Below are 134,926 nucleotides of genomic sequence, written 5' to 3'. Positions count from 1 at the left end.
AAGTGGGGAATGTCTACGTGCTTATGCACGTGGCACTCTCTGCCCGAGGTCCGGGGACTTTCCCCTAGGCAGGAATGGAGGAACAGAGATCCCCAGTTTGTAGCCTAGGATACAGGCCTTCAGCACGACCTAAGCTATTACCGCCAGAGCGTATTACTTTATAGGCCTAAAAGAAATTTTATTTTTAGATTAGGGTGAGAAAGTTGGTGGCGTGAGAGAAAAACAAACCGTTTTGGGGCGTAACTTTCTAAGACTATAGGTTTCCAGAGGCATTGTGGCTAACAGAATAGCTTAATAGATAAGGAATGAGCAAATGCAGGAAAGCTGGAATGACATTATCTTATGCAAATATGGCCTGGCCCCGCCCAATGAGGAGTGGGCGTGGCCTCCCCGGGAGTCCCGTAGTGGGCCTGCTCGCGTGCGCGTGCGCACTAGGGCGGCCGGTCAACGCCGGACCGCTTCGGCACCGCCGGCCTCATCCCTCTACCCGTGGGCCGGCAATGGCGGTCCCAGTTTCGCTTTTCGGTTTGGTGGGGCTGCTGCTTGTGTCTGCGCTGCCCGGGGTCCTAGGAGACCGCGCCAATCCCGACCTCCGGGCACACCCAGGTATCAGCGAGGGCTGCTGGAGAAGGGCCGGGCCTGCGCACGGGTCCCAGGCCCCACCCAGCTCGGCTGACTTCCCTATGTCCTCCCTCCGCAGGGAACGCAGCCCACCCCGGCTCTGGGGCCACGGAACCCCGACGGCGACCACCGCTCAAGGACCAGCGCGAGCGGGCCCGGGGCGGGTCGCTGCCTCTGGGGGCGCTTTACACCGCGGCCGTCGTGGCTTTTGTGCTGTACAAGTGTTTGCAGGTGCGGGACTGCCGGGGGTGGGGATGCCCTGAGCCCGAATCTCCCATGGGGGCGCCAGGGTACCAAGAGCAAGACACAGCTTCCCTCTCTGTAAAATAAAAACAGTCTGTTGGCCTTCCAATATTATGAGGTTATGTTGAGGATCCAGGGAGGTAACGGATGTGAAGAGCGTGTGGTGAATTGTAAATAAATAATAACCATCACATTTAGTTCTCCCACAATCTAGTGAAGAGTAGTCACTTGCTCGAGGTCACCCAGCGCTGGCAACTACTGGAGCTGGGATTTGAACCCAGCTAGTAGTGTCCATGCTACAAGAGTGGGGCCACCTTGGCACAGGAGGTTGATTGCTGCAGCGTGTTTCTAGAGTTCCAGATACGAAGTGGTCTTATGTTCTCCTTGAGAAGGAGGCCCTGAAATGTAAGTTGACAGTACATTTTGAAAAGTAGTACCTTCCACTGCTGTGTCTTTAGCCCTGACCCTATTACGCAGTTGCATTATAAAATAGAACCGGCCGGGCGCGGTGGCTCAAGCCTGTAATCCCAGCACTTTGGGAGGCCGAGACGGGCCGATCACGAGGTCAGGAGATCGAGACCATCCTGGCTAACACGGTGAAACCCCGTCTCTACTAAAAATACAAAAACTAGCCGGGCGACGTGACGGGCGCCTGTAGTCCCAGCTACTCGGGAGGCTGAGGCAGGAGAATGGCGTAAACCCGGGAGGCGGAGCTTGCAGTGAGCTGAGAACCGGCCACTGCACTCCAGGCTGGGCGACAGAGCGAGACTCCGCCTCAAAAACAAAAACAAAAACAAAAACAACAACAACAACAAAAAAATAGAACCGATGGAACCAGTTTAGATGCATGAAACTAGAAGAAATAGCTAATAATGACCCCAGGTAGATGTGACAGGCTAGGATGAATGACTGAATTTAATGATGAACTTTGAGGACAGACTAGTAAATTCTATTCTTGGACCTGAGTACAGTTTGGAAGAAACATAACATAGCAGCAACTCTTACGAGAGAGACTTAGGCATTCCAGTTGACTGAGTTCACTGTGGGATGTGACAAGCCACTTCCCAAATCAGTGCTGGGAACATGGCACTGTGCTTCACCTGTTGATCAGAATGCCCCTGGAGAATTATATTCGCCTCAGGGCACTGCTTTAAGAGCACTACATGTTCAGTAAACCACCAGAGAAAACCACTGTCAGTGAGCACTGACTGTAAAGACTGAAGTTACTAAACCAGAAAAGACTCAGGAAAGGGGGTGAGGGTGTGACCATTGTCTTCAAATTCGTGAGGGGCTGTCACATTGAGGAGACATTATTTTGGAAGGCTCCAGTAAGCACTATGGAAAGAAGATACATAAAGGACAAATTTTGGCTTTATGCATGAACTGTCTTAACAACCAGGGTTTTTGTTTTTGTTTTTTGAGACGGAGTCTCCCTGTGTCACCCAGGCTGGAGTGCAGCAGTGCGATCTCAGCTCACTGCAACCTCCGGCTCCCAGGTTCACGCAATTCTCCTGCCTCAGCCTTTCAAGTAGCTGGGATTACAGGCACCTGCCACCACGCCGGCTAATTTTTGTATTTTTAGTAGAGACGCGTAGAGACGGGGTTTCACCATGTTGGCCAGGCTGGTCTCAAACTCCTGACCTCAGGTGATCCACCCACCTCGGCCTCCCAAAGTGCTGGGATTACAGGTGTGAGCCACCGCACCCAGCCACCAGAGCTATATTCAAACCGGAGAGAGTTGCTCATTCCTGGAGGTGTTTTTCAGCAAACTGAATGACCGTGTGTGGGACATAGGACATGTTGCTTCATGTGCTGGGTGAGGAGCTAGATAGACTAGAATTGCTATTCTCTGAGCTAAAAACCCAATGACCGTCTCCACCTCAAATGGCACTGTCTCCTGGCTGGCTCTGGAGACTGAGGTGGAGCAGGACCTTGTTGCTTCAGTACTGCCCTTTCCTTCTTCCACAACAGGGGAAAGATGAAACTGCGGTTCTCCACAAGGAGGCAAGCAAGCAGCAGCCACTGCAGTCAGGTGGGTTTAGCAGAAGTCTGTGCTGGGTAGGGGGAGATTAGGGGACAGCAGAAGATACGTCACCACTTCTGCCCCCCTTTTTTGCCTTATCCCCAGAGCAACAGCTGGCCCAGTTGACACAACAGCTGGCCCAGACAGAGCAGCACCTGAACAACCTGATGGCCCAGCTGGACCCCCTTTTTGAGCGGTGAGGAGAGCAATGATTCTGTTAATTTTGGGGGAATTTGTGGCAGGAGGGAGGAATGTGGACATAGGTTGGGAGCCACTGAGTGGACATTTCTTCAGTGTGACTACTCTGGCTGGAGCCCAGCAGGAGCTTCTGAACATGAAGCTACGGACCATCCATGAGCTGCTGCAAGACAGCAAGCCGGACAAGGGTATGGAGGCTTCAGAACCAGGTGAAGGTTTGGGAGGCGAGTCTGCTGGAGGTGGAGACAAAGTCTCTGAAACTGGAACATTCCTGATCTCTCCCCACACAGAGACCAGCACATCTCTTCCTGAGGACTTTTGTTTAAAGGAGGACGAGGAGGAGGTTGGTGACAGTCAGGACTGGGAGGAGCCCACAAACTGGACCACAGAGACATGGAACCTATCTACTTCCCGGGAGGTGGAACGGGGCCTACGGAGAAGGTGCAGCCAGACTGTGGCAGAGGGTCCCAGTCACAGCCCTGGCTGGGAAGGAGGGACGATAGCTGAAGGTTGAGTAAAACAAAGTCTGTTTTTGTGATGGGGCGCTCCTGTGTGTTTTTCCATCCTAGCTGGTTGTACACACCCATACTAGGTGCCTAAGGACAACTGAGCCTTCTTGAAGAGCTGTCCTTATTAGGACAAAAAGAGGCTGCCTTCCAGTGTGACAGCAGAGAAGATAGAGGGAGCTCCAGCTCTTTTCCTTGTATTCCTGAGGCCACCAGCATGCCGGTATTCAGGGCCCAAAAATCCCTTTTCTCATAGCAAAACTGAGACAGAAGGGTCTTTCCCCCAAAAAAGAAAAAAACTTTACTCAAATCCAGTGGAAAAATAAATGATAGAAACTATACACAACATAAAAATAGCCACATTTACAAAGCTGCAGCCTTGATAAATGATGGGCCATGGACACAGCATGGAGCTTATCAGTCCCAAATCCCCTCAACTGTGTTAGGGGCTTGTTCAGTTGGGTCAGACTTGGTTTCCTGATTCTTCTTTTTTAATAAAATTTCTTAAATAGAGACAGGGTCTCACTCACTGTGTTGCCCAGGCTGGTCTTGAACTCCCGGTCTCAGATGATCCTCCCACCTCTGCTTCCCAAAGTGCTGGGATTACAGGCATGAGCCACTGTGCCTGGTCGTGATTTTTAAGAGTTGGTCAGGTGATCTTGAGTAGCTTGGTCCAGGCAAACACAAAGTGACCTTTGTCAAATCATGAAGGGTTCTATTTTGTTCAGTGCTGAAGAAGATTCCTTTGTAGTCCTGGCTGTGACCTATCCCTGAGGTATCCTGAGTTCTGGAATCTGTAAGACTCCTCTAGTTTTTCTGGCTGCTGTGGAGAGAAGACAGTCAGTTCAGGCACTGGCATGAGTGCTCTTTTCAGACAAAATCATCTGTGGGGTTGGTGGCTGGGGTGTGCCAGACCAATGTAGGGCATGAGACAGGAACTGCCTATTTCCTGCTTGTGGGCCTCATCACAGCACCCTTCCTGGGGGAAGACAACTTACCTGATAGCCCAAGTCAGACTGTGGTACCAGCGTGACAGCTCCTCCTGGTCTGTGGACATAAGCAGTAGCTTCTCATGAGGGAAGGACAGCTAGAGAGAGACCACCTCTTAGCACATGGCTCAGAAAGGTCCAGGCTAAAGCTGAAGCCCTTGCTGTTTTCATGGAGCTAATTCAGGGATGAGACAATTACTAGGTATAAAGCCTGAGCCCCAGCTATCCTCTCTCAATGTAGATGGCACTGTTCCTATGAAAAGGGACCCAGACCAGGGAGATAAACCAGCCCATAAGCATCTGAGATATATTTTGGGTCTAGGGTTCCCACCTATTACTTACACTGAGCAGCCCACCACAAGGGCCTCCTGAGTGGCCAAAGACCCTGCTGAGTTGACACTGGGCCATGGGGTAGAGGGCCTTGCAGGCAAAGGTGCCGCTCTGCAGCAGGTGCAGTGGAGGTCGAGGCTTAGCCATGAGGAGCACATCAGTGAAGAGGAAGAACATGCGGGGCCGAGGCTCCCCATGGGGAGGCACCACCAACAGCCAGCCCTGGCGTAGGAACCAGCGCCCTGGGGGATGGAAGCGCTGTTATTCTAGTGCAGCTTCAGGATCCATGGGAATAAGAGGAAAGGGAAGCTGAGAAAACAGGGGTTATGTGCTGGGTCAATACAGGAAGAAGGGTGAGTAAGAAAAGAGCAGCTGGTTGGCGTTTGGAGAGTTAGATAAAAATAAAAGACGGGGCAGTTGAGGTTTGAGGGGAAGTAGGCAGGCTACCTGAGGTCAGCCCCTTTGCCTGGCGTCCACTGAGCAGAGCCTGGACACGCCGAAGGTGCTGGTCATTCTTCTGTTTCTGACCAATAGTGTGGACTCTCTGGGCAGTCTCACTTATCAGTCGGGCAGCCCCTGGAATAACATCTCCCACACCTTACTCCCCATATAACTTTGACTTTGGGTGGCATGGTTGTGAAAGAGGCTATTCTGGAGAGGACCAGGGTCAGGGTCTGACTTCTTGAAGAAAAGGCAGAGCAGTAGGGACACTGTATACATGTCACTGGAAGATAGGGTCATACCAGACATTGTTGGAGGTCAGAGTCAGAAAGGGATACAGGAAAGGAAGCCTCCAGCCTGCGTTGCAGAGGAGCAAGAACCTACGTGTGAGCTGTTGATGGTCAGGGCTGTTGGGACCTGTGTTTTCAGCCAAAGCAACGACGAGATTCTCATACCTGGAATTCAACAGTGGGAAGTCTGAGGGGAAGCACAGCCAGGCAAAACTCCCCCTGCCTGATGTGCAGATCACCCTCTACCCCATACTTCAATTGCAAGGCCAGGAAAGATCTGCTTTCGGCTACTGTATCCCCTTCTTTCATGTAGGACTCAGAACCAGGGCTCACACCACACAGCCCTCTTCCATCCCGCACTGAAGAGTTAGTGGCAGACTAGCCATAGTTCAGGAGGCCAGACTGGAAGATGAAAGTTTATCAACCCAAGGAGGATGCTACAGACAGCCTGACTATAGCCCTTAACTCAGGCTTAACCCAGAGACAGAAATTCTAAGCCAGGCCAGCCCCTCATCTGAAACTTTTCCAGACACCATGCCTCAGGCCCTAGTAGAGGCTCCCAATGTAAAGTTCCACAGTTCCAGCTGAGAGCCTCAGGCTGCAGACTCTCAGTACTCCAATGGGTTCACATTTACTCTTGCAAAAGGTTTTTAGAAGCAATTTGGCTCAGGGTCGAGGCAGGGCTTTGGGATCAACCCCAAGACATCCCACAAAGCTGAGGGCCGCAGTCATACAATCTCAAAGAGAGAGGCGGCTGGAATCAAGGGAAGTTCACTCACTGCTGGAGCCGCTGCAGAGGCAGAGGGAGTAGGTCCTGGAGCTGAAGGCCCCCAAACTCAGGGCGGCTTTCCTGAAGCCGCACAAACCTCCGGAAACCTTTATTTTTCTTTAGCTGCTCCTGGAGTGAGGGAGAAAGGATTGGAAGCAAGGAGACAAGCCACTCCTTATATTGCATTCATCTGTATCCACATTCCCAGCCTTCAGTAAGCTGTGCGCTCCTAAGAGAAACCCTGTCTCCCTACAGGGAACTTACCACAGAGCTGAGCACCCAGAGGGCTCTATAAATGCAGGAAATGTATAAAGTTTGGGTCTCCAGATGAAGGGGAAAAGTAAGGGGCAAGATTTGAGGTCATCTCCGGGTTACCTGCAGGGTGGTCTGGGATCTCTCTGAGTTGGCAGCAAATTGGTTATAGAGCTCCAAGTGGCGGCAGAAGCCCTCCAGCCCTTGGCCCCAGCATCCTCCTTCCAGGTAGGGAAGCAGCTCCCTGTGTGGGCGAGGACAGCAAAAGGGCAGCTATAGAGCCACTCAAGCACCACCTCATTTAGTTTTCATGAAAATTAATAGCACTAATAGTAGTGCTATTACCCCATTGTACAGATGGAGAATAAGGGCATGCTAAAGGCACTGGGCCAAGGTCACAGGTGAGGTAACTGGTGGATTCCAAATAGAACCTGATAAACATGAGTCTCTGACTCCAAGCTCTGTGCACGGCCACAGGCCAGGACTCTCCCTCCTTTCCTCTCCCTGTGCCCCTTCCACTTACTGGCTGGCGCCGTAGATGAGTTCCCAGGAGCCAAACAGGGCCTGGCGCTCAGGTGGTCGCAGGGTCCCCTTGGCTTTCAGGATCCCCAAAAAGTACTGCGGAAGGAGAGAATATTGGTTCCCAGCCTGGAGGAAGAGGAGGCTAACTAACGCCAAGCTCCCCCAGAAACCGCAGAAGTCTGCCCAGGCTCCCTACATGCAGAGGGATAGTCCAAGACCACCCTATTCCGGGTTACCGACCTCGCAGAGACCCTCCCACCCCCTAGGGTCCCTGTTCCATAATGGGAGTGTTGCCAGGTACCGCACCGTGGCCACCAGCCCCAGCTGTTCTTGGTAGCGCCGCTCAGTCTCTAGCAGCTCCTGGGCGGTGCAAGCGCGTTTCCGCTCCCAGCGGGCACGCTGCTCTTGCACCGGGGACCGCACACCGGGGTAGTGGATCTCCATGCCTGGCTAGGGGTTCGACACTTCCGGCTGCAACCCGCGGCAGATTCAAATCCCAACCGCTCTAGGGCGGGAGCCGCGGAGGCGGGGCCGGGGAGAGGAGCGCGCAGGAAGGAGCATGCGCGGCGGCCGGCCGGACCGCGCAGGGTCTCTTTCGTCCTGTCCCACCGCCAGGGCGGCGCCTTAGGTGCGCGGCGCCGGCAGGGGCAGGGCGGGGTGGGGCAGGTGTGCGGCCCTCCTCTGAGTGGCACTATGTTGGAGCAGCAGCCTGAACTTTCAGTCAGGAGACGGGCTGCAGATGCTGGCAGGAACTTAGTGTTGTATCTGGAGAATTGGGATGGGGGGTGGGGCGCGATCATTACAGTACACATTCTGTCCTGGGCCCATGCCGAATGCCAGGGGGTCAGTTGTTCCCAGAATTGGCTAGGAAAAGGTATAGCCATTTGAAGGAATGATATGAAAGTATTAAAAATGGTGTTGTGAAGAAGCTATTAATATGGGAAAACACATAGTAAGTATATTGCTGAGAGGAAAAAAGCAGGCTACAAAGGTGTATAATATAATCCCCTTTGTATAAAATACATATAAAATGTTTGAAGGCGAAACAAGCAAAAGCTAACTGTGTGGCCGGCACGAGAGCTCACACCTGTAATTCCAGCACTTTGGGAGGCAGAGGCGGGAGCATCGCCTGAGCCCAGGAGTTCGAGACTTCATCTCTACAAAAAAAAAAAGAAAGAAAGAAAAAAAAAGTTAGCTGTGGTTTTTATCTCTGAGTAATGGAATTGAAGATAATTTGTTTAACAAATATGTATTAAGTACCTAATCTGTATCTGTGCCAGGCACTGGATCACTGAAGCTAAAGGGATGAATGGGACAGACAGGGCGATTTTTAAAATTCCCTTATACTTCTGCCTTTCCCAAGTTTTCTACATTAAGCATGCATTACTTTGCAGTTAGAAAAAAAAAGTTATAAAAAAAAAAATGTCAGAAACTTTAGGCCCCCTCCCTACTGTTTGGGTCTCCTAGGAATCTGGACCCCAAGCCAAGAACCAGGGGATTGTCAAGGTTCTGAGGTCCCCACCACCTCCCCACCAGCTCTGACATTCTAAGAATTCTAAGAAAGAAATAAATGCTGGGCTTAGACCAGGGAGGAATAACTTGAAGCGCTTGGTTGAAGGAAGGGGAGAGTTTGGATCAGACTGTACCTTGGGCTCATGTCCCAAGGAAACTGGTAGTGATACCAAATAGGTAGAGGACTGCTTACACTGTCTCAAGTGAATGTGGGACAGTCCACACACTAAGAGCTCGGAACATAGAAGAGGAGAGATAATCCCGTGGTCATTGGTGTCACTGTGAGCCCAGGTAATGAGAGTAGACCACAACACCTGGGGTGCAGTTGGTGATGGGTATGTTTGTGAATGCTGCCAGTGTGTGTTAGTGCTTTGGGTGGGTGGGAGGGGGTGGAGAATAGAGCCTCCTGTAAGCATCGGTTGGGGAAGAGGGCAAAGCCGAGAGGACACACTGAAAACAGTTGGCGACAACTAATTCCCTGGGGACCAAGTCTCCCACAGAGCAAGTCAGGCATACCACACTCTACCTGGAACAGCTGCTAAACTCTTCTCCCACAGCCAAAGATAGGAGGGGCCAACAGGAGGAGGTTCAGAGGGTAGTCAGTAACCCCTTTATTCTTTATCCTCAAATTTTGCTTTCAATCTGATGGATGCTGGAGAAGCCCTGGGGATGCTTTGAACAACAATCATCAGTCATTCAACAAAATTAGGCTGAGTATGGTGGTTCACGCCTGTAATCCCAGCACTTTGGGGGGCCGAGGTAGGCAGATCACCTGAGGTCGGTAGTTACAGTTACAATGGCTGTGTGCTTCTTTATGTGTTGTCGGAGACCAGCCTGACCAACATGGTGAAACTCCGTCTCTACTAAAAATACAAAATTAACCGGGCATGGTGGCACATGCCTGTAATCCCAGCTACTTGGGAGGCTGAGGCAGGAGAATCTCTTGAACCCGGGAGGCAGAGGTTGCAGTGAGCTGAGATTGTGCCATTGCACTCCAGCCTGAGTAACAAGAGCGAAACTCCATCTCAGAAAAAAAAAAAAAAATGAAATGCCAATCATGTGCCAGGTCCTGTGCTAGGCATGAAGATGAAATGGTGGACAAGAGAAATATGACTCCTGCCCATAAGGAGCTTACACTCCAGCATGACAGATACAGTAAGGAGTCACCATAAAAAGAGGAAACATTACAAGGGACATGTAGGCTTCTACACAATCATGTAGTGAAGGGACTGATCCTAGTGTAGGAGTCAGGGAAGGCTTCTCAAAGGAAGTGATATGTGAACTGATGATCTGAAGAACGAATAAAACCTGGCTAGGCAGAGCTGGGCGCTGGCAGCAGGGGAAGTGGAAAAAAGAGTCAAACAGCACGGACAAAGGCCTGGACACACACATATACAAGCAAATGATGAATTTAAGGAACTGCTAGACGTTGTGTAAGATGAGAGCATAGACTGCAAGGGAGAGAGTGATGACAAAGGAGACTGGAGAGGTAGACAGAGGCCAAACTTAGAAGGAATTTATATCAGTAAAATTGTGATATAAGTAATAATAAATTCAAAGTGGCTAAACATTAAGATAATTTATTAACTCATGCAACTGAAAAGTCCAGAAGCAGGTGGGCCCTAGTGTTGGCCTAATCCAGCAGCTCAATCATGTTACCAAGGACCTCTTTCCACCACTCCACCGTGCCTTCCATGGTTTTACCTTCATCTTAAGGCTGGCTTCCATTGTGGATACAAGATGGCTGCCCACAGTTACAATGACTGTGTGCTTCTTTATGTGTTGTCCACAGAATTGGTTCCCTTAGCCATCAAATACTTCAGACAGAGAGCTTCACTGATTGGACCCCCCTAGGTCACAAGCCCGCCATGGAAACCAGGGCAATGGTGGCCCGCTGAAGGCCACGTCAGTTACTGTGAACCTTATCCTAAGAGCAATGGGAAACCATTGAAAGGCCTTGGCCGGGCGCGGTGGCTCAAGCCTGTAATCCCAGCACTTTGGGAGGCCGAGACGGGCGGATCACGAGGTCAGGAGATCGAGACCATCCTGGCGAACACGGTGAAACCCCGTCTCTACTAAAAATACAAAAAAAAAAAAACTAGCCAGGCGAGGTGGCGGGCGCCTGTAGTCCCAGCTACTCGGGAGGCTGAGGCAAGAGAATGGCGTAAACCCGGGAGGCGGAGCTTGCAGTGAGCTGAGATCCGGCCACTGCACTCCAGCCTGGGTGACAGAGCGAGACTCCGCCTCAAAAAAAAAAAAAAAGAAAGGCCTTAAACAGGGAGTGAGATCATGAGATGTGCCATTTTAGAAACATCACTCTGGTTAGCTGGACTCAGCAAGACCTATCAGGAGGCAGTTGCAGTCATCCAGGTAAAAGCTGACGTAAGTGTGAGCAAAGATGAAAAATGTGGATGAAAAATTTAGAAGGTAGAATCTATAGGGCATGGTTATTGAATGCTAGGGTGAAGGAAAAGATGAAAATAGAGATGGTGCCGGGCGCGGTGGCTCAAGCCTGTAATCCCAGCACTTTGGGAGGCTGAGACGGGTGGATCACGAGGTCAGGAGATCGAGACCATCCTGGCTAACGCGGTGAAACCGTCTCTACTAAAAAATACAAAAAACTAGCTGGGCGAGGTGGCGGGCCCCTGTAGTCCCAGCTACTCGGGAGGCTGAGGCAGGAGAATGGCGTAAACCTGGGAGGCGGAGCTTGTAATGAGCTGAGATCCGGCCACTGCACTCCAGCCTGGGTGACTGAGCCAGACTCTGTCTCAAAAAAAAAAAAAAAAAAAGAAAGTAGAGATGGTACCAGGTTTCTGGCTTCTAGGCGGAGGGTGGTGCTATTCACTGAAGGAGAACGAAGAGAAGGTTGTGGGGAAGACAAATTCAACCTGGGGCCTGTTAAACTTGAAATACTCGTGGGACATCCAAGTGGAGATGTCTTGGGTCTTGTCTATTAGGCAGATGGTTATGGGTCTGACATGGGGAGAGAGTCCAGACTGGGAATACTTGGGTGTCATCAATTTATAGAAGCCATGGGAGTGGATGGCACTGCCTTGCAAAGATAAGGAGCAGGATAAGGGCAAAAGCATGAGAGTCTTCAATATGAACTCACCCCTTCCCATCCTGTGCATCCACTTCAGTTCCACTGTACTGATGGTGGACTAAATGGTGGCCCCATAAAGGCACATCCATGTCCTAATCCCCAAGACCTGCATATGTGACCTTGTTTGGAAAAAGTATCTTTGCAGATATAATTAGTAAAGGATCTTTTTTTCTTTTTTGAGACGGAGTCACTCTGTCGCCCAGGCTGGAGTGCAGTGGCGCAATCTCGGCTCACTGCAAGCTCCACATTCCGGGTTCACGCCATTCTCCTCCCTCAGACTCCCAAGTAGCTGGGACTACAGGTGCCCACCACCACGCCCAGCTAATTTTTTGTATTTTTAGTAGAGACGGGGTTTCACCGTGTTAGCCAGGATGGTCTCGATCTCCTGACCTCGTGATCTGTCCACCTCGGCCTCCCAATAGTTAAGGATCTTGAGATGAGATCATTCTGGATTATGTTGGTGGGCCCTAAATCCAATGACAAGTGTCTCAATGAGAAACACCCAGTGGAGACACAGGGGCAAGAGAAGGCCATGCGAAGTTGGAGGCAGACATAGAGTAATGCAGCTACAAGTCAAGGAATGCCTGGAGCCGCCAGAAGTTAGAAAAGGCAAGGAAGGATTCTTTCCCAGAGCCTTCAGAGAGAGTCCAGCCCTGCCAAAACCTTGATTTCAGACTTCTGGCCTCCACAACTGTGAGAAAATCCATTTCTGTTGTTTTAAGCCACACAGTTGGTGGTAATTTGTTACAGCAGCCCTTGGAAATGAATAAAGATGGGGAGGTGGCCAGAACTACAAGTCAGCCTCAAGGTTCTATAAGGAATTGGATCAGTCTTTGCCCCCAAGCCATGACTTGGGAGAGGGAGCATTTTCCCTTCTACCCAACCAGTGAATAGTTTCCTCCTCTGCCATGCTGAGATAGGCGGAGACACGTTTTGGTAACATGACCCTTCGGTGTTTGAAAACACAAACCCTCACAAACAAACACTTGGCCTATAATAACCTGGATCAGAGAGGTCCTGATCCAGGTGTGGGGTGCCCTCGTCAGTCAGTCCTGAGTACACTCTGTCCCAACCTGGGGAGACTCAGGAAACAATAACTCAAACCTGTTTGAGGGTTTGGCAGGCTCCCAGCATGATCCAGGATCAGAGTCCACATTCTCCACTCAGATCAGAGACGAGAGAGACAAGGAGAGAAACGGAGCCATAGGGAATCGCATTTGGAAAATGAGTGAGCTGTAACAGAGAGCTGGATTAGTCATTACCACATTCTGTCTTGTATAGGCCTGTCCAATTCAGATATTACCATGTACTTACATGTGTCAGGGGCCAAGCAAGGTCCAAGCTAAAGACAGAGCTGACCAAGACAATCAGCTGGCCATTCAGAGTGTACCCTGGACCACACTGCCATGGAGAACTCTGAATTTGGCTCCAGATATGGCACCCTAGAATCTTAGGCTGATTACATCTGAGGATGACCATTTGGAGGACAACTGTTATTCAGCCATATATATTTTGGTGTACAATATGACAGTCATCTGACAACACAGATGATTTGGAGTGCCACAAAAATGTGGTGTGAGGCCAGGCATGGCGGCTTACGCCTATAATCCCAACCTTTTGGAGGCTGAGGTGGGAGGATCACTTGAGGTCAGAGGATCACTTGAGGTCAAGAGTTCAAGACCAACCTGGGCAATATAGCAAAACCCCGTCTCTACAAAACAAATTAAAAAATTAGCCAGGGGTGGTGGCTTGTGCCTGTGGTCCTAGCTACTCAGGAGGCTGAGGTGGGTGGATCACTTGAGCCTGGGAGATTGAGCCTGCAGTGACCTATGATGACTCCACTGTACTCCAGTCTAGGTGACAGAGTAAGACCTTGTCTCGAAAACAATAATAATGTAAAAAGTTATGTCCTGTTTATGGGATAGCTGTGGTTTGACATGCATAGGTCATTGACAATGAGCTCCTTGAGGGCAGAGACTATATCTTAGTCAATTTGGTATTTCTCAAGCACCTGGCAAGGTAATCTACAAACAGAAAATGCTCAATAATGGCTGTTGAATAAAAGACTGACTCAATCAAGTACTGAGCCCTGCCCTTATGGAGCTGAAGGCTGTTAGAGCAGATAAAATGTCATAAATCACCCTTATATGAGTTAGATGGTGGACAAGGTTATTATTGAAGGCAGGTAAAGAACTGGGTTGGCTCAAAGATGACAGGGATCTTTTCTAGTCTAATGGTAGAGGGTTGGTTAAGGAGTTTCCTGAAGGAGGTGGCCTTTCATCTGAGTCTCAAAGAATAGAAGGGATTAGACAGGGAGAACAGTAAAACTTTTTTTTTTTTTTTTGAGATAGAGTCTCCCTTTGTCGTCCAGGTTGCAGTGCAGTGGTGCGATCTCGGCTCACTGCAAGCTCCGCCTCCCGGGTTCACACCATTCTCCTGCCTCAGCCACCCAAGTAGCTGGGACTACAGGTGCTCGCCACCACACCCAGCTATTTTTTTTTTTTTTTTTTGTATTTTCAGTAGACACGGGGTTTCACTGTGTTAGCCAGGATTTTTTAAAAAATTATTTTCATTTTTATTTTTATTTTGAGACAGAGTCTCACTCTGTCCACCAGGCTGGATTGCAGTGGTGCGATCTCGGCTCCCTGCAAACTCTGCCTCCCAGGTTCAAGTGATTCTCCTGCCTCAGCCTCCTGAGTAGCTGACATCACAGGTGCCTGCCACCATGCCCAGATAATTTTTGTATTTTTAGTAGAGATGGGGTTTCGCCATGTTGGCCAGGCTGGTCTCGAACTCCTGACCTCAGGTGATCTGCCTGCCTTGGCCTCCCAAAGTGCTGGTATTAGAGGCATAAGTCACCGCACCCAGCCAGTAAAACTATTTGCAACACAGCAGCAAGTGCACAAGCACTGACCCATCAGAGTTGAAGGTGGCTGAGGCACTCAAGTGGGCTCCTGGGGACTCTGTTATGCCAGGCAATACCTCTTTAGATAAGGGATCAGGAGGTCTAGAGGCTCCCTAAGGAAGAGCTAGGGTAGCAGGGGCACCCTGGAGCTAGGGGCCATGGCTATATGCCAACAGGATTAGAAATATCTTAATATAGGCCGGGCACGGTGGCTCAAGCCTGTAATCCCAGCACTTTGGGAGGCCGAAGCGGGCGGATCACGAGGTCAGGAGATCAAGATCATCCTGGCTAACACGGTGAAACCCCGTCTCTACTAAAAAATACAAAAACTAGCCGGGCGAGGTGGCGGGCCCCTGTAGTCCCAGCTACTCGGGAGGCTGAGGCAGGAGAATGGCATAAACCTGGGAGGCGGAGCTTGCAGTGAGCTGAGATTCGGCCACTGCACTCCAGTCCGGGCGACAGAGCAAGACTCTGCCTCAAAAAAAAAAAAAAAAAAAAAAATTAATATATTTAATTAACCTACTCAACCATATTGGTGTGTACCTACTGAATATTAGCCCTAGATGGACCTGAAATGGCCTTATTCTCTTGTGGTTTATTGAAGCCAATGGAGCCTTACTAGAATGTGAGCTACAAAACAGTAGAGCTGTTCTCTATTCAATGCTGCATCTGTAGGGCCTAGAACAGCACCTGGAGGACTAGAGGAGGCTTAATAAATTGTTAAAAGGGCAGACTAGCCAGGGGTGATGGCACGTGCCTGTAGTTCTAGCTACTTGGGAGGCTAAGGCAGGAGGATCACTTGATCCCAGGAGTTCTGGGCTGTAGTGTAGTATACCAGTCAGGTGTCTGCACTAAGTTGTGCATCAACCTGGTTGCCTAAGGATAGTTGAACTGACCCAGGTGGAAATTGGAGCAGGTCAAAACTCCAGTGCTGATCAGTAGCAGGGTCACACCTATAAATAGGCACTGCCCTCCAGCCTGGGCAACATAGTGAGATCCCATCTCTAAAATAAATTTTAAAAATAATTAGAAAAAAAAAACAGCCTGTAATCCCGGCACTTTGGGAGACCAAGGTGGGCAGTTCAAGACTAGCCTGGCTAACATGGCGAAACCCAATCTCTACCAAAAATACAAAACTTAGCTGGGCGTGGTGGCAGGCACCTGTAGTCCCAGCTATTAGGGAGGCTGAGGCAGGAGAATCGCTTGAACCTGGGAGGTGGAGATTGCAGTGAGCCGAGATCACACCACTGCACTCTAGCCTGGGCAGCAGAGTAAGCAGCAGAGTGAGATTCTGTCAAAAAAGAAAAAAAGAAAAGAAAAGAAAAAAGGAAAGAAAAGAAAAAAAACTGGGAGGCTTAAGCCCATCCTTGGGGTCCTCACACTCTTCTACCCCATCTCCTTGCACCCAGTCTTCCCCTGCAATCTCTGCTCCATACCAGCCTCCAAGCCCTCAACATGACCTAGTATGAGAATTGGATTCTGTCACTCTCCTGCTCATAATATTTTATGCCTCCCCTTCGCCCAGAATATCATTCTCCCTATTGTTTTTACCAATTGAACTGGTATTTCTTCAAGGATATGAACAAATTTGCCTACTTCTATATTATCTTCTAAAGCAGAATTCATCTCTCTTCCCTCAATATTATGATATTGACAGGGTTTGCCCTCACTCACTAGACTGCGAGCTCCTCAGGGCAGGTAGTTAGTTTTGTGGGGGTTTTTTTTGTTGTTTTTTTTTTGTTTGTTTTTGAGACAGAGTCTTGCTCTGACACCCAGGCCAGAGTGCAATGGTACAGTCTCAGCTCACTGCAGCCTCAACCGCCTCGGCTCAAGCGATCATCCCATTTCAGCCTCCTGAGTAGCTGGGACTACAGGCACATGCCATTACACCTGGCTAATTTTTTGTATTTCTAGTAGAGACAGGGTTTGGCTATGTTGCCCAGGCTGGTCCGAACTCCTGGACTCAAGCAATCCACCTACCTCAGCCTCCCAAAATGAGGGACTGTGTCTTATTCATTTCCGAGTCCCTAGTCCATAGCCCAGTGCTGGACCTGTGGTGGTACTAAATACATATTTGTTGGATGCAATAGTAAATAGCATTTCAGGGAGCAAGAACTAGATTAATAAAGGTGGTAAAAGGTTTGGAGAAAAAAATAATAGTTTAATTTGGCTAGAGTATGAGGGAGAGTAGTAGGAGACAAGATGGAAAGGTCTCTTGGGCAAGGCTTTGAAGGGACTTGGAAGTCAGAAGTACACAATGTGCATATTGTGGTAGGTACTGGGGAGCCAATGAAGACTTTTGAGCAATTGAGTAACATGATGAAAAATAAATATAGGTTAAACCTATCAGGCCAGGCGCGGTGGCTCAAGCCTGTAATCCCAGCACTTTGGGAGGCCGAGATGGGCGGATCACGAGGTCAGGAGATCGAGACCATCCTGGCTAATACGGTGAAACCCCGTCTCTACTAAAAAATACAAAAAACTAGCCGGGCGACGAGGCGGGCGCCTGTAGTCCCAGCTACTCGGGAGGCTGAGACAGGAGAATGGCGTGAACCCGGGAGGCGGAGCTTGCAGTGAGCTGAGATCCGGCCACTGCACACTCCAGCCTGGGCGGCAGAACCAGACTCAGTCTCAAAAAAAAAAAAAAAAAAAACCTATCAGAGCCCCTCTGACACATATACTTGCTTTTGATTCAAGCTCAAATTTGTCTCCCACATACCCATTACTTAACTCACCCTCGGGCTCCCCTAGCAGCCTGCCCTACCCCTTTACCTGCTTCCTAGTGGAGTCAGGGATGTATACATAAGCTGCTTTCCCTCTCAGCCAGAGGACATGGGGGCCCCAGCTCCCCTGCCTTTCCCCTTCTGTGCCTGGAGCTGGGAAGCAGGCCAGGGTTAGCTGAGGCTGGCTGGCAAGCAGCTGGGTGGTACCAGGGAGAGCCTGCATAGTGCCAAGTAGTGCCTTGGGTTCCAAGCTGAGTCCATGGCCCCGATAACCTTCTGCCTGTGCACACACCTGCCCCTCACTCCACCCCCATCCTGGCTTTGGTATGGGGGAGGGGGCACAGGGCCAGACAAACCTGTGAGACTTTGGCTCCATCTCTGCAAAAGGGCGCTCTGTGAGTCAGCCTGCTCCCCTCCAGGCTTGCTCCTCCCCCACCCAGCTCTTGTTTCCAATGCACGTACAGCCCGTACACACCGTGTGCTGGGACACCCCACAGTCAGCCGCATGGCTCCCCTGTGCCCCAGCCCCTGGCTCCCTCTGTTGATCCCAGCCCCTGCTCCAGGCCTCACTGTGCAACTGCTGCTGTCACTGCTGCTTCTGGTGCCTGCCCATCCCCAGAGGCTGCCCCGGATGCAGGAGGATTCCCCGTTGGGAGGAGGCTCTTCTGGGGAAGATGACCCACTATATGAGGAGGATCTGCCCAGCGAAGAGGATCCACCCAGAGAGGAGGATCCACCCGGAGAGGAGGATCTACCTGGAGAGGAGGATCTACCCAGAGAGGAGGATCTACCTGGAGAGGAAGATCTACCCGGAGAGGAGGATCTACCTGAAGTTAAGCCTAAATCAGAAGAGGGCTCCCTGAAGTTAGAGGATCTACCTACTGTTGAGGCTCCTGGAGATCCTCAAGAACCCCAGAATAATGCCCACAGGGACAAAGAAGGTAAGTGGTCAACAGTCTCCAAATCCAGGTTTCAGGAGGTTCATGCCTCTCCACCCACACCCCAGCCTAGGCTCTGGTCACTTAGCGAAGGAGGGCTACTCCCTTGTGTACTCCCTTGTGTACTCCCACAGAGGCCCTTCCAGAGGTCCCATACCAATATCCCCATCCCCACTCTTGGAGGTAGAAAGGGACAGATGTGGAGAGAAAATAAAAAGGGCGCAAAAGGAGAGAAGTGAGTTGGATAAGATGGGAGAGAAGGGGGAGGCTGGAGAAGAGAAAGGGATGAGATGTGCAGATGAGAGAAAAAATGTGCAGACAGAGAAAAAATAGGTGAAGAAGGAGAGCCAGAGAGTTTGAGGGGAAGAGAAAAGGAGGTGAAATGGGTACCAGAGGACAAGCAAGAAGAGCTTGTAGAAGTCATCTCATCTTCAGTCTACAATGAGGAAATTGAGGCCTAGGAAAAGGACACAGCAGGTAGAGAAATGTGGTGTCTTGACTCCCAAGCCAGGAATTTGGAGAAAGGGGTTGGAGAGCAGACAAGGCAGAGGGATGAGTTGGGAGAAGAAAGAAGGGAGAAAGGAAGATGGTGTACTCACTCATTTGGGACTCAGGACTTAAGTGCCCACTCACTTTTTTTTTTTTTTTTTTTTGAGACGTACTTTCTTTTTTTTTTGAGACGGAGTCTCGCTCTGTTGCCCGGGCTGGAGTGCTGTGGCCAGATCTCAGCTCACTGCAAGCTCTGCCTCCCGGGTTTACGCCATTCTCCTGCCTCAGCCTCCCGAGTAGCTGGGACTACAGGCGCCCGCCACCTCGCCCGGCTAGTTTTTTTGTATTTTTTTAGTAGAGACGGGGTTTCACCATGTTAGCCAGGATGGTCTCGATCTCCTGACCTCGTGATCTGCCCGTCTCGGCCTCCCAAAGTGCTGGGATTACAGGCTTGAGCCACCGCGCCCGGCGAGACGAACTTTCACTTTTGTTGCCCAGGCTGGAGTGCAATGGCGCGATCTCGGCTCACTGCAACCTCCACCTCATGGGTTCAAGCGATTCTCCTGCTTCAGCCTCTTGCCAAGTAGCTGGGATTACTGGCATGCGCCACCACGCCCGGCTATTAGTAGAGACGGGGTTTCGCCATGTTGTCAGGCTGGTCTCCAACTCCTGATCTCAGATGATCTACCCGCCCTGGCCTCCCAAAGTGCTGGGATTACAGGCGTGAGCCACAGCGCCTGGCCTGAAGCAGCCACTCAGTTTTACAGACCCTAAGACAATGACTGCAAACTGGTAGGATAGCTGTTTGGCCCACCCAGCTGCGGTGTTGAGTTTGAGTGCGGTCTCGAGCTTTGCACCTGGCCCGCTTAAGGCATTTGTTACCCGTAATGCCCCTGTAAGGCATCTGAGTTTGTGACATCGTTTTGGCCGCCAGGAAGGGATTGGGCTCTAAGCTTGGGCGGTTCACCCTTTTCATTTATACAGGGGATGACCAGAGACACTGGCGCTATGGAGGTGAGACACCCACCCGCTGCACAGACCCAATCTGGGAACCCAGCTCTATGGATTTCCCGTCCCACTCCCTCACCTTTTCTACACGGGCTCCCTGAGTTCCTGACCTAGGCGTCAGACTTCCTCACTAAACTCTCCCACCCCAGGCGACCCGCCCTGGCCCCAGGTGTCCCCAGCCTGCGCGGGCCGCTTCCAGTCCCCGGTAGATATCCGCCCCCAGCTCGCCGCCTTCTGCCCAGCCCTGCGCCCCCTGGAACTCCTGGGCTTCGAGCTCCCGCTGCTTCCAGAACTGCGCCTGCGCAACAATGGCCACAGTGGTGAGGGGGTCTCCCCGCCAAGACTTGGGGATGGGGCGGGGCGCAGGGAAGGGAACCTTCGCTGCAATGTCTGCCCGGGGATTGGGCTGGCCCTCCCGGGCGGGGCCGGCTCACTTGCCTCTCCCTACGCAGTGCAACTGACCCTGCCTTCCGGGCTAGAGATGGCTCTGGGTCCCGGGCGGGAGTACCAGGCTCTGCAGCTGCATCTGCACTGGGGGGCTGCAGGTCGTCCGGGCTCGGAGCACACTGTGGAAGGCCACCGTTTCCCTGCCGAGGTGAGCGCGGAGCTGGCCGAGAAGGGGCAAAGGAGTGGGGCGGGGTGGGGCGGGGCCAGGCCAGAGACGTAGCCCTCTGCTGCCCTCGTGTCCTCTCCAGATCCACGTGGTTCACCTCAGCACCGCCTATGCCAGAGTTGACGAGGCCTTGGGGCGCCCCGGAGGCCTGGCCGTGTTGGCCGCTTTTCTGGAGGTACCAGATCCTGGACACCCCCTACTCCCCGCTTTCCCATCCCATGCTCCCTCCTGGACTCTGTATCGTGGCGCCAGAGACCCCATCACAGCATGCTCACCCTGGCCCCTGGCTGACAAACTCATTCACGCACTGTTCCTTCATTTAACACCCACTGTGAACCAGGCACCAGTCCACAACAAGGATTCTGAAGCTGTAGGTCCTTGCCTCTAAGGAGCCCACAGCCAGTGGGGGAGGCTGACATGACAGACACATAGGAAGGACATAGTAAAAATGGTGGTCACAGAGGAGGTGACACTTAAAGCCTTCACTAGTAGGAAAGAAAAGGAAGTGTTCATTGCAGAGGGAACAGAATATGCAAAGTCTCAGAATATGGCCTATTTAGAGAATGGCTCCTGCAGTGCATTAGATATCAGGAAGAGTAATTTCTCTAATACTCCAATGACCCATCATTTCTCCTTTGTGAAATGCAGTGTTTAGTGACCTCTTTGGACCCATAATAATCAAGGCTACATCCACTATGATTAGAGGAGGCCAGTAAAGGGAAGGGATGGTGAGATGCCTGCTAGGTTCACTCATTCACTGATTTTTGTTTTTTGGACAGAGTCTCTCTCTGTCGCCCAGGCTGGAGTGCAGTGGTGTGATCTTGGGGCACTGCAGCCTCCGTCTCCCGGGTTTCCTCCTGCCTCAGCCTCCTGAGTAGCTGGGATTACAGGTTTGTGCCACCATGCCCAGCTAATTTTTTTTTTTTTTTTTTTTGTATTTTTAGTAGACAGGGTTTCACCATGTTGGTCAGGCTGGTCTCAAACTCCTGGCCTCAAGTGATCCGCCTGCCTCAGCCTCCCAAAGTGCTAGGATTACAAGCGTGAGCCACCGTGCCCAGCCACACTCACTGATTCTTTAACGCCAGCCACACAACACAAAGTTCAGAGAAATGCCTCTGACATAGCATGTCAATATGTTCATACTCTTAGGTTTATAATGTTCTTAACATGAGGTTCATAAGCAAAATAAAAAAGAATAATAAATAAAAGAAGTGGCACGTCAGGACCTCACCTGAAAAGCCAAACACAGAATCATGAAGGTGAATGCAGAGGTGACACCAAGACAAAGGTGTATATATGGTTTCCTGTGAGGGGTATGTATGGAGGCCGCAGTGAGTGAAACTGCAAACATTAGACGGGCCCAGGTCACTGAGAGCCTAGTATCCTCGTAAAGTGGCCTCTCTCCCTCCCTCTCCAGCTTGTCATTGAAAACCAGTCCACCAAGCTTGTTGGTTCGCACAGCAAGAGTACATAGAGTTTGAGTACTAATACATAAGATTTTAAGAGGGAGACCCTGTCTCTAAAAAAACAACAACAGGCCGGGCGCGGTGGCTCAAGCCTGTAATCCCAGCACTTTGGGAGGCCGAGACGGGCGGATCACGAGGTCAGGAGATCGAGACCATCCTGGCTAACACCGTGAAAGCCCGTCTCTACTAAAAATACAAAAAACTAGCCGGGCGAGGTGGCGGGCGCCTGTAGTCCCAGCTACTCGGGAGGCTGAGGCAGGAGAATGGCGTAAACCCGGGAGGCGGAGCTTGCAGTGAGCTGAGATCCGGCCACTGCACTCCAGCCCGGGTGACAGAGCAAGACTCCGTCTCAAAAAAAAAAAAAAAAAAAAACAACAACAACAACAACAAAAATCAACCACCATTACAGTTTTACATTTCTTCAGCATTTTCAGAGCTGAGGAATGGGAGAAGATCATGGGAACCCCCATGATGTTCCGGCCTTCAGCTATGGCCCTTGATACATGCACTCATCTGTCTTACAATGTCATCCCCCAGGAGGGCCCGGAAGAAAACAGTGCCTATGAGCAGTTGCTGTCTCACTTGGAAGAAATCGCTGAGGAAGGTCAGTTTGTTGGTCTGGCCACTAATCTCTGTGGCCTAGTTCATAAAGAATCACCTTTGGGAGCTTCATGTCTGAGGCTGGAGATGGGCTCTCTCCAGTGCAGGAGGGATTGAAGCATGAGCCAGTGCTCATCTTGATAATAACCATGAAGCTGACAGACGCAGTTACCTGCAAACGGCTGCCTATAGATTGAAAACCAAGCAAAAACCGCCAGGTGCGGTGGCTCACGCCTGTAACCCCAGCACGTTGGGAGGCCAAGGCGGGTGGATCACGAGGTCAAGAGATCGAGACCATACTGGCCAACATGGTGAAACCCCATCTCTACTAAAAATAAAAAAAAATAGTTGGGCATGGTGGCGGGTGCCTGTAGTCCCAGCTACTCAGGAGGCTGAGGCAGAAGAATGGCGTGAACCCGGGAGGCAGAAGTTGCAGTGAGCCAAGATCGCGCCACTGCACTCCAGCCTGGGTGACAGAGCGAGACTCTGTCTAAAAAAATGAGACCAAAAAAACATGAAAAAAAAAACAAGACCAAAAAATGGTGTTTGGAATTGTCAAGGTCAAGTCTGGAGAGCTAAACTTAGTTTCTGAGAATTGTTTATCTTTAATAAGCATCAAATGTTTTAACTTTGTAAATACTTTTGTTGGAAATCTTTCCCTTCTTAGGCCATCTTTCACTCTTGGGCCATTTTATTTTATTTTATTTTATTTATTTTATTTTTTTTGAGACGGAGTCTTGCTCTGCCACCCAGGCTGGAGTGCAGTGGCCGGATCTCAGCTCACTGCAAGCTCTGCCTCCCTGGTTTACGCCATTCTCTTGCCTCAGCCTCCCGAGTAGCTGGGACTACAGGCGCCCGCCTCGTCGCCCGGCTAGTTTTTTGTATTTTTAAGTAGAGACAGGGTTTCACCGTATTAGCCAGGACGGTCTCGATCTCCTGACCTCGTGATCCACCCGTCTCGGCCTCCCAAAGTGCTGGGATTACAGGCTTGAGCCACCGTGCCTGTCTTGGGCCATTTTAAAGCTCACTTACTCTACTAGACTTTTAGGTTTCTGCTAGACTAGGTAGAACTCTGCCTTTGCATTTCTTGTGTCTGTTTTGTATCAATATTCATATTTATTTACAAGTTATTCAGATCATTTTTTATTTTATTTTTTATTTTTTTGTATTTTTAGTAGGGACAGAGTTTCACCATATTGGCCAGGCTGGTCTCAAACTCCTGACCTTGTGATCCACATGCCTCAGCCTCTCAAAGTGCTAGGATTCATTTTTTTTCTTTTTAATTCGCTCTGGGCTTAAACTTGTGACCCAGCACTTTATGATGGTACACAGAGTTAAGAGTATAGACTCAGATGGTCTTTCTTCTTTCCTTCTCTTCCTTCCTCCCTTCCCTCCCGTCTTCCCTTCTCTCCTTCCTTTCTTTCTCCCTCTCTCGCTCCCTCAGGCCTCTTCCAGTTGCCCCAAAGCCCAGTACTTTTTTTGAGTTATGTCTTATGGGAAGGGCCTGCACTTAGTGAAGAAGTGGTCTCAGAGAGTTGAGTTACCTTGGCTTCTGGGAGGTGAAACTGTATCTCTATACCCTGAAGCTTTAAGGGAGTGCAGTGTAGGTGAGACCCCAACATAGATCCTCTTCACAGGCTCAGAAACTCAGGTCCCAGGACTGGACGTATCTGCACTCCTGCCCTCTGACCTCAGCCGCTACTTCCGATATGAGGGGTCTCTGACTACACCGCCCTGTGCCCAGGGTGTCATCTGGACTGTGTTTAACCAGACAGTGATGCTGAGTGCTAAGCAGGTGGGCCTGGGGTGTGTGTGTGGACACAGTGGGTGTGGCGGAAAGAGGATGTAAGATAAGAAAGAGGAGAAGAAAGAAATCAAGGCTGGGCTTTGTGGCCCACGCCTATAATCCCAGCATGTTGGGAGGCTGAGGTGGGAGAATGGTTTGAGCCCAGGAGTTCAAGACAAGGCGGGGAAACATAGTGTGACCCCATCTCTACCAAAAAAACCCCAACAAAACCAAAAATAGCCGGGCATGGTGGTGTGCGCCTAGTCCCAGCTACTCAGGAGGCTGAGATGGGAAGATCGCTTGAGTCCAGGAGTTTGAGGCTGCAGTGAGCTATGATCCCACCGCTGCCTACCATCTTTAGGATACATTAATTTACTTATAAAAGAAACCAAGGGGCCGGGTGGAGAATACAGGAGATGGAGGGTGGAGCCCTGAGGTGCTGGTTGTGAGCTGGCCTGGGACCCTTGTTTCCTGTCATGCCATGAACCCACCCACACTGTCTACTGACCTCCCTAGCTCCACACCCTCTCTGATGCCCTGTGGGGACCTGGTGACTCTCGGCTACAGCTGAACTTCCGAGCAACGCAGCCTTTGAATGGGCGAGTGATTGAGGCCTCCTTCCCTGCTGGAGTGGACAGCAGTCCTCCGGCTGCTGAGCCAGGTACAGCTTTGTCTGGTGTGCCCCCAGCCCTTATCCTCCCATGTGTGTGCCAGTGTCTGTCACTGGTTGTCACAGCCCGCCTCTCACATCTCCCTTTTTCTCTCCAGTCCAGCTGAATTCCTGCCTGGCTGCTGGTGAGTCTGTGCCCCTCCTCTTTGTCCTGGTGCCAGGAGACTCCTCATCACCATTCAGCCTCAGGGCTGCTCAGGACCGCCTCTGCTCCCTCTCCTTTTCTGCAGAAGACACCCCAATCCCAATATTAGAGGCAGATCATGGTGGGGATTTCCCCATTGTCCCCAGGGCCTAATTGATTAGAATGAAGCTTGAGAAATTTCCTAGCATCCCTCTCCCCAACCTCCCCCCGCTTTTTTTAAAGATAGGGTCTCACTCTTGTCCAGGCTGGGGTGTTATGGCACGATCATAGCTCACTGCAGCCTCGAACTCCTAGGCTCAGGCAATCCTTTCACCTAAGCCTCTCAAAACACTGGGACTGTAGGCATGAGCCACTGTGCCTGGCCCCAAACAGCCCTTTTACTTGGCTTTTAGGAAGGAAAAACGGTGCTTATCTTACCCCTTCTTGTGTATCCACCCTCATCCCTTGGCTGGCCTCTTCTGGAGACTGAGGCACTGGGGGCTGCCTGAGAACTCGGGGCAGGGGTGGTGGAGTGCACTGAGGCAGGTGTTGAGGAACTCTGCAGACCCCTCTTCCTTCCCAAAGCAGCCCTCTCCGCTCTCCATTCCAGGTGACATCCTAGCCCTGGTTTTTGGCCTCCTTTTTGCTGTCACCAGCGTCGCCTTCCTTGTGCAGATGAGAAGGCAACACAGGTATTACACTGACCCTTTCCTCAGGCACAACCTTCCCCAACCCCGTGTGGAGTCGCTTCATGTAAAGTGCATGCAAATGAGCTGCTCCTGGGCCAGTTTTCTGATTAGTCTTCCCTGTTGTGTACACACAGAAGGGGAACCAAAGGGGGTGTGAGCTACCACCCAGCAGAGGTAGCCGAGACTGGAGCCTAGAGGCTGGATCTTGGAGAATGTGAGAAGCCAGCCAGAGACATCTGAGGGGGAGCCGGTAACTGTCCTGTCCTGCTCATTATGCCACTACTTCCTTTTAACTGCCAAGTAATTTTTTAAAGTAAATATTTATAATAAAATATGTGTTCGTCACCTTTTTTCCCCAAATCAGAAGGATGGTATTTGAATTTCCTATTATTATTGGCACGAACTTAGTGGTAATGCATTTATTATCTTACAGTTTGGAGGTCAGCAGTCAGATGTCAGTAGGCCTTGCTCGTCCTGGATGCTCTAAAAATAGAATGTTTCCTTGCCCTTTTCAGATTCTAGGAACCACCTGCATTCCTTGGCTCCCGGCCACTTCCACACATCACTCCAATCTCTTGCTCCCATTGTCACAACTCCTACCTCTACATTTGACCTCGTCTCCTTAAGAACGCTTGGGATTGGCCGGGCACGGTGGCTCAAGCCTGTAATCCCAGCACTTTGGGAGGCCGAGACGGGCGAATCACGAGGTCAGGAGATCGAGACCATCCTGGCTAACACGGTGAAACCCCGTCTCTACTAAAAATACAAAAACTAGCCGGGCGAGGTGGCGGGCGCCTGTAGTCCCAGCTACTTGGGAGGCTGAGGCAGGAGAATGGCGTAAACCCGGGAGGCGGAGCTTGCAGTGAGCTGAGATCTGGCCACTGCACTCCAGTCCGGGCGACACAGCGAGACTCCGCCTCCAAAAAAAAAAAAAAAGAACCCTTGGGATTATACTGGGCCTATCTAGATAACCAAGGATAATCACCCCATCTCAAACTCTTAATCACCAAGTTTCTTCCCATGTAAGGTTAAGAACAATGCACAGGATTAGAACATGGACATTTTGGAGAAGGAGAATTATTCTGCCTACCACAGATGCTATCAGGAAGAGGACAGAAATGACTGATACTGTTGGGATGGCCGTGTGTATGTGTGTGTGCAGTGTATGTGTTGAGGGGTAGGGCAGACAGCAGCCCTAGGCTTAACATCACACTCAGGCTGTTGGGTTTTCACCCTGCTCAAGGAAAATGTGTCACCTCTTGCAGTTTTTGCTTCAGGATGTGCTGTCTGGCCCAGCTGGCTGCTGGAACAGGGCGGTGCTATGGATGGCAGCTTCTCTGCCTGTAGGGTACAAGGCCTACGATGTTCCCCAGTTCTGTCAGACTTTCTGCTTCACACAGCCTGTTCACAGCCCCTCCTCAATGAGCCCAGGCCCCCCATCCCAGTTTCCCCTGAAAAGGAAGTCCCAATGCAGAGCAAGGACCCAGGCCCTGCTCATTCAGGGGTCCTTCAAACTCCATTGCCAACACCAAAGAAAGGCTTAAAGGGCCTTGAGAAGCTGGTAACATCAGTTTTATTGGGTTGGGGCGGCAACCACAGCCTGGCTGGGGGCGGGGCCGGCCCTCACAGGTTGTTGAGTTCCAGCAGGGTCTGGTCCAAGGTCTGGTGAATCTCGACGTTCTCCTCCTTGGCACTGGCCAAGGTCTCTGTGAGGGGAAGCAGCAGGTGAGGAAGGAGGGAGACACAAGGGGGATACGTGGGGGGGCAGGGCCAGGGGAAGGTGACATATAGACATTGAGTGGGTCAGGAGACACAGGAAGACACATGCATTCAGGGACTTCAGGGCCCCATGGCAGGGACAAACGGATGGACTGACCAGGATGAGGGCAACAGGACGGACGTGGATGCCTCACTCAAGGCCTTAGGGTCATGGAGGTGGGGTGAGGAGGCCTGAGTCATAAACTACTTTATCCTTCTCTTTAGAAGGTTTAAGAAAATTGGAGACAGAAGGTAAGACAAAGACTGCGCCAGGAAAGGAAGGGCCAGACAGAGAGACTTGAGGTAGAAAACAGACCTGCCGCTGCAGTGAAAGCCCCATGTTGCTGATATCCAACATTTTTTCCGAGCTCCATTCCAGACCTTTTGCAACCTTCTTGCCCCTGTCCTGCACCTCACCACCCTACTTCCTTTCCAGTCACTCTGTTTGATCCTGGAACCCCAGCTAAGTGCTCTGAGGTCAGTGATTGGCACCAGAGGGGGTCATGGTTTGATGGGGCTACACGTGCCCACATGCAGCGGTGAGTCAGAGAGCGACAGCCAGGGAGTGTCTGTGCAGAGGGGTTTCAGCGTGGGCCATGGTGTTTTGTGGGTGGGCTCAGTGCAGGGGCTGGGGGTGTCAGTAAGAGTCAGGGTGTCAGGAGTGAACCAGTGCTCTGTGGTGGCGATAGAGGTGCTCTCTGGAGGGCAGGAAAACAGCATGGAGACCAAGTTCAGAGTTTATTAAGCAGCAAAGGGGGGTGGAGGGGACAGGTAAGGGATGAAGCCAGTGCCAGAGTGGGTGGTGGGCATGATAGGGGCTCTCCCTAGGCTGCTCCCAGCCTGGCTGTGCAATGTTGGCAATTTCTGCTCCTCCTGCCTGCTCCCCTCCCCATAGAGAGAACAGAAAGGAGAGGAGAGAAGAGGGCTGAGGTGGCCACGCTGGCGTGGGGCTCAGAGGGAGGTGATATCATTGAGTGCGTTGTCCAGTTCCTCGCTAATGGCCTTGTACTTCATCTTCTGGGCATAGACTTCATCTGGGGGGGTCCAGGGAGGGGAACAGGTGGGAGTGTGGGAAAGGGAGTGGAGGGAAAGAGGAAAGGAAGGAGAGAGGGCAATGGAAAGAAAAACAGAATCAGAGGTGCACAAAGACAGAGTGAGAGAGGGAGGCCAGGGAACAGGTTGGACAGCTGTCGGGAACTCCTTCTCCCCATCTCTACCCCCTACCCCATCTCTTTTCTGTCCTTCTCTGTACCCCAAATTGGCTCGACCCACAGAAGCTCCTGTCCCCCCAGGGAGCTGTGGGCACAGTGCTCTCGACAAGCAGAAGTGCTTGCTTTGCAGGGAGAGGGAGGGTGCTGGAGCCAGAAAGGGCAAACCTCCTAAAGCTGGAGGTAAAACTGCAGCTTGCCTGAGAAGGAGGCTGGAAGCGAAAGAAGTGGGAAAGTGAAAGGGTTATCACAGAATAAAAAGGAAAGGCAACTTTAGCCACAACACCATTCACAATAGAAATAGCCACAGACTCACAAGTATCTGGATGTTTGCTTTTGCCAAATCTAGCTTAAAATAGTGTTTTCTATGAGTGTTGTCATGCAGACGTAGATGTTCAGTCCAATAGCTCTCTAGTTAATAAGCCAGTCTCTGAGCTAGAACTCTACTGCGTTACACTTGGGGACGCAATTGTCTATATGGGTGCCACTCAGAGTGTGGCATGAGGACCAGCAGCATCGGCAGTACCAGAGAACTAGCTAGAAATGTAAATCCTCCGGCCCAAAGTCAGCAATCTCTTTGGGGCAGAGCCAAGGAATCTGTTTTTAAAAATCTCCCAGTGGACCGGGCGCGGTGGCTCAAGCCTGTAATCCCAGCACTTTGGGAGGCCGAGACGGGCGGATCACGAGGTCAGGAGATCGAGACCATCCTGGCTAACACGGTGAAACCCCGTCTCTATTAAAAAATACAAAAAACTAGCCGGGCAAGGTGGCGGGCGCCTGTAGTCTCAGCTACTCGGGAGGCTGAGGCAAGAGAATGGCGTAAACCCGGGAGGCGGAGCTTGCAGTGAGCTGAGATCCGGCCACCGCACTCCAGCCCGGGCGACAGAGCGAGACACCGTCTCAAAAAAAAAAAAAAAAAAAAAAAAAAATCTCCCAGTGATTCTCATGCATGCTGAAGTTTGAGAAGCACTGGAGTTGTTGTGCCATGGGCAGCTACAATTACTTGAATTGTAGACATGGCCCACAGAGTTGGGGAGTTGGTAGGGTCCTAGGTGGTCCAATCCTAGTTTATTGGTAGCAAATAAAATGGGATGAGAAGGTACGGGACAGACTGATAATCACGGCAGGTGTGGACCTACTTATAAAGGCTTCTTTTACCTTCTAGGTCATCGATGGTTTTCTCCAACTTTGCCACAGACCTCTCAGCAAACTCTGCTCGGGTCTCAGCCTGGGGGTAAAGGCAGGGTGGGAGAAATGGCAAAGAATTAGGCCTTGCCACAGACCACTGCCTAAGTCAAGCTTCTTGCCCATCCCAACCCTCAAGTGTCCTGCCACAGGCTGTCTCTGGCAAGGACTAGGGTGGCTTGAGGGGAGACTGGGAACTGGAAGAGGACTCTCACCTCCTTCAGCTTCTCCTCCAACAGTTTGATCTCCTCTTCATATTTATCTTCTTTGGTGGAATACTTTTGGGGACACACACGCCATCAGTACAGCACCACCACAGATCCTTCATTTCTCCATTGTACCCCGTAGGCTCCTGGCCATCTTGCCTCTGTTGAACACCCAGCCCCTCCCTGCCTTGGGCCCCTCACCTCCCTCCCCTGTGGGACCCCATCCTCACTGCCCCTCTGCTCCCCTCTACCTTGTCCGCCTGGGCCTCCAGGGATTTCAAGTTGTTGGTAACAATTTTCAGCTCCTCCTCTAGGTCCCCACATTTACTGCAGGGGGTGTGTGGCGGGGGGGGGCGGGGTGTGAGGGCACAGCGAAGCCAGACAGTGGAGATAGCACAGCGGGGGATGGGTGGAGGAGAGAAGAGAAGAGCAAAGTTGTGAGAGTGACAGCAGGCAGGGCTCAGAAGCCCCAGGCCCTTCCTATCCCCAGCAGCTGAGAAAGAGCAGTCTGCGGTGCTGAGACGGAGGGAAGGTGAGCTGAGAGAAGGCGCCATTGCCCAGAAAGGTTCAGAGGGGTTGCTACCTCCTCCTCTGAGGCCATCAGGGACTTGAGGGCCTGGTCCATGGTTCGAAGTTCCTCCTCCAGCTGTCTGGCTCGGCTAGGGGCAGCGGGCAGGGGTCAGAGAACAGGGCCTGTCCCTAGAGCCCCAAGCCTAGGACGCTACCTCCCCACCATGTGGAAGGCCCCAGGGCCAATGGGCCCACTTGCCACCCCCGGGTATCTTTACCTCTCAGCCACCTCAGCTCTCTCCTCTGAGCGCTCCAGCTCTCCTTCCAGGATCACCAGCTTCCTGGCCACCTGAGGGAAGTGAGAAAGAGAGGGTAGATCAGTGGAGAAGGACTGGGCATGTTGCAGGCTGGGCAGTGAGCAGGCAGAGGGGCAAGGCTGTCACCTCTTCGTATTTGCGGTCTGAATCCTCAGCGATGTGCTTGGCCTCCTTCAGCTGCATCTCCTGCAGCTCCATCTTCTCCTCGTCCTTCATGGCCCGGTTTTCGATGACCTCATTCCTCTGAAAGACAGGGAGACGGTGAGCGTGGGGTCAGGACCAGCAGAGACAGGCTCCCTCCTCCTTCCCGGACCGTCCTCTCCGAGGCCCCGACCACCTCTCGCTCTCATCAGCCGCCTTCTCGGCCTCCTCCAGCTTCTGCAGGGCTGTAGCCAGGCGCTCCTGGGCCCGGTCCAGCTCCTCCTCAACCAGCTGAATGCGGCGGTTCAGAGAGGCCACATCTGCTTCAGCCTGTGGGTCAGAGGTCAGGTGTCAAAAAAGCCTTGTTAGCCTTGGATAAGGTTCAGAGAGGCTCCAGAGGATGGCAAGATTCTTCTCAGAAAGAACTGAGGCTTCCTGGTTTCTAGACATTCTATGTAATTTTTTCCCAACCAATCATCTTCTGCCCGGACTGTGCTCCAGTAAAAATGTGCATTCAGGCCGGGCATGGTGGCTCACGCCTGTAATCCCCACACTCTGGGAGGCCGAGGCAGGTGGATCACCTGAGGTCAGGAGTTTGAGAGCCGCCTGGCCAACATGGTGAAACCCTGTCTTTTAAAAATAAAAAATTAGCCAGGCATGGTGGTGGGCACCTGTAATCCCAGCTACTTGGGAGGCTGAGGCACAAGAATCACTTGAATCCAGGAGGCGGAAGAGATGCAGTGAGCTGAGGTCATGCCACTGCACTCCAGCCTGGGTAAAAAGAACGAAACTCCGTCTCAAAAAAACAAAACAAAAAAACCCTGCATTCCTTGCTTGACGAGCTCCGCTCCCCTGCTGCAGGGCCTCTCCTGCACCGTGCAGTTTCCCGAAGGCTACCTGCACATGAGTCCTCCTATTCCCTGTGAGAGCACTTCAAGCGCTGGGGCCAGGTCTGATGCAGCTCTGATTCCTACACAGCAAAGCCTGGCCCAGGTAAGGGGATGGGGAAAGAATCAGGCCAATCAGACGTCACTGCTGCTAAGGAACAGCCCGTCAAAAAAGCCTTGTTAGCCTTGGATAAGGTTCAGAGAGGCTCCAGAGGATGGCAAGATTCTTCTCAGAAAGAACTGAGGCTTCCTGGTTTCTAGACATTCTATGTAATTTTTTCCCAACCAATCATCTTCTGCCCGGACTGTGCTCAGTGATGCTGGGCATGGTGGTGCACGCCTGTCATCCCAGCTACTCTGGAGGCTAAGGCGGGAGTTCAGCTTGACCCTAGGAGCCCAGCCTGGGCAACATAGCAAGATCCCATCTCAAAAAATAAAAAATAAAAAGAATCAAGCTCAGTGATGTCATCTGTTATCAGCTGCAAGGCAGACTCCCAGCAAGAAGCCCAAGAGCAGGCCTATAAGGGATACCTGTGGCTGTAGCAAGGGGCTCCCTGCCAAGGCCAGCAGAGAGCTGGGGGCAATGCAGGGGCAGTGTGAGAGATGTCTACTCAGCCCCTGGGCTTGCAGTAGGAGGCAAAACCATAGAGGTTTTGGAAAAAATTCATAAAAACTGGTCAAACACTGAGAAAAAGGGCAGAGCAAGGCGAGTGCCAATAAAGGAAAATGAGAGGAGCAGTGCAGCCTGGTGTTAAGAGCATTGGCTCTGAGTCAGACTTGTCTTTGAGCCACAGCTCAGTCACTCAACACTTGTGTAACTGTGGGCAACTTATTTAGCCTCTCTAAGCCTCAGTTTCCTCCTTCACAAGTTGGAGTTAACAATAACAGTTCCTTCTTCTTAAGGCTGTTCTGAGATAATCCAGTGTTTTTGATACTCAATTAATCAACAGGACCCCCAGTGAGGCCCATCAAACTAAACAGGTTCTCTTACTCCATGCTACATTCACTGAATTGGGATGTGTAGGGTGGGGGCTTGGGAATCTTCTCTTTTTTTTAAAGCCCCCTAGTGATTCTGATGATAAACCAAGTTTGGGAAATCGTAAAATAACATGCAGAAAGCACTGAATACATTGCCTGCACAGGGTCCACATTCCATACATATTAGATTATCCCCTTTCTCTGTCAAAAACAAGGACACAGAGACCCTGAGATTTCAGAGTGGAGAGGAGAGAGGACCTGTGTAGGGGAAGGAGGTGGAGGGAGGGGCTGGGGGCAGCACTTGGACAGAGCATAGGAAGCAGGTCCTTGGTAGGACTGTAGGGCAGGAGAAACACCACCATATATAGAGAGTAGATGGTAGCTTGTCTTCCAGGTGCTGAAGGCACCTGGAGCTTGGCCACCTAGAGTGACAAGGGCCCATCATGGGCACAGGGCCGGATGACTCAGTGTGGAAGGATTCTGGGGACAGCACTGGGGGTTGGGAAGAATCACTGTGGGGAATATTGGAGGACTACCCTAGAGAGAGGTGAGACTGTAAAAGAAAAACTCTTCATGATGGTGGAGCGACAAAAGACTGGAAAGTTTGGGAAGTCCTGAGGTCCTCATCATGGGACTGATATGTGCCATTTCCTGCCCCTCAAGCTCTTCCCAGTTACGGGGACTGCTCTCTAGCCACAGGACAGGTACTACTGTCCCCATTAGAAAAATGGGAAGCAAGAAAGAGGGAGAAACTGAGGCACCATGTAAGTTGAGTGCTGTGTTCAAGGTCACCAATAAGCTTGGGCAGTCTTTCCTATCTGCTCCTGGTGCCGTGGCTCTGCCTCCCCAGCTCTGTCCCTGTCCCCCCCGCCCCTCCAGCCCCAACCAGCTCCTTGGGTTTCCAATCCTGCCTCCAGCTGCACTGGGCCTTGGTTATTTATAGAGTGTCAGATGCCCAGGGTCGTCTGTGCTAGCAGCTGCAGGTCAGCTCCCTCCCAAGTGCCAGGACTGGTGGAGAACCAAAACTGGAGGCTGGAGGTTACAGAAGCCCAACCCTGGGGGGCTGGGAACATGAGCAGTTGACACAAACAGCAATGTCATCTCTGATGTTCAGACCATGCTTTATGTTAATCCAACCATAGGTTCATCTTAAAACAATCCTGGGTGGAAGGAAGATGGGGAAACTGAGGCAGAGAATGGGGAAACTACCATGTCCAAAGCCATATGGCCATTCTCCTACCTTAAGGAGGGGGTTGGGAATGGCAGGAAGTGAAGTCTGGTTGGGGTTGTGGGTGGGCAGAGAAATCTCAGGGTAAATAACCTGTCCAGGTAGCTGCTTTGGCATCTGTGGCCCTGTCCCTCTGCCTTGTGGCCTGGCGTGGTCTCTAGGCTGACAGCTTAATGAGGGTAAATGAGGAGCCGTTAGAACCTGAGCTGCCGGGGCCCCAGGGCACAGCAGGGCTGCTGAAGCCAGAGGTCAAGGCCAGGGAATTTCTAATGGCCCCTTAGGGTTGTAACTCAAGTGAGGCCTCATCTCTGGATCCCTCTCCCTCCTCCTGCCTGCTAGTACCTCACACCCACATCCCCCCACCCCCAAATGGCTGCAGTCTCCTCTCCAATTTCAGCTGGAGGATTAATTGAGGTAGATGGTAAATTCTTATACCTTCCACCCCCACAATGACTCACTGCCTGATCATTGTACATTCTAAAAGCTGGAACCAAACAGAATTACAGGGCTAAGTCCTCTGCGGGGAGTGGTAGGTGGTTTTGATTTATCCACTGTTTTGAATTACTTGTGTAAGGTTACCCTAACCCTGGTTACCGAGATGAAACCACTTCTTTCCTGGTGCTGGGGACATAAGGGGATAAGGTGCCCCTAATCCCCTTATTCCCATACCTGGGGGGGCCCTCCCTTGTGCCCTAACTCCTCCCATTGTCCCCCAAGTCCATACTCACATCAGTGGCCTTCTTCTCGGCCTGCTCCAGTTTCTCCTGGGCCTCCTTCACGGATTCAGAATACTTTTCCACCTCATCCTCTGTCCCCTTCAGCTTCTTCTGGAGGGCCTGCTGCTCCTCCTCCAACTGGGACAGAGGGGACTTGGTCAGCCAGGCTGGGAGGGGGCCCAGGCCCAGAATGGAGACGCGGTGTGTGTAGGGGCGCTACTAAGATTTGGAGGCTACTGAGATGGAAGCAGAATAACAGAAGAGGGGCAGTCCAGTCAAGGGTGCTGGTGGGACTTGTTGGGGGTACAGAGAAAAACTTCAAGCTCCAAGGGGCAGGACCAACCACGCTCTGCAAGGGCCGGAGTGGCAATCAGGGTCCTGGGGCTTCCCTAGGCTATGGGTAGGTGAGATAAGCGGCTCTGACGAAGGCCCTGAGGGTAATGTGAAGGCCCAGCCCACACACTGGTGGGAGAGAGCCCTGGCGGGCAGGCCCGGGGCTGGGGGACCCATGGCAGCGGCCCACCCCTGCCCTCGGCGGCGGGGAGAGCAGGCTGCATTGGGCCCGGCCCTAACCTGCTTGCAACGGTCCTCAGCTTGCTTCTTGTCAGCTTCGCCTGCTCGGCGCGGTCGATGGCGTTCTCCTTGTCCAGCTTCAGCATCTGCATCTTCTTCTTGATGGCGTCCATGGCTGCGGTGGGGGGTGGGCAGGCCGGCAGGCGGTGAGGACCGGACGGACTGGGCTGGCTGAGCGGACTGGGTGCACGGGTGGAAGGCGAGGAGGACCAAGCGAGGCTGGGACGTCCCGGCCGCGCGGGCGCCTAAAAGCCGGGGAGGGACCGGGCGGGGCCGGCAACCAGGACCCTCCCCCACCTCGGCCCAAACCTTGTAGGGGCAGAAGCACGGCCCGGCCGGGGGGCGCGCCCGCCCACTTCGCCCACCCACTGGGGACCGCCTCCCTTGGGGTCCCGCCCCCATTCCCCTCTTCCCCGCCAGCCGTCGGAGGAAAAAGTAGCAGACGGTCGGTTGGAAAAACTCCGGCGCTGCGGAGGGGAGGGGACCCTTGGGCTGGGGGCTCCGTGCTTCCTCTGAGTGACAGCCGGACCCAGTGGCAGCTGCGGCTGGGGCCCCTGGGGCTATTTCGGGGCGTGAGCTCAAGGCAGCTGCCCGGGCGCAGCGACCAGCGTGCCCCCCCTCAGCTGCAGCAGCCGCTACCCTTAATTTAGAAGTTTCCTGCAAATCCCCCCGGATTAAATGTCTCTTGGGAGGCGGAGCTCCTCGGCAATTTGAGTGCCTCAGTTTACCCAGAGTCCCCCTAAGTTTGCGTTATCGACGTGGTGGTAATAGCGGAGTCTCATCGGGGGCTTGGGGAAACTGAGGCAGGAGGCGAGCCCAGAGCCCCGGTCGCGGTGCGGAGTGTGGCCGGGCTTGCTGCCCCCAGAACCGGCCTGACCTCTCATCCTTTCGCCTCCCCTCCCAGCCCCCGTCCCTGGAGCCAGGCCCGCCCTGCGAGCGCCAGGCGACTCAGGACCCAGCTCCCCGCCCAGCCCCCAACGTGCCCCGCATATTTTCCACGCGGTTGCGGCCGGGCTGGTCACCGCGCGTTCCCCGCCCCCGCTACCACCCGGACGCGTCCCGAACCCCTCCGCTCCCCGCCCCCGGCTCGCCTGGCCCCACTCCCCTCCGCGCGCCCTCCCTCTCTTCCCCCACTCCCCGCGGACGCTCCCCTCTTCCCAGTGGGCCAACTTTATGCTGAAATTTCTTTTCTGCCCTTTTTTGGGATGTTTCCCCATTGGGAGGCGGAGTCGGGCTGGGACGGGGAATGCGGAGGGCGAGGCGAAGAGTCACTGAGCTGCGGGGCGTAGGGGGTCCAGGGCGAGGTGCCTTCTCCGACCCAGGCCGCCAAAGCAGTTCCGGAGCCGGGTCGTGGGGTCCGGGAGTCGGAGGTGCGGGGCGCAAGGGTGTTTGTTTTCGTTTTTCCCTGGGGTGGGGTGGGGGGAGAGGAAGTGGAGAGCCGCCCAGAGGAGGGGGAAGGGGAGGAGAGAACAAGCGGAGGAAGCCGGGAGGGAGCTGCTAGCCTCGCCCCTACCCTCCAGTCGTAGAGGGGCGGGAAGCCTGGATTTTGCAGTGGACTGGGGACCGTGGGAACCCGAGGCCGCGGGCCGGGGCGGTAGGGAGGAGACGTGGAAATGCATTCAGATCTGTTTAGCTGCCTGCTAGCCGCACGGAGAGCAACCCTGGCCTGACCTTGCAGTGTTCCTCTAACTCCGTGGAAGACCCCTCATCCACCAGTAGCCCATGCTGGACCACTGGGTTTCCCCTGCCCTTCGCGTCTCACATCCACCTAATCCTGGAGAGGCTGCTTCTACCAATGAGGTTCCTCCTCGGGTCGGTCTGGGCTGGCCTCTGGCCGCTCCTTATGCATTCTTCAGTCTAAGTGTTTTGTAGTTTTACTTCTGGTTCCTCCATTCATTCATTGATTCGACTGTCCCGTGACATTGTCAAATATCTTTTAAAAAGTTAATGCGAATATTATCTAAAATCCTCCAAACCCCTCCCTAATCCCTGTCCCCCCACCTTTTTTGAGACGGGAGCTTGCTAGATTGCCCAGGCTGGTCTTGAATTTATGGGCTCAAGTGATCCTCCCGACTCGGCCTCCTGAGTAGCTGGGATTACAGGCGTGCGGGCACCCTGCCTGTTTTGAGGAGAAAAAAAAAATCCACATTTCTTAATATGGTATAGAAGCCCCGTTGTTTTGGCTCTTGCCTGCCTCTCTGGCCTCATCTCCTTCCATGCCCAACCTCACCCCCAGTATTCAGACTTGTACCTCATGCTGCATTCGTAATGAGCTACGTGCAGGAGCTGGAAATAGCCATACTTTTCTTAAAGCTTCCACAGTTTATGCATTCTGTTCCCTCTCCCTAAAATGCCCTTCCCCTTGGCTGATTCCTAGTGGCCTTTAAGACTCAGATCAAATGTCAGCTTTTCTGGGAAGCCTTCCCTGGCCACTTCTCTTCCCACTGCCTCACCTAATAGGTGCGTGTTCTTGGTGCGGGCTCTCACCCTCATCCTAGTCCCATGGTATAACTGTTCTTATACCGGTTTGGCGCCTCCGCCGGTCTGTGAGTCCTCAACAGAAACGAGTGTTCTCAATTCTGAATCCCCAAGGCCTAGCACAGCACCAGGCATAGAGTTGGCACTTCATAAACATTTGCCAGATGAGTTTTTTATGTACCAGGTTCTGGGTACTTTTCAAATACACTAATATGGTGTGGGTCTTTTGGTCTTAGAACCCTTCACACTCTTAAAAATCATTGAAGACCCCCAAACAGCTTTTTTGTTGAAGTGGGTTATATCTACCAATAGTTGCCATATTAAAATGAAACTTGAGAAAACTTTTAAATATGTATCAATTCGTTAAAAATAACAAACATAAACTCATTACACATTAACCATTTTAACATAATGTTCTAAATGAAAGGTAACTGTACTCCCATTCCCCGAATTAATGAGAGTATGGAAATTATTTTACATTTTTACAAATCTCTTTACTCTCTGGCTTCCAAGGGGACAGCTGGATTCTCAATATCTCCTTCATATTTGATCTGTTGCTATATGTTGGTTACTGAGACATATGAAGAAAATCCGGTCTCACAACTGGTAAGCAGTTGGAAAGATTTATTTATTTATTTTATTTATTTTGAGACAGAGTCTCGCTTGGTCACCCACACTGGAGTGCAGTGGTGCGATCTTGGCTCACTGCAACCTCCGCCTCCCAGGTTCAAGCAGTTCTCCTATCTCAGCCTCCTGAGTAGCTGGGACTACAGGCATGAACCACCATGCCTAACTAATTTTTGTATTTTTAGTAGAGACAGGCTTTCACCGTGTTGGCCAGGCTGGTCTTGAACTCCTAACCTCAAGTGATCCGTCTGACTTGGCCTCCCAAAGTGCTGGGAATAATAAATAGACCACCAAGCCTGGTCTATTTATTATTATTATTATTATTTGTTTTTTATTTCTTTGAGACAGAGTCTTGTGCTGTCAACCAGGCTGGAGTGCAGTGGGGCGATCTCAGCTCACTGCAACCTCCGCCTCCGAGGTTCAAGTGATTCTCCTGGTTCAGCCTCCCGAGTAGCTGGGACTACAGGCATAAGCCACCACACCCAGCTAACTGTTGTAATTTTGTTTGTTTGTTTTGTTTTTTTGAGACGGAGTCTCGCTCTGTCACCCAGGCTGGAGTGCAGTGACACAATCTCGGCTCACTGCAACCTCCGCCTCCCAGGTTCACACCATTCTTCTGCCTCAGCCTCCCGAGTAACTGGGACTACAGCCGCTAGCCACCATGCCCTGATAATTTTTTATATTTTTAGTAGAGTTGGGGTTTCACTGTGTTAGCTAGGCTGGTCTCGAACTCCTGAACTTAAGTAATCTGCCTGCCTTGGCCTCCCAAAGTGCTGGGATTACAGGTGCGAGCCACCATGCCAGGCCTGGCCTATTTATGATTTTTTTGAGACAAGGTCTGGCTCTATCACCCAGGCTGTAGTGCAGTGACACAATCACAGCTTGGCTCACTGCAGCCTTGACCTTCTGGGCTCAAGTGTTCTCTCCGCCTCAGTCTCCTCCAGTAGCTGGGACTACACATGTGCACCATCATACCTGGCCTTTTATTTTATTTTTTTAGAGATGGTGTCCCACTATGTTGCCTAGGTTGGTCTCAAACTCCTAGGCTCAAGCTACCCTCCTGCCTCAGTCTCCCAAAGTGCTGGAATTATAGGCCTGAGCCACTGTGCCTGGCTGATAATTGGCATTTTCTTAAGGGGCAGTTGTAATGTAGAACCTGAAACGATATCAATGACCTTTTTGTACTGTTAAACTAAAATCCATTGTTTTGGCCGAGTGCGGCGGCTCATGCCTGTAATCCCAGTACTTTGGGAGGCCAAGGTGGGTGGATCACCTGAAGTCAGGAGTTTGAGACCACCCTGGCCAACATGGTGAAACCCTGTCTCTACTAAACCTACAAAAATTAGTCGGGTGTGGTGGTGGCACACGCCTGTAATCCCAGCTACTCGGGAGGCTGAGGCAGGGGAATCACTTGAACCTGCGAGGCGAAGGTTGCAGTGAGCCGAGATTGCACCACTGCACTCCGGCCTGGGTGACAGAGCAAGACTCTGTCTCAAAAAAAAAAAAAAAAAAAAAAATCAGTTTTTCTGAACTGAACCTTCATCGGATCTTTTACCCATGCATGATTTTGTAACATCGTGCATTGGTCATATGGAAAATAATTGATTCACTGAGCTATGCAAATCTTCCAAATATTAATGTTTCATTATACATTATTTTAAAAATCACAATAGGTTTCAGGCCAGGCGCGGTGGCTCATGCCTTTAATCCCAGCACTTTAGGAGGCCGAGGTGGGTGGATTTCCTGAGCTCAGGAGTTCGAGACCAGCCTGGGCAACATGGCAAAACCCTGTCTCTACTAAAAATACAAAAACTTAGCTGAGTGTGGTGGTGGGCACCTGTAGTCCCAGCTACTCAGGAGGCTGAGGCAGAAGAATTGCTTGAACCCAGGAGGTGGAGGTTGCAGTGAGCTGAGATTGTACCACTGCATTCCAGCCTGGGCAACAGAGTAAGACTCTGTCTCAAATAAATAAATAAATTAATTAATTAAATTAAATAAAAAATCACAATAGGTTTCAACAGTAAAGTCTTTGTTTTTCTTCATAGTATTATATTGGAGAACAGTAAAGTCTTTAAGTTTTAAATTTTGAAAGCTGTGAAGCTCATGTAGCAAATACAAGTGTTCCAAAATTCGATTTTTCACTTGAAAGCCTGAACTGTATCATTGGCAACAAACACTGTCAGATTTTTCCCTGAAGTGACAGATTCACTTTGTTCCTTTTTATAAAAGTTCTGCCAGCTACTTAAGTCTGATAACCAGTTTGTCGGTCATTCTTTTGAGTAAACGTGGCATTCCACAAACAAGCAGCTAGTTCAGCTCAGAACTCAAAGAATGGTCTAAGTTATTTCCTCCTGAAAACCATCATACCTTGGTATGCAAAATGCCTTACGCATACTTACTTCCCACTTTATCAGACAGAATGTTGAAAAGACTTTTCCTGCAGGATTAAGGTTTAATTAAATTAATACATTTAGGCTGGGCGTGGTGGCTCACGCCTGTAATCCCAGCACTTTGGGAGGCTGAGGCAGGCAGATCACGAGGTCAGGAGTTTAGGACCAGTCTGGCCAACATGGTGAAACCCCGTCTCTACTAAAAATACAAAAATTAGCTGGGCATGGTGGCATGTGCCTGTAATCCCAGCTTCTCAGGAGGCTAAGGCAGAATTTCTTGAACAGGGACCCAGGAGGTGGAGGTTGCAGTGAGCCGAGATCATGCCACTACACTCCAGCCTGGGCTACAGACTGAGACTCCGTCTCAAAAAAAAAAAAAAAAAATTTTTTTTTACTTCATCAAGTACATTTTTTTTGAGTCTTGCTCTGTTGCCCAGGCTGGAGTGCAGTGGCGTGATCTCGGCTCACTGCAACTCTGTGTCCCAGGTTCAAGCAATTCTGGTGCCTCAGCCTCCCGAGTAGCTGGGATTACACGTGTGCGCTACCATCCCCAGTTAAGAAAAATAATGTCTTGGTATTGTTATGAAAATAATTTTTTTGGCCAGGCGCGGTGGCTCAAGCCTGTAATCCCAGCACTTTGGGAGGCCGAGACGGGCGGATCACGAGGTCAGGAGATCGAGACCATCCTGGCTAACACGGTGAAACCCCGTCTCTACTAAAAATACAAAAAATAGCCGGGCGACATGGCGGGCGCCTGTAGTCCCAGCTGCTTGGGAGGCTGAGGCAGGAGAATGGCGTAAACCCAGGAGGCGGAGCTTGCAGTGAGCTGAGACCCGGCCACTGCACTCCAGCCTGGGCGGCAGAGCCAGACTCCGTCTCAAAAAAAAAAAAAAAAAGAAAATAATTTTGACCTATGGACCCCTGAAAAGGTCTTAGGGAACCCTAGGGGTCTGAGGACCACATTTGAAGAGTTGCTGGTCTAATGGGTTTTAAAGCCTCTCCCCAGATGGCTCCCAAGGTATCACTAGTGAGAAGTACGTGATTGGTCCCAGTTCCTGAGGACATGACAAGGAAATGGTAACAGAAGTAAGCAGCTGTCCTGGGCTCATAGCTGGAGTTCAGAGTCTGGACTATCACTTGTCAGGGAGGTTGTAGAAGGGATTTGATCTCCAAGGCCCTCAACTCATACTATGACATTGAATCTAGGATTAGGGAGCCCCTGCAGTATGTACTGGAGTTGCCAGTCCTCTGTGTCAGAGAAGTGATAATACATCTAAATTTTCCAGTGCTTAGCACAAGCATGGCTTAGTAAATATTAAATGAATGAATCACAGGTGATAGGAGTGACGGTAGGAATTTGGCACCATCTCTAATGGGCTGTCCTAGAGTTTCATCTACTTTATTTCTTAGAGAAGGGCTCTCACTCCGTCACCCAGGCCGGCACACAGTGGCACGATCATAGCTCACTGCAGCCTTGAACTCCTGGTCTCAAGCAGTCCTCCTGCCTCAGCCTTTTAAGTAGCTGGGATTAGAGGCTCGAGCCACCGTACCAGCTACATTCCATCTACTTCAAACTTTCCCTAATGTGGTGGGAGTAGAAGGTGTTAGTAGCAGATGGGTGGTGTTTGTGTTCTACTTGAGGAAATAATGTCCTGGGCAGTAGTGTTGACTAAAGAATCATTCATGAAAATAGAGGCCAACCTAAGACGACTGTCAGAGAGTCCATGCATTGTGGGCAGAGTGGGTGGATGAGGACGTGGAAGCACACAGCATCCATCTTCCGGACTGCCTCCTTCCACTGACCCACCAGATAAGCAGGGCGGCTGGAACAGGGCTGCTAGCACCTGCCTGGCCACTAGGGGAGCTCTGCTCCTCTAACAATAAATTCTCACACCTGGGTCAAGCTTTTCCCTTTTAGTGATTCTCTAGGCAGGAGTGCCCCAGCCCAATCAAGAGCGGCGCCTACCCGAGGCAGCCTCAAGTTGGGATTTTTTTGTTTGCTAATGGCTTCAATCAATTTTGTGGCCATAGTTCTCTTAGGCTCACTTATAGGCTTATTATTTTTAGCAAAGCTTGTTTTGAAAATTTGAATTTGGTCAAGGACTGGATTTGTTGACATACCCTGAGTAGTCATGAAGAACAGAATGTCCTGGTAGCCACAAGGAGCCGTAGTAGCTGCTGTCTCAGCAGCAGCAGAATAACACTTTATGAGGCTTAGGTGCTGGCCAGTGAGGTGAGGATAACAGGAGTATGACTTCTCAGGCACATCTTCCCCAATGGATAACTTTAGGGGTCCTGGTGCAAGGAGGAAGGGACCTCAGGGGCAGACTGCCAGTCTTCTCTCCCATTTCAAGCCAGATCAAGGAGGGTGACAGAACTCAACCCCACTCTCTCCCCTACTGCCCTGGGAGAAATCTTCTGTCTTCCTTGAAGCCAGGCAGAGGTTGTAGGTAGAATCATTTTTATTGGAACATGACCTGTTTGGGGCTTACAACTCTGCAGCCCCCATGGGTAGCTGGGGGTGGGGGAAGGTAGTATCAAAAAACGATGAAGAGAGCTGATGAGGCTGTGGGGACTGGCTGGAAGCTGCTGGCAGGGTGGAGTGGGCTGGGGCCCTGGCAGGTTCAGATCGAGGTACAGCAGCGTTAATAATACTTTTGGAGCGTTAATACTCTGGGGAGGGGCAGGCACTTGGGGGGCCCTAGGGCATCAAGGCACTTGGGGTTAGGGAGGGGACAGGGGATGTGCTGCGGGATTGGGCGGGGCCAGGCCCTGGGGTTTGGCAGGCACTTTGGGGAGTGCTGGGGTTGGGCAGATTGGGCCCTGACAGCCCAGAAGGCTTTGGTAGTGGCAGGCACAGTCTCTGGGCTGGGTCTGCGTTAAATAGAAGCGGCTTCTCTAGTGCTCATCTCGAAGCTCTGAAGGCAGGAACTTGTACTGCTGCTGCCGGATCTGGGCCAGTTTCTTCCGCGCCTCTTCTAGCTCTCGTTCCTTCCGAAGCATCTCTTCCTGTGCTGCGATGATCTGAGGGTGGAGATCAGGGACTGAGTTCAGTGAGGATGTACAGCAGGGGCAGAGGGAAGTTGGGACCAGTGCAGACAACGTGACTGCCCTCCTGACAGCATCCCTCAGTGTCTGGGGTGAAGCTCACCTGGGCAATGCCGCCGACCATCTTCTCTTTCACCACCACTGTCTCATTCTCCTGCTCTTCGAAGGCTGCAGCCTTTTGTGCTGCTTTCACCAGGTTATCTGAGGCTCGCTTCACTGCGTTGCCAGCAGCCTGGGCAGAGAGAAAGTGGCCTAAGTTGAGAACTCAGGTAGGGTCCCAGTTGAGACAGTCCCTCAATTCTCTCATAGAAACATACATCTCGGGAGTGACAGTTTGAAGCAGTATAGCCCAAGGGACAATGGGATGGGTCAGGGTTCTCACCTGAAGTCGTTTCATTGCCTCCGAGTCCTGGTCAGCCTTGACCTTGCAGGCCACAAGGAGCTGGGCTGTGGAGGCAGCTACCTGCTTGGCTGATGAGATGAGCTTCTCCTGGCTAGCGTGGCCTTGCACAGCTGCATTGGCTGCCTCACACAGATTGTTGGTGGCCGCAGCCACCATCCGGGCCTAAAGCAGGGAGAGTTTGCTTAAAAATATGTCCCTTGCCCTGGTCCATCCCCACTCTAGCCTTTTCAAGTCTCTCAAACTGAAAGAGACCTAGCGGGTACTGCACACTTACAGCAGAAATGAGGCCCTGGGACCACTGTCCATCATCCAGTGCATTGGCTGGAATGGCACCCACCTGCAGGAAGGAGAAGAGCCTGCTTAGACCTGCATTTTCCTCACTTCAAAGACTCGTTGGCTATGGATGTGGCTGTGGACATCAAAGTGCCGACCCGTCCCCATTCTTGTGGGAATTTAAGCACTCACCTTCCCTTGGGCCACTAGTTCTCTCTGGGCAGCCGACGCAGCCTTTACCAGTGCACTGGTGGCTGCTGCAATGGACTTGGCAGCTTCTAGTATCTGCTCCTCAAAGTTCAAGGACTCATCTGCCTCCTGCAATAGGCAAAGGTTGCAGAGAGAGATGTGAAGTCAGAGATGGGGCTGAAGGTGGGGACACTCTGCCATGGTGAGGGTGGAAGAGGAAGGGAGCAGGACTGACCTTGGGTTTGGCCCGGGGCTTCAGCTGCTCTAGCTTTTTAGCTGCAGCTTCAATGGCGGCTGCAGCTCCCAGGAGCTCATTCTCAGCAATGACTGTGGGGTCCTCTGGGTCCACCCATTCTGTTCCTAGTGGGATGAGGGAAGAGGAAAGAGGCTAAGGCAGAGTGGAGAGGTCAAAAGCACCAGAGAGCATGGTTAGTCATCAGGCCCTGGCACCTGTGGGGACTATGGGCAGAGGCTAGCACAGAGCTATCCAGCCAGGAAGCAGAGATCACACCATGATAAGGGTTTTCCATCCATCCCTGTCCCTGGTCACCCCTCACCCTTCATGGCTTCAGCAGCCTGGATGAGCTCAGTGACGGAACCAGCCACGCGCTTTGAATGTCCTGTCAACTGCTGCTTCAGTTCTGGGCTTGGCTTCTGCAGGGTCTGGGCAAGAAGCGGGCAGGGGACAAAGAGCATCACATCTTAGGGTCTACCCTGATCTATGAAATAGGGCAGACCACGGCCTCCTCACCCCTATCCCTAGAGCACTCCATACCACAGCCCTCAAACACCACGCTGCCTATCCAAGCACACATCATGCATCACACCTCACACATGATGGAGACAGTGGGGCTGTGTCACTCACCGGCTGCAAGGAGCAAGGAGAATGATGAGATGAAAGAAGAGATGACGAAGGTAGAGAAGGGGGTGAACAGGTGGGAAGGGAGGAGAAAAAAGAGGAAGAGGAAGAGGTGACTGGGAGAACCAAAGATGATAAGAAGGATGGGGCCTGGGAGAAAGGGAGACTTGGAAAGGAGAACAGATTTGAGAAACAGAAGGTGGGGCAGGGAGGAGATCTGAGCAAAACAGAGAGCAGGGTGTGAGGCCTGCCGGAAGAGGCCTGTGTATTCAGAGGCTGGTATGAGGAGCAAGCTACGCCCTCCCTTACCAGCAGCACATGGTCCAGCAGTTCCAGGTAGCCATTGGCACACTCCCGGCCATAGTGCAGGGCTCGAAGCCGCACATCAGGGGCTACTTCCGGGTGGTAAGCTGCTTCCTGTCCCCAGAGTAATATGTTAGTTTTAGGATCCCAGATCCCTACAGTTTCTTTCCCACTATGTTCTGCCCCAAAGCTGCCTCACGGAAATGCCTCAAGGATTTCTACCTTGCAAGCCCGAAGCATATCTGCAATAGCACGGCGGCTCAGATTGGCTGTGGCAATGACATCTTCTTGGCGACAGGAATTGCCAGCGGCAACGGCCTTGGCTGTTGCCATGGTGATACCCTTGGTCATTCGGATGAAGTCTTCTGGGGTAGAGGTCTTGGCAGGTGGCTCTGGGGAACAGAAAACCTGTGGGGGCAGAACAAGAAGAAAGATTTTACAGTGGCTGAGACTATGAGACAGTGTAGAACTCTGTGTGCATGTGATTTGGTACAGACATTCACACATCACAGTGAATGTGTAACAGAAGGCAGCTGGTTATCATTTCTGACTGAAGCAACTGGGGAGTTTGTTTGTTTGAAATCACAAAAGTAATTACAAAAGTGGCTTTTGGCTGGGTTTTCATTCCCAAAATAGAGAGAACCCTTGAAGGGGTGAGAGGCAGAGCTGGGCCATAAAAGATATGCATAAAAGATGATAGGAGGGCATTTTAGGTAAATGGTAGGACATGAACAACCAAGATGTCAAGTGGGAAAGTATCAAGGAATGTTCTGGAATATAGGAATGGTGAAGAAAAGGTTATTGGGGCCTTGAATATCACAATGAGGAACTTGGAATTTTACATAATATGTGAAAGTCATAAAATATTTTGATGTATGGGTTCAATCTGTAAACATTTATTAAAGATCAGCTAGGTGGCAGATTCTATGCAAGGGGCTAGGGATGCTCCTTGTTCTCACGAAGCTTACATTCTGGTTTTGGACACAGGTAATAAGTAAACAAGCAGTAAAACTGAGGACTGTGATTTGGATTATGAGAGAATTTAAAAAGAGTGCTTGATGAGAACTATTTCAGATAGGTGGTCAGGGAAGGGCCCTCTGAGGAGGTGACACTGAAGCTGAAGCCTGAGGAACTGGAAGGAGCACAATGTTCAAAAAGCTGGAGAAAAGTGAGTGGAAGAGCCTGCAACAGGTGAGAGCCTGGCATGTTCTCAGAACTGACAGGGCAGGGGGATGGGGCGCAAAAAGGAGGAGAGTAGGATGAGATTGGAGAAGCAAGCAGGGTCATCACTGATGGGTTTTAAGTAGTGAAGTGACATAATCTAATATATATTTAAGACAGGGTCTTGCTCTGTCACCCAGGCTGGAGTGCCCTGGAGTGATCATAGTTCACTGTAGCCTTGAACCCCTGGGTGTGAGGGATCCTCCTGCCTCCAGACTTATGAGTAGCTGGGACAGTCATGGGCCACCTTGCCTAGCTAATCTTTAAATTTTTTTGTAGAGACAGTATCTTGCTATGTTGTCCAGACTAGTCTTTTTTTTTTTTTTTTTTTTTTTTGAGACGGAGTCTCGCTCTGTCGCCCAGGCTGGAGTGCAGTGGCCGGATCTCAGGTCACTGCAAGCTCCGCCTCCGGGTTTACGCCATTCTCTCGCCTCAGCCTCCCGAGTAGCTGGGACTACAGGCGCTCGCCACCTCGCCCGGCTAATTTTTTGTATATTTTAGTAGAGACGGGGTTTCACCGTGTTAGCCAGGATGGTCTCGATCTCCTGACCTCGTGATCCGCCCGTCTCGGCCTCCCAAAGTGCTGGGATTACAGGCTTGAGCCACCGCGCCCGGCCCCAGACTAGTCTTGAACTCACTGAAGTGATCCTTCCATCTCAGTCTCCCAAAGCGCTGGGATTTTACAGGCATCACCCACCATGTCCAGCTCTAATTTATATTTTAAAAACATAATTCTGGCTAATGTGTACAAAGGAGGGGGCAAGTGTTGAAGCATGGTGATTGGATAGAGACTACTGTATAAATCCAATTAAGGACTGATGACGGTTTGGACAGTGTGGTAGTGGTGGGAGATAAAAAGAGAAAATGAGCTGTATTTGGAAGGGGCACTAACAAAACTTAGATGTAGGGAATGAGAGAAAGAGAGAAGTCTGATATATTGAAGCTGGGTTTCTGGCTTTAGGAACCGAGTTACTATAAGGTGCCATTTACTGCGATGGCGGAAGACCAGGAAAGGACCAGGTATGGGAGGCAGAAAGTCAAGAGTTCCAACTTGGACATCTTCAAGTAAAGGTGAAAACAGAACCTTAGAAAGATGAATTTAGAAATCAGAAAGATGACTAGGGAGAGAGGAGAGTGGCAGGGACCGGAATCAGGAAGACCAGGGAGAAAGCTGGTGCCACAGCCAAAGTGCAGTAGAGTATGGAAGTGTGAACCAGAGTGCGGACAGGGCACCAGGGAGGAAGAATGAAAGAACATGGCAATAGCCTGGATATAGTGGCTAAGATGGTGAAGTCAAAGATGACTGAGATGGAATCTTCATGACTGCAAGGGTGTTCCCACCATTAGGAGGACCATGTCATGGTTCAGAGGCACTGTGTCCAGGTGGTGATGTCAAACAGGCAGTTGAAAATAACTCAACTCAGAACTGGATGTCTGCTTCTTACAGAATAATAATGAAAGTGGTTAAACTTGCCAAAGAAGAGAAGAGAGAAAGAAGGCTATTTGTACAACCCTGGGAAGGCCTCTACATTTACTAGGTTAAAGGTGATTCAATGATGTTCGAGAAACAAGAGAAGCCAGTATCTAGGCCAAGGGAAAAAATGATTTTTTTTTTCTTTTTTTGAGATGGAGTCTTGCTTTGTCGCCTGGGCTGGAGTGCAGTGGCGCCATCTTGGCTCACTGCCACCTCCGCCTCCTGGGTTCTAGCGATTCTCCTGCCTTAGCCTCCCAAGCAGCTGGGACTACAGGTGCGCACCACTATGCCCAGCTAATTTTTGTATTTTTAGTAGAGATGGGGTTTCGCCATGTTGGCCAGGCTGGTCTCGAACTCCTGACCTTATAATGCACCTGCCTCAACCTCGCAAAGTGCTGGGATTACAGGCATAAGCCACTGTGCCTGGCGGAAGAAAGAATTTCAAAGAGAGGGTTGTTAACAGAGTCAGATGCTTTGGAAATGTTTGAAGAGGACGAAGGCCAAGAAGTGGCCACGGAATGTGGCAATTAAGAGGCCACTAGTGACTGGAGAAAGAGGGAGGGTGGTCAAATGCTAAAGAATAAACAAGTGGGTAGGGGACAGACATGAGTGTAGCTCACTGGTACAGTGGCTCGAGTGTAATCCCAGCACTTTGGGAGGCCAAGGCAGGAGGATCACTTGAGGCCAGGAGTTCGAGACCAGCCTGGTCAACATGGTGAAACCCCATCTCTACTAAAAATACAAAAACTAGCCAGCATGGTATGCACCTGTAGTCCCAGTGACTCAGAAAGTTGAGGCATGAGAATTGCTTGAACCTGGGAGGTGGAGGTTGCAGTGAGCCGAGATGACGCCACTGCACTCTAGAAGGAGGGTGTGGGAGACCTGGGGTAGGGAAAGTTACATGGTGATTGAGGAAGATGCCATGTGAAATGGAAAGGTTACCCACACCTGGGAGAAGTGACAAGAGGAGAGGGCTGAGAAGGCTGGAGGAGGATGGCTACAGAGCGAGACTCTTCTCAAAAAAAAAAAAAAAAAAAGTCTGGCGATAGATGAAAGACTGTGTGTGACTCCGTCTGTGAGTATATGTGTGGCACAGGTTCATAGGCTTTCAGGATCCCTCTCTCTGACCCTAGTCCCTGATGCCCCAGACTCTCTCTCACCGCCAGTTCCTGCCGTATGTGTTCGGTGGTTGCTTCCAGGGCCCGAGTGCCTTTGGTGGCCTCATCTTCCACGGCTTTTACTGTCTTAAGCAATGATGTCACATTGGTCACCATCACCTGGAGGTATCAGAGGAGTGTAGAGGAATGATTTTAAGGAACAGGAGGAAGTACATTAATCCAGTGCCCCTCCTGATGTTGCTCTCATTCTCTCCAACCTTGGCAGAGTTCTTTAGCTGCCACACAGCAGGGTCATCTCCAACTTTGCCAGCTGCAGCCTTCGTTGCACTGATGAGGTCTCCCAGGGCCTTGGCTACATCTTTCACTGCGTTGATTAGTACCACCTGTATGGGAGAGGGTTGGCTCTGGTCTATGGGAGGAAGAAGTGGGACAGGAAGTGGTTCCAGCTGGAATTAGGGGCATCAGGTTGCTACCTGGGTCTCAGGGTCCTCAGCTCCCAGGCTGGCTGCACCCAGCTTGACCACATCAGCGAGGCGGGTGATGGTCGCCACGGAGGACTGGGCAGCCTGCGCCAACTTCTCCTGGCTCCCAGCTGCGTTTTGCACCAGGACCTTGGTGTCCTCCACCAGCACCTTCGCAGTCTTCAGGATGCCCTCCCTGAAGGAGGGCCCAGCTTAGTCAGATCTCCCCTGCCCACTCTAGCCTGTCCAAAGTGCCTGGTCCAGGTCTTCCCTATTCCAGCGAATGCTATCCTGCCTCTTCCAGCCCCATGCCCTGACCTGTCTGCCTCCCTTAAGCCCAGGTCCTGTCTTACCGGTGGTCAGCGAAAGTTTCAGTACCCTCGCGATTGAGTGTGCCAGCAGTGGCGAACATGATGGTGGTGTCAAGGTCAGCAATGATACCAGACACAGCACTGGCTGCTGTGATGCAGGCCTGGGTGCCACGATTCCCAGCCTGAAGCGCAGCTAGGACGTGGGAGACCTGGGGTAGGGAAAGTCACATGGTGACTGTGGAAGGTGCCATGTGAAATGGAAAGGTTGCCCATGCCTGGGAGAAGTGACAAGAGGAGAGGGCTGAGAGGGCTGGAGGAGGATGGCCAAGGCTACAGAGTTTGGAGGCAGTCCCACCATCTGCAGGGATGAGCATTGTCACCTTCTCAGAGACTCTCCGGGCACACTCTATGAGCTCCTTCTTGGTGTAGGCATCACTGGGGCTGCACTGCAGGGCGCCTGCCTTGGTGACCAGAGCGGCACAGCCATGGCCCAGCTCCTGTACCCGGTGTTTGATATGGGAACCTATCTGTGAGCCGAGGGAAAGAGAGATGGATTTTACAAGGGGCACTCAGGGTACCACTGTGCTTGGAAAAGTCACTAAGGACATAGAAAAAACATGCATTGTAGATTAAAGCAGCAGAGAGAGAAAGTTCCCAGCACAAGGACGTTTCTGGTTTCATGTCCTTTAGGCAGGAGGTAACCTTCTACACATGGAAAATAGTAGCACGCAGGCACTAAGTGGTGAGGATTGTGTTAAGCACAGTGGGGAGGAGGGGAAGAGCACTTTATGCTTGAGTGTTAGAATCAGAGGGCTGTGGATTACCATGTGGCCTGTATGGGGTTATGGAGGGTTTTGAGGATGGGGATTACATGTGTCCTACTAAGATCCAATTACTTGCTTTCTTGGAAAGCTAGAGGCTTAGGTAAGGAAGAGCTTCATGGCCTTGCAGCAAGAAAGAACAAGAACATGGACTGGCAGCACAGCAGAGCGGCAGCCGTAGGCCCAGATGAGGGTCAGCAGAAGCCAGAGAGGCAGGTCCGGGAAGGCTCCAGATTCTGAGCTGTCTCCTTTGTACCCGTGACTGAAGAAGGCTTTGATCCACTGTCCCTACCCAGAGCCTCACTAGTCTTCAGCAGAGTGGCCCTGAGGCTGTTCCCCTTTCTATGAAAGACCAGAGAGCGTGGGGGTGGGACAGCCCTAGATGCTGACACATCAGGAACAAGGGGCAGGGGGCAGGGCAGAGCTGCCTCCATGTTTACCTCTTCGTTTTCAGCAGCCACCGCTGCAGGCTTGGCCTCCGAGGCCAGACGGCCATAGTCACTGGTCAGCTGGTTAGCAAGAGGGCCCAGCTCCTCTGGGCTGGTGTTTGACTTGGTAACCTGGTGATAATGGAAGGAGTGAAGTTATATCCGAAGTCAGCTCTCCGAGGGCAGTCCTCTGGCACTCGCCCAAACTCACCATCTCCTGAACGGTCACTGCAATGGCCTTGGCTGTCCGCACCATAGTTGTTTGGTAATCCACGAAGGAACCTTCTGGTTCACCCATTGGTCCTTCATCTAGCTGAGGGGGGAGGACAGGGAAAGGGAAAGACTGTTAGGGTCTCTGCCACTGTGCTTGCAGGCTCTGGCCCAGGGTAGCCTCAGTGTCCACAGGCACCCCAAGACTCTAACCTGGTTGATGGCCTGGGTGATGGAGTCCACCATGCCACCCACGACCCCGGCAGCACTGGCTGCCTCGTTGAGAGTTGTTGTCAGGTCCTCTACGGCCTCTGTCATCATCTGCACAGCCTCCTCCAGGGCTTCCTGGGTGTGAGCTGCTTGCTGTGGGAAGAGGAGAAGAGCTCTGTTGTTCCTGTTTCTCCAGCCTCTTGCTAGTAACAGTTCCTCCCTCCCAACCCTCAATACCTTTGGGTTACCACCAGCCTCCTTGGCAGTGTACAGCAACTGCAGGGCAGATTCTGCCAATGTTTTAGTCTGGTCCAGGAGCGCCATCTGCTGCGGGTGGCTCAGGGTCTTGGAGGCAGCACCCACTGCAGCCAGGGTGAGCGGCTCAAAGTACTGGGCCATCTGGGACACCTGAGGCAAGGGGTTGGACTAGGGGTCAGGTCCCCTTTCTCACCCTACTCCCTGGGATTTCCCATGAGTCTCCATAGGTACCTTGTGTCCCAGCTGGGAGGCTTCAGCCCGGGCAGCATTGGCCAGTGGCTCAATGAGATGGGAGATCTCTTGTACTGCAGTGAGCATCTGAGTGTGCAAGGCCTGGGGAGGAAGTGGACTTTAGCCCTGATCGTGACCTGCAATAGGACCCTCTGGCTATACAGAACTGCTTTTCCTTTCATACCGAATACCTTAGCTCTCCTTGGCACATCCTAGCCCTTTGATGTCCCTAAGAAGCCACTCCATGATCCCCCAGCTTCGAGTCTGACATTTCTCTTCCTAGACACATCTTTCCATATAACCCTCTCCCCCTCACCTCTTGAGAGATTCCCTCACGGGGAGCAAGCTGCTGGCTGACTGCAGCGAGGGAAGCCTGGTCTAGGTCCCGTAGACAACTGTTCAGACCTGCAATGGCCGCTTCACACTCCAGCTGCCCTGGAGCCTTGTCCCTGCAGACACATCAGGGGCTCCAACACCAAGAACATCCCCTAGTGCAAGGCCAGCCTATCCTTCCCCTGTATCCTCCCAACACCATCCCATCTAATTGCACTTAAGTGCCCATCCTCCATTCTGCCACAATGTGTGCCCCCCAGCCACAATGGTTCTCCACCCCTCAGTACCTCATGCTTGTAATTAGCTTCTTGATGGAGTCTGAGACAGTACGGGAGTGGCCAGCCAGCACTGACCAGCTCGGGGGGTCCCGGGGATTGACTGCGAGGGCCCGGGCTGTCTGGATGAGTCCCCCAGCACTCTCTAACATTGTCTTGGCAGATACCACAATGGGCTCCATGGCAGCCCGACCCTGGGGAGAGGGGAGGCAGGAAGGTAAGTCTCAGGATTCCCTGGAAGATGAGGTGATAAGCTGGCCCGTCAGATCCCCCTTCACATCGCCTCACCTCAGGGCTGATCTGGGCAGGAATGCTGGAGAACTCAGGGTTGGACGCAAAGGCACTCAGATTATCCACAGCCTCCAGCAGAGGGGCTGTTGCTGCTCGGCACTGGGCACGGTTCTCCTCTGTGAAGGCCCCATCTAGCGCCTAGAAGTGACAGAGGGGCTCTTAGGACTTGGGATGCAGGCACAGGGGGTATAGGAAGCGAAGTCCAGGTCTCCTTCCCGGGACTTAAAGGGTTTGGGGAGAGGCTAGGTGGTCAGTCTGGACAGAAAGAGTTTGGGCTCAGGCAGAGGGGATTTGGTAGAAGGCCTCAGAGAATAACTGGGGGACTCGGGAGAGAAGATGGGACAGGTCAGGGAGAGGCTGGGAATTCCAGCACTGGGAACCTTGATGGTCTTGACAAGATTAGCTGTGCTGTTGGCCACCTCCTTGGCTGACTGTACAAACTGGCGCTTGGCAGTAGGATTGGCGGTACGGGCAGAAGCCAGGCGACAGCTGTTACACAGTGCAGAGGTGTGTTTGGCCACAATGGTGGCTGCGGAGAGCACCTGAGGAGACAAGTGGAAGAGCCACGATGAGGGCAGGAAGGAGGTGTACATACCCAAGGAGGAGCCATTTTAGGGTCAGAGGATGGAGAGCAATACCCTGGGGAGTCAAAACAGGAAAAACAGAGTCACCTGAAAAATCAAGATCTAGGAGACAGAGACACCCAAAGATGAACTGGGCATGGGAGAGGAAAGACATACTAACGGAGGAGCCATAAGAGGGCCGGTGGGAGAGTAAGCTCGAACATCTACAGAGAAGTTGTGAATTTAGCAGTAACTGAAAAATGATGAGACCCATGGCAGAAAAAGACAGTTACTCAAAGAGAAGCCGTGTGTGCAAGGTCAGAGATGGGTCCCTGCCTTCTTTCCCACATGCCTCACCTCCCTCTACTCCATGGGGTTGGTCTGCCCTTTCCCAGACTTGCCTGTGGTCCCTATTCCCTTGAGTTACCTGGGCCTGGGTACAGCCAGGCTCTCCCAAACTGTGGCAGGCCATCTGAATTGCCTGGTTTGCACGGGCAAACTGTGTGGGCTCCACCAGCCCTTGCTGTCCAGCTTGACTATTGGGGTCAGAGACACCAACCAGATATGCAGCCTAGGAAGAGAAAAGGGGGTTGGGGTGAGGAATAAAGATTGCAGGTGGGAAATGAACAGTGATAGCAGGGCCAAAGACAGCAGAGGTAAGTTTAAAGAACAGGGCTTATTTTCCAGAGTTCTCCATGAATGGAGATACATTAGCAAACTATGGTTATACTGTAAAGAAGAAAAAAATACTCTCCTGTTTCATTAAGTATATTCCAGCATTTCAGAAAATTAAAAAAGTTAATCAAAAGGAAAACTATATAACAAGGGTTTTTATCAAATCTCTATTTAGATATGTTTGTGTATGCTGGGTCTTAGAGTAGAAAGTATGGCTTACTTTAAGTAGTAGTAAAAAGTTTAAGAGTGAAATACAAATATACACCTTTGTGCACACAAGCAAAGCCTCATTTAAAGACAGTTCAAAACTGATGAAGGTTATTAGGCTAATTCACATTTTTTTTTTTTTTTTTTGAGATGGAGTCTCACTCTGTCGCCCAGGCTGGAGTGCAGTGGTCGGATCTCAGCTCACTGCAAGCTCCGCCTCCCGGGTTTACGCCATTCTCCTGCCTCAGCTTCCCAAGTAGCTGGGACTACAGGCGCCCGCCAACTTGCCCGGCTAGTTTTTTGTATTTTTTAGTAGAGACGGGGTTTCGCCGTGTTAGCCAGGATGGTCTCGATCTCCTGACCTCGTGATCCGCCCGTCTCGGCCTCCCAAAGTGCTGGGATTACAGGCTTAAGCCACCGCGCCCGGCCTAATTCACATTTACAGCACCTCCATGCATCAGGTATTTTTGGAAAGGGAAGGGAGGGATTAAAAAGCCATTTTTATGACGGAAACAACATCCTAATGTTTGATTCATACTTCAATCAATACACATTAGCTTTGCTTTTTCCTCTATGCATTTTCAGAAGTTGGGGGGAAAAAACAAACAACAAAGAGGTTTAGTGAAACCCCCCTCTTACTAAAAATACAAAAACTAGGCGGGTGTGGTGGCGCACACCTGTAGTCCCAACTACTTGGGAGGCTGAGGTAGGAGAATCTCTTGAACCCGGGAGGCGGAGGTTGCAGTGAGCTGAGATTGTGCCTCTGCACTCCAGCCTGGCGACAGAGTGAGACTCCATCTCAAAAAGCAAACAAACAAAAACAAACAAACAAAAAACCAAAAAAAAAAAACCAACTCAAGCCACTTAGAGCAAGGCGCCCATTCTGACCGGGCACAGGGAGGTGGTGGAGATGGAGGGCTAGGATGGTAGGCTTTCAGGGAAAACAGTCTGAGGCGAACTCTCACACCAGTTTAAGGATTCATATACTAAAGCAAAATACTTTAGAGTTAGTAGGTAGTTTTATACTTGATAACGTGGAAAAAGGCAAAAAATTAGCCAGGCGTGGTGGCGGGCGCCTGTAGTCCCAGCTACTTGGGAGGCTGAGGCAGGAGAATGGCATGAACCTGGGAGGCGGAGCTTGCAGTGAGCCGAGATCTGGCCACTGCACTCCAGCCTGGGTGACAGAGCCAGACTCTGTCTCAAAAAAAAAAGAAAGAAAGTAGTAATTACAGAATTACAGGCCAGGTGTGGTGGCTCAAGCCTGTAATCCCAGCACTTTGGGAGGCCGAGGCGGGCAGATCATGAGGTCAGGAGATCAAAACCATCCTGGTTGACATGGTGAAACCCTGTCTCTACTAAAAAATAAAAATACAAAAAATGAGCCAGGCATGGTGGCAAGTGCCTGTAGTCCCAGCTACTCAGGAGGCTGGGGCAGGAGAATGGCGTGAACCCGGGAGGCGGAGCTTGCAGTGGGCTGAGATCATGCCACTGCACTCCAGCCTGGCAACAGAGTGAGACTCCGTCTCAAAAAAAAAAAAAAAAAGTAGTAATTACATGAAAAAATGGTTTGTATAAGCTAATTAGTATATTTTGAGAAAGCCAGCTGGAAAAGGCCTCATGGTTGGGCAGTGTAATCCTAACCAAAGTACCAGGGTTCAGGAATTACAGCAATCAGAACTGTCGAGGTTCAGTAATTGCTGACAAGTGTCTCCACCTCAGGAGGACAACCCAGATACCACAGAGCTGGCTTTGCAAACATTAACTTCTTGATTTATCTACAGGTATGTCAGGCTGAGAGGAGAAGGGGTAAGAAAGTAGGGGCCATTCAAGGAACCCATCTCAGGAAAATAACCTGTGCAGCTGCCTCGGTGAAGCCACAAAGTGCCTTTGAGGCTGTGGAAATGGCCTCTCCAAACTCTGGCAGATTTCCATTCTTGGCATTTTGGGAGATGCCAGTCATAGCCTCGCCCAGCACCTGAGGAACAGAGGACATCAGGGGAGTCAGAGCGTGTTCTCAGAACCCCAGGGCAGCATCTGGTTAGCTCCATCCTACTGCCCTCTCTCCTCCGAGTTCCTGGCTGTGCTGACCTTTGAGTTCTCCATTACACTGTCCAGGCAACCAAAGTAGGACATGTCATTGATGGGCTGGACGGGGTTCTCCAGGAGTTCCCGGACTGTCTGTGTAGGGGGAGGGCAAAGTGAGATCCAAGACACCTCCCTCAGACCCAAAACCAGAACACTTCCCTCAACCTCAATGCCATCAGCCTGCCATGGGCCTACCTCCAACTCCCGCAGGGCATTATCACACTCCTTCTGGCCGGGTGCCTGCTGGGTGCACATAGTGATGAGCTGATTGATACTGTCAGTTACTGCCCTGGGAGGGACAGAAAGTTGAGTGAATAGGTGAACAGGTCATCATTTCTGGGTCCTATATATTTATCTTTTGCCTATAGCCACTCTTTTTTTTTTTTTTGAGATGGAGTCTCACTCTGTCGCCCAGGCTGGAGTGCAGTGGCCAGATCTCAGCTCACTGCAAGCTCCGCCTCCTGGGTTCACGCCATTCTCCTGCCTCAGCCTCCTGAGTAGCTGGGACTACAGGCGCCCACCACCTCGCCTGGCTAGTTTTTTGTAATTTTTTTTAGTAGAGACGGAGTTTCACCGTGTTAGCCAGGATGGTCTCGATCTCCTGACCTCGTGATCCGCCTGTCTCAGCCTCCCAAAGTGCTGGGATAATAGGCTTGAGCCACCGCGCCCGGCCTGCCTATAGCCACTCTTAAGCCAGGAAGCTCTCATGAACTGCCTGCTCCCCAGTCTCACACAGTCCAGGGCTGGGCATGTCAGCAACTATTTACCTGGCAGCTGCAGCCAGCTGACTCTTGAGGTTAGGGGCAGCAGGGTCCGTGGACAGGGCCTTGGCAGCCAGAAGAAGTTTGCTTGAAGACATGGAGATGCCCTTCAAGTTGGACACAACTTGGGCTCGGTCCTCCTGGCTCTGTTGAAGTTGACAAGGTCAATGCATTGTCCTGTCCTTTCTTATCTGTCTCTAAAAGGGATCTTCTTTCCCAGACACTCAAGTAGTGCTAGAGACTGGGGAGGGAAGGGAGCCAGGAGCAAGTCAGGACTGGTCACCCAACTGCCTCCTATCTAACCCTTAGTGGGAACCATTCAACCACTAAGACAGACCCTCTGCCTCTTCATACCGGAGCCTGGCCTGCCATCTCTACACCAGCTTCCAGGAAGGTGCTGAAGTCCTGTCCAAATCGGCCTGAGGCTCGAGCCAGGTCCTGAGGGGTTCCCCGAGAGGCCTGCACCAGTTCTGTGGCTGCCTGATTCAGCCCAGCAGCAGCTTCATTCAATCGGCTCTGAGCTTCTTGAAATGTCCCAGTGCTAGGAGGAAGCTGCAGGGTGAGAGGGGAAGTCAGACAGAAGAATGGGGAATGATGCAGGGAGAAGTTTCGTAAAGGAGGGCTGAAAAGGTGGGCACATAGCCTGGGAGTAATGAAAGGGGACAGATCTGGGAAGTCAGGGTCAAAGGACAACCGAGAGGGAGGAAGGAGAGGCCTGGCATTCTTTTGACTCCTACGTTCCCCCACCCCCTACCGTCCTCCTACCGAGTCACTCAGGAGTCGCTTGCTGGCATCTCCAACTGCCCTCAGGGCATTATCCACATCGCGCTGGCCAGGTAGGCAGCTGACACAGCGGTTCAGAGCCTGGGTCACTGCTTTAGCCACCTGGGGTGAGAACGGAGACAGGGTTGCCCAAGTGAAAAGAATTTGAGTGATCGCCTCCATTCATGCGACCTGGGAGATGACTAGCTCTACTGCCTCTGAAAGTGAAAAAAGCATTGTAGGTGAACAGGCTGAGGTTAGGGTTTCAAGTGACAGTAATTAAACTTCCCCAAACTTGGTGTTTAGCTCGGCCCATGACTGAATCCAACTGAGACGCTTCTACAAGACCAAGAGGGCTGGGCACGGTGGCTGACGCCTGTAATTTCGGCACTATGTGAGGTCGAGGCAGGTGGGTCACGCGGTCAAGAGATTGAGACCATCCTGACCAACACGGTGAAGCCCTTTCTCTACTAAAAAAAATACAAAAATTAGCTGGGTGTGGTGGTATGTGCCTGCAGTCCCAGCTACTAGGGAGGCTGAGGCAAGAGAATCACTTGAACCCAGGAGGTGGAGATTGAAGTGAGCCAAGATTGCGCCATTGCACTCCAGCCTGGGCAAGAGCGAAACTCCATCTCAAAAAAATAACATAACATAACATAACATAACATAACATAACATAACATAAAATAAATAAAAGACCAAGAGAACATAAGGATGGAATCCACAGAGGGGCTCTCAAGAGCAGACACGAGAAGACATCATTCTGTCAGTGCGGACGAGGCTTAGAAGCTTTGGTGTCAATCAGGGTGGGCCTTATGAAGGAATCTGGGGGAGAGGGAGTGGCCCCTTCCCAATACCTGACCTGGGCAAGCCGCTGCTGGCTCTCAGGGTCCCCTGGATGGCCAGCTGCCTTTTTCGCCTCCTCAATAAGGCTGCTAGCTTTGTCCAGCACATCACTGGCCGTGTCAAGTACAATGGCCTGCACTGCAGGATCTGACGTCAGTGCAGCAACTCCCCTAGCGGCCTGGGCCAGTGACCGCAGCCCACCTGCCACATCCCGAGCTGCAATACCTGGGGAGATGAGGAGAAAGAGGGAAGGGAAGGTGCCTTCATTGCCAGGCCCTGATTCCAGTGGTTTCCTCTGTCAGTCCCATCCCTCATCCAGCTCCCATTTTCCTACCTCCCTCACAATATGCCCCATGCCTGGCCCTCTGCCCACATACCTGCATAATTCTCATTGCCCTGGGCAACCTCTCCCAGTAGCTGGGCGATGGCGGAGCTCACAGCTTTGGTGCTGTTGCCCAGGTCCTGGGCACACTTCTCCATCTAAGGATGAAGGGGGAAGAACTGGACTTGAGAAAGGAGAAGGTGAGAAGAAGGAACCTGAGAAGGTACTTGGGGACAGGTGGCAATTTAAATAAAGGTTTTGGGCTGGGTGCGATGGCTCACACCTATAATCCTAGCACTTTGGGAGGCCGAGGCAGGTGGATCAGCTGAGGTCAGGAGTTCAAGACCAGCCTGGGCAACATGGCGAAACCCCATCTCTACTAAAAATACAAAAATTAGCCAGGCATGGTGGCGCATGCCTGTAATCCCAGCTACTCAAGAGGCTAAGGCAGGAGAATGGCTTGCACCCAGGAGGTGGAGGTTGCAGTGAGCTGAGATTACACAACTGTAGTACAGTTTAGGCGACAGAGCGAGACTCCATCAAGAAAAAAAAAAGAAATAAAAGAAAGAAAAAGAAAAGAGAAAAGGAAAGAGGAAAGGAAAGGAAAGAAGGGAAAGGAAAGGAAATGAAGAAAAGAGGAAGGAAGAAAGAAAGGAAGGAAGAAACAAGGAAGGAAGGAGAAACAAGAGAAAGAGAAAGAATGAGAGAAAGAAAGAAAGAGAAGGAAGGAAGGAGAGAGAAAGAAAAGAAAAAGAAACGAGAGAAAGAGGATATAAAAAAGGAAAGAAGGAAGAAAGGAAGGGAGGGAGGGAGGGAGGAAATGTTTTGAGTAGCTCTGGGGCACGGAAGGGAAGGAAGACTTTAGGATTTGAGTAAGAATGAGGTCTTCAACACACTTACTGTCTCCCCAGGTAAGGGTTTAAGCTTGCCATCTCGAGCCGCTGCCTTCACTTCCTGTAGATCTTTCTCTAGATTCTGTACCAAACTCAGGGCAGAATCCATCTCCAAAGGTCCACATGCTTCCTGAGCCTATAAGAAAGGGGTTTTGGGTGTAGGAGGTCCTGCTGTGTCTCACCAATGCCTCTGATCACACAATTATCCACGTATCGGGTTATTCTGCACAGATTTCCTCTCATTACAGGACTCCAACCTCATCTTCCAAAGCCACAACCAGCTTCCATACCTTCTGGGCAGCTGTCCGGAGTTCAGCCAGCGCGGTGCCCAGGTTCTTGGCACACTGACTCAGCTGCATGGCTGAAGCCTGGTCCTGAATCGTTGGCACTGAGGCCTTTGCAGCTGCCACCATCTTCCCACCTGGCTGTTGGGGAATAAGCAGGTGGATGAAGTGTGCCATCCTCCCTCTGGGCTTGGGTACAAGGACTGATGATGATCAAGACGTAGGGAACACTGGGGCTTGGTATTGCAAAAGAGGCTGTTCGCAGAGATTCAAACTATGGGAGATGGAGGCTTAGAAAGGTGGGAAGGTCAGGTCAGAGAAGTGTAGAGAGGGTGCCTTGCCTGCAGGAAGCTCTGGCTGGCAGCAATGAGGGCAAGCTGAGTGCTGGGGCTGTCAGGCTGGGCTTGGCTTCCTCGGACACCTTGCACCAGCAGCGGAATCTGCTCTGCCACTGCCTGTAGGTGAAAAATGTCATAAGAGACGCACAAGTCTCCCTCTTCCTACTCCCACATGCTTCCTAGAGTCTTACCTTGCAGCTCTGCGCCAGCAGGGGCTGGGGGCCGGCAGAGGCCTTGGGGGTAGAGGCTGCGTGCTGAGCTGCAGCGATGGTCTGTGTGGCTGAGGCTGCAGCCTGCTTGGCTGCATGCTGTGAAGACAGAGTAGTCAGACCAAACCCATGGATTCCCATGCCCAGTCCCTGGCCTACCTTGCCCAGGCTATGCCCCAAGGACGTATGAACTTACTCTCTGAACCTCCCTTCCAGTTAATTCCTCCCACAGCACCCACACTCTCTTGCTCATGGTGAAACTCCCAGCCTCACCTCCAGGCGCTGCACCAGCTTTTTCTTGATGGCATTCTGCGCGGCTGCATTGGTGGCCATGCGCAGCCCCTCAGCTGCCTCCCGCAGCCGCTGCTGCTGCTCCTCACTGTCAGGGTAGGCGGCTGCTCCCTGCGGGAGAGGTGGAAAGACAGTCATCACCCAGCTCTCCTGTGGATCCTAAAGAAGCTCCTCTCTCACTTCTCTAGACTTGGTTTAAATTTCACGTATTTTCCTGAAGTTATCTCTAATTGGCCCTACCAAAAAACAAACACCTTTGAGAGGAGCTGCCTCATGAAGGTCAGTGGGAAATCTCAGGGGGCTAGGATTCCCACTAGATGCTGAAATCCTTTCTTAAGGTGAAATTGTTTTGCCTTCCCCTCCTTGGGGAATACCACACATGAGTGAGGTGAGTAGGGCTCCCTGGGCAAAGGAGGACTCAGTTTAGAGCAGGCATCTCAGGAAGACTAAAGCAGGGGACCTGCTTACTCCTGCCAACGGAAAAGCCCCAGAGCCCAGGGGGCCTAGGAATCATCTGCGCTTCTTTCTGATGGTTCTCTGCATCCTGGTGTCTCAGTGTCCTACTGCCTTGTCCTTCTCTGTAAGGCTGGCAGCAGAGGCCCCAGAGACTGAATGCCTATGTGTAGTCACAGGGGAGACCAGGAAGGAGAGGAATCCCAGGCAGGGTAGCAGCAAAGAAGGTAAAAATAGGAATAGAAGACCTTGGACTTAAAGAAAAAGGATCTGGTTGCCTACTACAGAGGAATGGGAGAGATTCATTAAAGGACACAAAATTATAGCTAGATAGGAGTAAGTTCTAGCGTTCTACACCACTGTAGGATGACTAAAGTTAAGAATAATATATAGTTTCAAATAGTTGGAGAATACTGAATGTTCCCAACACAAATGATAAATATTTGGATAAATGATGGCTATGTTAATTACTCTGATCTGATTACTATATATGTATTTAAATGTCACTTTGTACCTCATGAATATGTAAAATTATGTCAATTAAAAAACAATTTTAGGCCAGGTGCGCCTGTAATCCCAACACTTTGGGAGTCCAAGGTGGGAGGATCACTTGAGTCCAAGAGTTTGAGACAAGCCTGGGCAACATAGTGAGACTACCTCTTTTTTTAAAAAAAAAAAAAAACAAACAAAAACCCGGGCCATGGCTCACCTGCAGCCTTAGGGCTCATTCACTTCCTGAGTGCTCCTATACTTGTCCTCTTGTATTTTCTGCTTTTCCTGGGTCTCCCCTATCAGATGAGGGTGACCATCTGGACCTCTCTACTTCCCTCCAGGGCCCAGTCTGGGGGTGTGCACAGACTTTGTACCTTGGCAGCCTCTACCATCTTGGCTGTGGCATCAGCTAGGATCTTGGCAGCACTTAAGAGCTTGCGGGAGTTCTCCAGATCACTTTCCCCCTCAGCATCAGCCTTGATGGCATTGACCAAGTCAGATGTGGCTTGGGCCAGGATGCGGGCCTGTCGCACCATCTCCCCTGAGAGCACAGGGCATAGTCAGGCAAGGAAGCCAGAGATACTGAGGTGTCAGGGGTGGGGACAAAGGTGGGGAAAAGTGGTGTAGACAAGGTAGATGGGGGCTTTAGGGACAGAAAAGAGACTGGCAAAAGCTCTTGCATGATTTCTTTGGGGTTATTTTTTTTCTGGGTTTAGGATCTTGAGAAAAACAGATTCTCCAGTGGGTTCTTATGGGAGGACAGTCTCCAATGGGTATTTTCAACCAGTAGCCTTGAGAAGATGAGACAGTCTCTGAAAACTTTTGGGGTCAGGGGTACAGTAGGGAAGGCTATACCACTTTCATGCCACTTTCTATATATTTTTGTGCATACTTTGGTATATTCTTTAAATGCTCCAGGGAAGGTAGAGGACTTAATATTCCTTTTTTTTTTTTTTTTTTTTTTTGAGACGGAGTCTTGCTCTGTCGCCGGGGCTGGAGTGCAGTGGCCGGATCTCAGCTCACTGCAAGCTCCGCCTCCCGGGTTTACGCCATTCTCCTGCCTCAGCCTCCCGAGTAGCTGGGACTACAGACGCCCGCCACCTCGCCCGGCTAGTTTTTTGTATTTTTTAGTAGAGACGGGGTTTCACAGTGTTCGCCAGGATGGTCTCGATCTCCTGACCTCGTGATCCGCCCGCCTTGGCCTCCCAAAGTGCTGGGATTACAGGCTTGAGCCACCGCGCCCGGCCAATATTCCTTTTACAGAAGAGGAAGCAGAGGGTTCAGAGAGCTTTAATGATGAGCCTATGGTTGTGTGGCTGGCAAGCCCACACTGTGCTGAGTTTCTTGGGGTGAAGTGGTTGGGTCCGCAAGGGGATGATGTCCAGTGGGCTTAGGGAACCCTAGCGGGGTTGTTTTCCTGGGGGTGGGTGTCTTACCAGCATCACCCATGGAGCTAAAGATGTTCTCAGTGACAGTAAGGATGGTGTCAGTGGCCTGGTCATAACGGCCAGCAGGCCCAGCCCCTGTGGCATGGGCCTTCACATGCTGCAGCAGCTCATTCAGGGCTTGGGTGACAGCTGTGGCTGCTGCTCCTACCCCTCGCAACAGTTGCCCATCCTCTGTAGCTGCCTGGGAGGCAGACACACAGCCCTCCACGGCTTTGGCTACCAGTCGTCCAGCCTCCACCAGTTGTTCTTGGCAGACAGGTGAGCTGATTGTAGGTGCCACCACCTGTAGGTAAAGTGAATGTCAGAGATGTAGGCAAGGGAAAGGAGGTAGAGTGTGCTGCTCATAGCAGTAACTGAGATGGGTGAGGAGGCCTCCAGAGCCAAAGAAATAAAATGAAAGGCTCACGTGTGTGTGGTAGTATCATCCCTCAGCACAGACCAGAGCAACCTTTGGGGCTCACCTTAGTACAGGCCACCAGTTGGGAAGTGGACAGGGCACACTGTGTTGCTGCAGCAATAACTTGGGTCTGAAGTCCCGAGTCCTCTGTCCTCTGGGCTACACTCTTGGCCTTGAGGACCAGGGCAGCTGCAGCACTTGCCACAGCTTTGGCGAGCTGCATTAGCACATCCTGTAAGAAAATAGCAGTTAGCATGACCTAAGATCAGGCTTGGGATTCACAGACACTTCTCAGAGGCGTAAGCTGCTTCATTATTCCCATTAATCCAATCAAAGGAGAGCACAGGCAGAAGCAACCAGAACCTACCCCGAGCCACTGCCCTGAGCACCCAGCAGGACAGAACCTCCACTGAAGAACAAACCCACACCGAGAGAAATACAGCCTACACCAAATGGAGACACACGAGGCGGATACACTCGATGATGACGGGGAAAGAACGGGGTGGCGCCGTTACAATGGGGTGAGGAGAGGAGGTATCCCCTGGGATCCCTTCACCCCCAGCTTCTTTACTCCACTTCTTGATCTTGGATTGGAAGTGGTCATCCTGGAATCTTGGGAGCAAGTCCCTGTACTACCCTACCTGATCCCATTTCCCAAAGCCTGCCTTCGCCAGGCCTCTTCATCTCCCACCAAGTTCTGGTCCCCTAGGAGGCTGAGGGAGAAGTACAGAAACGAGTGTATGCGGCTCAGAGAGGACAAAGCTGGGAAGGCCCAGGCCAGAGGCTGTTACCGTAGGGGAATCGGGGGGAGATCGAACCCCAGCCCCTCCGGATGCACATATCTGCACGGGAAATCCAGGGTGAAAAGTCAGCTGAGGATATTGGCATGGAGTGGGAAGGGGGAGAGCTAGAGGAACACTATCCTTAGGGTGGCATGGTCTATAGCATTGTGGGGGTCCTCAAGTTGGGGCAAGGGCTATGTATGGGGAAGAGAGGGAAAAGATGACAAGGGGCTAAAGAATACATGAGGGCCAATAGTAAACCAGCAGGTTAAGTTTGGATTCAGACGTTCTGAATTCTAACCCCTAAAAGAGAGATCAGAAGCTACCAGTATCATCCCCTGGAAATAGAGGATCATATTGGTTTTTAGGGGTCAATTCATAGAAGCCAGGACTAGGAACTGGATTCAGGAGCAGAAGTTACTTCCTAGATTCTGGGGTTCTGGGGGGTTGGGTAAGTCACCAACCTGGAAGTGGGGGTCAGTATCACTTTCCCCAATTTGTTGCAACAGCTCCCCACTGGCCTGGCCCACGTTCCCAGCTGCTTGCAGCAGGTTCTGACGGGGCTGTGGAGAGTGAACACCAGTCAGAAGCTGCCCAATCCCTGCCCACATGCCTGTGCATCTCACAGGCCCACGGGACTCAGGTTTCCATCCTGTGGCTTGGATTGTCCCTTCTCCTTGGGCTTGAACCCTGTCTCCACCCTAGCCCAACCGTGTGGCCCCTAACCTCAGCACTGGCTGGTTGGGCACTGCGCAGCAGTTCTGACACTGCCCCCGCAAGGCCCTTTGCTGCCTGCAACAGGGGCCGGCCACTGCCGCCTTCGTCCTCCAGCAAGGCAGCCAGCAGCTTCACCCCACGGGACATCTCCGTCAGGTTGGAGGAGATTGTGGTGACTGCACAGCCCACTGCGGTATAGTCTGTCTCAGCAGGGTCCCCTAAGGGGAAAAGGAGAAAGAGGAACATGAGAGACAGGGCAGGCCAGACGAAGGGCTGGGGAAGGAGCAAAGTCACACCCAGTTAGTCACACACACGTCCACGGAGAGATGCACACACACAGTCCCTTCCACAATGAGTCAAGGCACCGTCATACACGAAGCCAGTCACATGCATGCCTGTGCACACTCGCATCCTCTCTCCCCATCACACACCCGGAAGCTAGCATCCAGCCTACCTGCTGTCAGGTTCACCACAGATGCAGTACCAGCTGTGATGGCATCTACCTGAGAGTGGATCTCATGCTTTGATTCATCCATCTTGTTCTTACGCCAGGCCTTAGAGGCCTCAAAGAGAGAGGAAAAGACCTCAGGATCTGCCCTGGTTTGGTTTACCTCATCCCTATCCCTTGGAGTCTCAGCTTCAGTACCACGGGCTTCTCCTCCATCCCATACTTACAGCATCCTGGCCAAGAGGTGGCAGAGTGTCAAAGTCATCCAGGGTGGCCTGGGCAGCCTGCACGGCCTGCATGCTGGAGTTAATGGTTCCAGTGAGTGCTTGCTGGGCTGAAGTCTAAAGACAAATGGGGAGAAACAGGGACTAGAATGGATGTTTGGAGAAAACAGAAGGTAAAAGAGAACCATGGGCTAGGGAGAGAATACAAATAGGGACCTGGGAAAAGACTGCCTAACTCCTGGCTCAGCCCAGCTGAGGGTGAGAGAAGGGCCCTGGCACCATGATGGACATAGGACACTTACCAGAGGAGGCATGTGTCCTCGGTGCATCTGGCCGCTGGTAATCTGCTGCTGGGCAGGGGGCATGCTGCCCACCTGGAAATTCTCAGGACCAGAGGCTCCAGAGCGCATGATGGCAGGCAGGGCCACAGAGCCATGCTCCACTTTCCCCACCCGGTTGTACTGCTGCTGCAGGACTGTTGACCTGTATGGGGTGAACTATTGAGCTCACAGAGGACTCCTCATCTCTACCCCTCCCACCCGGTTACACTACCTTTGCAGGTGTGTGAGGTTTCACTACAGCCTGCAACTATTTAAATAACCATTCTAAGGACTCCCCACCTCCCAAGAGTCCTTAGAGTCAGGCCTTGCCTTCTCTACCCCTGGCAAATGGGATCAGCCTAACTCCCTTCGTACTTTTTGGGGGACACTGAGTCCTCCAGCATAGTAGACTCCTCATCTCCTTCCAGCCCAAAGTGATCCTTGCTTTTTTTCTGTAGGAAGAAAAAAGGAACAAGAGTTGGGATAATTAAAGAAGAGGGAAGTGGAGAAAAGGCAGCCTCTTGTTTCCACAACCAGCCATTTTCCAGAAGCTAAGTGCCCATTTCATTTTTTGTTTTTTTGACAAAAAAAGGCTCTGTCACCCAGGCTGAAGGGCAGAGGCATGATCTTGGCTTATTGCAACCTTTGCCTCCCAGGTTCAAGCATTCTGAGTGCCCATTTCTAAAGGACTGGCTTGTGGAGAGGGCAAGGGGAGACAAGGAGAAGGCTGGGGCAGGCAGTGCTCACCTTCTTCAGGATGATATCGATGTAGCCGGCAATGAGCTGTGCAATCTGCTCCCCTTCAGTTGTCTGTACTGAGTAGTAGCCATCTTGGTAATCTCCAAAATCCTAGGGTGACAAGGTGGGGGACTCAGTGGGAAAGCTCTAATCTATCCAGGATGGAAATGGCTAGGATGGGAGGCCCAAGGTTGAGCTGATGAGATGCCTTCCCGTGGCAACAGCCCTCTTGGAAGATGCCCACCTTTCTTGAACCTCCTCTTTATTTTCCTCCTTGTAGGGAAATTTTTTACTTCTGAGGAGTGGCCTCTACACTACACGGTTTCAAATACATATTTAGGAAGTCTCTTTTTTTTTTTTTTTTTTTTTTTGAGGCGGAGTCTCGCTCTGTCGCCCGGACTGGAGTGCAGTGGCCGGATCTCAGCTCACTGCAAGCTCCGCCTCCCGGGTTCACACCATTCTCCTGCCTCAGCCTCCCGAGTAGCTGGGACTACAGGCGCCCGCCACCTCGCCCGGCTAGATTTTGTATTTTTTTTTTTAGTAGAGATGGGGTTTCACCGTGTTAGCCAGGATGGTCTCGATCTCCTGACCTCGTGATCCGCCCGTCTCGGCCTCCCAAAGTGCTGGGATTACAGGCTTGAGCCACCGCGCCCGGCCGGAAGTCTCTTATTTTTACTCTGATGATAAAATTGGAAGGATATAATATTTGGCATTAAATGGCCACACTTTAAGGTTGGCTGTAGTATCCAAAAGGGAAAAAACAGCATTTCCTATAATTTCTATTTCTGTCATTGGAGTACTTTATCAAGTTGATATCAGTTTTCAATTCATAACCCTATAATATAAAGTCAAAAATTCACTGTACATAGCTGCTGCTGAAACAGGGAGGTTACCACATTTTTCCTTTCACCAACCCCCCAAGAATTCCAGTGATCTCAGTTTGCTGATGAGATTTTTGTTCTGCTGATTTTAAAGAATAAGTCCATCACCCATTTCATTTAAGCCTCACACTCTCCCAGAGGAAGATTCTCCATCTACTCTAACCTCCTTTTTTTCTGGAGTAATACTCAGTATACTTACCCCAAGAGAGGGAAAAGACCTCTGCAGCTGCCCCTTTTCTGAGACTCCCAAAGCACTTTCTTGTTGGAGTCCCCAGACTCACCAGGGTGAAGCTTTTGGGAGAGGCAGCCCAGCGTTTGATGTTGGTGAGGTTCCACTCCTGGATCACTTCCTTGGTCTTCTCATCCACTCGCATCACACACTCCTTGGTGATGCCCAGAAGCCTGGGCACTAGCTTGTTCTTCCCTTTCATTTTTTCCTATGAGGCAGAGGTTGGTGCTGGTGTTATAGGTTAGAGGTCCAATGAGAGGTGAACGATCAGATCAGCTTGCAGCCATAGGGGATGCTGAGGTGGCCGGAGGGCTAATGGACAAGGGAAAACGCAGGGTAGGGAGGGAAATGGTGGTGGAGGGCTGATGACAGGCAGGTTTTCATGAGGTCAGAGCAAGGAAGAGAATGGGAATCTTAGGGAATGGTGGGAAATGTGACTGAGGGCAAGGTCAGAGACTTTCAGAGACAGAAAAGGGCAAGAGTGGGAAACAAGGAGGGCAGTGAAAAGGGCCTATAACCTACCTTCACCAGGAAGAAGGAGACACCGTAAGTCTTGAGAGAACGGGCTAGCTTCACGTAGCGGACCTTGGCCTCAATCTCACTCATCTGCCCACAATTCTTGTGTGCCTGAGCATAAAATGGGGAAGAATTTAGCAAACAGTTTAATATCACAGCTAAGGAATTAAGGTTGGATACTAACTATAACAAGAGAGAATTATGGGGAGACTGGAAAGGTTGAGGAGTGCAAGAGATGAGAATGAGAGAGTAACGGGATGGAGACTGATAAGGGCCATGCAGAAGCAATGAGTCGAGGCATACAGTCAAGGAACTTGCAGACATTCTGGAGATATGAACAGAGAGTTCGGAAGTAGAAGGGCAAAGAGAAGGCCTTTTGGGCTGAGTATTCAGAGTAGGGGGTAACACCTTATATGTGGACAAAGACTGTACTCTTCCACAGTAATTTCAGATTATGCTACCTCATTTGATCCTCCTATCAGTCCTACACAGGGCAAATACTGTTATCCCAAATTAGAGGGAAATAAAAGAATACAAGAATATTGAACTGAATTACACAGCAAAAGCAGGGATGGAGCTGAGACTAAAAGCCCAGGTTATCTTCTTTCTTGGCAGAGGTGAGGTGGGATAACAGTCTGGTGGGTGAAAGCTGAGTTAGGGGAGACAGGGAGGAGGCGGGGGGCCATTTAGTCAGTAAGATTAAGCAGCAAAGCTCCGCGGTCATCCCAAATACTTTCCCCTACCCACATTCACCTGGAAGATCTTACGCTCTCCCTTCTGCTTCACATACTCCTTGGGCAGGAAGTCCTTCAGGCTACACCAGAAAAGGGAGGGTCAGCATGTGGTAGACAGCATCAGGGGACATGTGGGCCATGAACTGTGGGCCTGGGGGTATGAGGAAATACCTAGGACAGTGTTATCTTTGGGGAGAAAACAGACTCTGAGGGAATAGAGTCTAGATTATCTTCTGAAATAGAGGTGACTTAGTGTAAACTCTTTTTTTTTTTTTTTTTTTTGAGATGGAGTTTTGCTCTTGTTGCCCAGGCTGGAGAGCAATGGCGTGATCTCATCTCACCAAAACCTCTGCCTCCCAGGTTCAAGTGATTCTCCTGCCTCAGCCTCCTGAGTAGCTGGGATTACAGTCATGCACCACCACACCCGGCTAATTTTGTATTTTTAGTAGAGATGGGGTTTCTCCATGTTGGTCAGGCTGGTCTCGAACTCCCGACCTCAGGTGATCTGCCCACCTCGGTCTCCCAAAGTGCTGGTATTACAGGCATGAGGCACTGCGCCTGGCCAGTATGAATTCTTAACGTGACCTGTGTCTCTCGCTGTAGGGAAAGGGACTGAGGAAAATTAAGTTAGAGGCTCAGTCCTTGAGGGAAAGTGGGTCTAGAGCACCATTTTAGGGAACCAAGACGAGAAAGAGCTTTCCAGAAGGATGACCATGCACTTAGGAAGCTGAGAAAGCCACACCAAACTCTGCATTCCAAGAAACACCAGCAGATGAGGCTTGTGAGACTTTTAACCCATGCTCCCTATACGGAAAATTTTACCCTGTTTCCCTCTGGCTACTGCAGCAAAATTCTTCAGACAATCTCAAAAAAAAGTGACATGCTTGCTTCAGAGATGGGGGTAGGGGCAGAGATACTGAACTACATTCATATTCCAGAGGTAGAGAAGAGACAGTGGATGATGGCAACTAAAAGGGTAACTACGTCAGTCAAACCCTGGTACCTTGGCAGAAGAAATAGGGGGAGCAGGCTTGGAATGGAGACAGGCCCACTGGGGTCACAATGGCAGGGAGTGCTGGGCCCTGACAGGGTGTAGGATGTGGGTCACTCACTCGAGGAAGCCAGCCTTGTGCTTCTGCTCATTGTGGGGCCCAAACTGGATCTGGCATTGGAAGCCAGCAAACTCACAGGCCTTGTCAAAGGAGACAGGGTGGGAGCCATTCAAGATGTCATCTCGTGCCTGGAGAGCACAGGGCAAGGAGGCGAATGTTGTGTGTGGGTGCAGGGAAACGCACACTGTGCTTCCGACCCCTCCCTATTCCTGCCCCACCTCAGCCAAGTCCTCTGCATACCTGCACATACAGGAGGTTCAGCTGTACAGGGTCCCGGGAATCCACATTCTGGTCTGAGTAAAAGAACTTCCTCCGCAGCAGCAGCGTCTCATGCTCCTCTACACCCTGCTCCCTCAGTGTCCGGCCATGGTCCAGCCAGTTCACTGGGATACAGACAGTCCCCTCAGTGCCAAACCCCCATGGCCCCTGTGTTGTCTGGTCTCTGTTTATTTCTCCACTTCCTACCTCTCCTTACTTAAATGTAAGTTCTGTGAATGTAGGACTTTGTTTTCTTACTGACGTATCCCCAGTGTGTAAAACAGTGCCTGGCAGAAGCAGATGCTAAAGCCCCTTCCCACCCTTCCCATTTCAAAAGCCCTCCTTTTTCTAGTTCTGCTTACACTCGTCATCTGTGTGCAATTTCTGCTTTAGTTTCTCCATCTTCTTTTCATCTCGCAGCAATGTCTTGTCTTTTCTTAAGGTCCCTGTCACTTCCTCCTTTTTCTCTTCCATCAGCTCTCGAACCAATGAATATTCATCATGGTTGGTGATGCCTGGGGAAGGAGATGGCTTGTTAGCTTCCCAGGTACTACATCAATGACTTCTGAGAGAGCTGAGGCCTTCTGGCCCAGGCCTTCAACTGTACTGGGGCCCCTTACCAATGCGGGCACAGATGGTCATGAGCATGTCAGTGACAGTCTTAGAGTCATCCACCATGATCGTCTTCACAGTTCCATCCAGCATACGGATCTTCAGGGGTCTCTGTTTCTTCCTGTACTCCATAGTGTCCTGTTAGGGTAGGAAGAAGAGACAGGGGCCTACTCTGAGCTAAGGATATTATTTCCTCTTTACACAGCCTGAGGGGAGAGTGTGGAGCACTGAAAGGAAGACTATGGTGGTTCATTCAAAAGCAGGGAATTATGACTGTCTGTTAATAGGAAGAAAGCATGGGGAGGGCTAAGAGACAACAGATGTGGGTGCTGAAAACAGGTGGTGGAACAGGGAGAAGCTGATGGAAGGGGATGCGGTGGTCCTTGATGAAGGGATACTTACCCCATTTCGGAGCATGTAGTAGTCCAAAGCTTTCCCAGCCTCCAGCCATATACCCTTTTTGGGGTCATCATCTGACAGAAAGAGCCCAAAGTCGCTGGCTAAAAGAGAGGATGGATCACCTTAGGCTTATGAAGACTCCAATGTGGCTGAACAGCTTGTACCATGTTGCCCCTATTTCTCCCATGAACTTGGGCCTAAAGAAGAAGGGAACCATGGAACATAGCCCTGAGGGGTGAGTAGTCTTAGGGGGCAAAGGGGTCAACTCTTAAGGCCGAGAGCCTGGGAACAAGAAGGGACTGAAGACTCCCACTCCAGCCACCTGGGGAGTCAGACTCACGAGGACCAGCCGGGGCCTCTGGGATCCGCTCACGAATGATGCGGCAGGCGTCGTACACCATGGTAGACGGCTCAAACTGCATCGTCTTCACCACATTCCCAATGCTGATCTTCAGCGAAAGTGCAACCATGGTGGCAGCTTTTCTCCAGCCTGGCTATACCTGGCCCATGGCATCAGGGCATTAGAATATACTCTTCTGGTGGGAGAAGAGGCCCCCCAGATGGTGGAGTCCCAGGGAAGAGTGTTTTTGAAAGGGACTCACCAAAGTAGATAGTAATAAGGTTGTTTTCACTGTATTTAACAATTTTAAAGAGTGAAAAATTATTTACATCAAAAGAATGAATCCTGACAATTTTTTTTTTTTTTTGAGACAGAGTTTCGCTCCGTTGCCCAGGCTAGAGTACAGTGGCGCGATCTCGGCTCACTGCAAGCTCCACCTCCTGGGTTCATGCCATTCTCCTGCCTCAGCCTCCTGAGTAGCTGGGACTACAGGCGCCTGCTGCCACGCCCCGCTAATTTTTTGTATTTTTAGTACAGACAGGGTTTCACCGTGTTAGCCAGGATGGTCTCCATCTCCTGACCTCGTGATCCACCCACCTCGGCCTCCCAAAGTGCTGAGATTACAGGCGTAAGCCACTGCGCCTGGCCAAGTCCTGACAATTTAAGACATCTGAGGGAAAGGAGAAGCTGGTCTGCAAGGTACAACAGCAGGTCTGAAATGTAGTGCTACCTGAGGACACTGCCCTGCCCCACCACTGGAATTTGTACCTCCCTACTTTCATCCAAGTGTCTCTCTTGCCCCTTGTCCCTGATCACCTTTCTTAGCCCTACTCCTGCCTTGTTTTCATTTTTGCCTGGTTCAGTATTTTTCTCTCTTTGTCTCCTGCTGTGTCCTGCTGGCTCTTCCCTGTCTGGGATTTTCAGAGCTCTCTTCTCACCACGTGACCTTCCTTCTCATGGCTTTAGCTGCCTTCTCTGCAAAATGAAGATGTTATAATTCCCTAGGGCTCCCTGTCAGGGAGACCAAATACTGGTTGCTCAAGCCATCCAGAGGTCCGCTCTTGCCCCAGCTTTTCTCTAACCTGAGATGCTGAGGATCTTCTCAAGGAGCCTAGCCCTGTACTGGGCTTCCCAGGCAGTCAAGCTAGAAAGGTCTAACTCAGGCAGTCAAGCTAACTCAAAAGGGTCTACCTCAGAAGTTATCTGATCAACTCTTGTGTTTTGGAGAAGGGGAAATAGACTCTGGGTGGCCAGGAAACACTTTCAAGGCAGGCCAGAGAAAGGACCCAGTTCCTGTAACTCAGTCCTTGCTTGTTCCAAGTCACCAATACTCAGTCCTGCAACTCCTCCTATGCTTTCTCCTCTTCAGCAAGTCTGTCTCAAATTCTGCTCTGTCTCACCCACTTCCCCTGACAGTATTTTCAGTGCAGCTCAGAATACTAGTCCTACCCCACCTTGTTCCACCCTCCTGGCACCCCCTCTCAGCGGCTAGAGGAGACACTGGAGGCAGCAGGTGGCGCACAGGCTGCAAGAGGACAAGTCTGCCTAGCAGCTGATGATGTGCCCCAGCTTGGTACAGGGATTGGGTGCCTCTTAACTAAGAGAATGAGCAAATACAAGCTGCCCATTCCCCTCCTGGCAAACTACAAGCCTCAAGTGGGGAAAAGCAGGGTGAGAGGGGAAGGCTGGAAAGCAGAGATGGGGGTGTTAGGATACAGAAGGCATTTGAAAGCCAGGGAAGTTAAGGGGTAGAGGGTAAAGAAGTTAGCAGAGATGGGATGAGGAGAACTGAAAATCTAAGTAGAAACAAGAGACAGGATGCAGGTGTGAAAAAGGTGTAGATCAGGGGTCTGGTACCGAGCGGTAGATAGACCATTTCTGACCTTACAAGCAGTCCAGAGTCTCAGAACCACAGCTCTCTGTCTTTACTCCCAAATAAGTGAGGACCCTCCCAGTCTCCCCAGTTCCAGCTCTCTGCCCCCCTCCCCACTCCTGGGGCACTTTGCCCAACCTTATTACTATCCGCTTTGGTGTTCCAGGTGGACAGACCTGGCTATGGGGTTGCTGACCATGAAAGAATGAGGGCTGGGCTGGAGGATCCGAGAAGCTGGAGGAGTCTGTGGAGCCGAGAAGCAGGACTGAAGGGACCCTTCACACTAAGCTGAAACTGCATGTCTCTCCCCATTTCCTCCGGACACTTACACACCCCCTCTTCCTCAAGCACGGAAGCCTCTGGTGAGACCCCGATAAGGGAGCTGAGTCATGCCTACCCTTACTCCCGAGCTGGTCCAGAGTGGATATTCGCACAGCTACAAGAGGGTGAGTGTATGTGAAGAACTGATCAGTGAATTGGGGGTGGTGGTGGCAAATAACAAGGCTGCTACAAGTATGAGTAGAAGCTAGCTCATTCCTGCTTTGGCCTGAGAACTTTGCTCCCCTTTCCGTCGTGTTTTATGGAACAGCAACTCCCCACCGCAGTGTCCCCCTCCCAGGGAACTCCTCCTCCCTCAATACATTCCTGAGATGCATTCCAAAGGAGTTGGGCAATTGGAGAGGGGGAATGGAGGACAGGAGGTCAAATCCCAGCAAGGAATGGAATGTAAGGGTATTGGGGCTAAGAAAGTTGGGGTACTTGGAGAATACAGGCAGAGCAGATACCCACAAGGGGAACTGCAGAAAGATAGGGAGTTACAAAGAGGGACAAAAGGAAAGAACCTAAGACAGTCAGAATATAAGAGGGATGGGGGAGTAACACTCAGTCTGTTACCAAATTTGGCCTCTGAGTCCGCAACCACTGGCAGCGGGGGAGGGCTGTGGGTGAGACTGACATATCCGGCCTCAGGCTGCTGGAGGCTCATTTAAAGCTGGACTGGGCAGCTAGTTGAAGGGCTGCACAGAACTTCCCCCAGTACAGCCCCTCCACACCCACACGCACATTCATTCTCCCCAAATGTACCCCAGCCTATGCAGAGCTCTTTCCCACAAAGCTACCTTACTGTCTCTACATACACATTATCTCAATCACACCGCCCCTACACAGATCCCATCAGGACTGTGTTACCTTCTTTTAGGGAGCCCATCCTACGCACACGGCGTTCGCACAGATAACCTCCATAACAAGCACACCTGGCACCCAGAGTCTCTCCTCCTATTATGTAGACATTCTCCATTCACCCAGCAAGCATTCCTTGACGGCCAGTTGTGGGGAAGACCCTGGGCCAAACTTTCAGTGGCTGGGGACCAAGATCAGTAAGACCTAGCCTTTGTGTTCAAAGGGCTCCCAGTCCATAAGGTGAGTGAATAAGGCAAGTACAGAATCACAACAGAGGGCAGGATGTGGTAAGAGCCAAAAGGTGTGTGCTCAGAGAGATCCCTTTAGGTTAGGGAAGGGGAACCAAAAAGTCTCCATGATAGGTATCATTTGAAGTTAGAATTTTAAAAAATAGAGATAATAAAAAATAATAGTGATCTGCCATTTATTGACTCTATGTCACTTGCACTGTATACATAATTTCATTTAATCCTTACAGTAGGTCCCATTATTTCCATTTTTACAAATCAGAAAACAGAACTCAAAGATGTTACATACTTGTTCAAATACTTCTCCAAGTAATAAGTTGTGAAGCCAGGATCCGAACCCAGATTTCTGACTGCAAAACCCAAGCTCTCTCCACTACGCCAGCCAGCTGGAGATGTGTCAGGGGCAGTTTTCACTCCAGGCAGAGAAATAGTATAAGCAAAGATGGAGAAGCAGTAAATCGTGGAGGAGCATTCAGGGAAGTGAGCAGGCAGGCTGGTTGAAGCACAGGGTACCTGCAAGGGAGCAGTGGTGGGGAAGTCAGGGTTAGGACGGAAAGGCAGAGGAAGGCTAGAGAGGGGTACGAGGAATTTTACTTATTGGAGGACAAAAGGAGGCCAAGGGAGTCTTTGAGCAGAGAAGAGACATAACCAGAACTGGATTTTAGGAAAATAACTCTGGCAGTTACCTGGGAGATTAGTTAGAAGGACACTGTATTAGTACAAATTAAAGGTAACGAAGCCGGAGTTTGAATGGCATTGAGGAAGATGTCACTCAGAAGAAGTTTGGGGAAGTAGAATTGACAGGACCCGGTATCTACTAAGGTAGTCAGGTTAGGGTCCCATAGCTTCCTATCATCAGCAGCCACCTTAGTGGCTGGGGCAGCTTGAGTTTAGGTGAGGAACTGGGAAGAGGGGAAAGGATCTGGTTGGGCAGAGAATGTGAGCATGAGGCTATGGTTAGGGGATGTGGTTAGGCTTTGGGAAAAAGGGGATGAGTATATGATTAGTAGCCACTAGGGGCAGATGGGGTTGGGTTAGTGACTGCATCGGGCTGGGAATAGGGAAGACAGGATGTAGAAAAAGGATGGGAAGACAGGGTGTAGAAAAAGGATGCTGGTGATGATGGTGTTGGGAAAAATACATATACATAAGATACATATATGACCAGTCATTGGATCAGGTTGGGGGAAGGGGAATGATTACATAGATGGTGGCTAAGTCAGGGAATGATGGGGTGAGGTCAGAGGCCAGGTCAGGCTATAGGAGGTTGAGAAGACATAGGCCTGTGGTCAGTGGCTAAATGAGACTGGGGTGGGGGTGGGAAAGTGAAGGGACATTGACAATGTCTAAGTAAACTGGAGCTCGGATGGGGGATATGGTATAGCCAGTGGCTGGGTCAGGCTGAGTAGAGGACAGTGCTGTGGTTAGTGACAGGGTCAGGCTGGGAGTGAAATGGGGGTGTGGTCAGTGGCCTGGCTGGGCGTGGGATCAGCAAGACCCAGTTTCCTCTTTGGGTCTCGTTTCCTCTTTTCTGTTGGGGAGTGGGGGAAGGGGATCTAAAAATGGTCCAAGAAATTAAATGAGACTTAGATCTAGGGGGTGGCACACAGCAGGGGCTAGGAGTAGGGTATTCAGCTGATGACCAGGTGGAATGTAGGTACATGACTGGGTGAAAATGGTAGGAGAGTAATTTAAAATGACGGGAAAGCTCAGGTTATGATGAGGCTAAATTCAGGTAGGATGTGCAGATTAAGGGTTGGTGAGGGAGGTAGAACTGAGGATGGGAACGGATGATAAGATGAGCATGGGACAGTTAAAGGCAAGGGAAGTATTTTGTAAGGGAATAGTCAGGATGGGTGTGAAATGCAGAGTCAGGGATGAGAGTTGGAGAGGAGGGCTTAATACCTAGAGAACAAGTGAAGTGGGAGACAGCAAAGCTAAACTTTCAGGGGATTCAGTTATTCCCTTCTCCCGTGGCAACAGTGATTCCTTGGTCAGCTTCCCCCATAGTCAACAGCTCCTTCTTCCCTAGGCAGTCTCCAACTTGTGACTAGGCCTTGTACATCCTGGGTCCCTATTTCCCACCTATGTTGTATGTAAACAACATAGTTCAGAATCTCTGTCCCCTAACTGTGGTGGCCACAGCAAGGGTCTTAGGCTTAGAGAATGGAATAAAGATGCTGGAATCCCAGATGCCTGCAATTCAAGCTAAAGCCAGAACAGTAGCCTGAAATTAGTTTGTTATCTCTCTGGGTGAAAAGTAGCCCCTGTAACTACACAGGAATAAAGGACTTCCCTACAAAAGAAGGGCATTTACCTACTGCCAACCTCTTAAATTTCATCTGCTCAAGGCCAACTATGCTGGCCTCAACCACAACCCCTAAAGCTGCCCCAAATTCCTAACATTAACCCCACCTCTAATTTGTTTTCTGATTCCCAGTACCGGCTTGGACATTCATCCCTTTCCCAGCAGAGACTCATATCCAATCCCTGATCCCTGATACTGATCTAAGTTTTACCTTTAGCACCAAATCGCCTGATGTTAACCCTAAATGTTGACCCCTAAGCCTAAAGTTCATTTGTAACTTGATTCCTAACTCACGCTTTCACTGTTTATCCTTAATACCGACCATGTCAACATTCTTTAATCCCTCAAACAGGCTCTAACCTGATTCCTGTTGTTGACCCTTAACCCGACCCTGAACTCAAATTATGACGTATGATGGCCATCCCAGCAAACAAAATAATGACCTTAATCTAAACCTTACCTACCTAAAACGGACCTGACTCACACTACTAACTCTTAAGTTTTAACCCCAGCTTTTAACTCCTATAGCGACCCTTGATTCCTAAACCGACCCCACCTAATCCCCAACTCACCCAAAGCTTTCCTACCCACATGGCCGCTATCAGCTAACACCAAAGCCCGTCCCCGCCCTGCGCTCCGCTGCCACCCGACTCCTCACGCTCCCCAAAGCCTATCCCAGGCAGAGGACTGCCCCCAGGAGAGGCCTGTCTCCCCCAAGACGGCCTACTTCACGACGAGCCCAAGCCGAGATGCGCTGGACGCTGACCTCTCCAACTAACAGGACCCGAACCGGACACGCAGGAGAGGCAGGGCCCCGCCCGCCTCCGGGGCCAGGCTCCGCGGCCCCACCCTAAGGCCCCCGCCCGGCCCGGTCTGGCCTACCTGCGCTGCCCGGCTCTGCGCCCCGCCTGCCGGCCCGCCGGCCCGCCGGCCCGCCGCCCTGCCGCTTCTCGGGTCGCCCTCTGGGTCCGGCCTCGCCCTCCCTTCGACACTCTCTCGGCCACTTCCGTCCTGGGAACGTCCCCCACCCGCGGGCGGCGCCCTGGGGCAGCGCTCTATGGTCGCGGGGGGCAGGCAGGAAGCTGCTCTGGCCCCGTTCTCGATGCTCGGGGGCCGCCAAAGGCCGGCAGCCCCTCCCTGGCAGGAAGCGAGGGTGCGGCGCAATGCGGAGAGAACGCCAAGACGACGCCCGAGTTCCCTTTCAGGCCAGAACTCTTCCTTTTTCTAGCTTGGGGGAGAAGGCGGAGCCGGAGCCCCGGAACCCCCGCCCTCGGGGTGCGAGGCGGCAGCAGGGCCGTCCCCTACATTTGCATAGCCCCTGGGACGTGGCGCGGCACCCAGGCCTCTTCTCAGTTGGAGGGAACTCCAAGTCCCACAGTGCCACGGGGTGGGGTGCGTCACTTTCGCTGCGTTGGAGGCTGAGGAGAATTGAGCCTGGGAGGCGGGTCCGGAGAGGGCTACGGAAAGCCCCCGGCGGGGAAGCCCGGCCGTAGAGGGACAGTGGGTAGGTGCCCGAGGCCTACAGCTGGCCTGGGGCTCGTGTCTGGGCTTCGGACGTTGGGGCCTGGTGGCCCACCCTTTCCGTAGTTGTCCCAAATGGAGCTGGAATTGGACGCTGGTGACCAAGACCTGCTGGGCTTTCTGCTAGAGGGAAGTGGAGATTTGGGGACGGCGCCCGATGAGTCCGTGAGGGCCCCACTGGACTGGGAGCTGCCGCTTTCTGAGGTGCGTTGGGGTTCTGACTGGGGAAAGCGTGGGATGTCCACGAGGTCAGGGGATGGTGATAGGTCAAGGTCTGTTCATTGGAACCCTGCGCAGGTACCGAGCGACTGGGAGGTAGATGATTTGTTGAGCTCCCTGCTGAGTCCGCCAGCGTCGTCGTTGAACGTTCTCAGCTCCTCCAACCCCTGCCTTGTCCACCATGACCACACCTACTCCCTCCCACGGGAACCTATCTCTATGGATCTAGGTTAGTCTGAAATAAGTTTGCGGGGAGGACAGGGTTCATGGGTCTGGCTATTCATACTTTGCCTTTTGCAGAGAGTGAGAGCTGTAGAAAAGAGGGGACCCAGATGACTCCACAGCATATGGAGGAGCTGGCAGAGCAGGTACTTGACTTGATTTTCAGGAAGATTACTCTGACATTCCTCAGGTGGGGGCAGGATTCCCCATTCCTCTGTGTCATCATGCAACTGCCGCCCACTTTCTGGTTACCCTAGGAGATTGCTAGGCTGGTACTGACAGATGAGGAGAAGAGTCTATTGGAGAAGGAGGGGCTTATTCTGCCTGAGACACTTCCTCTCACTAAGGTAAGACTCTGGTTAGTTGAGCAAAGGCTGAAAAGGGATTAAAAGTCCCAAGTAGGCCAATTCTGTTAACTTTATATCAATAACTTTAAAAAAGGGTTGAGGTGAGAAACTTAGCAGATTTATCGCTAATAGGAAGTTGAGGCAGGTACCCAGTATGCTAGATGCAAGGCAGATCCTCGTTTTCGTTGGGCTTACACAAATTTTGGTGTTCCGTTAAAAAAAAAAACCCTCAAAATTATCAGTGCAACATTAGTATTGGGCCTTGGAAAGGGCTGTGTCAGTGAAGAGCCTTGACACTTCATTGGCTTCCTAGTAATCCACCTCTTGCTGCATGGTAGAACTGTTTAGAGAGTTCAACAGGGTTGGACTAAGCAGTACATGAATAAATGTAAAATCCTTAGTTTCCAGTTTTAAGCAATCAGTGGCAACTTCACAAGCAGAGTACTGGGATACTATGATTAAATCAGTGCTCATTAATAGAAAGGTTCCAGGAGTTTTTTTTTTTGTTTTTTTGTTTTTTTGACAAGGTCTTGCTCTGTTGCACAGGCTGGAGTGCAGTGATGTGATCATGGCACACTGCAGACTTGACTTTCTGGGCTTAGGTGATTCTCCCACCTCAGCCTCCTGAGTAGTTGAGACTACAGGTGCACACTACCCTGCCCGGCAAATTTTTTTTTGGTGTTTTTAGTAGAGATGGGGTTTTGCCTTGTTGCCAGGCTGGTCTTGAATGCCTGTGCTCAAGTGATCTACCCACCTTGGCCTCCAAAAGTAAAGAATTCCTTCAAAGTACAAGATGAGTCAGCAGTGCAATGTGGCTACTAGGAAAGTTAATGGGATTTGGAAACTGTAGCAAGAGTTATTGTCTCCACAAGTCACTATCTTGCTTTCCTGTATACTGGCTAGAGCACATCTTTGACAGATATTAAGAAGATGCAGTCTGTCTTGAGAAGATGAGTTAAAATTTTTGTCTAAGTCGTTTTTTTGAACTTTTTTTCTCTGAGGAAATGTTAAGTGCCTGAAAATAGCTAAACAGGGCTCATTCTATTTGGCCCCAGAGATACTAGGTAAGTCCAACGGATAGAAATTATAAGGAGACAGCTGTTGGTTCAGGATAAGGAAGTTTTTGTTTGAAGACAGATTCTTGCTTTACTGCCCAGGTTGGAGAATAGTGGTGAGATCGTGGCTCACTACAGCTTCGACCCCTCAGGCTCAAGCGATTGTCCTTCCTCAGCCTCCTGAGGAGCAGGGACCACAGGCATGTGCCACCACACCCGGCTAATTTATTTTTAGTAGAGACAAGGTCTCGCTGTGTTGCTCAGGCTGGTCTCAAACTCCTGGGGTCAAGCGGTCCTCCTGCCTTAGCTCCCCAAAGTGTTGGGATTACAGGCATGAGCCATGTCACCTGAATATTGCCTGACCAATTTTTTTTTTTAATAGTTTAAAATAGTCTGGCTTGTTAGGGTTAACACCTGGTCCGTGGAGGCATTCAGAAAGAATCTGAATGCCTGTTGGTCACGGAAGCTGTAGAAGGGATTTCTGTATTGGAAAGAGATGGATCTCAGTTGCCTTTCAACTTCTTGTTCTAGAGTTCCTCTAATGATACCCCTTTCCCTGTTTCCTTTCAGATGGAGGAACAAATTCTGAAACGTGTGCGGAGGAAGATTCGAAATAAAAGATCTGCTCAAGAGAGCCGCAGGAAAAAGAAGGTGTATGTTGGGGGTTTAGAGAGCAGGTATGAAAGGGAAAGGGACTCAGTTGTGTTAGGTTTTTGAAGGGAGGACACAGGCCATATCCCCTATCTTTGTTATTTCCCCCAGGGTCTTGAAATATACAGCCCAGAATATGGAGCTTCAGAACAAAGTACAGCTTCTGGAGGAACAGAATTTGTAAGTATCCCTCCAAACCATTCCCTTCCTATGCCCCTCATTTAATGCTTTCTCACTCTTTCCCCTGCCCTACACTTGATTTCTAACAGGGCAGCTGCCTTCACTAGGTCTCTGATTCCAAGAAGCTCACAGTAGTGGGGAATACATTTACAAGTGAGAATAAGCTAAGTACCTAGAAAAAGAAAGGGGGTAAGAAAGACCTCATGGGCTTTCATAGGATTCTGGGGTTGGGTTGGGAAACCATTCTAGGCAGAGAGAAAGGATCCCAGGCAAAAGGATTAGCCCAGCGTAGTCCTCTTGGGCTGGAACACATGTGAGCTGGGACAGAAGGTAGAGAACATAGAGAATGCCCGGTGAGGATTATGTGCATAGCTGATCAGACAATGGGGAACTACTGATGATATCTGCAAAGGAGGTTAAGTCCTGGAAGAGTTTGTTTTGTTTTGTTTTTGCTTTTTTTGTTTGTTTTAATGAGGAACTTCAGGCATTTTTTCCAGAGTGGAAGAAGTCGTTTGCAAAAATAGAATGAAAAGTAAGAGAGGAGAGGATCCAGTGCAGAGATGGAGGACGTGGCCTGAACAGGAGTTTCATTGTGTCTCAGGGTGCTAGGCCAGGGGATGCTCACGATTGGCCCCTCTCTTCCTCTAGGTCCCTTCTGCATCAACTGAGGAAACTCCAGGCCATGGTGATTGAGATATCAAACAAAACGAGCAGTAGCAGCACCTGCATCTTGGTGAGGATAGTGATGAGGGGAGAAATTCTTTTCTCAGTTGCTGGGGACAGGAGTGCAATCCAGAGCCCTTCTTCATCTGCTTTTTCCCCTGCTGTAGGTCCTACTAGTCTCCTTCTGCCTCCTCCTTGTACCTGCTATGTACTCCTCTGACACAAGGGGGAGCCTGCCATCTGAGCATGGAGGTAAGAGGCTTAAGGATAGCTCTCAGACATGGGCAAGGGGAGAGGCCTGGGTTGGCCTCTGAAGATTCTTTGTCTCCTCAGTGTTGTCCCGCCAGCTTCGTGCCCTCCCCAGTGAGAACCCTTACCAGCTGGAGTTGCCTGCCCTGCAGTCAGAGGTGCCAAAAGACGGCACACACCAGTGGCTGGACAGCTCAGACCACGTACTCCAGGCCCCTGGCAACTCTTCCTGCCTACTGTACTACATGCCTCAGGCTCCCAATGCAGAGCCTCCCCTGGAGTGGCCATTCCTTGACCTCTTCTCAGAGTCTCTCTGCCGAGGTCCCATCCTCCCCCTGCAGGCAAATCTCACAAGGAAGGGGGGATGGCTTCCTACCGGTAGCCCCTCTGTCATCTTGCAGGACAGATACTCAGGCTAAATATGAGGATATGTGGGGGGTTTCAGCAAGAGCTTGTGGGGCTCCCCATCTGTGTCCAAATAAAAAGGGGTGGGCGAGGGCTGGCCGCAGCTCCTATGCCCTATCAGGAGGACTGAGGGCTCAAACACACACTTACTGGCTTTCTGGGTCTTTTATTTGTACCCATGTGTCTGTCACCCCATGAATGTACCTGGGGAAATCAACTGACCTCCCTGAACATTTCATGCAGTGAGGGAATGGGTGAGGAAAGAAATAAATAAGTGATTCTAATGCTGCCTAGGTCACCCTCAACCCCCATTTACTGGCACAGCTGGGTGGGGAGAAGGGAAGGGGTATGATTGTCCTGATGGCTCAGGGTTGCAGGAGGTTCAGAGGGGAAGGAGGAAAGGCCAGGCTGGAGGCTGGGCTGTTAGCGCTTTCCTCCCACAGTTCAGACGGTTCACTCTGGGCTCACGTTTGCCATGGCTTCCTTTGGTCCAAACATAGGCCCTGTCCTTAGTCCTGTGCCCTGTTCGACTTTTGGCCTAGAGTCCTTTTTGTGCTGCTGCTGTTGCAGGGCTAGCTGCATGGCCCAGATGCTCAGTGGCCGCATGTAGGCCAGTGAGCGGAACACCCGCTGCTGGCAGTATGCCTCTGGGGTCTGGAAGGCCAGACCCAGGCGCTCCCACACGGTACGGTAGCAGCCTTCAGCTGTCTGGAAGCCCTCCCAAGTCAGGCCCTGTTGGGAGAGATGACAGTCATACATACTAACTTGGCACCTTCTGAATAGCCATTTCCACTGGATAGATGGAGGCAGTAGAGTCTTTGCCTTCAAGGAGCTCCCAGCAAGTAGAGGAGATAACTGTGACCCACAGGCAAGCCTGAAGGCAGGAGCTGGAATGCATACCAGGGAAAAACGGGAGGCTTTATAGATGGATAAGATGGCATTGGGTTAGGCCTTGAAGAAATTTGGTGGCTGAGGAAGTTTTCTGGGCCAGGATACAGATGGTAGAGAGATGGGAAAGGGAGTGCATTACCTCTTGGATCATGGTAGCTGCCAATCCGTAGACCACACCCACCCAGACTTCATCAGACTGCACACTGGATTTATCAGGGACACCATGGGGCTGCATCCCATTCACAGCCCCCATGGCCCCTCCTGCAAAGGCCTGGACGTTCAGCTCAAAGATAGTTTGGAGAGCACGGACCACATGTGGGGTAGGAAACACCTGGAGGGGCAATGGCAGGAACATAGTCTCATACACTTACTTCCCACTTTCAGGGAAAACCCAGTTTTTCTCTCTGGCTCCTCCTCCTAGTCTCTCTCACCTCAGTCTCCCCTTCTCCTAGGCCACAGGCCTTCAGGAACCACTGTCCAGCACACTGGTCAGACATAACACTACGAGACTGAGGCTGAGAGCTGCTGTCATAGTTGTAATAGCGGCCTGGAGTCGAGAAAGAGAAAATAAGGCTCCCGGTGTCCCCTCAGCTGCTTTAACACTCCTTAGGCTCCCCGAACTCACCATTCCACAGCAGTCTCTCATAGGCTTCTTGGCCCCGGTGGAGGATGGAAGAAAACTTATCCTGAATGTCCTGTGCCCCACACAGAGCAGCCATCTGGACCATCACAGCCACAGCTGCCAGCCACAGCCCTCCACAGTAAGCACTGATCAGGGACATGGGTTTGGAGGGTCAGACTGGCAGCTCCAGCTACTCCCATGCAGTGTAACAGACAATGAGTCATTTTTTCTTGAGCCCTACAATCCCTTGGTGCCCAGTTTCCCACTTCAGGCCTCCTGGAAACCCCTACCCGCTAACCTGGGGCCTGTGGTCACCCATCCATCATAGGTCTGGTCTGCGTAGCCTCCATTTTCAATGAGTCCATCATGGTCCTTGTCAAACTTCATTTCAGACTCCATCACAGCCTAGAGAGGGGACCAAGATGCTGAAGACCTAGGTACTGAGGAAAGGCAACAACCAGCTAGGCTCTTCCCAGACACCAGCCATACCCCGGGCACACTGGTCACTGCATGTGCATCCCTTACTAGACACACAGGCCACATGTCCTTCAGGAAGTTTTGATCACCCGTCAGGTAATAGTCCCGATAAACCTGCAGCACAAACTTCAGGTTCAGGTCCTTCCAGTCAGCAGTATCGTGGATCAAATATGCATTGACCCGGAGCCATGGCTCATCATCTGTGGGAGAGGCGGGGACCTGGGTCATTTGCATTGGTGGGTAGGGTAGAGGGTACAAAAGTTGAGGGAGGGAAGCTGACCTTGAGGTGGACTTTTACCTGGGTCCCCAATATCATGGGGGATGACGTTCCTCCTTTTCACAGGTGCCATCACCCCACTCATCAGGTACCGTCGCCGTGTCAGGTCCTCCCTGAGAGTGGCCAGAGCTGCGGGAGCAGACACAGAAGGGAGGCAGGGAATGGGCATGCTTGAGGAGGGGCACAGAGCTATGTGTGTGACTGCAGTGGGGAACCAGTAAGCAGCATGCAGATACGTATAAAGGGAAGGGAAAGAAGAGACAATCTGAGGGACCACAGAAGTTTGGGGGTATGGGGAGCCAAGAGGGCAGAAGAGGCACAAAAGAGATCCTCACCCATGTCATACTGTAGGCTAAGCTCAAGTTTGGGCCAGAGCATGATGAGAGCAAAGGAGGCATAAAAGTGGACATCATATGTGTTGTACATGCGGTACTCCTGGCCTGGAGGAACGAATGAGAAACACTGTTGCCAGAATTCCTGCTTCCCCTTCAAACCCCTCTGTAGCTTGTCCTCTATATTTGGAAGTGGGGCACTGTCACTAGTCCACATCCATCACCCCCTCACCCTAACCAATATCCTGGGGTAGGCAAATCCATCATCCTGGCTTGGGCATGGCCTGCCATATCCCAGCCCACCAGCATCCTGTACCCTCAAGGTAGCCAAATCGACCGTAGTCCCGTAGGGTAGGGCAGAGGTGACACATGTTTCTGCCCAGCTCCTCTGGTAGGGAGTCCTCACGAACTTCCAGCCATACTGTGCCTCCATCAGCCAGGAAGTATAGTTCATTGAACAGCGCAGATTTGTACCAGGCAGGCAGTGATCTGGGAAGCGAGGAGGAGGAAATGGTTTAAGGAACATGCACCTCCCAAGATGGAAAGGATTTGGGGGTTCAGCAGAGTGGGAGCATCAAATTAATCCCAGTGCAAGTCTACTGGCTTTGGTGGGTGGAGAGTAAATCAAGGAATCCCATTCGCAGTGAGTGCCTAGGAGAAAGGCAAGAGATGGTCCCCATTGGCACCTGTCATCCAATACTGGGCTCTGCCAAGCTGAGATCCTCTCTTCCCACTCTGTGTATCGGCACAGTGCATAGTGGCTGAGGGCAGGTGCTGCATCTCCATCCTGGCCAAAGAACCTTGTATACCGCCTGGGGTGGAAAGGGGAAGGATGAACACAAGCCCCAGGTCAGAGCTTTGGATCCTTACACTTTCTTGCTCCCCTCACCTGTAGTGGACTTGGCCTTTAGCTCCAAAAAGGATCCTGGGCATGTCCCAGGCCAGTGAAAACTCCAGGCGGCACTGGCCTCGAGGTTCCAACTTGCTGGAAACACACACAGCTCCAGCAATGCCTACTCCTTTCTGTGTAGGGGTGCTTTGGCCTGAGAGAAGCACAAGAGAATTCAGGACAGGAGCCCCTGCAACCCCAGGGATAGGGATCGGGATCCCTAACAGGGAAACAAGGCCTACTTATTACCAGGCCTCCCACCCTTAGTCCCAAGACAGGGACAACCTCTTTTCCCACCATCTCCCAGTCAGACCCCCCATCACCAGCGGGAGAGTCCAGCTGTCCATCCTGAAGTAGATCCTGCCACACCTGCTGCCCCGTGCTGTCAGGGTCAAAGGCTGTGATGTGGGTTACCGTGGTATCTGCCTGTGAAGGGGCCAGGGACTGTGAGGGCAGGCACGAGTACACTGGGTCCCGGCTAGCTCCCCGGCTCCTCTTACTTACTCTTAACCTCCCAGACCCAGGGGCTTACGGGAGTATGATGAGGGTGGATGAAGAGACCATGCTGGGGTGGAGGTGGGGTTCAGGGGCTAAGGTATAGGGCAGGCTGTTTCCTTACCGTGACTCGTGCAGCCACAGCCATTGTGTAGGGGTTTGGAAGGGTTGGATGATGCAGCAGCAGCCCCTGGACAGTTTCCCCGCCATGCTCCAGACAGAAGGGCTCATTCCACAAACCCCCTGGGGCATCGTCTCCACCCCCCAGTCCATTCCGCATGGAGAACATGATGGACACATCTAAAGCTTCGTCCCCTTCATTTTCCACATCCCACACAAAGACTCCTACAGGCAGGCTGCTGTCCTGGGGGCAGAACATTAGACTCAGACGGTCCCAGTAGAGCCCCTCCTGACCCCACTCTCCTAGGATCAGTCCTGGGCGCACACAGGACCTGACTCAAATACTCCTCAGTGTACTCTTCTTTTGTCTACTTGCATCTCCCTGTATTCCCAGGCAAGCTGCCTATTGGGACATAGAAGACCAGAACCAACTGGGCGGTGGTTCTGGGAAGCCAGTGTGATGGCTTCAATCTCCCTTTCACAGGCCATGCAGTTTCTTTTCCTTTTTTTTTTTGAGACGGAGTCTTGCTCTGTCACCCAGGCTGGAGTGCAGTGACATGATCTTGGCTCACTGCAAGCTCCGCCTCCTGGGTTCACACCATTCTCATGCCTCAGCCTTCTGAGTAGCTGGGATTACAGGTGCCCGCCACAATACCCCGCTAATTTTTTTGTATTTTTAGTAGAGACAGGGTTTCATGTGTTAGCCAGGATGGTTTCCATCTCCTGACCTCGTGATCCGCTTGCCTCGGCCTCCCAGTGTTGGGATTACAGGCGTGAGCCACCACGCCTGGCAGGCCATGCAGTTTCTAGCAGAGGCAGGTCCTGGGGAAGGGAGGGCAATGGAAAATACAGACGTGGGGGCCTCACCTGGTAGTCATGGGGCAAGATGGGTGTGATCTGACGGCAGGTGAGGGTGACATTCTGGCCAGGAAGCTGATAGACAGTCCAGGCTCGGGGATAGAGGGCGTGGTAGAAAGCAAAGTACCCACACAGGCCCCAGTTCCAGCTGCGGAGGACACTTGGGCGCTCCAGGGACAGGACTTGCTGGTACACAGTCTGCCCTTCCCGACGTAGGCACACTGTGAACTTAAGAGGGCAGATAGGCTGGAATGGGGTAAGCCACAGGCACCACAAACTAAGTCTTCCCTCTCCTCAAATCAGCTCCTCCCCTTTCAGAGCCTGCAGCTGTTACCACTGCACCATCAGCTTCAAGTCATCCCCCAGGCTCAGTGAATCACCAAGCCCTGCTACCTCCTCGTCCATCTATCTCCCAAGCTTTCTCTCCCTTCTCCACTATGGTGGTGTTAGCACCTCATTTAAGCCCAAACAATCTCCTGCTTTTTCTGTGGCCCTTTTCATCTGGGTAGCAGAGTGATCTTTCTCACAGGCAAATCTAGATATGTCAGTCCTTGGTTAGAATGTTTCAGTGACTCCCCATGGCCCTCAGGCTAAAGTCTCAACTCTTGCCTGGCTTTCAAGGCCCTTCTTGAGCTGGCCACTCCCTGCCCATCAGACTCATCACCTCTTCAAGCACCTATATTCTGCTTATATAAAAATACTCACTGTTCCTTGAGCACACTACATTCCCTCCTCCATGCCTGTGCTCATGCTTATTCGCTATCTGGTGAAACCTCTCATCCTTCAAAGCCTAGGTCAAAAGCCATCTCTTCCTCTTCCTCTACTTCCTCCAGCAGTGAGTCATTATATGTGCCCCCTCCCACTCTATTCTAGCATTTGGTGTATTATAATGTATTGACTGACCATTCTGTGTCCCCGACTGCTCTATGGGTTCTTCTGAGGGTAGGGACATTTTCTAATTCACTGATGCACCATTCTTCAGAGTTGGTGTGTATGTGGAGGGAATGAGTGAAATCTGCAGCGCCGTCCCTTTTTCCGCAGTATACTATCCACCCCTCTTCTTTTGGCACTGATGTGGTCTCTGTCTCCATTTCCCCTAAGTCTTGTTTTCTCAAAAAAAGTTTTAGCTCTTGGAGGGTAGGAGCTATGAGGGATTAATATCCCTTTCCCTGGTTCAAACTATGCCAAATATTTTTATTGTATACAGTCGGCTCTCCGTATCTGTGCGTTCCGCATCAGTGGATTCAACCAACCAAATCTAAAATATGCGGAAAAAAAGTTGCATCTGTACCAAATATGTACACACTTTATTTCTTGTACAGTATGACAAGGGTTTATGTAACAATGTATGAGGTATTATAAGTAATCTACAGATGATTTAAAGTATATAGGAGGATGTGCAATGGTTATTTGCAAATACTATATGCCACTTCAAATCAAAGACTGAGCATCCTCGGATAGTGGGTCCTGGGCCCAACCCCCCATGGATACTGAGGGACAACTGTATAAAATACTTTTTCATTTTGTTGGAATGGTACATAATGGTTAAGACCACAAGCTCTTCACCACAGAAAGAAATGGTTCTGAATCCCAACCTTTCCATTTACCAACCTTGTGACCTTGCGCATGTTACTAAACCTCTCTGGATCTTAGTGTCCTCATCTGCAAAATGAGCATAATAGTGGTACTTCCCTTGTAGGATTGTTTTTAATATTAAACAGTATACAAAGAGCCTAGAACAGTGTCTAGCACATGTTAAGCATGCAATAATTACTTTAATTGTAGAGTCACAATTCTAGAAGCCATTCCCCTCAGGATACCTAAGGGATGAGGCAGAGACGGATCTTGGAACATGGGCAGGGCTGGTAAACCTGAACCAGGAAGGGCATTGTCATTAATTGGACTAAAGATTTGCTAGTCATTTTTCCTTTGAAGATGAGGCTGAATGCTGGAGCCAGGAAAGAGGAACTTCCTAGACAACTCTAAAGGGGCGGTCAACTAGAGAGATATGATGAAAGGCAGGCCACATACTTCTGGCAATTTAAGGCCCAGATGTGATGCAGAAGCAAAAGGAAAAAAGTGAAGCTTCAGAAGAAGGAAGAAGGCTAGAGATCTAAGCCTGGGAGAGAAGGAGCTTTTTAGACCCTAAGCCAGAGAGACCTCCAGGGAAGTGATCAGCAGAGGAGCTGAACTTTGGTGAAGGTTCCTCAATCAGGGTGAGGAACCTTGTACTACATGTCTTTTTTTCCCATGAGTTTATAGACTTTGGGTTTTCTTCTCCCTTCCAGTCCTACCAAATGTTCTTTCAGCCAGGTTAAGTGATTTGGGAATTCTCTGCATTCTTTGTGGTTGGGGGCTGCCTCAGCTAGTTGGGTTGGGCCAGTGAGGTAGACAGGAGGCATTTGCTAGAGAAATGCCAAGTCTGTTTACTCTTTCAAGGAATGTGTGCTCTGTGTGTGTCTTATTCCTACAGTTTATCCTAGCACAGGGCTGGGCACACAGGAAGCATCCTGAGAGTACTTCTTGGATTGAATCATATTCACATCTAACTGCTGCCTCCTACACTAGCCAAGAGGTCCTTCCTTCTTGGCCTGGGGAGGTACTATCCTGGCCTCTCCACCTCCTGGCTCTTACTTGGTCAGCGATGACTGTCCGGTGCTGATACATTCCAGGGTTAAGCTGCCAACGACAGAACTGGCCTCTCCAGCCACGGGTAATAGTGCCTCCCCCGATGCCACCCAAGGGACAACCTAGAGAAATCATGATGGTTAGTGGGGTATTGGGAGAGGAAAATAAGCACATTTCTAACTTTCTAGACTATAAAGCCTGGTTCTTCTGAAAACCTAGGGAATGGAACAGTGCAATTTGCATAAACTGGAAGCCTCTGCCTAACTGTGGTAGACCTGGAGGCTGAGCCTTTTCTGAGCAGAGCACAGATGGGGTGAGGCTCACCATAAATCTGTCTTAGGGGTACAGAATTGATCATGTCGATGAAAGGTGTCTTCTTTTCCACCTGGGTCTTCCGGTACCACCACTGCAGGTACCTGAGGAGCAAGAGGCAATGTGAGTGGAAGGGCGCAGGTGGGCAGTTGTTCACAGGCTGAGTCACCTGCCTGTCTCTGTGACCTCCCATTAAATGTCCCAAGGACATCTGCTTTCAAATCTCTCTTCCTCTTGATTTCTATACAGTTTAAGGTCCCTTCATCTTCCCAGTCACCCCAGCTGAAGTGTAGGAGTGGCTTTGTTTCTCTCCTTTGTTCTCCTCAGAAGGGGCTTTCTGATCTCTCCTTACCTCTCTAGTGCCACCACCACTGCTTTACTTCCAACATCAGGAGCTTCTGTCTGAGGTGCTGAAAGGGCCATTTATGGTTTCCTGGCCTACAGCCTCCACCCCCAATCCCCTACCTCCAAAACAGGCATAGACTGTTGGGGATAACTTTCTTATTTTTATTTTTATTATTTATTTTATTTTTTTTTTGAGATAGAGTTTCATTCTTTGTTGTCCAGGCTAGAGTGCAGTGGCGCGCCGTCTTGGCTCACTGCAACTCCACCTCCTGTGTTCAAGCAATTCTCCTGCCTCAGCCTCCCACGTAGCTGGGATTACAGGCGTCTGCCACCATGCCTGGCACTTTTTTTTTTTTTTTTTGTATTTTTAGTAGAGATGGGTTTTCACCATGTTAGCCAGGCTGGTCTTGAACTCCTGACCTCAAGTGATCTGCCTGCCTTGGCCTCCCAAAGTGCTGGGATTAGAGGCGTGAGCTACCGCTTCTGGCCTTTCTTCTTTTTAAAATGATCATTTTTCTTTCTAATTATGAAAGGTGAAAGGGGGAAAAAAACCATCTCACCCACAGACAATCAGTGTTTATATTTATTTCTGGGCATTTCCTCTCAAGTCTTTTTTTTTTTTTTTTTTTAATTCAGCATTTAAACCGTGAAGCTTTCTGATTTTGCTCTCAGTAAAGCCTTCAAAAAATCCCAACATTTTCCTGGGCTTGCTACAGCCCTGTATCCAACAGGCAAATGATTGAGGCTGTTTTCAATAGGCAAATGATTCTGTTTTCAAGGCTCTGACATCTTTCCCAGCCTATCTTCTAATCTTATTTCCTACAAATTCTCATTCCAGATGGGTCCTTACTAGGTAGCCCCTGCCTTGCCAGACTCTTTCCCATTTCCACTGTCCTCCCTACCTAACCACATTATGCCTACTGTTTAGTCACACCACTTCTAACCAAATAATTGGGTAAGTAACCCCTAAGTCCCAGTTTCTTCATCTACAAAATGGGGATACCACCTGCTCTAGCTAGCTAATAAAATGGTTGAAAGATCAAATGACATAATAGATAAGAAAGCCATAAAGTACAGGTATGATTATTACTCATGTATACAAACTGCTATCTCAATTCCTAATCAGACATTGCCTTGTTATTTCAGTGTTCCTCATGTGAGGCTGACATATTTTTAAGTTCCTTGGGGAAAGGGACAATGACAAAGACTAGTTGAATATTACCCTCAGGTCCAAGCACCGGGCAGGACATATGGTCTGCAGTCAATGCATATTTGCCAAATTTACAAATGAATGAACATACAAATGATGGGGCACAAGAGAGATAACAGACAGACTGGAGCAGAGGAGGAGAAATGTGATTAAAGAATAGGGATAGCGGCCAGGTGCGGTGGCTTACATCTGTAATCCTAGCACTTTGGGAGGCCGAGGTGGGCAGATTACCTGAGGTCAGGAGTTCAAGGCCAGCCTGGCCAACATGGTGAAACCCCGTCTCTACTAAAAATACAAAAAAATTAGCTGGGGTGTGATGGCGGGCACCTGCACAGCTACTCGGGAGGCTGAGGCAGGAGAATCGCTTGAACCCAGGAGACAGAGGTTGCAGTGAGCTGAGATCGCTCCATTGCACTTCAGCCTGGGTGACAAAAGCCAAGACTGTCTCAAAAAAAAAAAAAAAAGACAGCACATTCTAGGGGTGGAAAGAAGAGGGAAGACAAAGGATGGGATGATAAGAAGGCAGAGAATCCTCTCTGCCAGCTTACAGAAAATTGGACTTTGAAACTAGAGGCCAGAAAGGACTGGTAGAGGGAGGGTGCGGCCGAGGATTAGGGCAACCAGGGAGAGTAACTGCAATCTATGAGGATAGGCAGAACAAAGGACTATCTGGCACGGAAGAAGCACTCAGTAAATATTTATTGAATGAGTGGACTCTGGCTGGAAGGGAGAACAATTGAAATTGAATTCTTACCGAGGTAAGGCCCAGAGAACTCTTGTCTTGCTGGAGCTCCTGGTCAGAGTGTCCCCAGTTCAGCTCCATCTTAGGAGCTCTCTCACTCCCCTAGTATGGTAGCTGGCCATTCCTGACCTATTTGGCCTTCTCCACAATTTCAACTTCAACTCAAGAGTTATCACTTAGAATTCTTGTCTCACCTGTGCTTTCTCCTCACAGGAACTCATCCTATTCCAAAAACCTTGTATCAGTACCCCCCACTCTATCCTGGAATGGGGAGCCAGGGTCCAGGGAGTTGAGCACAGCTTCAGGCCTCTATGACTCAGTTCATATTTAAGGGCTAAGCGGCTAGGATGCCCATCTTTTCTTGATCTCATTGTTCCCACCACATGCAACTCAGTGTATTTCTCTCTGTACACTAGATCCTATTTTGACCCAAAAGCTTTTGGGGTCAAACTTGGACTGAATTGATTTCAGAAGCAGCCTGGAGGGATGATTCTTCTCTGCTACAGGCCACCCACAGGCACCAACAAAGCCAGATGTGCAGGCAGCATCAGGCCCTTCCCACTCCCCAGGGCTGGGGTTAGATAACTGACCTCCCCATCACAGCCCTACAGCACTTACTGGGGAAATGAAGGGTCTCCTACTCTAGGAGCTGTCAGGGCAGGATTTCCCAAGCTTTATGCCTCCCTCCACAGTTCTGTGTGTATTGTGTAGACTGAGTCAAGATGACCTCAGGGTGATGCTTTCTGTCCTCACATCCACCTGTTCCTGTTAGTGGGTCTGGCTCCTCATCACTAGTCTTTGAACTCAGTGGGGATCTAGACGGGTTCTACATCTATGGCAGTGCCTCCCTGATAAATGACTTTTAATATCAAGAGCTCTCTCTCCCAGAATAGAATGACAGCACCTTTTCATCACTTCAGAGTTGAGGGCAGGGAGGCTCTTACCTACTCCCTGGAGCTAAAGCTTGAGGAAAGAAGCAGTAGTGTTGGGACTCTAACAATGTGCCTAATGAGGTACAGAGAATGCCCCAGCTGCTTGCGGGAAGTAAGGGGTTGAGACCCCCCCCACCCCCAAATAAAACAACATCGTGTTAGTATCACAGCAGCCAGATTATCCTTTCCTACCTTGCCACAAAGTATAGCTAATCCCAAAGGGAAGTCATTGGAAACCAGTATGTGAGAAGGAGCCTGAATGGGAAAGGCTGACTGCATGACCAAATGTTCCTACCGTTTCCTTCTGAAAAGACAAAACACTGGGAGGGAATGGTGTTGCAAAGAGATGTGACCTGGTCTCATGGTCCAAAACCATAGGCCTAAAATATGCTAGGGATAGGGGCCGCTTCACTGGGACAAGAAGCCCAACTGCTTTCTCGCCCTTTCCCACCTCTGCTAGTTTTGAGCTGGAACAAAGTGAAGCCAAAGCATTCTAGGCAATGGGGTCTACTCACCTCAAGCCCATGCCTATATGCTTTATCATGTTCCTTAGGGAGACATTGTTAGCTTGAAAGGGTTTCCTCTTCTCTGTAAACTCATGAGCCAGACAGATGCGCCAGCCAAAGGGAGGCACCTGGTAGCCCATAGCTGTACCCTCATAGGAAGCCATCAGCTGCCCAGAGTCCTCCGGATTGCAGCAGCCCGTCTCTTTTCGGGGTCGGTTGTCTTCGGGACTCTTGCAGTCTGTAACCTGCACATCCTTGGTGCCTCCAGTCTCTTCAGGGCAATAAACCTGTGGATCCTCTTTGGCACAGCTTATCTGCTCCGAGGCTGGGACGCCAGTTCCCATGTTTCCTGGATTCTGGGTCCCCATGACCTCGATGGCCCCAAGTTCCGAGCCCTCGGATACTAAGTATCTCGCCAGCCTATTCCAGATGTGGGCGCCGGTGGTTGTTAGGTATCGTCCCGGAGGGCCGAGCGTTGGGGAAAGCTTAGATGAGCCGGTGTTTCAGTGGAGCCGGGGAGCTCTTGCTTCAGTGGCGGCGGCGACAGCAATGAAGCCGCCTTGGGCTCTCCTTCAGTTGTCTCTGTAGGTCCTGGACGGGAAGGGTCGGGCCTCGTCGTCATTGAGCCGCGATGATTAGCTCGCCCGGCCAAAGGGCGACTGGGCCCGCAGAGAGGGGAGGAGCCGCGGGGCCAGCCCACCAGGCACCGCCCCGGGACGGGCCCGCAAGGCACCGCCCCCGGGACGTCGGCCCGGCCCCTGGGCCACGGCACCGGGTCCCCCAGGATTGGGCGCCAGGTCCCGCAGGCCGGCTCCGGGGCAGCGCCCGCGCCCAGGTGCCAGCCCGTGGGAAGGTGACCCTGGGCGCCGGGACAACCGGAGCCCTTTCCGGTCTGGGCGGCCGGGCGCTTCCGGCCGGAAGGGACTCAGCGGAGGGTGGAGGACCGAAGGGAAGTCCCGCCTCTACCGCCCAGCGGACGCTGCCGCCGACGTCGCCGCCGCCGCTGCCGCGCACCTGACCGGGACCCTGAGTGGCGGGCAGGTGAGGCCTGGGGGTCCCGATCCCTAGTGTCGACTATGCGAGGTGACGGACGGCCGTGATCTTGGGCTGGGACGTGGAACTTTGAGGAAAGGGGGAGCGGAGGCCAGTTTGGGAACTCCGCGGGGATGCCCAGGGAGAAGAACCCGGCGCACAGGGGCGGGGGTCTAGGGCCCAGAGCTGTGTCCTCCCCCTGGGCAGTACTGAGTCTTCAGCCGCCTCCCTGCCACCCGCTTACCCCTCCTATATCCAGGCGCTCCGTCGGGCACCACGGTGCTGACCACCCCTGTCCTCAGCCCTGGGTGCTCACCGCAACGCCCCTCCCTGTCACGGTGCTGACCTCCGCCCCACCTTGTTTCCTTCTAGATCTCATTCCGGAGCTGCCATGATTGAAGTGGTAGCAGAGCTGAGCCGGGGTCCTGTATTTTTGGCTGGGGAGGCGCTGGAGTGTGTAGTGACCGTCACCAACCCCCTTCCCCCCACGGCCACTTCTGCATCCAGGTGGGGATGCTGGCACTGAAGGTGGTGGCCCTTCTGGGAAGAAGCCAGATTATCTCTGGGGCTGAGGCAGTGCTCAGGTTGTCCTGTAGCGACACTACCTCCTCTTGCTCATTGTGCTCTCATTGTAGGAGAGGGCTCTTTAACAGAAGATGTGGATGACATAGCTGTGCGCTTTCCTTCCCCTCCCCCATTCCCCTTTTTACCCACAGTTTGCTGCTCTTTATTTAATGGTTTCTCTTTGGAGTTCTGGATTTCCTGATCACTAGGACAGCCATCTAACCTTGTTGGTTAAGACAGTGCGATAGGGAGCTTGGAAAAGCATTTGTGAGGTCGGTAACTACCTGGGATGCCTCCTTTTCCTCTTCCCACAGTGAGGCCCTGGCCTGGGCCAGTGCTCAAATCCACTGCCAGTTCCATGCCAGTGAGAGTCGAGTAGCACTGCCTCCCCCTGACTCTAGTCAGCCAGATGTCCAGCCGGACAGCCAGACCGTCTTTCTGCCACACCGAGGTTAAAGAGGGGCATTTGCCTGGGAGAGGGGGGGTACGGGGGGTGTGTGTGGAGGCATTGTCACCCATGAGTGAAGTTGTTAATTGTTCTTATAGTCCCTGTTGTGCTGGGGATGTTGGGGAGCATGACTATTTCTTTGGGGATAGAAGACTATTCTCATTTCACAGCAGGGAAAGAGGGCCTGGCAGCTTTTCACTGTCTCCACTTGCCATGCTAGTCTTGTTCAGTACTGGACAGTGGGTCATTAAATTAGTCATTCTTACCTTTTTCAGGTGAGAGGGGTCAATGCATTCTTTCTACTCCACCAAAAATTCTATTCTGTGACCTGAGGCTAGATCCTGGAGAGTCCAAATCATGTGAGTGATTGTCCCCATCCCTGAATTGCCTTCTAAGCCTCCTGGAGGGAGAACTCCTCTGGTGCCTCTGGCTGCCCTGACAACTACTTCCCAACCAGACTCCTACAGTGAAGTGCTGCCCATAGAGGGACCACCCTCCTTTCGGGGTCAGTCAGTCAAGTACGTCTACAAACTGACCATTGGCTGCCAGCGTGTCAACTCCCCTATCACGTTACTCAGAGTCCCTCTGAGGGTTCTTGTGCTGACTGGTAAGCAAGGGCTCCTGGAGGGAAGGGCTGGGGAAGGACCATGCCAAAGCAGAAATTGTCTTAGAGGGCTTGCAAGAGGGGCTGCAGGGAAACTTCCTGGTCTCAGTGATGGTGCTCGGGAGTTGGGAAGGAAGGGAGGGTTCTGGAGATAGAGATGTACACCTCAGCCCTGGCGCCCCTTATCTTCAGCCGTCTCACGTTGGAATCTAAAACCCTAACCTCTACTGTCATCTCTGTTCCCTCTCAGCGTTACCTCTCCACTCATTCTTTCTCTAGGCCTTCAGGATGTCCGGTTTCCCCAGGATGAGGCTGTAGCCCCATCCAGTCCATTCTTGGAGGAGGATGAAGGTGGGAAGAAGGATTCATGGCTAGCTGAGCTGGCTGGGGAGCGCCTAATGGCTGCCACATCCTGCCGCAGCCTCCGTGAGAATTCTTTCAGAATTATCCTACCCCATCCTTCCCCTCATTGTATTCCCATCTCAGACAGTCTCCTAACCACCACACACTTCTGTGGATCCACTGATACCTCACACCTCCAATTATAAAGAAAACCCCCACCTTTTGGCCTGTGGTGCCCAGTCCTAGACGTTCCCCAGTGTGTAGACTCCAGGCTTATAGTGTCCTATTCTCCCCAGATCTATACAATATCAGTGATGGCCGAGGGAAAGTTGGGACGTTTGGCATCTTCAAATCTGTGTACAGACTTGGCGAGGACGTGGTGGGGACCTTAAACTTAGGGGAAGGAACTGTAGCTTGTTTGCAGGTAAGAAGGGAGCAGAGCTTCTTATCTGCTGGGGTGCTGGAGTTGAAGGGCTAGGGTGGAAGGCCTGTAGAAAGAGGGGTAGCATGTAGAAGGGGATAGTGGGGTCATCCAGGGTCCCTTTGTAAAACAGCTTGAGGTTGGGCTGTCCTCTCACCTACAGAGAGCACTTCCTGTTAGCACACATCTCTTGCTCCCAGTTTTCAGTCAGCTTACAGACCGAGGAGCGTGTACAGCCTGAGTACCAGCGGCGACGTGGGGCAGGGGGTGTCACCTCTGTGTCACATGTGACTCATGCCCGGCACCAGGAATCCTGCCTGCATACAACCAGAACCAGCTTCTCCCTCCCAATCCCTCTCAGCTCCACCCCAGGCTTCTGTACAGCCATTGGTGAGACCCTCACTATTACTGGAGAAGGGAGAGGGGGACAGTAAAATGCTGTGCTAAGCGGGGGTGTAATGGATCTTGATTCCTTATACACACTCCCAGACATACCCACATCTAGCCTCTGACCTTGAACAGTTTCTCAGACCTTCAGCCTCTTCCCGTTTCTTAGATGCACTGACCCCTAAACTCCTAACAGCTTGATAGAACTCCTTCCCTATGCCTACCTACTGGGAGCCTGTGATACACTGATTTTTGATTACTTCACACTACCTAGACTTTACTGCCTCACTCTTGGGTTGTTAGGTACTTCATTCTGCTATCTTCAGCTCACATCTATGGGAATACCCAATTGCTTCAGAAAAACCCTTAATCACAGCTGCCTGCTCTGTGACTTTTCCCTGTCTTCTTGAATACAGGTTGTTTTTTTCTCATTCACTAACTATATCCTGTCATTGGCTTTTACTCCCGCTGGCTTCTAATGCTTCTACCTTAATCTTTTTCTTCCGTAGTGTCCTTGAAGTGGAGATTGCATTTTGAATTTGTAACGTCCCGAGAACCAGGATTGGTACTCCTACCCCCTGTGGAACAGCCCGAACCTACCACCTGGACAGGTCCTGAGCAAGTACCTGTAGACACCTTCAGCTGGGATCTCCCCATCAAGGTGCTGCCTACCAGCCCCACCCTGGCCTCATATGCTGCCCCAGGCCCTAGCACCAGCACCATAACCATCTGAAACTGGTCCACCCTGGCGCTAGTTCCTTGCGAATACTGAGAACTCAGCACCTGGACTCTAGTGGGACCCACTTTTTCCACCTGGGGTCCAATGTCGTGGACAGTGAGAGTCAGGCTTTCAGCTATAGCATTAATTTATTTATTCAGAATACATTGGCAGCTGCTAGTGGTTTCCCTGGAAGTGGCAGCAGCAGTGAGCAGTCAGCAGATGGGTGATCAGTTGAGTTTAGCTGGAGTGGGGAGCAGGAGCCCCAGGAACAGGGGTGTTGGCTGAGCCCCATTCTGGGTCAGGCCCTCCCCCTTTGCAGGGCAGCCGAGGGTCAGATTTTTGCACCAAGGAGAACTGGCAGGTTCCTGCCTCCTGACGTACCTCACACCCAGCTGGAAAGTCAATGGGATGCTGGGACCTGGGGAACCAAGGATGGGGGAAGGAATCAGCACAGTGAAAGGCTGCCTTTATCCCTGCCCACATGTTCCCTCTCTCACAGCTTTCCCCGCTAGAGCCCCTTTCAGTGGCCGCTTGGTCCTCCTAAGCTCTCACCTACCATATGTGGGCCTTTTTGTTTTATAACAGGAGTATTTTGTCTCCAGGTACACCCCAACCTCCCCTGATTTATAGCCTGAGGCCTTATTTTTCACACTAGTGTTGGGCCCTTCATGTTCGGCCCATCTTGTACTGCTCTTCTGTTCATTCTTACATCACAGCAGTCTAGTCACTCCCTGATCATCCCTCAGTCATTCACATCAGAGTCATTCTCAGGCCATCTTTGGTCACTCACGTGTCACAGCAGCCCACACCAACAGGATGCAGACAGGTGCAATGGAAACAGTCCTTGCGGAGCCAAGACTCACCCAGGGTGAAATATTTCCCCTCATAGTGACAGGGGGCTAGGGAAGAATGGGAAATGTTAGTGGGTGTAGGAGTGCTGATGAGAGGCAGAGTCTCTTCAGGTCTGGGGTGGAGACGGTAAGTACACACTATCCCCGTATTTAGTTTGTCTTTCCTCTTTCACAGCTGAAGGGAGCCTGGGTATTTTGACATGGGATCGTCTCTAAGGCCCCGTCCTCCCTGTGCCCTCTCTGCTGCTCCTTCATTCCTAATGCCTCACCCCACTTTACCTTGAGCTTGGAAGTAGCACTTGCTGTAGACCCCTGGGTGCTGGAGGAGTAGAGACATCACCAAGCAGACGATCCCCCAGCCTCCTAGGATCCCCTTGGCCCGTCCAGCCCAGAGCATCCTCAGGGCCATTACTGCTGCACAGCACTCTCGGACCTTTCTTGGCCTCTGCTCAGCTACTCTGGTCTTGACTGCTTGACTTTGCTTTGCGTTGCTCCTTGAGTCTTAGTTTCTTTCTTTCTCCCCTGGGCTCGTGTCTCACACTATCTCCCTGCCCTCTGCTCTCACAGGCTGGGGATGTTTATAAAGTGAGGACCCTGGCCCCCTGCTGAGTAGAGCTGGAAAAGCTGTAACTCTGTTTCCTGAGGTGAGGGCATGAAAACAAGAGGTCTAGCTTTAACAAGCTGTGAGAGCTGATTCATGCCCCGGCACAGCTAGAGGGAGGGAGGTGGCCATGGAACGGGCACTGGACTGGGCACTTCCCCAGCAAGGAGGCAGGAGGGGTGAGGGCCCCCAGGTGGTCCCCAGATCTCTTCCCTGACCTGGAGAGAAGGAAGCATTCCACCTTCCCCCTTTCTCCCCCACTGCCACCACCAGGGGTGTGTATGCTGGGATCCCTGCCTGAACCGGAGGGAGGCATTTCCTGGGGATGGTTAATCCTGTGCCCCAGCCAAACCCAGGAGCTGCAATAGGGTGCGACGGCCAGAGGCTCCAGGAGAGTGAGCAGGCACCTGGAATGGAGACTGTGTTTCCCTCAGATCCTGGGGCAGGATTTCCCTAATGTATCCAAGAAATAGGGGTGCCCCTCAGAGATGTTGGGGATGGTCTCTTTTCCTCAGGCATTCCAGAGGTGAACTGTCCATTGCTTATCACCCTCAAACATACAGCAGATGTGGGATCACCCCACCTCTGGGGATGGTTCTTTCCCCCTTTCAAAAAGGAGCATCTCTACGTGCCCTGATAGGATGAATCACTCCAGGTTCACAGAGGTGTCCTCTCTTTCCTCCCATATGTAATGGAGTGTGGTTTTTAGGAATTTATCACTTGGCATCCTCTGAGTTTCCCACAGGTTCTGGAGGAGCCCAGAATGGGTGATTGAGAGCATAGGCTGCAGAGACAGTCTTCTTGGATTCAGATCCTGACTCCACTTAGCTATGTAACCTGGTCAGATTACTTCACCTCTCTGAGCCTGTTTCCTCATCTATACATTGGGGATAGTAATGCCAACTCATTGGGCTGTTATGAGGATTAAATGAGATAATGCGTGCAGTGCTTTTATCACCATCTCTGGTGCGTAAGCATCAGGAAATAGTTGCTGTGATTGGGGCTAAAGCTCAGAGGCAAAATGGGTGACATTCTTTTCTTTGAGTGACATTAAGCAGTTTGTGCATAGCTGAGGGCTTCTGTTGGGGATGGCTGTCTCCTGGCATAGACCTCTGCCCCTTTCACACTCATGCTCCATGTTAGCAGTCCCCAACCTTTTTGGTACCAGGGACAGGTTTTGTGGAAAACAATTTTTCCAGCAGTGGATAGAGGGGAATAGCAGTGAGGGGATGATTTTGGGGTGAAACTGTTCCACCTCAGATCATCAGGCATTAGATTCTCATAAGGAGCGTGCAACCTAGATCCCTTGCATGTGGAGTTCACAGTGGGGTTTGCACTTCTCTGAGAATCTAATGCCCCTGCTGATCTGCCAGGAGGAGGAGCTCAGGCGGTAATGCTCACTCGTCCGCCGACCACGTCCTGCTTTGTGCTCCCACTTCCTAACAGGCCACAGACTGGTATTGGTCTGTGACCGGGGGGATAGAGACCCCTGCTCCATGTCACCTTTCCCACCTCTTTCAAAAACAGGTACTTCCAGGAGCATTTTGGTTTTGGCCCTTGTATTGACTTCTGAATGTCTAGTTTGAGAAACTGTTCCCAATAAGCCTTCTTCCCCCAGATCTGCACCCTCACCTCTACCATGGGACAAGGTGTCCTTTTAAGTCTCCTGCTTTTTCTCACTGGGATTCGGATCCATTTCTTCCCATCTCCGCTCACGTGAACTCTCCAATTCTCCTTTCTCACTACTCTCCTGCTAGCCATCTCTTTGGCACTAAAGGCCCTGGTCAAACTGGATTTCTTTCATTTTCCATACTTCAAAGACCCATGTTCCACGTATTCCCCGTAAGGACAGTTTCTTTGGTGTTTATTTGGTTTTTCTAAGTTTTCAGTCCCATTTACTCCAAGACTCACTCCCTGCCACCTAGTGCATCAGATACTACTTCTGGCTGACTTTTCAAGGGGGGGGCCGCCCTACCTGTCATCTCTTCACTGTTCAGAAATGACTGTGTCAGTGCACCTCATACTGCCTTCCTGTCTTCTTCCAAGGAGACAGCTAAGGTGGATGGAGATGCAGAATGGACCTCACGTTCGCCCTAGTCAGGACTGATGCCCTTTCCGTTTCAGAGGAGTGCCAAGAAAAAACTCACAGTTGAAGCAGGGTGCTCTGAGGTCGGCTGCAGTGTGGGAGGCACGGCCTGGGCCTGCTCTCTGGGCGGGAGCAGGTGGATTCGAAGACCTGTCTAGCACGAGGTCCCAAAGGTCTTGTCAGTGGCCAGTAGCTCTGCCGCCTTTCCCAGAGAGGGGGTCTAGAGGACACCTTGGAAGGAAGCTGGGCTTTGGGCCATCTTCTGCAAACTAGAGCCAGCCCAATAGGGGGCGGACGTGAGTGGGCAGCTGGGGCGCATGAAGGTGGGGGTGATGCTGAAGGGGAAGGGAGCCCCAGTGGGGATTGGTGGTACGTGTGTGGAAACGGGGACAGAAGTGAGGGTTCATCGCCTGTAACGAAGATGAGGTAGGCATGCAGGGGCTTCGGGAAAGCTAGAGGCTGGGCTGAGCCAGGAGTCCTCTCCCAGAAGTTGGGGAGCGGCGTAGAGGTGTTGGTCGAGCCCGCATGCGTGCCTGCTGGGGAGGGGGTGAGTCGTTAAGGACCAGGCCCGCTGGGTCCTGGGGGCTCGGAGGCTGGCGCGCAGGGCCCGGAGGGGGCGGCTGGCGCTCACTGCACGCATGGGGACAAGGAAAACATCCGCCGGAGGCCCGGCCGGGCGGCGCTCCAGCCTCGGGGCAGGTGCGCCGCGAGGAAGTGAGAGTATTCCGGCACCACCCCCAACCCCGGCGGCCCTCCGGTGAGTCACCGCCGACCCCCGCCGCCGGAGGGAGAGGAGAGCTGCGGGCCAGAGCCCCGGAGGGTCTGGAGGAGCCAGGAGGGTTTCTGGGAGCAGAGGGTCACTTAGTGGGCTTCTGTCCTGATGTCGCTACAGGCGCGAAACGGACACTGAACACAGTCTGACTGAATGGAGGCAGGTGGGGAGGGATCCCTTGGGAGAACTTGGCGGACCGAGAGCAGACCCCAGGGCAAGGAGGGGCCCCCGAGGGGGAAAGGGGAAACCGGCAGATGGCGAGGCCCAGAAAGGGAAGGGGAGCCGGGTTGATTGGGGTGACAGAGGAAGGAAGCACGCCAAGTTAGGCCTGGGAGAACTGAGGGACCTGAGGAGGGAGGAGGGAGACCAACATCAGGTGGGAAGGTGGAAATGGCTAAACCCCAGGCATCAGGTCTGTGCAGAGGCTGGCGTACACAGTGAAGGGTAGGTTTTAGGGAGTAGGGGGAGTTGTGATTTTTTGTGTACATTTTGGGATTATTTGGTCTCACAGGTAGAAGGGAGCCTGCTGGTCTCGTGTAACGGATGGTTTAAAAGCAAGGTTGTCTGCCTCTTGGATTACTGTCTGCCATTCAGCCTTGGCCAAAAAATTTGGCACTGATCTGCACATTTTTATAGTCATTTAAAATTGTATGACTCTATTTGTCAAACGATTTAGGTAATTTTGGTGGATTTTTTAAAAATAAAAAATTTAAAAATAAAAATAGAAGAGTTGCACAATCTAATTCAATATTTGACTTAAAATCCAAAGTGAGGCTCTCAGATTAATAATATGGTGGTGTTGAGCCTTTTTCTTGTTTGACTTTTCTGCCATTTTCCCCTCACTGACTTGATTGAATTCTTTGTGACTGATGCCTCAGTTTTTCTGGATCAGTAGTGCTGCACTTCCACTTTTCCTCTCCCTCATTTTACTGTCTTTATTTTTAACCTTTTTTCTGTGTAGCCCTCTAACCGGCCCTATATATTTTGAACCAAGTAAAACATTTCTTGGAATGGGAGCCTTGGACTACGGTATATAAAGACAAACAACTCACAGTTTTAGCATATATGTTAGGCTACTATCTTCTGTGGATGTGTATGTAACTATACAGTTTCTGTATTTATCCTGTGGCTGACAGAAAAAGTTAAAGCTGTTTAATTCACCATAGTATTTCTATAACACAGCAATTTATTAGCCTGACTTCTCTTCTAAAATCAACACTGAAATGGTATTTTGTATTTGTCTCAGAGACACTAATTCTGTCATGATCCTTATGATCTGTGTTGGGCCAAAGGCGATTACTTTATAAATTATAAGGATCCTTAAACTCTGCATTGCCTTTGGTCCCAAACAAGCAAATCTGGGTCAATTAATAATTTAAAGAAAAATGTCTTGCTTTGGGCCCTGTTGCTTTCTCCCATGCTGTTTTAGCCCCAGCTCTACCCTGTTCCCAGTGGCCTTTGCCTTCATTCCTTCTTTGCTCTGCTGGGCATCTTGAGAGGAAAACTTCACACTAACTTCCTCTACTATAAATTCTCTCCCTTCTCTCAACTCTACACTTCTCTTCGCCAACATACACCATTACTGCTTCACTGATTTTTTTTTAAAGCCCACAGTCCTTTCTGGCTCTTTTCCACCTTTAACACTCTTATGTTGAAATCCTCCCTTTTCCTCCTTTCTCTTTAATAAGACCTCAGATTTTTTAAAAAGCTAGGCTTGATTATTTATTCTGCATGGTCCACTTCTGCCTTCCTTCCTCTTCTATTACCCTTTTCTTATTCTAGACTGTTTTTAAACTCAGTTATGCTTGCTTTCACCAAAGCCTTAAACTTTCCTGTGATTAGAAAAAGATGCTTATGTTTCCATTACTTTTCCTACAATAAAACACATTCTCAAATTCATATCCACTTGAAACTCTCCCAGCGTTTTGCATCCAGAAGCATAAAGTGGCCATTATTGTGAAGTCCACTGAGTGACCATTTAAACTTGGTGTTATGCCAGACACTGTATAGTGAATTTCATAATCCTGGTGCCAGATTTCTAAATTATTACAATAGATGATGGGCTGGGCACAGTGGCTGACACCTGTAATCTCAACACTTGGGGAGGCCAAGGCAGGCAGATTGCTTGAGACCAGGAGTTCAAGACCAGCCGGGCCAACATGGTGAAACCCTGTCTCTAAAAATACAAAAATTAACTGGGCGTGGTGGCGCGTGCCTGTAATCCCAGCTATTCTGGAGGCTGGGATGGGAGAATCACTGAAACCTGGGAGGCTGAGGCTCCAGTGAGCCAAGATTGCACCACTGCACTGCACTCCAGCCTGGGTGACAGAGTGAGACCCTGTCTCCAGAAAAAAAAAAAAAAAAAAAAAAAGAATTCTTTGATATGCAATTGCTTCTCCACTTTCCCTTCCCTCTCATCATCTCTGCTCAGTAAAACCAAGGTGCAGTTTCTGGATCCACCTATCTTGGGGGTGATTAGGAGTAGAGGGTTGTAAATACTTAGAATTTTTTCCCTTTCTGATATAATTCTTGACCTCCTTCTAGAAGTCCTGTTGTCTTTGCTGTAGAATTTTTATTTAAGCATTCTTTTGCAGAAGAATCTCTAATGTCCTTTTTTCATCCAGATTTACACTTGACAAATTCTAAAGCTACTTCTACACAGTTCCTTTATCCATTTTTCCTTTTTTTTTTTTTTCATTTTTTGTGCCTATGTTATTTTTCATGGGTTTACGACTTTACAAATGGGCTGCATTCACTGAGGGGCAACATTGATTTCCTGCTGCTGTCACCCAGTGCCTCAGCCTCTCTTGATTCCTTTTTTGGTTCACCCTTGTTGCCCGTACTTACTTTCCTTTATTGTCTGTTCTAATCTTCTCCTTATCTATCTGTTTAATGAAATTCACTATTTTGAAAAAGATTTCTGGGGTCTCAAAAGTTTTTCAGGGGATCTCACATAAGTCTCTGCATTGTGACCTAAACTGTGTAGCATTGATTTCCAATGGATTGAGGCTGATGAGCGACGGGAGGGGGTGGTTGTTGGAAGAGCCGAATATTCTCATGTACAGAGTTTCTCAGCTATGACACTGTTAACATTTTGGAGGATAATCCTTTGTTGTGGGGTGCTGTCCTGTGCGCGTTGTAGGATGCTTAGCAGCTACTCAGTAGATAACAGTAATACTATCTCAATTGCGACAACCAAAATGTCTCCAAATCCTGCCAAATGTTCCTGGAAGACAAAATATGCCCTCTGCCCCAGTGTTGAGAATTACTGTGCTAGAATATCAGCTTTTTGAAATTGATTAAATGGTTATACTTTCTCTTCCTAACTGCTGATTTGTAGCTGGAGTTTTAAAAGTGTGGTCTTTGACTTACTTGGTAGGTGGTAACTTCTTAAAATTGCAGGTTCCTGAGCTTATCCTAGACCTACTGAATCAGAAACACTGAAGGTAGAACCCAGATCTGATTTTTACAAGACACTACCTTCCCACCCCCAACCAGGTAATTCTTCTGCCCTAGGCTTGACCCTCCTGTGGCATAACTGCTGCATTATCTACATTTTTTTTTCCCTGCAAGTCTTCCTGGTGTTCCAGCTTTGCTTCTGCTTTTGGCCCCACGATGCCAACACAAATAAGGAGGCCTCAGGTTACCAAGACAACTGGAGCACAGGAAACTGTAAAGGCTCAGTGCTCCCACAGGCATCACGGACTGTGGCTATGCTGGCTTGCTTTATCCTTAGGGACTCAGTCATACTTCCTTTTCCCCATCCCCCAAACTACCCAGGCTGGCAGATACTGAGGCCCAAGCCACAGATCCTGATTTCACAGACCTGGTAGTAGATTTATGGGGTGGGTGGGATAGGGAATGGTGAATGAAGCTTTCCTTCTAGTATTGATATTTCATGTCATTTTGGTGATAACTGAATTTGTAATCATGAGAACTACATTTCTCTGGGAGTTGGTTGTTAGATGCAAGCTTTGAAATCAGGATGCTTCTCTTTATTTATGTTATTTATGCCTACTTCACTGAACCTTGAGTCTTAGATGTTTTTGCATCCCTAGCTAAATGTCTTTACAATTTGCTTTGGGCCAAAAGGTTTGGCAATCTACTTCTAGGACACTGGAAGCAGCTAATGTTTAGCAAGAAAAGAATATTTTTAGGGCCAGGTGCAGTGGCTCATGCCTGTAATCCCAGCACTTTGGGAACATGAGGCAGGTGGATTGCCAGGAGTTCAAGACCTGCCTGGGTAACATGACAAAACCCTGTATCTACAAAAAAGAATACAGAAATTAGCCAGGTGTGGTGGTGCACTCCTGTAGTCTCAGCTACTCGGGAGCCTCAGGTGAGAGAATCACTTGAGCCTGGGAGGTCGATGCTGCAGTGAGCCATGATTGTGCCACTACACTTCAGCCTGGGTGACAGAGCAAGACCCTGTCTAAAAAACAACAACAACAACAACAACAAAAACAAATAATGAATTTGGGTTCTGTTTACACTTAGTTATCAAAGCTAGTCATTTTTTAAAGGGGGATCATCTGGCTTGATTAATTAAGTCTCTTTAAAGCCATGAATAAATGAAAACCTACTTGTGCTTAGATGCTTAAAAATACTGACTCGGGCTGGGCGTGGTGGCTCACACCTGTAATCCTAACACTTTGGGAGGCCAAGGCAGGCAGATCACTTGGGGTCAAGAGTTCGAGACCAGCCTGGTCAACATGGTGAAACCCCCGTCTCTACCAAAAATACAAAAAAGTAACCAGGCATGGTGGCACATGCCTGTAATCCCAGCTGAGGCAGGAGAATCACTTAAACCTGAGGTGGAGGTTGCAGTGAGCTGAGATCAGTGTGAGATTCTGTTAAAAAAAAAAATTCAACTTGATCCAAAACAGGAGCAGGCTGCCTCCCTGGGACATTCATGCCATGCCAGAGCAAGGGAGAATACAGGGAAATAAAGCAGATGTGATAGCTCTCCTCAGACAATTGAAGGACTGTCATGATGAAGGAGCGATTAGATTTACTTGGTTTAGTTCCAGAAGATAAAGAACTTTTATTTAGTGATGGGGGACAAGTTTTGGCTTGATGAGGAAGAACTTTTGACTCATTTGAGGACCCCAAAGTGGAATGAGCTGAATTGTTAGGCAGTAAATTGTGGCCATATTGTTTATATACGGGTTAGATGACCGTTTGCACAAGGGTTAGATGAGGTTTTAGACATTAAATTGGGTTCAACCTGCAAGAAGAAGCAGGCAGATTTAGGAAGAGTCAATTCGCCCTTTCTGTCATGTGATTCTGTGACACTATTAAATTCATTGTTACTTTTCTAGGCACCTCTGTCAATTTTACCCCCTTAAGTAAGTGATAATAGAGTTGATAGTAAAGTCTTTAGAGATTTCTCAAACTTTGTTCCTCAGCCGTCTGGAGATTTCTGAAGGATGCCTCAGAAGTGGCTGACAAGGTTGAAATGAAGGCTAGCTGAGGCTCTGAGCCCTTTACCTATGCTTCAACCAGAACAATCTTGCTTTTATTTGTTTTACAAATTAAATGTACTGGCTTCCTTGAAGATTTTCTTTTTAACTGAAGAAAAAAATAGTTCTGCTGTTAAAGAAAAAAAAAAGTTAAAGGCTCTGATATTTCAAGATGTTCCTTTTATTGACAGGGAAACTGAGATATGGAAGAAGTGTCTTGCCACAGGTCACACAGCTAGTAAATTTCAGAGCTGGGACTCAAATCTAGCTCTTCTAGTTCAAATCTTTTGTTTCCTCTGCTCTACAAGTCTGCCTTGTTAGAATTCAGTAAAAGCTTCTCTCCATTCTACTGGCCACTACTGTAATCCAGAATCTCATTTCTTCTAATCTACTATTCTGTATTAGCCACTTAACTAGTCTCCTTGCTGTCTAATTCTGTTCTATATTATATATGCTGTTGCCATTTTATTCTTCTTGGAACATTGTTTTCATCCTGAGATTTCCCTGTTTAAGAACCTTCTCCCTATCTCTTATAAGAACTTTTCAGGCTAGCCTTGTGTTAGCATTCTTTAGGATCCTCATTGTTCAGCTGAATGTGAGCCTAAATCCATCCTATTATGAGTAATTAATGGGCTATATAATAGTGAGATTAACTGAGTTCCTCCCTATTCCTAGACTTCACCTTTGGCAGGATTTTCATGTATACGATTTTAATCAGGCATGACAAGAAGATACAAAAGAAATAGAAAATCACAGCCTATAAAAAGCAAGCTACATAATAATACCAATAATATAATCCTATTTATATCTCACATGCATGCTTTTTTTTTTTTTTTTTTTTGAGACGGAGTCTCGCTCTGTAGCCCGGGCTGGAGTGCAGTGGCAGGATCTCAGCTCACTGCAAGCTTCGCCTCCCGGGTTTACGCCATTCTCCTGCCTCAGCCTCCTGAGTAGCTGGGACTACAGGCGCCCGCCACCTCGCCCGGCTAGCTTTTTGTATTTTTTAGTAGAGACGGGGTTTCACTGTGTTAGCCAGGATGGTCTCGATCTCCTGACCTCGTGATCCGCCCGCCTCGGCCTCCCAAAGTACTGGGATTACAGGCTTGAGCCACCGCGCCCGGCCCATGCATGCATTTTTTAAAACAAGAATGAATATATAGAAATTGCCTGGAAGAAAACACATCAGGCTGGGTGCGGTGGCTCATGCCTGTAATCCCAGCATGTTGGGAGGCCAAGGCAGGCAGATCACCTGAGGTCAGGAGTTTGAGACCAGCCTGGCCAACATGGCGAAACCCTGTCTCTACTAAAAATACAAAAATTAGCCGAGTGTGTTGGTGTATGCCTGTTATCCTAGCTGCTTGGGAGGCTGAGGCAGGAGAATCGCTTGAACCTGGGAGATGGAGATTGCAGTGAGTCAAGATCTTGCCACTGCACTCCAGTTTGGGCAACAGAGCAAGACTCCATCTCAAAAAAAAAAAAAAAGAGAGAAAGAAAACACATCAGACTGATGACAGACATTAACTCTAATAAGAGAGATTGAGAAAGGAGAGGAGGTGAGGAAGAGAGACTTCCTTTTTTAACTCAGGAGGCTGAGGTGGGAGGATGGCTTGAGGCTAGGAGCTTGAGGCTGTAGTGAGCCATGATCATGCCACCACACTCAGCCTGGGAAACAGTGAGACTCTGTCTCAAAAATAAAATAAAATGAAAAGAAGAAAGAAGAAAAAAGAAGAAAAAGAAGAGAAGTGTTTAGTTTTCCCTCAATGGAAAAAGGTTAATTTTAATTCTTATTGCTTGGTCTGATTTTTTAAAATTTGACTTAAGCTAATGATGAGAAGTGTGCATATTCACACTCTTTAACCTCTGTGAATTGAATAAGAAATTAACCTCCATTTCCACTGACAGAGAACTTGTTCTTCTGGTATGTTTCAGAAGGCTAATGGAGCAAGGATAACCTTATATTACCAATGAGCTGCTTAATCTCTATAATGATTTGTTGGCCAGCTACTATTGATAACAAAACATACTTTTAAATAATCGTTTCAAAATACTTTTTTTCAACTTTATTGAAATATAATTTATATACAAGAAGATGTACCCATTTAAAATGTACAATTCAGTGAGTTTTAACAGATGTATATACCTGTGTAATCATCTTCCCAATCAATATATAGAACATCTCTGTCACCACCCCGCCACTGCCCCCAAATTTCCTTATTACCCTTTGCATTTACTCCCCACTGATTGCAATCCACACTGATCTGGTTTCTATCACTGTAGATTTGTAGAGTTTCATGCAAATGGAATCACAGAGTATGTATTCTGCATTCTGCGTTTGGCTTCTTTAACTCAGCACACTGTATTTGATATTTATTCATGTTTTTATGTATATTAATAGTTTGGCCAGGCACGATGGCTCACTCCTGTAATCCCAGTACTTTGGGATGCGGAGGTGGGCGGATCATGGAAGGTCAGGAGTTTGAGACCAGCCTGGCCAACATGGTGAAAATCTGTCTTGACTAAAAATACAAAAACTAGCTGGGCGTGGTGGTGTACGCCTGTAGTCCCAGCTACTCAGGAGGCTGAGGGAGGAGGATCTCTTGAACTCAGGAGACAGGTTGCAGTGAGCCAAGATGGCGCCACTGCACTCCAGCCTGGCAACAGAGCAAGACTCTGTCTCAAGAAAAAAAAAAAAAAAAATTGTCCATTTTTACTGCTGAGCAATAATTCATTGTATGGACATACAGCAGTTTATTCATTCATCTGATTATGGATATTTGGGCTGTTTTCCACTTTTTTGGAAGCTGCTATGAACACTCACATTGAAGTCTTTGTGGACATATGTTTGCATTTTTTTAAGATCAATGCCTAGAAGTAAAATCTTAGGTCCTATTGTAAGTGAATGTTTTACTTGATAAGTAAAAACTGCCAGTTCAGTGCAGTGGCTCATGCCTGTAATCCCAGCACTTTGGGAGGCCAAGGCAGGCAGATTGCTTGAGTCCAGGAGTTTGAGACCAGCATGGACAACATGGCGAAACCCCATCTCTACAAAAAATACAAAAATTAGCTGGGTGTGGTGGCCCAGGCCTGTAATCCCAGCTACTCGGGAAGCTGAGGTGGGAGGATCATCTGTGTCTACAAGGCGGAGGTTGCAGTGAGTCATGATCTTGCTGCTGTACTCCAGCCTGGGTAACAGAGCATGACCCTGTCTCAAAAAAAAAAAAAAAGTTACTAATTTATTAATAAGATAGATTTTTTAAAAAGAGAAGTGCCATACTGTTTTCCAAAGCGTCTGTACAGTTTTCCACTTACTAGCATTATATGGGAGTTCCAGTTGCTTTGCATCCCTGTCAGCACTTAGTATTGTCAGTTTCTTTTTTATTTTTTTTGAGACAGAGTCTCGCTCTGTCGCCCAGGCTGGAGTGCAGTGTCATGATCTCGGCTCACTGCAAAATCCACCTCCCAGGTTCAGGCTATTCTCCTGCCTCAGCCTCCTGAGTAGCTGGGACTATGGGCGCCCGCCACCACGCCCGGCTAATTTTTTGTATTTTTAGTAGAGACGGGGTTTCACTGTGTTAGCCAGGATGGTCTTGATCTCCTGACCTTGTGATTCGCCTGCCTCGGCCTCCCAAAGTGCTGGGATTACAGGCGTGAGCCACTGCACCCGGCCTTAGTATCGTCAATTTCTCAAAAAAAAAAAAAAAAAAAAAATCACTCTAGTAGATGTGTAGTGCTGCCTCATTGTGGTTTTAATTTGCATTTTCCTAATGTTTAATGACTTTGAGCATCTTTTTATGTGCTTTTATGTCATCAATATCTCATATTTGGTGAAATCTATTGAAATTATTTGCCCATTTAAAAAACTGGAATGTTTGGCTTCTTACTGAGTTTTAAGAGTTCTTTATATATTCTGGATACAAGTCCTTTGTGAGTATATGAATTAAATTTTCCCCCACTTGGTGGCTTGCCTTTTTGTTTTCTTTATAGTGTCTTTTGAGGAGCGGAAGTTTTAAATTTTGGTGAAGTCTAATTTTTTGCTTTTTTCTTGTATGGCTAGTGTTTTTTGTATCCTGCATAAGAAATCTTCCCTTATACCAGGTCACAGAGATTTTTTTTCCCTACATTTTCTCCTATATCTAAAAGTTTTATGATTTCAGCTTTTACATTTAGGTCTTTTATGTCTATGATCCATTTTGATTGCATGCTTAATTTTGTTCTCACTGCACAAAAGACACAGTAGGAAAGGAAGAATCTGGAATAAAGATGACTGCCTCTTTCAAATGACAGGTTGTAGAATAGAAATATTCAAGTTTTGTTCTGTGTATTATCTTCATCTAATATTTATTAAGTAGTACTGTTCAGTAGTAAAATATATATAGATTACCTACTATGAGTCAGGCACTGGAGTTACAGTAATGAAAACACTAGACAATGTCCTTGCTCCCTTGGAGTTTTTATTGGAGTGGGCAAAATTGTGTTTATTATAATAAACATCCATTGTATATATTTAAAGTCAAGAAAAATGTTGTTGCCTCTCTGTGGTTTCTCAAATCCTCAACTGAAGGAAGCATTTTAGATTGTTGGTAATCTTCTTAATATTATTGTGTTATAGAACGTGAACCTCTTTCCATGAAGAGTCACTGATCTGCAGAGAAAAGGGAATCTTGGGCTGCATACAGCCAACTATAATACAATGTGTCATGTGGTAGAGCAGTACTGGCTGCAGAATCATATCACATGATCTCATGTTCCTGTTACTATTGAGGTGTAATGACCAGACTTAATACTCTTTTCTTTGGTTTAAGCGAATTGGTTTTTTGTTTTTTTTTTTTTCCAGAAGAGTTCATTAATACTACCTTTGGAGAACTCTTAGATCTCTTTTCTGATAGCCAGAGGACCAGATACCTTCTATAATTAGCCATTCATGTATTCCTTAAAACAAGTCATACTTTATGTTAATGATACCACCATTCTTCAAGCCATTTCAAGTATCAAAAATAAGTTCTATTTACTATTAACATTTATAAACTAATACCAGTATTAAATAGCCAAATAGTAAATGGTGTTAAGTCAGAGCAAGATGAGCTCTATGACCTAGTCTTGGATGATGAGTAGGATTTTAGTAGATACAAATAAAGAGGGCAGATTAATTTATATTGATGGATTTGAGGAAACATTATATCAGCAAATACACTATTCATGGCTTGACTCCTTTATCATCTGTCCATAGCAGACATCATTAAATTCATCATGGCATTCTTTCTTGCTGAGCCTGGACATAGCCTGGTAAGACTGGAACTAGATAATAGGAAAAGAAACGTAGACATTAAGTGGACATTTGTTGTTGTTGTTTTGCACTCTGTCGCCCAGGCTGGAGTGCAGTGGCACGATCTCAGCTCACTGCCATCTCCGCCTCCCAGGTTCAAGCAATTCTTGTGCCTCAGCCTGAGTAGCTGGGATTATAGGTGTCCACCATTATACCCGGCTAAGTTTTTGTATTTTTAGTAGAGAGAGGGTTTCGCTATATTGGCCGGACTGGTCTCCAACTCCTGACCTCAGGTGATCTGCCTGCTTCAGCCTCCCAAATTGCTGGGATTACATGCATGAGCCACTGTGCCTGGCCAGATTTTTTTTTTTTTTTTATCAGACAAGGTCTGGCTCTGTCGCCCAAGTTGGAGTGCAGTGGCTCACTGCATCCTCCCACCTCACCCTCCCAAGTAACTGGGACCACAAGCATGTGCCACCACTCCTGGCTAATTTTTGTCTTTTTTGTAGAGATGAGGTTTCACCATGATGCCCAGGCTGATCTTGAACTCCTGAGCTCAAGCGATCCACCCGCCTTGGCCTCCCAGAGTGCTGGGATTACAGACATGAGCCACTGTGCCTGACCGTGGAGAGGTTATTTTGAAAGAGACATCAGTGAGACTTTATGGAGATGTCTGACCCTGGAGGTCAAGATGTGGGGCATTCCCTCTGTGCAACAGGGAAGCCCTTGGCACAGAGACTATGAAGGGTTTCTGTTGCATGCATCTGAGGGGTGCAATAGGATCACAACCGCACTCAGAAAAAATAGTGCCGGGGAAGACAGTGCAATTTATTCTGCCAGAGGGTACCACTCAGGCTGTCTGCAGGCTGAGAGAGACCCTAGAGTTACACTAGCACAGAGTTGGACCATGGTTGCCAGCAGAGTAAGCAGCAAACAGGGCAAAGGAACATTGGCCTGGAGATCTTAAGAAGCTGGAGGAGCACTTGCTTAAGGGTTGCAACTTTTTCCTGCTGCTATGAAGTCCCCTTCCCCTGATATATCCAGATCCATCTCAGGTAGATAAGCAAGAGAGGGGTTGCTATCTGAGAGACTGAGCAATTTTTATTCAAGAGAGTCTGAGCAGTACCTGAAAAGACATTAACTGATCAGATAGGACTATGTTAAACTGGTTTGGGGCTTATGAGGGACAATGTAGGCAATTATGAAGATGCACAAGACCTTCACGTGAGTAGAGGGTGCCCTCAGCTCACCCACCACTTTCGATAAAGTGAGACAGGACTGAATGTGGAATGAGGCATGCCTGTTTACAGTGTCCAACGGGGACTGATTGGGTCCATTTGAGGTAAGTTAGGTAGCAAGCGGCCTAGCTGAGCAGGGAGCTAGGTGCACTCAGCTGCAGGGGTACTGCGTGCCCATGTGCACCTGCCTCAGCACCACCAGTGTCACAGCCCTGGCTGCACCCATTGCCAAGGAAGAAAGAACCGTGTGGTTGAAACACATCTACTGTACCTAGCCCTGTCAGACTTGGGAGGACAGGTTCTTGTCTTGTTGTCCTTGATGCTGTTTCCATCAGCATCCGCCTGTTATCGCTCCTCACCCTAAGGAGCTCAACCCATCCTGATTTTGTCATTCGTTTTTTTTTTCTTATTCACTCATTCTGTTATTGAGTCTGTTATGCCATACACTGTGCTGAGCACTGAGGACACAGTATTTTGTAGAGGTAAGGGAATAAACACACACGAATACAATGAAGTTTGAACAATATTAAGCTTCAGAAATGTTACTGAGAAAATACAGAGTCTTTTTGGAGTACACATTTTTGGGGGAACATAGTTTGTAAAGGAAGTAGGGAGGTTTGTGCTGTGACCTGAGAATGATTTTGAGGTAATCAGATGAAAAGTGCGAAGAAAGTTTCAGGCAGAGGGAACAACATGTGCAAAGATGAGAGAGATTAAAGGAACAAAAGTTCAGTGTGTCTAGAGTATAGAGGGTGAAGAAGAGGGATGTGACGTGAGACGAGGCTGAAGAGAGGAAGGGACCTGACCATGGGGCACCTTGAAATTCAGGATCAGTTTATATTTAATCCTAAGCACAATGGGAAGCTATTCAAGGGTTTTATGCAGAGGAGTGACTTTGCCAGCATTGCATTTTAAAAAAAGGTATTAAAAATTTTAATGTAGTTCAAATCTGCATGTCTGGTTCATTTCAGCTCTTTCACTGCCAAGCCTGGGGGCAGGGACTGCCTCAGTTTCTCTGCCTAAGATTCTTACCAGCACTGCATTTTGAATGTTTTATAGTGTGGATTGGAGTGGATCAACACTAGATGCTGGGAGACAAGTTAAGGTATTGTTACATTAGTCCAGATGAAGGATGATGGTGGTTTGAATTGCATAGGGTAGAGGTAGTAGAGAAGATAGATTTGGGGCATATTTTGGAGATATGTCCAGTAAGGCTTAGATGTGGAGAGTAGTGAGGGAGATGGAGAATTCAAGGATAATTGAGGTTTTGGGCTGAGCACCTATGTGGATGGTAGTGTCCTTTGCTAAGGAGGAGAATACTGGGTGGGAATATATTTTGGAGGGAAATCATGTGTCTGGTTTGGATGTTGAGTTCGAAGTTCTTGCAAGATCTTCTATCTATCTATCTTCACTTGATAGATATCAAGTGAAGATATCCTGTGGACAATTAGATATATGATTTGAAAGCTGATAGAAATGGACTAGCGATTCATTCTTGGCATATAGAAATTGGTTATTGGAGCAGCGGGCATAGGTATTACCGTAGAGAGAGAGAGAGTTGAGTGGAAAAAAAATCTAGAATAGATCCCTGAGGATCATCAATCAACCCAGGGGCAGGTAGAGAAGGAAGAGTCGCTAAGAGACTGAGAAACAGCTGCCAGGTGGTTGGAAAAATCCTTGACAGTGTGGTGTCGTGGAGGGTGTACCACCACAGTCAGCTGTAGGGGAGTGTCAGAGTGTTTGGCTGCACTCCTGGAGATGCTCAGGTTACTTATAATAATTGAATGAGTGGGTAAGCTACAGAGGATCAGAGGAGCACACCTGGAGCTCCCAGCCTCCCCTAAGCCTCTCCCTAATAAACACAGCAACCTTCTGCCTGTCAAATCAGAAGAAAACCTGAACTCCAGGAAGTAGCAGGGATTCAGAGGAAAGAGCAGGTGCTCACACAGGTGTATTATACCTTCAAGGTAAACCTTTAACCTGGTGAGGTTTGGTAGGATCAGAGTGAATTTCAGTCTCTGGATCTGAAGCATCCCATTCACTTTATTGCCCTCTTATCACTTCCTAGAAGCTAACCTTTTTTCTGTGTCTGTGCCTCTATCTTTGCCCCTCTGATTCTCTAGCCCAGTTGATTCTCCTTGGCTCTTGATCTTAGTTTAGTTTGGCTAGCACTCCTTTTCTGAGGAGTAACTTCCATAACAAATATTTATAGTAACCCCACTGCTTGGCTGGCAAGTCCCGGAACCTGTGTCCTTACGCACTGCCCTAAAAAGCAGTCACCCCAGAACACAGCCCAGCTTTATTGGCCTAGATACGATTAGATGCTTCCTTTACCCCTTCTGGAGGTGTTAGTGTTTCTGAGCCTTGGAAGTTCTGTTCTCCTTAACCATCTCCTTCTCTCCTGTTTTGCTTGTCTGAAACATATTTATTAACTAGATGTTAAGGTTAGTAGTTCTACCCTTCAGTTAAGATTGATGAAAAATTAGCCCAAAATTGCTGTCTTCTAATTCCAAAAATCTATAATCTCTATGTTCTATGAATTGGGTCTGAGGCTAGCTCTTAGCTTATTTCAGGACCTAAATTTAACATACCCTGGGTTTAAGTGGTGGCTTGTAATTTATATGTAGGAGAAGCTGAAGGGGAGAAATCTAATTGGAAGAGAAGGGAGGCAGTTAGGTTTGCCTTAAAGCTGAGTACACGAGAGTAATCTGATCAGCTGGCTGGGACTGACTGCCAGAAAAATTAAAAAACAAAGATGTGATTGATAAAAATGTGTACTTTGTTCATGTAAGTGAGTTTTAAAAATGCAGACTCTAAGACTTTTTTTCTCTACCTTCCGTTGGCCAATTATTGCATTTACATAGTTTCTTCCTTCCTTCCCCAAACAAGGTATAACACCATTAACCTGAGAATTTTAAACACATGCTTTTCTCACTTTTTTTCTATTTATGTATTATTTTTATTTGATTTGCTTTTGGGGGAGGGGAGGCAGGAGTTGCCATTTGTGCCAACAACTCTTCCTCAAATCTTCCAAGCAGTCTTTTCCTTGGGGAGTTGTACTACAAAATTCTATTAATTACTGTTGTGCAATTTTGAGATACCTTACATATGTAGTGACAATGACACATATGCCCACACCCAGTGAAACAAGGTCATTTTCTACTGTCAGTTATATGCATCAAGGTGACAGGTGATGGCATGGTTATGGATGAACTCACCAAGGAAATGAGTGTGGAAAGAAGAATGCAGAAATCTGAGGACTAGAGCCTGGAGATTGGGAGCTTCGAACTCAGAGAAAGAAGAGGATCTTCATCATGGGGAGACATCAGCTGGATATTGAGATGGAAGGATGACTACGAGTATGAGCTATTATAGAAACCATAGTAAGAGTTTTAAGTAGATGACAGTAACATCAAATGTGACTGATGTGTAACTGGAGGAACTTACTGTCATATGCAAACTAACAACTCCACTATATTCTTCTTCAGCTAGATAATTTGTAAACATTTTATACTAGACTACTCAATTCTATTCAACAAATATTTTTTGAGCTGCATACTAACTGTGGTGGGGTTGTATAAAAGAGCTATAAAGTTGTGTTTTAAAGTGATATTTCTTTATAAACAAATATGCTGCAAATTTATATGTAAAACTCTCAGACTTTACTGGTGTATTCAGTAAGTGGAGACTACAGACCTATTTCAGTGACATTTACAAAAACTCCTTTGGTGTTCTTTCATCCTTGTGGTACCTTAAAAAACCCACATGTAGCTTCTTATTACAAAAGTAATACATAATTATTGAAAAATACAGCCAGGCATGGCGGCTCACACCTGTAATCCCAGCACTTTGGGAGGCTGAGGCAGGAGGATCACTGGAGCCCAGGAGTTCAAGACCAACCTGGGCAACATAGTGAGACCTTGTCTCTACAAAAAATAAAAAACAAATAGCCAGGTGTGATGGTGAATGCCCATAGTCCCAGCTACTTGGGAGGCTGAGACAGGAGGATTGCCTGAGCCCAGGAGGTTGAGCCTGCAGTGAGCCGAGATCGCACTACTGCCCCTCAGCCTGGGTGACAGAGCGAGACCCTGTCTTAAGTAAAAAGAAAGAAAACAAAAGAAAAGAAAGAGAGAAAAAAAAAAAATATATATATATTCTAACACATACTGTTCCTAAAGAGACAGTCACTCTTAACATTTTGATTTATACTGTTCCAGGTTTCCTTTTTCTTTTTTTTGAGATGGAGGCTTGCTCTGTCACCCAGGCTGGAATGCAGTAGTGCTATCTTGGCTCACTATAACCTCTGCATCCTGGATTCAAGCAATTCTTCTGCCGCAGCCTCCCAAGTAGCTGCGACTATAGGCGCTTGGACCAGGCCTGGTTAATTTTTGTGTGTTTAGTAGAGATGGGATTTCACCATGTTGGCCAGGCTGGTCTCGAACTCCTGACCTCAGGTAATCCATCCACCTTGGGCCCCCAAAATACTGGGATTACAGGCGTGAGCCACCAAGCCCAACCCCAGGTTTCTTTTTAAAAATTATTTATTTATTTAATTTTTAAAATAAATAAAAGAGACGGGGTCTTGCTATTTGCCCAGGCTGGTCTTGAACTCCTGGGCTCAAGCAATCCTCCTGCCTTGGACTCCCAATGTTGGGGTTGCAGGTGTGAGCCACCACGCCTGGCCCATATTATTATTTCTGAAGATCTTTTTTTATGTGAAAAAATAGTCCATTGTTATTTCAGTTTTAAAGCCACTTTAAAAACATGTGTATTGGTGCAAAAACTTTATTCTTTGATGATAAATTTCATTAAAACAGAAAAAATTATTATAATTTGAATGAAGTGAATGGTTAATCTGGGTTATTCTGGTTTTGGTTGAATGGACATGGGACTCTGAAGGGGTCATACCCCAGTTCTAACACTGCTGGGTCCTCAGGAGACTCAGCTTCAGCACCTTGCTCCCCCTTGGCAGCAAACACCTCCCTCCCTGAGAGACTGACTGTGCTCAGTTCTGGTCAGGCCAGGCTGCACAGGCCTTTTGCTGGATGACCCGGTAGGCAGACTAAGTGTGTGCCTTTAGGGGCTCAGCAAAGCAGTGGTACTAAATAGATTTGGAGGAAAGGATGTTGATGTGTTTTTAAAAACGTGGAAGTAGTTGGCCAGGCGCAGTGGCTCACGCCTGTAATCCCAGCACTTTGGGAGGCCAAGGCGGGTGGATCACGAGGTCAGGAGATCAAGACCATCCTGGCTAACACGGTGAGACTCCCTCTCTCGGGAGGCTGAGGCAGGAGAATGGCGTGAACCTGGGAGGTGGAGCTTGCAGTGAGCCAAGATCGGGCCACTGCACTCCAGCCTGGGCGACAGAGCGAGACTCCTTCTCAAAAAACAAACAAACCCATGAAAAAACACAAAACAAAACAAAAAACAAGGAAGTAGTTGCTATGGGGAAATTTGAATTTATTTTATTTTTATTTCTTGTTTGGAGGAGGGGAGTACTATAATCTTTTTAGTGTTTTTGGTTTTTATATAGGCCAGTTCCCCTCTTTGACTCATCCCAACTTTTGGTGGGAGGGGGGCTTCAGTCATATCCTTGTCTTTTTAAGTAACCCCCTCCTCATATTGTCCCAAGGATTGGGAAGCAGGAAATTTATAATGCCCTTTTCTCTCTCTTTTCTCCAAATTCATTTTCTCTCCTGTGTTCCTTTGGGAGAAAAGGGAAATTAGTTCTGTCTCTTCACTCCTCTATATTACTCCATCTGGATGGACCCACACTGATAGCAGTGAACCTTGAACTTGGCAGTTTTGGAGCCAGAGTCTTTGCTCTCAGTGCAGTAAATTCATTTTTTTTTTTTTTTGTTTAGCTGCCAGATTTAGAGTCCAAACAGGAAAACAGAACTCACTCTGAGCATTTAAACCAGAGGGCATTTAATCCAGAGAATTAGCTGGCTGTGAATATGGTGGAAGAGCTGAGAAGCCTTTCAAGGGAAGGTGAGGCAATGCAGGGGAAGATTAGCAACCTTAGGAACTTTCTATCATCCCTAGGCTGCGGGAAGGAGGGGAAGTGCAAGGGTCAGGGTAACTTAGAAGCCAGAACTTTGGGGGCCTTTCTAAAGATGGGGTCTGTTGCCCAGGCTGGAGTGTAGTGTTGTGATCATGGCTCATTGCAGCCCCAATCTCTGGGCACAAGTGATCCTCCTGCCTCAGCCTCCCGAGTATCTGGGACTGCAGGCATGTGCCACCACATTTGGCTAATTAAAAAAAAAAATTGTTTTAGAGACAGGGTCTCCCTATGTTGCACAGGCTGGTCTCAAACTCCTGGGCTCAAGTGATCCTCCTGCCTCAGCCTTCCAATGCCTTGGGATTACAGGCATGAACCACCGTGCCCAAGAAAGATAGCATTTTGACATCTGCCAGACAACAGTTTGGCATGGACTGTCAGCAAACAGTGGTTTGTGATAACTATCTTGTTAAATAAAAAGAGAGTTGTTCCTTTCCTCCCTTCCCTCGTCTTAGTTCCCAACCACCAAGGAGCTAAAACCCTTCAGGAGAACCTTCCAGAGAACTAGAAGAGGAGGAGCAGAATCAATAGAAGGGATCATATTCTCCTCTCCACCACAGGTTCCTTAAGCCATGGCTTAAGATGAGTTCTGCATTGGACCTGAGACTGGAGTTTTAAGCCATATTGGACTGAGTTTTTAAATAACCAAAAGGGAGCAGAGTGTTATGGACTCTGACCATGATGTTGTGAAGAGGTACAAAAGAGACATTTGTCATGACACAGATGAAGACTGTGATGAGTGGCAGTTTATGTTTATACCTGACCAAGCTCAATGCTCAACAGATAAGTTCAATTTATCCATCACTAAATCTATCCCTGAATCCATTGTCCCACCTTTCCCTGAAGTCGCAGAGGAATTTCTTTTTCTTTTAAAGTGAATTCCTGGCTGGGCACAGTGGCTCACACCTGTGATCCCAGCACTTTGGGAGGCTGAGGAGGATCACTTGAGCTCAGGAGTTCAGGATCAGCCTGGGCAACATGGTGAAACTCCATCTCTACCAAAAATACAAAAATACAAAAAAAAAAAAAAAAGCAACCAGGTGTGTTAGTGTGTGTCTGTGGTCCCAGCTACTTGGGAGGCTGAAGTGGGAGGATTGCTTGAGTCTCAGGGGATGGAGGTTGCAGTGAGCCGAGATGGCACCACTGCACTCCAGCCTGGGTGACAGAGTGAGACTCCATCTCAAAATACAAATAAAAAAATAAAAATAAAGTGAATCCCTTCATCCATACTCATATATCCATTAAGAAAACATTTATTTGAATTATAAAATGTGTTGCCAATGTGAGGTACAAAGATTAAGGATAATAAAATTCCTTCTCATGGAATGCACAATCTAATGGGGTAGAAAGCACTTACTTTAAAACCAATGTATTAAATTAAATTGAAAAGTGGCCTGACTAAGCCTCAAAGAAGAGTAATTAGAATGCAAGGGAAGAGAAAACATTTCAGGCTGACAGAAAACCCATGGGCATGGAATAACGTGGCCCACTTAGAGGATTATAGATAGTTCTATATGTTTAGAAGGCATATGTGGCTGCAGAGGAGGCTGGAGAGGAAGATGGAGCCAGGACCACCTGGTGGGCTGAGAGTCTTATTCTCCACCCTGCAGGCTAGTGGCTCTGAACAGCAGTAGTACTTTTCCTGGAGGGGCACTTTGGCAGGTGGTGGGTGTGCAGGAGGTAGTGGGGGCAGGGGGGAGGAGGGAGGAGGGCAGGTGGGAGGGGGTGGGGAGGAAGGGGGCATTTTCTTGGTTGCTATAGCGATGAGAGTGGGTGCTACTGGCATTGTAGTAGTTGGAGGCCATAAATGTTAGACTCTGCAATGTGAGGACAGTTCCACATAATTAAGAATGTATTCCATGAGAGAAGGAATTTTACCTTGGTTGTTAATCCTTGTACCTTGACACTGGCAATACCTTTTAGGTGTCAAATAAATGTCCTGCATTCGGCATGATTTAGATATCCTGAGTTCTGCACAGTCTTCAAATATTGCACCAAACAGTTGTGTAGGGTGTTATATATAAATACATCTGGTCTGTTATTGCTTATCCTAACACTGGTGTTTAAGGCTGTATCTTTCTTTATGGAGTGGCTTCTGATATCTTAAATCAAAATTTATTCATTCCTTGTAATTAGATGATGGAAGCATCTAATTACAATTAGTTGAGTGCCTCCTTTGGTGTTCTATCACAGTTATATGCAACCGTTTACATATTGAAATACGTATTTTAAAAAATAAGTTATTGTCTTTTATTTCTCAAGTTTTATTTTTTTTGAAATAGAGTCTCACTCTGTTGCCCAGGCTGGAGTAGAGTGGCATGATCTCGGCTCACTGCAACCTCCACCTCCCAGGTTCAAGGGATTCTTGTGCCTCAGCCTCCCGAGTAGCTGAGATTACAGGCGTCTGCCACCATGCCTGGCTATTATTTCTCTTCTATATTACAGTTAGGACATTTTATTGATGTTTTGAAATTATGTGTAGAGATAGGTTGTATTATCTATGCATTTTATTTTAAGTTAGTAAAGGTGCCGTTAGAAAATAATTATTAGAAGGAAGGTTTAGGTTTGGTAGCATCAAGAGTCATTGTTTAATCACTGATTTTTTTTTTTTTTTTTTTTTTTTTTTTTTTTTTTTTTTTTTTTTTTGAGACGGAGTCTTGCTCTGCCACCCAGGCTGGAGTGCAGTGGCCGGATCTCAGCTCACTGCAAGCTCCGCCTCCCGGGTTCACGCCATTCTCCTGTCTCAGCCTCCCGAGTAGCTGGGACTACAGGCGCCCGCCTCGTCGCCCGGCTAGTTTTTTGTATTTTTTAGTAGAGACGGGGTTTCACCGTATTAGCCAGGATGGTCTCGATCTCCTGACCTCGTGATCCGCCCGTCTCGGCCTCCCAAAGTGCTGGGATTACAGGCTTGAGCCACCGCGCCCGGCTAATCACTGATTTTCAAAGTGTTATTTTGAGCTGCAGAGCTCATACATTTTTGTTCATGAGCTCCTTAAAATAATAACCCACTCACACAATTTTAAATTGAAATCTAACTTTATTATTACAAGATTTTTTGTTTTTGTTTTTGTTTTTCGAGACGGAGTCTCTCTTTGTTGCCCAGGCTGGAGTGCAGTGGCGCGACCTCGGCTCACTGCAATCTCCGCCTCCTGGAATCAAGTGATTCTCCTGCTTCAGCCTCCCAAGTAGCTGGGATCACAGGTATGTGCTACCACGCCTGGCTACTTTTTGTATTTTTAGTAGAGATGGGGTTTCCCCATGTTGGTCAGGCTGGTCTCAAACTCCTGACCTCAGGTGATCCACCCTCCTCAGCCTCCCAAAGTGCTGGAATTACAGGTGTGAGCCACCGTGCCAGGCCAGATAAAGTAGACTTTAACTATTTTATTGAATAAAGTACACCAACTATGAAATAAGTTATTATTATTATTATTTTTTGAGATGGAATTTTTCTCTTGTTGCCCAGGCTAGAGTGCAATGGTGGATCTTGGCTCAATGCAACCTCCCCCTCCCAGGTTCAAGCGATTCTTGTGTCTCACCTCCCGAGTAGCTGTGATTACAGGCATGTGCCACCACGCCTGGCTAATTTTTGTATTATTAGTAGAGACGGGGTTTCTCCATGTTGGTCAGGCTGGTCTCGAACTCCTGACCTCAGGTAATCCACCCACCTCAGCCTCCCAAAATGCTGGAATTACAAGCGTGAGCCACCACTCCTGGCTAGTTACTTAATTTTGTTTTGAGACAGAGTCTCACTCTGTCCCCCAGGCTGGAGTACAGTGGTGCAATCTTGGCTCACTGCAAGCTCCGCCTTCCGGATTCACACCATTCTCCTGCCTCAGCCTTACGAGTAGCTGGGACTACAGGTGCCCGCCACCATGCTCGGCTAATTTTCTGTATTTTTAGTAGAGACGGGGTTTCACCATGTTAGCCAGGATGGTCTCGATCTCCTGACCTCATGATCCGCCGGCCTCAGCCTCCCAAAGTGCTGGGATTACAGGTGTGAGCCCCTGCGCCCAGCCCTTAATTTTTTTATTCATGGATTTTATTCAACGTAGCTGAAGTATTTTTGTGGCTTGTAAAACTTTTAAGTTGAATTTTCTCTTTTTATTTTATTTTTAATTGACAATATACATACTTATGAAATACAATGTGATGTTTTGATACATGTATAGTGTGTAATTATCAAATTAAGGCAATTAGTATCTCAAAAATTTATCATTTCTTTGTGGTAGGAACATTCAAAATCCTCTCTTGTAGCTATTTTGAAAAATACAATAATATTGTTAACCAAAGTCACTCTACTGTGCAATGGAACACTGGAACTTACTCCCCTTGTCTATCTGTAACTTTGTACTAGTTGGCCCACCTCACCCCATCTACCCCTCCTACCTATGCTTCCCAACCTCTGGTAACAATTATTCTACTCTTTACTTCTAAGAGATTAGGTTTTTTGTTTTTTTGTTTTTTTGATTCCACATATGAGTGAGATCCTGTGGTATTTGTCTTTCTGGCTTATTTTACTTAACTTAATGTCCTCCAGGTTCATCTATACTGCTGCAAATGACAGGAATTCATTCTTTTTTATGGCTGAATAGTATTCCATTGTGTAAATATACCACATTATCTTTATCCATTCATCTGTTGATGGACACTTGGGTTGATACCATATCTTGGCTACTGTGAATAGAGCTGCAATTAACATGGGAGTGCAGACATTTCTTCAGCATACTATTTCCTTTGCATAAATACCCACTAGTGGGATTACTGGATAATATGGTAGTTCTGTTTTTAATTTTTTGAGAAACCTCTATACTGTTTTTCATTATGACTATACTAATTTATGTTCCCACTAGTATAAAGGTTCTCCTTTCTCCACATCCTCATGAGCATTTGTTACTTTTTGTCTTTTTGATAAGAGCCATTCCAACTGGGATGAGATGATATCTAATTGAGGTTTTGATTTGCATTTCCCTGATGATTAGTGATATTGAGCATTTTTTCATATACCTGTTGGCCATTTGTATGTGTTCTTTTGAGAAATGTCTATTTTGCCCATTTTAAAAATCATATTATTTGGGATTTTTTTTTTTTTTTTGGCTATTGAGTTGTTGAGTTCCTTATATAGTCTAGGTATTAACCATTTAGATGTATAATTTGCAAACATTGTCTTCCATTCTGTAGCTTGCCTCTTCATTTTGTTGACCGTTTCCTTTGCTGTGAAGAAGCTTTTTAATATGATGCAATCCAATCTCGTTTGTCATTTTTGCTTTGGTTGCCTGTGCCTTTGAAATCTTATCCAAAAAATCCTTGCCCAGTCCAATGTCATGAAGGGTTTTTCCTGAAATTTTTTCTAGTGCTTTCATGGTTTTCAGTCCTTATATTTAAGTCTTTAATCCATTTTGAGTTGACTTTTGTAAATGGTGAGAGATAGGGATGTTTATATATTTATTTATTTAGAGACAGAGTTTTGCTCTTGTCACCCAGGCTGGAGTGTAATGGCACTATTTCGGCTCACTGCAACCTCCGCCTCTTGGGTTCAAGTGATTCTCCTCCTCCCTCAGCCTCCCAAGTAGCTGGGATTATAGGTGCCTGTCACCACACCTGGGTAATTTTTAGTAGAGATGGGGTTTCACCATATTGGCCAGGCTGGTCTCTTTCTCTTGGTCAGGCTGGTCTTGAACTCCTGATCTTGTGATCTATCCGCCTCGGCCTCCCAAAGTGCTGGGATTACAGGTGTGAGCCACGTGCCCTGCCCTGTCTCTATATATTTTTAAAACAGAAGACAGGGTCTCACTATGTTGCCCAGGCTAAACTTGAACTCCTAGTCTCATGAGATCCTCCTGCCTTAGCCTCCTGAGTAGCTGAAACTATAGGCACACACCACCCCGCTCAGTTGAAAACACCCCATTTTAATGCCAAGCTTTACTCTTCACAGAACATGGATATGAGGGGGAAAGACAGGAAGCCCCATTCATTGAAGGCACTTTGATTCATCTTCACAAATTTCCCTAGACCAATACTTGATATATATATCCTTTTTCTTGGTGCTCCAAAAGTTTTTACACCCTAGAATAATTCATCATAATAAAATTTGGCTTGGGGGAGGGACATGCCTTTCTGTTGTAAACTGGGAGGGTTGTTGTCAGCACAACTGTTGTGAGCACAGGTCATTCTCAGGCGGATCAGTTTTGGGACTGAGTACATAAGGAAGTTCAGGGTCTGGAGATGGATTCCCTTAAAGCCATCTGCACAAACATAGTCCCTGGAAATCCTTTTTGTGCTACCACTGTTTGAAGGCTGCTGCCCAGAGGTTCCCTGAAGGTGCCTCAGGGGTTCTGTTTGAGAATGAGGTGAAGGCGAAGGGTTTCTGGGCCCACCCCTACTGTTTCATCTGGAGCAGCTGGGCTTTTTTTTTTTCTTTCTGTTTTACGTGTACATTTTCATCTGAAGGAATGGTTTTGCTGCTAAAAATAACAGTGTGAAAAACATAGCCTCCAAGGGGGACCATTTAAAGATTTTAAGCAGTGACATGACATAATTAGGTTTTTGTTTCAAAAGGTCGCTTTGGCACCTGAACATATCGTGGAGGCTGGACTGGAGGGAAGTGAGACTGGAGAGACCCAGAGAGAACACAGAGTAAGAACTGGCCACTCTGGGCTCCATCTCAGGGCCAGCATCCACTTTAGATGGAGCCAGGGTTCATGGCTTGCCAGTCTCCACTCAGCTCCTTCTCCCATTTGCATTTCCTGCCTGGCCTATGACCACCTTTGCCTTTGCGACTCCTGCCTTTGACTGTTTTTCGTCTTGGATATCTAGTTGGCCACCTAATCCTGTTGTTTCTTTCCTCAAATTACTTTAGATTTGTTCCTCTCTCCATTACTATCACATCATCCTAGATTAGGCACTTAGCATTTCAGGCTTGGGTTTCTCGAGGAACCTCTTCACGGTTCTTGCTTTCGGTCTGTCTGCCCACCAATCTTACATCACCACTGCTTAGCTTCTCTTTGTTCTTCATGACATATTGCAGTACAGTTTTGTTCATTTTTGCTTCAGATTTCTCCTCTTCTTCCCAGTCTTTGGCTTCCATAGAAAATTCTAAGCAGAGCAGATTAAAATAGTGACTAGTGCATTTTCAGTCTCTAGAAGCAGTGACAACCATGTTTCCTTTGTCTCTTTTTATGCCAGATATTTGTAGAGTTAGCAGGACTTAAAAGGCAAGGGGATACCTTTCCCTCTTGCCACTTGCCTCTTACCACTTTTTCCTCAGTGAAAGATTTTGTGAAGAAGTGGAATTTCTTTATTTTTTTTTTTTTTTAGACGGAGTCTCGCTCTGTCGCCCAGGCTGGAGTGCAGTGGCCAGATCTCAGCTCACTGCAAGCTCCGCCTCCCGGGTTTACGCCATTCTCCTGCCTCAGCCTCCCGAGTAGCTGGGACTACAGGCGCCGGCCACCTCGCCCGGCTAGTTTTTTGTATTTTTTAGTAGAGATGGGGTTTCACCGTGTTAGCCAGGATAGTCTCGATCTCCTGACCTCGTGATCCGCCCGTCTCGGCCTCCCAAAGTGCTGGGATTACAGGCTTGAGCCACCACGCCTGGCGAAGAAGTGGAATTTCAAATTGAGTGGGGAGGAGATTATTTCAGGGAATATTATATTTGAGACTTCATGCTATCGGACGCTCCCAAGGGGTGGTAAATAACTACTGGGGTTGGTAATAATGTCAAAGAGTGGAATAGGAAAATAGGGAAACAATCTATATACCTAGGAAGATGGGCCAAGTGTGAGACGGCAGAGAAGACCACCAGGGCCTTCCTGGAGACTCACAGAGGTGCTGGTCCAGGGCCAGATGGAGCAGACAGGTGAAATATGGTTCACCTGGAGCTTGAATCATCAAGAAAATAAATGTATGTGGTTGCTTCTCCTGACAATTCTTAAATTCCTCTCTAAGGAATCATTGGCTGTCTATGAAACAATTTCCATGGGAAAATGACTTGTTTGGACTGTATTTTCACAAAGCTGATATTTCTGGCCCTTAGAATATGATACCTGTTTGTCTTTTAAAACATATATCTATTCAGGTAAGTTGGAAGCTGGGATCTGATTTGAAAACATTTTGAACTTACAAAGATGTGTATGAATTCAAAGTAAAAACCCTTGACCCTATAAACAATCACAGCAGTGCCATCCCCCTGCTTTTTTTTTTTTTTTTTTTTTTTGAAACAGAGACTTGCTCTGTCCCCCAGGCTGGAGTGCAGAGGTGCGATCTCAGCTCACTGCAACCTCCACCTCCCGGGTTCAAGCGATTCTCCTGCCTCAGCCTCCTGAGTAGCTGGGATTACAGGTGCATGCCGCCACGCCTGGATTTTGTACTTTTAGTAGAGATGGGGTTCTGCCATGTTGGCCAGGCTGATCTTGAACTCCTGACCTCAGGTGATCTGCCTGCCTTGGCCTCTCAAAGTGCTGGGATTACAGGCATGAACCACCACACGTGGCCCATAGCAGCCCTTTGAGGCTGTTGAATATCTGTGAGAAGATGAACTGGATCTTAGATCTCCAACCATACTGTGCACTGCTGCGTGGCTGGGAGGGAAGTAGGAGTTGAAGGGGAACTAGAGGTTTGACCTGATTTCAGGATTCTGTCTCTCCCTTATGGGGCTAAAGTAAAGAATGCAGAATTTGAATAAAGTCTGTATTTGCTTTCTATATACTTTAGTATATTTCTTTTTCTACATTACTTTCTCCTTTTCCTATTGAGATGTATTGTGAAGTGTATCTTTCCTGCCTTATTTGATCTACCTTTCCATGGCTGTTCTCTGCCCTCTGTTGGCAGGTTCTCTTGGACCTGTCTGTCTGTGTGCAGGGGACAACTGCATGGAGTCAAAGCCCATTTCTGCTAGTCAGGTCAGCAGAGAGAAGCCTGGAAGATATTTTGTTTTCTGGATTTCTGTAGGCCTAGGAGGCATGATCTGGTGTAGAATAAACCTGAGGATCCAGATTCAGCTGCACAAATAGGTCAGTTATAAAACGTTTAATGCTGTCAGTTTGGGGCATCAGAGCCTGTCATGAAGATTAGCATGAGCCTGAATCCCATGGTGGTTGCAGAGCTCAGCTGGGGTCTTAAGGCACCTTTGGCCTGAGTGAAACCAGGATTAGGATTTCTTTTGAAGAAGGAACAGGGCAGCTTGGAAACCATAGGAGATTCTAGCAGCTGGCCAATTTGATGCTCTGCAGTTTAGTTCTGCATCAGAAATAAGGTGTTTGGGGCTGGGCATAGTGGCTTACGCCTGTAATCCCAGCACTTTGGGAATCTGAGGCGAGTGGATCACTTGAGGTCAGGAGTTCGAGACCAGCTGGCCAACATGGTGAAACACTGTCTCTAATAAAAACAAAAATTAGCCAGGCATGGTGGCGGGTGCCTGTAATTCCAGCTACTTGGGAGACTGAGGCGGGAGAATCACTTGAACCTGGGAGGTGGAGGTTGCAGTGAGCCAAGATTGTGCCACTGCATTCCAGCCTGGGTAACAGAGTGAGACTCCATCTCAAAAAAAAGAAAAAAAAAAGAAAGAAAAAAGAGATAAGGTGTTGACTGACCCTATCCAGAAGAAATTATAGCTGGTATCTGTCTGTGAAGTAGAAGAAGGCCATGACAGTGCTACAAAGAGAAAGTTGGACCCTAGCTGTTTGCTGCTTAGGCCAGTAGAATCTAGATTTCCCAGGTTTTCTATGTATTGCAGCAGAGTCACCAAATACAGCCAAAATATTATTGTCCATATCAATGAGAACAGTGATAGCTTGGATAGTGCGATATATACATAACCGAAGTTCTCATTTATCTAATATTTTCAGCTTCCCCTCAAACATGAAAAAATAAATACCCAAAGCCTTTCACTGTATGTTAATAAAAAACTTCATTAGGTGATTTATCTTTTATCTCCCCACTCCTTCCCACTTCCCTTTTGTCTTTTAAAATTGATTTTTTAGGCCGGGCGCGGTGGCTCAAGCCTGTAATCCCAGCACTTTGGGAGGCCGAGACGGGTGGATCACGAGGTCAGGAGATCGAGACCATCCTGGCTAACACGGTGAAACCCCGTCTCTACTAAAAAATACAAAAAACTAGCCGGGTGAGGTGGCGGGTGCCTGTAGTCCCAGCTACTCGGGAGGCTGAGGCAGGAGAATGGCGTAAACCCGGGAGGCGGAGCTTGCAGTGAGCTGAGATCCGGCCACTGCACTCCAGCCTGGGCGACAGAGCGAGACTCCGTCTCAAAAAATAAAAGATAAAAAAAAAAATTGATTTTTTAGTTTTTACTTGTGTTTTCTTTTTCTTTTTTTCTTTCTTTTTTGAGATGGAGTCTTGCTCCGTTGCACAGTGGTGTGATCTCTGCTCACTGCAACCTCTGCCTCCTGGATTCAAGCAATTCTCCTGCCCCAGCCTCCCAAGTAGCTGGGATTACAGGTGCCCACCACCGTGCCCAGCTAATTTTTCTATTTTTAGTAGAGACGAGGTTTCACCTTATTGGCCAGGCTAGTCTCGAACTCCTGACCTCAAACGATCCTCCCACCTTGGCCTCCCAAAATGCTGGGATTATAGGTGTGAGCCACTGCACCAGGCTCCTTCCACTTCCTTTTTTTTTTTTTTTTTTTTTTGAGACAGGATCTTGCTGTCACCCAGGCTGCCTTTATCCTCTGGGCTCAAGCGATCACCCCACCTCAGCCTCCCAAGTAGCTGGGACCACAGATTCGTGCCACCATATCCGATTGATTTGTTTGGTTTTTAATAGAGATTATAGGCATTACAGGCAAGAGCCACTGCGCCTGGCCCCTTCCTACTTTCTAGTTAAGTGGCCAATTGGAAGGAAGAGGGAAAGGCAAGATGCTTGAATGTTTAATCCCTAACATAATGAATTGTCCTTAATGTTCAGAATAATGACATATCATGCACTTGTACTTGCTTAGGAGTCTGGGTGACAGTGGTAGTGGTGGCTGATCCTCACTGAGGGCTGCAGGTGTTCCAGAGAGACTCACCTGGGTATTTGGTAGCTATTATACTGTAAGCACAGCTTTCTGCGGTAAGTTTCCATGAGTCAGCAAAATATCTGTAAAGAGCCTCTCCTTGGAGACCATGAAACCTGCATTTTAGTCTCTCTTTTGCAACCAAAAAGCCATGTGGGATTGGGGGAGAGGAGCAAGTAAGGACACTGCGACTTTCCTCTCTGGGATTTGGTTTTCAATTATCTTTAAATGAGAGGGCTAAACAATATATTTATATGATTCCTCCTAGCCCTGCCATTCTGTAATTCTTTCAGGAATTTTGTCATTTTGGATTTGCTTGTCTCATAAAACAGTGAGTAGTTGCTTAAAAATCAATTATTCTATTTGGTTGACTTGGTCTAAACTATTTCTCATGTTGTCTCGTCATTCTTTTGACTGTTCCTTTTTTTTGCCTTGGCCAGATAGGACAAATTCCTTTTCACTACAGTATTGGGAGCCTGGAACTAGAGTTACCACCCCTCTGCGTTAGAGAAGGAGCTGTCCCGAGGCTTCCATCTCTACTGGGCTTGAGGCAAGAACATTGTCAGGGGCGGCCTGCTCTTGGCCTCTGTGCCCCAGGGATTGCAAATGTATGTTCCTCAAAGGTAAGGGCTGTATCATTCGGCTTTCTTTGTATTCACAGCTACAGCTTGTGCTAGGCAGCCCGTGTTCAATAAATACCGTGCCTAAGGATAAAGTAGCATTGTTCTTAATTTCCCCCCCAAACCACTAGGTGTCGCCTTCATCTCAGGGAAACCATGCCCGTCCTCGCCCTATACACTCCCACCCCACTCCAAGGCTCCAGGAGCGCTCTTGGTGATTTCTGGAGAAATCACTTGAAGGGGAAGAGAAACCGTGGCTCTCAGCGCGGGCAGAGAATGGGCTTACGTGCATGTCCTTTATGACAGTTGGAGAAAAATCCCCAAGGTCCCATAGCAGTCCCTCTCAGCCAACATGAGATCATCCCGCACAAGCTGTTCTTGGGGTCAGATTGGCACTCCAGATATAGGGGCCTCGGGGAGAGCTTCCTAAGGCTAGAAGCCTGGGAGCAAGGTGGAACCCCAGGAGAGGGTGGATGGGCTTCCACTGCGGGGGGTGTCCCGCCCGTCCGTTACAGGCTTTCCCCAGGCGCCAGCCTGCACTGTGCAGGAGACAAAAGAAAATCGAGGCCCTGACTGAGCAGATGGTGTGGAGGAAGCCGGGCGGGCTGCGGTGGGCCTCTGAGGACACGGGG

General features: G+C 49.5%; 9 protein-coding genes across 27 annotated transcripts; 4 read left to right on the top strand and 5 right to left on the bottom strand.

Moving 5' to 3' along the window:
- The first annotated feature begins 382 nt into the window (after positions 1-382).
- CCDC107 (coiled-coil domain containing 107) lies at positions 383-3,623 on the top strand. 5 transcript variants are annotated; one of them, XM_033238162.1, is made up of 6 exons: positions 383-606; positions 701-852; positions 2,836-2,896; positions 2,993-3,083; positions 3,182-3,258; positions 3,376-3,623. In XM_033238162.1, exons 1-6 carry the CDS (start codon positions 501-503, stop codon positions 3,597-3,599), a joined length of 711 nt encoding a protein of 236 aa, XP_033094053.1. In that variant the 5' UTR covers positions 383-500; the 3' UTR covers positions 3,600-3,623. The 5 variants fall into 5 exon arrangements, with proteins under 5 accessions (XP_033094053.1, XP_033094052.1, XP_033094051.1 ...); XM_033238161.1 differs by having other exon boundaries at positions 3,182-3,273; XM_033238160.1 differs by having other exon boundaries at positions 3,182-3,294.
- Positions 3,199-7,739, bottom strand: ARHGEF39 (Rho guanine nucleotide exchange factor 39). Of its 7 annotated transcripts, none has more exons than XM_033238156.1 (9): positions 7,491-7,739; positions 7,186-7,280; positions 6,786-6,906; positions 6,421-6,539; positions 5,736-5,806; positions 5,358-5,486; positions 4,923-5,152; positions 4,590-4,678; positions 3,199-4,414 (listed from the first exon to the last, which is right to left on the bottom strand). In XM_033238156.1, exons 1-9 carry the CDS (start codon positions 7,626-7,628, stop codon positions 4,399-4,401), a joined length of 1,008 nt encoding a protein of 335 aa, XP_033094047.1. In that variant the 5' UTR covers positions 7,629-7,739; the 3' UTR covers positions 3,199-4,398. The 7 variants fall into 7 exon arrangements, with proteins under 7 accessions (XP_033094047.1, XP_033094046.1, XP_033094042.1 ...); XM_033238155.1 differs by having other exon boundaries at positions 3,829-4,414; positions 4,590-4,755; XM_033238151.1 differs by having other exon boundaries at positions 3,829-4,411; positions 4,590-4,755; positions 7,491-7,647.
- A 10,166-nt stretch (positions 7,740-17,905) lies between these two features.
- Positions 17,906-26,142, top strand: CA9 (carbonic anhydrase 9). Its single transcript, XM_033238150.1, has 11 exons — positions 17,906-18,368; positions 19,839-19,868; positions 20,012-20,182; positions 20,315-20,457; positions 20,558-20,650; positions 22,479-22,545; positions 24,179-24,336; positions 24,844-24,988; positions 25,096-25,122; positions 25,732-25,813; positions 25,945-26,142. The coding sequence occupies exons 1-11, from the start codon at positions 17,933-17,935 to the stop codon at positions 26,003-26,005; spliced, it is 1,413 nt and encodes a 470-aa protein (XP_033094041.1). The 5' UTR covers positions 17,906-17,932; the 3' UTR covers positions 26,006-26,142.
- A 2,145-nt stretch (positions 26,143-28,287) lies between these two features.
- TPM2 (tropomyosin 2) lies at positions 28,288-35,768 on the bottom strand. Its single transcript, XM_033238149.1, is given in 10 exon segments — positions 28,288-28,602; positions 29,935-30,004; positions 30,177-30,239; positions 30,751-30,826; positions 30,956-31,026; positions 31,121-31,235; positions 31,329-31,465; positions 34,957-35,082; positions 35,518-35,558; positions 35,561-35,768. Coding segments are annotated over 10 exon segments (852 nt in total). The 5' UTR covers positions 35,631-35,768; the 3' UTR covers positions 28,288-28,519.
- A 7,688-nt stretch (positions 35,769-43,456) lies between these two features.
- Positions 43,457-79,867, bottom strand: TLN1 (talin 1). 3 transcript variants are annotated; one of them, XM_033238130.1, is made up of 58 exons: positions 79,556-79,701; positions 73,066-73,225; positions 72,729-72,826; positions 72,335-72,464; positions 72,077-72,229; positions 71,697-71,839; positions 71,457-71,584; positions 70,364-70,424; positions 69,617-69,721; positions 69,147-69,302; positions 67,994-68,095; positions 67,622-67,698; positions 67,229-67,409; positions 66,930-67,043; positions 66,709-66,817; positions 66,264-66,472; positions 66,002-66,100; positions 65,547-65,597; positions 64,820-64,987; positions 64,347-64,641; positions 63,285-63,451; positions 61,948-62,076; positions 61,657-61,773; positions 61,469-61,582; positions 61,134-61,268; positions 60,851-60,979; positions 60,006-60,108; positions 59,645-59,853; positions 58,786-58,905; positions 58,375-58,572; positions 58,027-58,166; positions 57,455-57,548; positions 57,263-57,352; positions 57,027-57,149; positions 54,720-54,863; positions 54,110-54,271; positions 53,727-53,867; positions 53,451-53,632; positions 53,147-53,279; positions 52,831-52,932; positions 52,579-52,749; positions 52,345-52,494; positions 52,133-52,234; positions 51,934-52,053; positions 51,053-51,199; positions 50,715-50,881; positions 50,374-50,557; positions 50,158-50,283; positions 49,943-50,059; positions 46,310-46,495; positions 46,094-46,201; positions 45,483-45,588; positions 45,161-45,285; positions 44,929-45,054; positions 44,738-44,800; positions 44,443-44,625; positions 44,164-44,292; positions 43,457-44,036 (listed from the first exon to the last, which is right to left on the bottom strand). In XM_033238130.1, the coding sequence occupies exons 2-58, from the start codon at positions 73,193-73,195 to the stop codon at positions 43,911-43,913; spliced, it is 7,677 nt and encodes a 2,558-aa protein (XP_033094021.1). In that variant the 5' UTR covers positions 73,196-73,225; positions 79,556-79,701; the 3' UTR covers positions 43,457-43,910. The 3 variants fall into 3 exon arrangements, with proteins under 3 accessions (XP_033094021.1, XP_033094022.1, XP_033094023.1); XM_033238131.1 differs by lacking the exon at positions 79,556-79,701 and adding an exon at positions 75,115-75,234; XM_033238132.1 differs by lacking the exon at positions 65,547-65,597 and having other exon boundaries at positions 79,556-79,867.
- CREB3 (cAMP responsive element binding protein 3) lies at positions 79,832-84,329 on the top strand. The gene is made up of 9 exons (XM_033238147.1): positions 79,832-80,398; positions 80,492-80,642; positions 80,714-80,781; positions 80,893-80,982; positions 82,608-82,714; positions 82,800-82,868; positions 83,517-83,601; positions 83,699-83,783; positions 83,865-84,329. The coding sequence occupies exons 1-9, from the start codon at positions 80,270-80,272 to the stop codon at positions 84,197-84,199; spliced, it is 1,119 nt and encodes a 372-aa protein (XP_033094038.1). The 5' UTR covers positions 79,832-80,269; the 3' UTR covers positions 84,200-84,329.
- A 6-nt stretch (positions 84,330-84,335) lies between these two features.
- GBA2 (glucosylceramidase beta 2) lies at positions 84,336-96,715 on the bottom strand. Of its 7 annotated transcripts, none has more exons than XM_033238139.1 (17): positions 95,831-96,715; positions 92,099-92,190; positions 91,781-91,896; positions 89,156-89,374; positions 88,293-88,532; positions 87,997-88,099; positions 87,674-87,827; positions 87,471-87,596; positions 87,101-87,273; positions 86,788-86,892; positions 86,474-86,581; positions 86,224-86,375; positions 85,997-86,103; positions 85,702-85,844; positions 85,508-85,623; positions 85,216-85,407; positions 84,336-84,917 (listed from the first exon to the last, which is right to left on the bottom strand). In XM_033238139.1, the coding sequence occupies exons 1-17, from the start codon at positions 96,187-96,189 to the stop codon at positions 84,639-84,641; spliced, it is 2,784 nt and encodes a 927-aa protein (XP_033094030.1). In that variant the 5' UTR covers positions 96,190-96,715; the 3' UTR covers positions 84,336-84,638. The 7 variants fall into 7 exon arrangements, with proteins under 7 accessions (XP_033094030.1, XP_033094029.1, XP_033094028.1 ...); XM_033238138.1 differs by having other exon boundaries at positions 89,156-89,392; positions 95,831-96,412; XM_033238137.1 differs by having other exon boundaries at positions 86,188-86,375; positions 95,831-96,404.
- A 9-nt stretch (positions 96,716-96,724) lies between these two features.
- Positions 96,725-107,967, top strand: RGP1 (RGP1 homolog, RAB6A GEF complex partner 1). The gene is made up of 9 exons (XM_033238145.1): positions 96,725-96,862; positions 97,226-97,360; positions 97,732-97,868; positions 98,141-98,224; positions 98,323-98,472; positions 98,749-98,895; positions 99,108-99,235; positions 99,433-99,622; positions 100,129-107,967. The coding sequence occupies exons 2-9, from the start codon at positions 97,245-97,247 to the stop codon at positions 100,350-100,352; spliced, it is 1,176 nt and encodes a 391-aa protein (XP_033094036.1). The 5' UTR covers positions 96,725-96,862; positions 97,226-97,244; the 3' UTR covers positions 100,353-107,967.
- On the bottom strand, positions 100,468-101,626 carry MSMP (microseminoprotein, prostate associated). The gene is made up of 3 exons (XM_033238148.1): positions 101,471-101,626; positions 101,131-101,239; positions 100,468-100,758 (listed from the first exon to the last, which is right to left on the bottom strand). The coding sequence occupies exons 1-3, from the start codon at positions 101,598-101,600 to the stop codon at positions 100,578-100,580; spliced, it is 420 nt and encodes a 139-aa protein (XP_033094039.1). The 5' UTR covers positions 101,601-101,626; the 3' UTR covers positions 100,468-100,577.
- Positions 107,968-134,926: the final 26,959 nt, after the last annotated feature.

This window comes from Trachypithecus francoisi, unplaced genomic scaffold (assembly GCF_009764315.1).
Source record: "Trachypithecus francoisi isolate TF-2019V2 unplaced genomic scaffold, Tfra_2.0 Lachesis_group16, whole genome shotgun sequence".
Classification (NCBI taxonomy): Eukaryota; Metazoa; Chordata; class Mammalia; order Primates; family Cercopithecidae; genus Trachypithecus; species Trachypithecus francoisi.
The sequence above is the reverse complement of the archived record's forward strand: the minus strand, read 5'-3'. Positions and strand labels throughout refer to the sequence as shown.

Excerpts from the sequence above, each read along its gene's own strand:
- CCDC107 (XM_033238159.1), top strand. The coding sequence starts at position 501 with ATGGCGGTCCCAGTTTCGCTTTTCGGTTTGGTGGGGCTGCTGCTTGTG. Across the intron at positions 607-700 it reads CGACCTCCGGGCACACCCAG|GGAACGCAGCCCACCCCGGC; the intron begins GTATCAGCGAGG and ends CTCCCTCCGCAG. Across the intron at positions 2,897-2,992 it reads GCAGCAGCCACTGCAGTCAG|AGCAACAGCTGGCCCAGTTG; the intron begins GTGGGTTTAGCA and ends CCTTATCCCCAG.
- ARHGEF39 (XM_033238155.1), bottom strand. The coding sequence starts at position 7,628 with ATGGAGATCCACTACCCCGGTGTGCGGTCCCCGGTGCAAGAGCAGCGT. Across the intron at positions 5,807-6,420 it reads CCTCTGCAGCGGCTCCAGCA|GTATGAGAATCTCGTCGTTG; the intron begins GTGAGTGAACTT and ends GTTGAATTCCAG. Across the intron at positions 5,487-5,735 it reads TGACCATCAACAGCTCACAC|GGGCTGCCCGACTGATAAGT; the intron begins GTAGGTTCTTGC and ends ATGTTATTCCAG.
- CA9 (XM_033238150.1), top strand. The coding sequence starts at position 17,933 with ATGGCTCCCCTGTGCCCCAGCCCCTGGCTCCCTCTGTTGATCCCAGCC. Across the intron at positions 19,869-20,011 it reads GAGACACTGGCGCTATGGAG|GCGACCCGCCCTGGCCCCAG; the intron begins GTGAGACACCCA and ends CTCCCACCCCAG. Across the intron at positions 22,546-24,178 it reads GGAAGAAATCGCTGAGGAAG|GCTCAGAAACTCAGGTCCCA; the intron begins GTCAGTTTGTTG and ends TCCTCTTCACAG.
- TLN1 (XM_033238130.1), bottom strand. The coding sequence starts at position 73,195 with ATGGTTGCACTTTCGCTGAAGATCAGCATTGGGAATGTGGTGAAGACG. Across the intron at positions 58,573-58,785 it reads AGCGACTCCTGAGTGACTCG|CTTCCTCCTAGCACTGGGAC; the intron begins GTAGGAGGACGG and ends CTCACCCTGCAG. Across the intron at positions 54,272-54,719 it reads CTGGCTGTACCCAGGCCCAG|GTGCTCTCCGCAGCCACCAT; the intron begins GTAACTCAAGGG and ends TTGTCTCCTCAG.
- CREB3 (XM_033238147.1), top strand. The coding sequence starts at position 80,270 with ATGGAGCTGGAATTGGACGCTGGTGACCAAGACCTGCTGGGCTTTCTG. Across the intron at positions 82,715-82,799 it reads GTTGGGGGTTTAGAGAGCAG|GGTCTTGAAATATACAGCCC; the intron begins GTATGAAAGGGA and ends TATTTCCCCCAG. Across the intron at positions 83,784-83,864 it reads CCTGCCATCTGAGCATGGAG|TGTTGTCCCGCCAGCTTCGT; the intron begins GTAAGAGGCTTA and ends TTGTCTCCTCAG.
- GBA2 (XM_033238135.1), bottom strand. The coding sequence starts at position 96,189 with ATGGGGACCCAGAATCCAGGAAACATGGGAACTGGCGTCCCAGCCTCG. Across the intron at positions 85,845-85,996 it reads TGGGTGACCACAGGCCCCAG|TGCTTACTGTGGAGGGCTGT; the intron begins GTTAGCGGGTAG and ends GTCCCTGATCAG. Across the intron at positions 84,918-85,215 it reads CAGCTACCATGATCCAAGAG|GGCCTGACTTGGGAGGGCTT; the intron begins GTAATGCACTCC and ends CTCTCCCAACAG.
- RGP1 (XM_033238145.1), top strand. The coding sequence starts at position 97,245 with ATGATTGAAGTGGTAGCAGAGCTGAGCCGGGGTCCTGTATTTTTGGCT. Across the intron at positions 98,225-98,322 it reads TCCTGGAGAGTCCAAATCAT|ACTCCTACAGTGAAGTGCTG; the intron begins GTGAGTGATTGT and ends CTTCCCAACCAG. Across the intron at positions 99,236-99,432 it reads GAACTGTAGCTTGTTTGCAG|TTTTCAGTCAGCTTACAGAC; the intron begins GTAAGAAGGGAG and ends TCTTGCTCCCAG.
- MSMP (XM_033238148.1), bottom strand. The coding sequence starts at position 101,600 with ATGGCCCTGAGGATGCTCTGGGCTGGACGGGCCAAGGGGATCCTAGGA. Across the intron at positions 101,240-101,470 it reads GTGCTACTTCCAAGCTCAAG|CCCCCTGTCACTATGAGGGG; the intron begins GTAAAGTGGGGT and ends ATTCTTCCCTAG. Across the intron at positions 100,759-101,130 it reads GGTGTGGGCTGCTGTGACAC|GTCCCAGCATCCCATTGACT; the intron begins GTGAGTGACCAA and ends TTGGTTCCCCAG.